Source organism: Bombina bombina, chromosome 1 (assembly GCF_027579735.1).
Source record: "Bombina bombina isolate aBomBom1 chromosome 1, aBomBom1.pri, whole genome shotgun sequence".
Lineage (NCBI taxonomy): Eukaryota > Metazoa > Chordata > Amphibia > Anura > Bombinatoridae > Bombina > Bombina bombina.
In genome coordinates, this window is record NC_069499.1 from 272,543,212 (window position 1) to 272,687,390 (window position 144,179).

At 38.6% G+C, this 144,179-nt stretch overlaps 2 protein-coding genes across 3 annotated transcripts; both read right to left on the bottom strand.

Moving 5' to 3' along the window:
* Positions 1 to 8,542: 8,542 nt before the first annotated feature.
* On the bottom strand, positions 8,543 to 75,617 carry SLC39A9 (solute carrier family 39 member 9). 2 transcript variants are annotated; one of them, XM_053697986.1, is made up of 8 exons: positions 75,497 to 75,617; positions 74,887 to 75,009; positions 46,458 to 46,566; positions 45,179 to 45,361; positions 45,010 to 45,078; positions 43,147 to 43,232; positions 14,281 to 14,415; positions 8,543 to 12,108 (listed from the first exon to the last, which is right to left on the bottom strand). In XM_053697986.1, exons 2-8 carry the CDS (start codon positions 74,980 to 74,982, stop codon positions 11,878 to 11,880), a joined length of 909 nt encoding a protein of 302 aa, XP_053553961.1. In that variant the 5' UTR covers positions 74,983 to 75,009; positions 75,497 to 75,617; the 3' UTR covers positions 8,543 to 11,877. The 2 variants fall into 2 exon arrangements, with proteins under 2 accessions (XP_053553961.1, XP_053553962.1); XM_053697987.1 differs by lacking the exons at positions 74,887 to 75,009; positions 75,497 to 75,617 and adding an exon at positions 74,225 to 74,510.
* Positions 75,618 to 105,027: 29,410 nt separating this feature from the next.
* Positions 105,028 to 121,381, bottom strand: ERH (ERH mRNA splicing and mitosis factor). The gene is made up of 4 exons (XM_053689780.1): positions 121,310 to 121,381; positions 120,611 to 120,698; positions 106,788 to 106,908; positions 105,028 to 105,375 (listed from the first exon to the last, which is right to left on the bottom strand). Exons 1-4 carry the CDS (start codon positions 121,310 to 121,312, stop codon positions 105,273 to 105,275), a joined length of 315 nt encoding a protein of 104 aa, XP_053545755.1. The 5' UTR covers positions 121,313 to 121,381; the 3' UTR covers positions 105,028 to 105,272.
* Positions 121,382 to 144,179: the final 22,798 nt, after the last annotated feature.

A 144,179-nucleotide genomic window follows, 5' to 3' on the forward strand; every position in this document is an offset into this window, starting at 1 on the left:
GTGATCTTGATAGCTCCTGCGTGGCCACGCAGGACTTGGTATGCAGACCTGGTCAATATGTCATCGGCTCCACCATGGAAGCTACCTTTGAGACAGGACCTTCTTGTTCAGGGTCCATTCGAACATCCGAATCTGGTTTCCCTCCAACTGACGGCTTGGAGATTGAACGCTTGATTTTATCAAAGCGTGGGTTTTCAGATTCTGTAATAGATACTCTGATTCAGGCTAGAAAGCCTGTAACTAGAAAAATTTACCATAAAATATGGAAAAAATATATCTGTTGGTGTGAATCTAAAGGATTCCCATGGAACAAGATAAAAATTCCTAAGATTCTATCCTTTCTACAAGAAGGTTTGGAGAAAGGATTATCTGCAAGTTCTCTGAAGGGACAGATCTCTGCTTTATCTGTTTTACTTCACAAAAGACTGGCAGCTGTGCCAGATGTTCAAGCATTTGTTCAGGCTCTGGTTAGGATCAAGCCTGTTTACAGACCTTTGACTCCTCCCTGGAGTCTAAATCTAGTTCTTTCAGTTCTTCAAGGGGTTCCGTTTGAACCCTTACATTCCGTAGATATTAAGTTATTATCTTGGAAAGTTTTGTTTTTGGTTGCAATTTCTTCTGCTAGAAGAGTTTCAGAGTTATCTGCTCTGCAGTGTTCTCCGCCCTATCTGGTGTTCCATGCAGATAAGGTGGTTTTGCGTACTAAGCCTGGTTTTCTTCCGAAAGTTGTTTCCAACAAAAATATTAACCAGGAGATAGTTGTACCTTCTTTGTGTCCGAATCCAGTTTCAAAGAAGGAACGTTTGTTACACAATTTGGACGTAGTCCGTGCTCTAAAATTCTATTTAGAGGCTACTAAAGATTTCAGACAAACATCTTCCTTGTTTGTTGTTTATTCTGGTAAAAGGAGAGGTCAAAAAGCGACTTCTACCTCTCTTTCCTTTTGGCTTAAAAGCATTATCCGATTGGCTTATGAGACTGCCGGACGGCAGCCTCCTGAAAGAATCACAGCTCACTCCACTAGGGCTGTGGCTTCCACATGGGCCTTCAAGAACGAGGCTTCTGTTCACCAGATATGTAAGGCAGCGACTTGGTCTTCACTGCACACTTTTGCCAAATTTTACAAATTTGATACTTTTGCTTCTTCAGAGGCTATTTTTGGGAGAAAGGTTTTGCAAGCCGTGGTGCCTTCCATTTAGGTGACCTGATTTGCTCCCTCCCTTCATCCGTGTCCTAAAGCTTTGGTATTGGTTCCCACAAGTAAGGATGACGCCGTGGACCGGACACACCAATGTTGGAGAAAACAGAATTTATGCTTACCTGATAAATTACTTTCTCCAACGGTGTGTCCGGTCCACGGCCCGCCCTGGTTTTTTAATCAGGTCTGATGAATTATTTTCTCTAACTACAGTCACCACGGTATCATATGGTTTCTCCTATATATATTTTCTCCTGTCCGTCGGTCGAATGACTGGGGTGGGCGGAGCCTAGGAGGGATCATGTGACCAGCTTTGCTGGGACTCTTTGCCATTTCCTGTTGGGGAAGAGAATATCCCACAAGTAAGGATGACGCCGTGGACCGGACACACCGTTGGAGAAAGTAATTTATCAGGTAAGCATAAATTCTGTTTTCTTTTTTTTTTACTGCAAGCTCTTGTGAGTACTTGGCTTCTGGGCAATGTGAACACGAGGTCACGTTTGCTTTGCGCTGCACTTGTAATACTAGCGCACATTTGTAAGAAGCATGGTTAATTAGAGTCGAATAAAAAAAAATCCAAAAAAAATCAGTCCCTAAATAAGATAGTCATGAATTATTATAATAGCTGTTAAACAGTACATTACTCATAAATTGTAAAGCAGATCAAAATTGTGGTTTTGTATCACCAGAGTTTTTGGGCTATTTAGGTGAGCATAGACCAGTAAACCTGTGGTGAATTAATAATAAGTTAGAGGTTCAATGCTGTTAGTACTGTCACAACATGAATCCTTCTAAGCACAATATTTCCAATGCTGTTTAAGTGGCACAGTATGGAAGAATTAGGAAAAAATGAAAGAAGAAAAATATACTTCTAGTTTAATGAACGGAGAGAAACAATTCTAGTAACTTAAAATTCTTTTTGAAGTTTACGTTCTATAAACTTGTAATGCAGGAGTGAGTGATGGGTTCATCCAGATAAGAGGTAACCTTGAATTGTAGGAAATATACTTTAATAACAAGTCACTGAGAATGCAACTGTTGTCTGTAGCTGCTACTTTGTAGCGGTGATTATTGTAAGCAGCTGTTGCAGAGTAAGAGCGGAACTTGGCAATAAGCCCGGACTTGTGGTTGTAAATGCCAGGTAACCGATTTATTTTGAATGGAAAGATCCGCTACTGTTCACGCTTGCAGAGTAGGAGCTCAGAGTGTCTTGTTGATAATGCAGCGAGTATTTTATGAAGTGAGAAGGGAGGCAGCGTTTCCCCTGTATGTAGTGTGCACAGTATGTTAGAAACTGCAGCGGCTGTCAGCTCCGGTTAAATTAAGAGAGATGCCGTAAGAGTAAAATAACAGTTCAGCAGTAAAGTTCACAAATGAGGCGCAAGGCATAAACTTAAGAGGTAACTTAGCTGTATGAGTCCGAGGATGAAATCAGGATAGTTCATAGGAAGTAATCCTTATCGAAAGCAGTCCAGAGAAATTCAGGCAAACAGTCCGTTATGAAATCAGTTGGTTTGAGAGAATCAATGGAGCTCAAAGACTGCGTGTAAGCTGTTACCCCTGCTAATGAAAATAACTAAGCACCTGTTTGCTGACAGGTGGAGCCTTAAGTAACGTGAAAGTGAGAAAACCATATGATGAGATGTGAGAAAAGTAAAACATGAAATGGAATCCTGACATAAATCACTATATAGACCTACCCCTAGTTGCCTAGCTTTGCTGTGGCTTATATGCATTAACCCGTATAAATGATTTGCTTCTCTCCTGTGTCATTCCAGCTTATTTATATTATGGAATCATATTAAGTGCTAATCGCAGTGTATTTGTTTTAAACCATATGGTAGCCTTTACTTAACTACCCAGTTCTTGTTGCAACTCCACCCCTGACTCCGGATTACTGCCATGTTGTCATGCTGGAGTCTGCACGCTCTCTGTCTGCTTTTCCTGCCTGCCACACAACGGTCCTTCAGTCCAGTGCGATCCATCACCATAAAAAAAAAAAAACAGCTGGCTGCACCTCATGTACACAGTGTCAAACGTTGCGCGCGCCGACGGAAGAGGTCTCCAATTCACCCCTCCCCCCCCCCCCAGCAAATGTTCCGGTAAGAGCAGGGTTTGGAAGATTTATTAATTTTATTTAAAATAAAAAATGGTCTACATTAAATTGCTGCAGTGCCCCCCCATCTGCTGCCCTAGGCACGTTCCTTGTTTGCCTAGGCCATAATACGCCCCTGTGTACACATGATTCACATAGCCTGGGGACATAGTTAAATACACCAGATAATACTACATATAGTTTTGGGCACTTTTACACATTAACATCAAAATTGAGATACTGTCTCTTTAAATTTATTTCTGGTATTTAGTACATCCCAGAACTCTGTTCCTCATTCTCAGCAGGCTTCAGATAATCAGGACTTTTTTTCTTCAAACATGTTTTACTTGATTTTCAAAGAATAAATAAATATAACAACTGTACGTCCAAAAGCGTACTACATTTTCAATGTCACATATACATACATGAATAATAGTTGAAGAGAATAAACAAAGGAATAACACAACAAAGTCAATATGTACTTAAAGATCCCAGCTCTCCCTCAGCCACCTAATATAGCTAGCTGGATCTATCAATATGATCCCGAAGGAGGAGGTGGGGGGGGCAGGCTGGTAGGGGGGATTTGAGTACTTAAGTGAGAGAAAGAGGGCCATAATAACATTTCCCATACGTGTCAGAACAGAAACTCCCAGCAGGAAAGAAGAAACCACCTCATGTCTCGGTACTGGGCAGCCAGTGGGTATCAAAACTACAGTTCCATTCAGCCCAAATTAACTCAAATAAGGATTTTTTTAATTATTTTTTGAACAGTTGGAGCTTATTTTCAGAAGTTTCTGAGCTACTTCCTGTGCAGACCTCTGGTGCTCTGTTCCTCCTTTTCCTCACAGACAGTGGCCATCTTTGATGACACACTGCAATTTCGCCTCAGAAACTTATAGGGGCAAGTACCCTTAATAACTAAAGTTTTGCATACATTTATATTTATTTAATCCTTTATTGAATCAAACTCATTTTAAAAAATATTTTAACCCCTTAACGACTGAGGACGTGCCAGGCACGTCCTACAAAAACCAATCGTTAATGACCAAGGACGTGCCTGGCATGTCCTCTGGGGTTTCAAGCGATTGTGATCCCTTCCAGCGGCTTTCAGGGTATTGCAGCGATGCCTAGATATTGAGGCCCCATCGCTGGCCCTCTCTGCATGGGCCAGCAATGGGGCTGATAGTTGGTGGCGTGGGAGGGATAGGAGGGAGTCGGGTGGGCGGCCCATTGCTTGAGGGGGCAGGAGGAGGTGGGACCGCTACAGCCACAATTTTGGGAAGTGGGAAGGAGGGAGAGGAGATATATTTTTTGGAAAAGGGATCTGGGGGGGGGGAGGGGAATGAGGAGCAGTTACACTTTTTTACACGGTTTTTATTTATTTTTAAAAAGGAGCAAAAAACATAGGAAACATGGCAGCTAATAGGTAAAGGGGGGGAGGGGTATTGAAGCCACACAGTGGAAGTGACAGCAAAAGAGTATTTAAATATCAATAGACAAACAGAACAGCAACGTTTCGGGATGCTATCCCTTATTCATGTCATGGCATGAATAAGGGATAGCACCCCGAAACGTTACCGTTCTGTTTGTCTACTGATATTTAAATAAATACTCTTTTGCTGTCACTTCCACTGTGTGGCTTCGATATATTTTACTGGGGCCTTTGGTAGTGGACCTGAAGTGACGTGCATTTTCTCTTTTGAGTGCTGGGATTTTCTGGACTTTTATCTCCACTAGGTCTGCAAACCAGATCATACGAGGCCACGCAGGGGCTATTAGAATCACTGACGCCCTCTCCGGTTTGATACGAGCAATGACTCATGGAAGGAGAGCAAACGGAGGAAACTGGTATGCCACCCTGAAAACCCAAGGAACTGCCAGAACATCTATCAGAACGGCCTGCGGATCTCTTGACCTTCAACCGTACCTTGGAAGCTTGGCGTTCTGATGGGACGCCATCAGATCTAACTCCGGCACCCCCCATTTGAGAGCTAAGCTGGAAAAGTCTGTCTGCTCAGAAAATCCACTTCCCAGTTGTCTACTCCTGAAATGTGGCTGGCAGAAAGAAATGGGGATGGCATCACCACGGGAGAGAGTCCCTTGACGACTGATCTAAATCTATTCGCTGAGATAGATCTGCATGATCGCCATTCCATTATCTGAGCATGCACAACTGGAGAGCTCTCAAATGGAATCGAGCAAAATGAATGATGTCCATGGAAGCCACCATCAGACCGATTACCTCCATACATTGAGCCACTGAAGGATGAGCAGTAGCCTGAAGAGAGAGGCAAGAGGAAATGATTTTATTTTTCCTGACCGCTGTCAGAAAAATCTTCATCAATAGAGAATCTATTATGGTCCCTAAGAACAATACTCTTGTAGCAGGGGAAAGGGAGCTTTTTTCCAGAGTCACATTCCATTTTTTTCTGCACTGGAACTATCACTCCCAGGGAGGAAAGATGTTGTATACATTTCAAGAACGCCTCTCTCTTTATCTGGTCTGCAGATAATCTTGAGAGATGGAATCTGCCTCTGGAAGGAAAAGTCTTGAATTCCAATTTGTAACCCTGGGATACTATGTCCACAGATATGGGAAATCTCTTATCCAGGCTTGAGAGAACTGAGAAAGTCTGCCCCCCACCTGATCCGATCCCGGATCGGGGACAAACCCTGCATGCTGATTTGGAATCAGCTGTGGGTTTCTTTGATTGTTTCCCCTTGTTCCAAGACTGATTGGGTTTCCAAGAAGACTTGGATTGGTCCATGAAGAAGGGGAAGGCTTTCCACTAAAGTTACGAAAGGAACAAAAATTACTCTGAGGTCCTTTAGGCCTATTCTTCTTATCTTGAGGTAGAAAATACCCTTTTCCACCCGTAATAGAGATAATTTCTGCCAAACCGAGTCCAAACAAGGTTTTGCCCTCGAAAGGAATAGCCAGAAGCTTGACTTTAGAGGAAACGTCCGCAGACCAAGATTTCAACCATAACGCCCTGAGGGCTAGGACAGTGAAACTAGAAGTTTTAGCTCCTAGTCTAACCACCTGTAAAATGGCATCAGCAATAAAGGAATTGGCGAACTTAAGAGCTTTAATCCTATCTTGAATTTTATCCAAGGAAATCTCTACTTGAAGAGAATCAGACAAGGCGTCGAACCAATAAGATGCTTTTACATAAACTCCACTAGGAGTTATGGAGGAACCACAGGGCACTGCATGTGACACCATTGAGGCTTGGGACGTAGCAGGAGAAAGCCGAGGTATTATTTTAACAGCATCATCCTGAGAGACATTAGGCTCAAAAATTTTACCTTTATTTTGCAAGGTTTTCTTGACACATGAAGAACAAAATTGCATAGGAGCTGCAATTTGTGCATCTAAACATAATACGCATGAATTCATGAGAGCAGGCTCTTGCTCCATATCAGACATGTCGTGAAACAGTAAATAAACTTGGCTTATTAATTAAAATAAGCCAAGGAAAAAATACACTTTAAATTTTAGCCCAAATTAGGATTGATCCCCAGTTAAAATTATGTGAGAAAAGTTAAGAAAAAAACATTTAATTAACATCAAATAAACTTCTAAAATACCCCTCAGGCAACCCCACACCTCAATTACTGAGGTGCCTTAGCGTTACCAATTAAGACCGGATCACCCAGAAATGGAGAAAAACAACCTTTTCCTCAGAAACATTATGAAGTAAAGCCGGTCATGTGACTGCAACTGCCAAGCTCAAAATTACTGCTGCGACACAGAGAGGCACCACTTCCTGATACACGGAGTACCAGAAATATCCCGTTTTTCAAACCTGACAGTTTAAAATGTTGCATCGTTTAATTTTTAAACAAAAGGGGAAACAAATAAACTGCTGAAATAGACAATTCAGCCTTACTTTCAGTTTTAACTTGTATTGTTTTATCAAGTAAACGTGTCAGAAAATAAAGCCTAATAAAAACAATTTACCCTTTCTTTTCAAGAGAGTTTAAATGTTAGTCTCACACAGGCTACAGTGCCTGCTTCATGCCCCAGTGTAACCCATACAACAGGATTATCTATGACCCAAAAAAAGCAGTGTCTTCATTTGTTAAGTGCATTGTCTCCCCAACTGGAAGAAAAAACACTTACCTGCTCCTCTGTTCGGCATATAGACAGTTAAAAGGTATGAGAAGACAGTTCTTCACAGAGACCTTTGAAAAAAGAAAGAACAGAGTAGCCAACTCTGGCTTTCTAAAATAGGGCAGCAATTGTTAAGAAAACGCAGTAAGTACCTCTTTACATGTTCCTAACTGCTTTAAAGCCACCACTACCTGACTGCAAGGAATGACATGGAATACCCCAAAACTTGTTTGTAGATTAAATCAAAATTTTTCTTCAGACACCAAAACTTCACCTGCTCTATCCTTTAAAGGCAAAGAGAATGACTGGGGGTTTTGAGTAAGGGAGTGATACTTAGCAGTTTAATTGTGGTGCTCTTTGCCTCCTCCTGCTGGCCAGGAGAGATGTTCCCAACAGTACTTACTCAAGCCGTGGACTCACCATATCTTAGGAAAGAAAAATAGTTATGTCCCTTTAATATACTTTTTACTTTTGTGATTACCTTGCAAAAAGCACTGAGTTAAGGAAGTAGTATGCGGAGGCTTGGATGCAAACTTGCAGTTTAGCCAATTAGTGCTGACTCATGCATAACTCCACTGGAATTGGCTCAATGCTATCTATATGGCACACATAAACTAGCACTGTTTAGCTGTGAAAAGCTAATAAAATGCACTAAGATAAGAGGCGGCCTTCAAGGGTTTAGAAATCAGCCTATGAGCCTACCTAGGTTTAACCTTCAACAAAGAATACCAAGAGAACAAAGCAAATTGTAGGATTAAAGTAAATTGGATAGTAGTTTAAAATTGCATGCCCTATCTCAATCATGAAAGTTTAATTTTGACATTACTGTCCCTTTAATTAAGGAATTTTGGGCAAAACTAGTTAGAATTTGTTATGTGTTTCTCAAATGAACAAAAATGCATGCCTATTCTTTAGTGTGGATCTTGGAGGTTTTTTTTACTCAGAATAAGCACACAATTGGTATGTAGCAGGAAGCAATCTCAAAGATCCAAATCAACAGATTGATTCTGACATAGGCATCCCCAAGCAAAATGAAACATTTTTTTTGTTTGGATTTTCATTCTTTAGATAGTTCATATTGGGATTGAAAAGTTCCACATTAATTTCCCCTCCGCAAAAAATAACCTTGAGGTCACAAAAGAGGCTCGTTTATTTAGACTATTTACCATTTTATCACCCATAGGACATGACACTCACACAACTGTATTCATATTAGAAAACAGACCAAATTTTTTGTACAATTCACAAATAAAAGTTAAAAACAAACAAAAAAACAAACATATAATAAGGCAGTTAAGACGGAATGATTTTGTATATGATTTGGTAGACAGTTATGAAAAACAAAATGAACAATAATTAGCCTACAATTACCACAAATCTTTAAAGACACCAATCATAGGGATTTACATGACCTTCAAAAGGAGTTTGCCCTCTGCAAATATGGTTAAAGGGCCATAATACCCAAATGTTTAAACACTTGAAAGTGATGCAGCATAGCTGTAAAAAGCCGACTAGAAAATATCCCCTGAACTTCTCTATGTAAAAAAGAAAGATATTTTACCTCAAAAGTTCCTCAGTAGCCACCTCCCATTGTAAAGGATTTCTAAGCAGCATTTTAGTGTGTTTGTCCTGGGACATCTGAAGGGACTAGCATCGTGCACTCTCATATTATTTCACCAATCAGGTAAAGGAAGCTTACTATGAAATCTCATGAGAGTTAAGTCAAATCTCATGAGATCACAGTAATAGTTCATGACCTCAGCACTGCTGATGCTGATTGGCTGCTGTTCATTTCTTTTTCTTTTTTTACCTGCAGCTGGGAGCAGCTCAGTATAACTTTTTACACAGAACTTACTCTGCTGAGCTGAGGAAATTGTGAGGTAAAATATCTTCCTTTTTTACATAGAGATGCTCAGGTAATATTTTCCTGTCAGCTTTTTACAGTTATACTGCATCAGTTTCAAGTGATTTAGCATATGAGTATTATGTCCCTTTAATGCCCAGTGAGATTTTGCAGTATTTTATTTATTTTTTTGCCTTGAGGAAAAATGTATGAAGTCAGTGAGTCAATATTGCACAGTACCAGAACATAAAAGCCCAGAGCTGTGAACCCCTGGGCATCATCAAGCTTAGAGGATCTCTTCTCAAGTGAAAAAATGTATTTAAAACACTGTACATAACCAGAACCAAATAATTGTTGCACCTCTAACTGAAGCCTGTTTGTTAAAAAGCTGAAATCAATTACAATAACTATTGAAGCTTGGTAACGACTATATAAGCAGAGGATCAAGGTACAACATCATTAAACCAATACACATAATTTACATTAAAGAAGCAATTACAATTAACTGCTCTACCATTTCATACAGACAATATGGTCAGCATCATAGGTCCTAATAATAAAAAATAAAAAAAAAAGGGATAGGGGCCCCACAGTAATATAATTGTACATGTAGTATAAGCAATAAAGGCTTGACAGAGAAGTTGTAAATTAGATGAAAAATGTTTAAATGCATCAAAAGAGAAACACTGGAAACCAGTATATGCAACCAGAGGTGATCTGCCAAGTCTATGCTTTCTGTGAGCTAGATGTTTTATTGAAAACACAAATCTTGAATAGTTAAAGGGACACTGAACCCAATTTTTTTCTTTTATGATTCAGATAGAGCATGACATTTTAAGCAACTTTCTAATTTACTCCTATTATCAAATTTTCTTCATTCTCTTTGTATCTTTATTTGAAATGCAAGAATGTAAGTTTAGATGCCAGCCCATTTTTGGTACACAACCTGGGTTGTCCTTACTGATTGGTGGATAAATTCATCCACCTATAAAAAAAAAAAAAAGCTGTCCAGAGTTCTGAACCAAAAAAAGCTTAGATGCCTTCTTTTTCAAATAAAGATAGCAAGAGAACGAAGAAAAATTGATAATAGGAGTAAATTAGAAAGTTGCTTAAAATTGCATGTTCTGTCTGAACCAAGAAAGAAAAAAATTGGGTTCAGTGTTCCTTTAAAGGGACAAGAAACCCCAACATTTCCTTTCATGATTCGGATAGTACATACCATTTTAAACAACTTTCCAATTTATTTCTATTATCAAATGTACTTCATTCTCGTTATCCTTAGCTGAAGGAACAGCATTGCACTACTAGCAGCTAGCTCAACACATATAGTTAGCCAATCACAAGAGACAAATGTGTGCAGGCACCAATCAGCAGCTAGCTCCCACAAGTGTAGGATATGTGCGTATTCCATTTCAACAACACATTTGAAAATAGAGCATTTAATTTGAGGAAACTTTTAAATTTACTTCTATCTGAATCATGCAAGTTTAATTTTGACAAGTGCCAAATATGGCCTTTAGCAAAGGCGTTCAGCCATTTTCAGCACCAGATCTATTTGTTTGCAAATCCAGATCTGTGTGCTGCACATTTATTCACATCTGGTGCAGAATATAGCCTAATGCCACTGTTCATGGTCATATTCAGTATTCGTTTCACAAATGAATAAGCAGATGAAGATGTCGAGATTAAACAATATGAAAAAAGTTTAAAGTGCTCAGCCCTAATGAAGATCACACATTCCACCAGTAAAATACGGTATCAGAAAATCCTTCTCTATGCAAACATACTTTAGTCACAAGACAGCATTTTAAACACTTCAAAAGAAACACTGGAGTACAGGTTTTGTGGCAGCATTTGTTTCTCGAGTGCTCAATGCATCAGATAGGAGAAATCACGACAGAGGACATAAAATATTGTTCTGCTCTCCAATAAATAAGCATGGCTAGTGAGGTCTCATTTCTACTGATGATTATCACACTGTTATGGTTCAGTAATTTCCTGCTCTTGGGATGTTAGGTAAAGAACACTGTCACTAAGACCCCAAACAATTAAATATTGACTTAACATTAAATATAAGCTGCATTATTAGTGTCTCATGCAGTCATTCATGGACTAGAAACATTTGTAACCCTCATGACTAATCCAAGGGCCAGTTTATTGTAGGTGAGCTTATTGTGAGGACACTCACACTGCTGCTGTTTAAGAAAGGCTTGGCATTCGTAAAAGCAGACTGAGGTAATTACATTTCCCTACTGTATGTAATCTCAGTCTACAGTCAGACAACACACAAATAGAGCTTCAGATAACACTAGAATATAATCCTTGGTCAGAGAAAATCACCTTCATTTTGGCTTCTTGAGGGCAAAGCAACCTAAACATCGCTAAAATAGCAACAACAAAAAAACAGGAGAAACAATTAAAAATGTAGATTTATATACAAATCAAAAGTTTGGTTCCAAATTAATAGACCATTAAAACCAACCCAGCAGGATTTCCCGATTCTGTTAAAAGTCTTTTCTGACTACAGAATAGATAATGTGAATGTACGCAAAGATCTAGCCCAGGAATCTGCCATGAAATGAAGAGCTCTGGACCATGCTGGCACTTCGTTTTGTTTCCACCGTTCAGTGTTGATGTCCTATAGATATGACAAGAGGGATGAGACATCCTAAAACCAGGGCAAACACTTCCATGCGACTTAGTCCCTTCCCAGCAGCTGCATCTGCCTTGTGACTGTGTCCCATTCCTCCGACCTCTGGGAGCACGTGCACAGTAGCCACATAAAGGAATGTCCCAGCAGAGAAAAGCATAGCAACTCCAGTGGCGTTGACCTCAGAGAGGGCTTCTTTACTGCTCTGTGGGAGGAAGAGGTGATGAATGAGCAAACAAAATTGAAAATGAAATGATTTATAGTTATTTTCTTGCATGTAACTGTTCGATTAAAGAAGCCTTTTAAATGGAGCTTACATTCTGCTACCAATTGTATTCTAATCTATAAACCCCAATGGAATAGGCACCATAAACGGATTTATTACAATGGAGGCCAAAACTAATTTGTTAACAAGACAGTTGGGCTTACTCTACATTTATCAAACAAAGAGTTTAATTTTTTAGCGAATTATCTGGTTTAGGGAAAATATGATTTGTACAATGTATAGTAGGTTTGTAATGCAATAGTGAAATCTCAGTTTGTTTTGAGGTGTTCCAACAAATTTCAGGATAGCCTACAAATTTAGCCATAGGTAAACATGGTGTGCAGGGGTAGGTGGGTATGTTTTAATGTTAGCTTGCTTTGAGTTTCATAAAGGCCCAGTACATTTATTACTACATTCCTGCACAGCATGTCCAAAGCAACAACTATACAATTTAGACGAGTGTTTCTCAACTCCAGTCCTCAGAACCCTTAACAGGTATTCATTATATCTTAACTAGAGCACAGGTGAAATAATCAGCTGATCAGTAACCATGGTTACCAACATGCTCTCACCCTTCAGATGATTATTTCACCTGTGCTCTAGTTAAGATATAATGAAACTCTGGCCTGTTAAGGGTCCTGAGGACTGGAGTTGAGAAACACTGATTTAAAATTACAATTTTTAGACCATATACCAGTTTAGTAGCCCCTCCTTTGAACAGGTTCTAGTTTATTTTTATAATAGTGGAGCTATGCTCTCCAAAAACATACATGATATTCAAGATGAGGCCCAAATATTGATCAGCAACATGGCAAAATGACCATAATATTTCTGCTGCTATTACCCCTTCCTATAAAACTAATTCATCCTATGTCTCTACCTACTGAGATATACAGTTTAGCAACCTTTATATTGTAGCTATCGGTAAAGAACCAAGTTTAGAAAACATAATTTTTAACTTTGCAGCGTTACATTTTTTTATCCCTCTCACTTGCCTAATCCCCCAGTTTTTTATATTGCTATTAATTAGATTTAACCCTCTTCAAATGTAAACACATTTTTCCAAAAAAATGATATCTATAAAAAGACAAGCTTCCATTGTAGCCTGCTACTTGTATTAGAGCTGAATACTTTAAACCTAAAAGACCTATGCACTGTACTCCAAGGTACACTATAGGTAACTGATTAAAATCAACCTATTCTTAAAGTGACAGTATATTATAAAATAGTTGTTCCCTTAATGTGTTTCCAATTACTTTTTTTACCAGCTGCTGGGTATAATATGTATGAGATTTGCTTTTTTTAAGGCTTATTTGTGTATATGAAGTAGCTGATTTTGTGTTTTGAAGCCATAACCTAATAAAATGGGTTGAGCTTGTAGGTATAATCAGATCGCATTACTTTATCACATTGTGTACATATACATGCTTCTTTATCTTATATCTGTCCATAAACCAATCACCAATACTTGGAGAGAACAGCGGAAAATTAACATTGTATTACCTTATCTCTTCTATAACCCACTGGGAGTGTAATATCTTCTGCTGGCTGTGTTAACACAGCTTGGCCTCAAGACCAAAAACTTTCAGAATGGGTGGGGATACCACAGGCTTAATAAACTATTTCATATGCCAATATAAGGGTAATGGAAATACTTGTAAACAATTTAATACACTCCAGCAGGTAAAGTGGATCATTGGGAACAAATTAAAGGGGAGAAATTGTTTGAGTAAACTGTCCCTTTAAATCAACATTCTATTCGTTTAACTATTCCTGAATATAGTGCAAGGCAATGTAGTCTAGTTTGTTGTGTGGGAAAATGCCAAATGATTTACTAAATTCTAGGCAAGATACTGCTCAACCCTACATTATCACTTTAGTAAAGTAGTTAAAACCCAACTAGATTATACTAACATGATGTTATACTAAGTATGCTAGAAGCTGTGCTAGTGCTATATCTATAGATCAAACATACATTGCAATGTGTGTGGAAGACAGACTAATGTCTTGAGATATGTTTCTTCTACAAATAAAATATGATGAACATAAGCAGATTATTATGTGGTGTTACAATGTTATATTTATACCTTTACAAATGTTTAGATTGCTTACCTTGCTCAGTCCCACATATGTCAACATTGAAAGAACAGGAGCTGCCAAGGAAAAGATTAGCAGGTGCTTTCGAATACGATTTCTCTCTAGTCCCGCATGCATCAGAAAAGACACTAAGCCGAATGCTGCCGGAGCCTGCAAAACGGCGAGAGCAAAGTAAAATGCACGCATGACAAAGAGGAATATTATGTAATATCATATAGGTTCAATATAGAGCATGTCACTCAAATATTCACGCATATAAATAAGTTATCGTTTGTATCTGTGTGCAGATCAGATATCTGTACATATAAGAAGTTTCAGCCTAACAAACACTTAGATTGTAAGCGTTCTAGAGAGTAGAACCATGTAAGTAATCTTTCCCAAGTTGCCTTCCCTGTTTTGTCTTCATTATTCCCAAGTTCAGTCTAACAATCACTTAGATATAAGTGCTCTAGGGAGTAGAACCCTGTAATCCTTCTCTCCCACGTTGACTTCTCTGCCTTACCTTTAAAGGGTTAAAAATCTTTACTATTGGAACATAGTACAAAATACATAAAAACTTAGACAATGTGTTAGATTATAAAGTACTGTTTCTTACCTTGAAACTAAGCTTTTACGTGTTCAAAAATTACATTTTATTTACCCCTGTAAACAGCCGTAACACCCGCCCACAAATTGAGGCTGGAGTTTCAGATAATCTATGACAGCCCTTCATCCAATTACACTGCAGCGGTGATGTTTTAATTTGAATATTTAAATAAGTGACAGTGCTCAGTTTCGGCATGCGCACTGCAACTTGTGGGCACTCGTATGCTCAATGCACTGTGAAGCTGCAGTCTTCCATTTTTGTATATCAGCAACAATGCATGCACATTTATTAAACATGTCATAATTGAGCTGCAAACTGCTACCACAGCCCCCTTCAGTCTTCAGCAGTCTGTTGCGCCATGCCCAGTCCTACGTCACGCGCCTCTTTGTCGGCATCTGGCGCACTGTTGATGAAGTGTGCAGCTGAAGCAGTAGATCATTAACATATGCGCATGCGTTGCTAGAAGTGTCTGAAAATACGCATGCGTGACACCATATTTGTGACACCTGCTTATTTTCCTTCTCAAGGCTGCTATTTTTGCTAAACTATCAATGTATAAAGTGCGTCTTCCTCACACAGACACAAAGATTTGAATCCAGTCTCTTATTCTTTCCAGCCTTGACTACTGCAACTCTATCTTCCCTGGTCTCCCTAGCCTACATCTAGCTCCTTTACAATCCAGAATGAATGCCTCTGCCAGGCTAATCTTCCTTACACAGCACTCTTCATCTGGTGCACCCCTCTACCAATCCCTTCCTCTCCTCCTCTTTTGCTACCTCCTCACATTCACGTCTACAGGACTTTTCCAGACTGGTCCCTATTTTGTGGAACTCTGTGCCTTGTTCCACAATAAACTCCCCTAGTTTTGAAAGTTTCAAGCGTTCTCTAAAGACTCTACTGTTCAAGGGGAGACACATCATACGCTAACCTTTTCTAACCTCAGTTCCGCTCCTCCTGTGTTATCCCCTTGAAGCCCCTTAGCATCTAAGCCTATGATCCCAGCTTTTTGCAGATCACCTTCATTGGAGCCGACTATAACAGTGCAATGCTTGGCAGGGCCCTTTACCCACTTGTTCCCTATAAATGTTACCTGCATTTCATGCCTATGTTTATAGCGCTGCATAATCTGTTGGTGCTCTACAAATAACTGATAATAATGAGCAGAATATTATGAAACATTACATTCTGAGAAAATATCCTTTATGGGAACTAGCTGTGAAATAGAGATATTCATGAATCAGGCTCTTTACATTTTATTTTTTTCCTAACGTATCAAACATCACAACTAACCCAGTATATCTGTTATTATTATCTACAGTGTTTCCATCAGCACTCTGTATTTAGAAAATGGTTCTGTATCTGTACTAGAACTTTCGAATATGAATACTGTAGCACGCGGGAGCCTGTCTCCTTTGGCATTCTTCAGCGTCGGCATAGTATGGAGGCTTAGCCACATGATAAGTGCAGGAGATCCGCCTCTGTTGGAGTGATGTCACTGTATTAACAAATTCAATCCTCTGCACTCTAGTCTGCATCAGGAGCCAAGGAAGCAAAATGTAAAAAAGGCTTAAATTTGAATAAATATCCAAAAGTTAAAAACATTAGGATCTCCATAAAACAAACATTAGAACAAATCAGGTATGAACAATGGGAAAAGCATAGCCGTACACGTTTCAGGCTGCTCCCAGCCCTTGTTCACCAGCTGTATGCACCCTAATTAGTTAACCCTTATCTGCAAACGTAAAAAACAGAATTTATGTTTACCTGATAAATTACTTTCTCCAACGGTGTGTCCGGTCCACGGCGTCATCCTTACTTGTGGGATATTCTCCTCCCCAACAGGAAATGGCAAAGAGCCCAGCAAAGCTGGTCACATGATCCCTCCTAGGCTCCGCCTACCCCAGTCATTCGACCGACGTTAAGGAGGAATATTTGCATAGGAGAAACCATATGATACCGTGGTGACTGTAGTTAAAGAAAATAAATTATCAGACCTGATTAAAAAAACCAGGGCGGGCCGTGGACCGGACACACCGTTGGAGAAAGTAATTTATCAGGTAAACATAAATTCTGTTTTCTCCAACATAGGTGTGTCCGGTCCACGGCGTCATCCTTACTTGTGGGAACCAATACCAAAGCTTTAGGACACGGATGAAGGGAGGGAGCAAATCAGGTCACCTAAATGGAAGGCACCACGGCTTGCAAAACCTTTCTCCCAAAAATAGCCTCAGAAGAAGCAAAAGTATCAAACTTGTAAAATTCGGTAAAAGTGTGCAGTGAAGACCAAGTCGCTGCCCTACATATCTGATCAACAGAAGCCTCGTTCTTAAAGGCCCATGTGGAAGCCACAGCCCTAGTGGAATGAGCTGTGATTCTTTCGGGAGGCTGCCGTCCGGCAGTCTCGTAAGCCAATCTGATGATGCTTTTAATCCAAAAAGAGAGAGAGGTAGAAGTTGCTTTTTGACCTCTCCTTTTACCAGAATAAACAACAAACAAGGAAGATGTTTGTCTAAAATCCTTTGTAGCATCTAAATAGAATTTTAGAGCGCGAACAACATCCAAATTGTGCAACAAACGTTCCTTCTTTGAAACTGGTTTCGGACACAGAGAAGGTACGATAATCTCCTGGTTAATGTTTTTGTTAGAAACAACTTTTGGAAGAAAACCAGGCTTAGTACGTAAAACCACCTTATCTGCATGGAACACCAGATAAGGAGGAGAACACTGCAGAGCAGATAATTCTGAAACTCTTCTAGCAGAAGAGATTGCAACTAAAAACAAAACTTTCCAAGATAATAACTTAATATCAACGGAATGTAAGGGTTCAAACGGAACCCCCTGAAGAACTGAAAGAACTAAATTGAGACTCCAAGGAGGAGTCAAAGGTTTGTAAACAGGCTTAATTCTAACCAGAGCCTGAACAAAGGCTTGAACATCTGGCACAGCTGCCAGCTTCTTGTGAAGTAACACAGACAAGGCAGAAATCTGTCCCTTCAGGGAACTTGCAGATAATCCTTTTTCCAATCCTTCTTGAAGGAAGGATAGAATCTTAGGAATCTTAACCTTGTCCCAAGGGAATCCTTTAGATTCACACCAACAGATATATTTTTTCCAAATTTTGTGGTAAATTTTTCTAGTTACAGGCTTTCTGGCCTGAACAAGAGTATCGATAACAGAATCTGAGAACCCTCGCTTCGATAAGATCAAGCGTTCAATCTCCAAGCAGTCAGCTGGAGTGAAACCAGGTTCGGATGTTCGAACGGACCCTGAACAAGAAGGTCTCGTCTCAAAGGTAGCTTCCAAGGTGGAGCCGATGACATATTCACCAGATCTGCATACCAAGTCCTGCGTGGCCACGCAGGAGCTATCAAGATCACCGACGCCCTCTCCTGATTGATCCTGGCTACCAGCCTGGGGATGAGAGGAAACGGCGGGAACACATAAGCTAGTTTGAAGGTCCAAGGTGCTACTAGTGCATCCACTAGAGCCGCCTTGGGATCCCTGGATCTGGACCCGTAGCAAGGAACTTTGAAGTTCTGACGAGAGGCCATCAGATCCATGTCTGGAATGCCCCACAGCTGAGTGACTTGGGCAAAGATTTCCGGATGGAGTTCCCACTCCCCCGGATGCAATGTCTGACGACTCAGAAAATCCGCTTCCCAATTTTCCACTCCTGGGATGTGGATAGCGGACAGGTGGCAGGAGTGAGACTCCGCCCATAGAACGATTTTGGTCACTTCTTCCATCGCTAGAGAACTCCTTGTTCCCCCCTGATGGTTGATGTACGCAACAGTTGTCATGTTGTCTGATTGAAACCGTATGAACTTGGCCCTCGCTAGCTGAGGCCAAGCCTTGAGAGTATTGAATATCGCTCTCAGTTCCAGAATATTTATCGGTAGAAGAGATTCTTCCCGAGACCAAAGACCCTGAGCTTTCAGGGCTCCCCAGACCGCGCCCCAGCCCATCAGACTGGCGTCGGTCGTGACAATGACCCACTCTGGTCTGCGGAATGTCATCCCTTGTGACAGGTTGTCCAGGGACAGCCACCAACGGAGTGAGTCTCTGGTCCTCTGATTTACTTGTATCTTCGGAGACAAGTCTGTATAATCCCCATTCCACTGACTGAGCATGCACAGTTGTAATGGTCTTAGATGAATGCGCGCAAAAGGAACTATGTCCATTGCCGCTACCATCAACCCGATCACTTCCATGCACTGAGCTATGGAAGGAAGAGGAACGGAATGAAGTATCCGACAAGAGTCTAGAAGCTTTGTTTTTCTGGCCTCTGTCAGAAAAATCCTCATTTCTAAGGAGTCTATTATTGTTCCCAAGAAGGGAACCCTTGTTGACGGGGATAGAGAACTCTTTTCCACGTTCACTTTCCATCCGTGAGATCTGAGAAAGGCCAGGACAATGTCCGTGTGAGCCTTTGCTTGAGGAAGGGACGACGCTTGAATCAGAATGTCGTCCAAGTAAGGTACTACAGCAATGCCCCTTGGTCTTAGCACAGCTAGAAGGGACCCTAGTACCTTTGTGAAAATCCTTGGAGCAGTGGCTAATCCGAAAGGAAGCGCCACGAACTGGTAATGTTTGTCCAGGAATGCGAACCTTAGGAACCGATGATGTTCCTTGTGGATAGGAATATGTAGATACGCATCCTTTAAATCCACCGTGGTCATGAATTGACCTTCCTGGATGGAAGGAAGAATAGTTCGAATGGTTTCCATCTTGAACGATGGAACCTTGAGAAACTTGTTTAAGATCTTGAGATCTAAGATTGGTCTGAACGTTCCCTCTTTTTTGGGAACTATGAACAGATTGGAGTAGAACCCCATCCCTTGTTCTCTTAATGGAACAGGATGAATCACTCCCATTTTTAACAGGTCTTCTACACAATGTAAGAATGCCTGTCTTTTTATGTGGTCTGAAGACAACTGAGACCTGTGGAACCTCCCCCTTGGGGGAAGTCCCTTGAATTCCAGAAGATAACCTTGGGAGACTATTTCTAGCGCCCAAGGATCCAGAACATCTCTTGCCCAAGCCTGAGCGAAGAGAGAGAGTCTGCCCCCCACCAGATCCGGTCCCGGATCGGGGGCCAACTTTTCATGCAGTCTTGGTAGCAGTGGCAGGTTTCTTGGCCTGCTTTCCCTTGTTCCAGCCTTGCATTGGTCTCCAAGCTGGCTTGGCTTGAGGAGTATTACCCTCTTGCTTAGAGGACGTAGCACCTCGGGCTGGTCCGTTTCTACGAAAGGGACGAAAAGTAGGTTTATTTTTTGCCTTGAAAGGCCGATCCTGAGGAAGGGCGTGGCCCTTACCCCCAGTGATATCAGAGATAATCTCTTTCAAGTCAGGGCCAAACAGCGTTTTCCCCTTGAAAGGAATGTTAAGTAGCTTGTTCTTGGAAGACGCATCAGCCGACCAAGATTTCAACCAAAGCGCTCTGCGCGCCACAATAGCAAACCCAGAATTCTTAGCCGCTAACCTAGCCAATTGTAAAGTGGCGTCTAGGGTGAAAGAATTAGCCAATTTGAGAGCATTGATTCTGTCCATAATCTCCTCATAAGGAAGAGAATCACTATCGACCGCCTTTATCAGCTCATCGAACCAGAAACATGCGGCTGTAGCGACAGGGACAATGCATGCAATTGGTTGTAGAAGGTAACCCTGCTGAACAAACATCTTTTTAAGCAAACCATCTAATTTTTTATCCATAGGATCTTTGAAAGCACAACTATCCTCTATGGGTATAGTGGTGCGTTTGTTTAAAGTGGAAACCGCCCCCTCGACCTTGGGGACTGTCTGCCATAAGTCCTTTCTAGGGTCGACCAAAGGAAACAATTTTTTAAATATGGGGGGAGGGACGAAAGGAATACCGGGCCTTTCCCATTCTTTATTAACAATGTCCGCCACCCGCTTGGGTATAGGAAAAGCTTCTGGGAGCCCCGGCACCTCTAGGAACTTGTCCATTTTACATAGTTTCTCTGGGATGACCAACTTGTCACAATCATCCAGAGTGGATAATACCTCCTTAAGCAGAATGCGGAGATGTTCCAACTTAAATTTAAATGCAATCACATCAGGTTCAGCCTGTTGAGAAATGTTCCCTGAATCAGTAATTTCTCCCTCAGACAAAACTTCCCTGGCCCCATCAGACTGGGTTAGGGGCCCTTCAGAGATATTAGTATCAGCGTTGCCATGCTCTTCAGTATCTAAAACAGAGCAGCCGCGCTTACGCTGACAAGTGTTCATTTGGGCTAAAATGTTTTTGACAGAATTATCCATTACAGCCGTTAATTGTTGCATAGTAAGGCGTATTGGCGCGCTAGATGTACTAGGGGCCTCCTGAGTGGGCAAGACTCGTGTAGACGAAGGAGGGAATGATGCAGTACCATGCTTACTCCCCTCACTTGAGGAATCATCTTGGGCATCATTGTCATTATCACATAAATCACATTTATTTAAATGAATAGGAATTCTGGCTTCCCCACATTCAGAACACAGTCTATCTGGTAGTTCAGACATGTTAAACAGGCATAAACTTGATAACAAAGTACAAAAAACGTTTTAAAATAAAACCGTTACTGTCACTTTAAATTTTAAACTGAACACACTTTATTACTGCAATTGTGAAAAAACATAAAGGAATTGTGCAAAATTCACCAAATTTTCACCACAGTGTCTTAAAGCCTTAAAAGTATTGCACACCAAATTTGGAAGCTTTAACCCTTAAAATAACGGAACCGGAGCCGTTTTAAACTTTAACCCCTTTACAGTCCCTGGTATCTGCTTTGCTGAGACCCAACCAAGCCCAAAGGGGAATACGATACCAAATGACGCCTTCAGAAAGTCTTTTCTAAGTGTCAGAGCTCCTCTCACATGCGACTGCATGCCATGCCTCTCAAAAACAAGTGCGCCACACCGGCGCGAAAATGAGGCTCTGCTTATGCTTTGGGAAAGCCCCTAAGGTATAAGGTGTCTAATACAGTGCCTGCCGATATTATTATATCAAAATACCCAGATAAAATGATTCCTCAAGGCTAAATATGTGTTAATAATGAATCGATTTAGCCCAAAAAAAGTCTACAGTCTTAATAAGCCCTTGTGAAGCCCTTATTTACGATCGTAATAAACATGGCTTACCGGATCCCATAGGGAAAATGACAGCTTCCAGCATTACATCGTCTTGTTAGAATGTGTCATACCTCAAGCAGCAAGAGACTGCATACTGTTCCCCCAACTGAAGTTAATTGCTCTCAACAGTCCTGTGTGGAACAGCCATGGATTTTAGTTACGGTTGCTAAAATCATTTTCCTCATACAAACAGAAATCTTCATCTCTTTTCTGTTTCTGAGTAAATAGTACATACCAGCACTATTTCAAAATAACAAACTCTTGATTGAATAATAAAAACTACAGTTAAACACTAAAAAACTCTAAGCCATCTCCGTGGAGATGTTGCCTGTACAACGGCAAAGAGAATGACTGGGGTAGGCGGAGCCTAGGAGGGATCATGTGACCAGCTTTGCTGGGCTCTTTGCCATTTCCTGTTGGGGAGGAGAATATCCCACAAGTAAGGATGACGCCGTGGACCGGACACACCTATGTTGGAGAAAGGTATATACATAATTTGTATTGACAATTTCTCCCAACACTTTTTTTACCCAACAGGACAGTCTACTTGATTTTTTTTATTGTTTAAAAACATAGCCAACTCCTTTAATACCCATATTCCCCAGCTTTGCACAACCAACAAGGTTATATTAAAATACTTTATAATCTCTAAAATTCAAATATCTCTGCTTGTTTCTAACTGCAACGCACTGCAGGCCACCTATATTGCAGTGCATTGTATTAGCTTTTCACAATCAAGACAGTGCTTGCTCGCTCTTGTGGAGTAATGCAGAAACCAGCACTAATTGGCTAAAAACAGAATTTATGTTTACCTGATAAATTACTTTCTCCAACGGTGTGTCCGGTCCACGGCGTCATCCTTACTTGTGGGATATTCTCTTCCCCAACAGGAAATGGCAAAGAGCCCAGCAAAGCTGGTCACATGATCCCTCCTAGGCTCCGCCTACCCCAGTCATTCGACCGACGTTAAGGAGGAATATTTGCATAGGAGAAACCATATGATACCGTGGTGACTGTAGTTAAAGAAAATAAATTATCAGACCTGATTAAAAAACCAGGGCGGGCCGTGGACTGGACACACCGTTGGAGAAAGTAATTTATCAGGTAAACATAAATTCTGTTTTCTCCAACATAGGTGTGTCCGGTCCACGGCGTCATCCTTACTTGTGGGAACCAATACCAAAGCTTTAGGACACGGATGATGGGAGGGAGCAAATCAGGTCACCTAGATGGAAGGCACCACGGCTTGCAAAACCTTTCTCCCAAAAATAGCCTCAGAAGAAGCAAAAGTATCAAACTTGTAAAATTTGGTAAAAGTGTGCAGTGAAGACCAAGTCGCTGCCCTACATATCTGATCAACAGAAGCCTCGTTCTTGAAGGCCCATGTGGAAGCCACAGCCCTAGTGGAATGAGCTGTGATTCTTTCGGGAGGCTGCCGTCCGGCAGTCTCGTAAGCCAATCTGATGATGCTTTTAATCCAAAAAGAGAGAGAGGTAGAAGTTGCTTTTTGACCTCTCCTTTTACCGGAATAAACAACAAACAAGGAAGATGTTTGTCTAAAATCCTTTGTAGCATCTAAATAGAATTTTAGAGCGCGAACAACATCCAAATTGTGCAACAAACGTTCCTTCTTCGAAACTGGTTTCGGACACAGAGAAGGTACGATAATCTCCTGGTTAATGTTTTTGTTAGAAACAACTTTTGGAAGAAAACCAGGTTTAGTACGTAAAACCACCTTATCTGCATGGAACACCAGATAAGGAGGAGAACACTGCAGAGCAGATAATTCTGAAACTCTTCTAGCAGAAGAAATTGCAACCAAAAACAAAACTTTCCAAGATAATAACTTAATATCAACGGAATGTAAGGGTTCAAACGGAACCCCCTGAAGAACTGAAAGAACTAAGTTGAGACTCCAAGGAGGAGTCAAAGGTTTGTAAACAGGCTTGATTCTAACCAGAGCCTGAACAAAGGCTTGAACATCTGGCACAGCTGCCAGCTTTTTGTGAAGTAACACAGACAAGGCAGAAATCTGTCCCTTCAGGGAACTTGCAGATAATCCTTTTTCCAATCCTTCTTGAAGGAAGGATAGAATCTTAGGAATCTTAACCTTGTCCCAAGGGAATCCTTTAGATTCACACCAACAGATATATTTTTTCCAAATTTTGTGGTAAATCTTTCTAGTTACAGGCTTTCTGGCCTGAACAAGAGTATCGATAACAGAATCTGAGAACCCTCGCTTCGATAAGATCAAGCGTTCAATCTCCAAGCAGTCAGCTGGAGTGAGACCAGATTCGGATGTTCGAACGGACCTTGAACAAGAAGGTCTCGTCTCAAAGGTAGCTTCCATGGTGGAGCCGATGACATATTCACCAGATCTGCATACCAAGTCCTGCGTGGCCACGCAGGAGCTATCAAGATCACCGACGCCCTTTCCTGATTGATCCTGGCTACCAGCCTGGGGATGAGAGGAAACGGCGGGAATACATAAGCTAGTTTGAAGGTCCAAGGTGCTACTAGTGCATCCACTAGAGCCGCCTTGGGATCCCTGGATCTGGACCCGTAGCAAGGAACTTTGAAGTTCTGACGAGAGGCCATCAGATCCATGTCTGGAATGCCCCACAGTTGAGTGACTTGGGCAAAGATTTCCGGATGGAGTTCCCACTCCCCCGGATGCAATGTCTGACGACTCAGAAAATCCGCTTCCCAATTTTCCACTCCTGGGATGTGGATAGCAGACAGGTGGCAGGAGTGAGACTCCGCCCATAGAATGATTTTGGTCACTTCTTCCATCGCCAGGGAACTCCTTGTTCCCCCCTGATGGTTGATGTACGCAACAGTTGTCATGTTGTCTGATTGAAACCGTATGAACTTGGCCCTCGCTAGCTGAGGCCAAGCCTTGAGAGCATTGAATATCGCTCTCAGTTCCAGAATATTTATCGGTAGAAGAGATTCTTCCCGAGACCAAAGACCCTGAGCTTTCAGGGATCCCCAGACCGCGCCCCAGCCCATCAGACTGGCGTCGGTCGTGACAATGACCCACTCTGGTCTGCGGAAGGTCATCCCTTGTGACAGGTTGTCCAGGGACAGCCACCAACGGAGTGAGTCTCTGGTCCTCTGATTTACTTGTATCCTCGGAGACAAGTTTGTATAGTCCCCATTCCACTGACTGAGCATGCACAGTTGTAATGGTCTTAGATGAATGCGCGCAAAAGGAACTATGTCCATTGCCGCTACCATCAAACCTATCACTTCCATGCACTGCGCTATGGAAGGAAGAGGAACGGAATGAAGTATCCGACAAGAGTCTAGAAGTTTTGTTTTTCTGGCCTCTGTCAGAAAAATCCTCATTTCTAAGGAGTCTATTATTGTCCCTAAGAAGGGAACCCTTGTTGACGGAGATAGAGAACTCTTTTCCACGTTCACTTTCCATCCGTGAGATCTGAGAAAGGCCAGGACAATGTCCGTGTGAGCCTTTGCTTGAGAAAGGGACGACGCTTGAATCAGAATGTCGTCCAAGTAAGGTACTACAGCAATGCCCCTTGGTCTTAGCACAGCTAGAAGGGACCCTAATACCTTTGTGAAAATCCTTGGAGCAGTGGCTAATCCGAAAGGAAGCGCCACGAACTGGTAATGCTTGTCCAGGAATGCGAACCTTAGGAACCGATGATGTTCCTTGTGGATAGGAATATGTAGATACGCATCCTTTAAATCCACCGTGGTCATGAATTGACCTTCCTGGATGGAAGGAAGAATTGTTCGAATGGTTTCCATTTTGAACGATGGAACCTTGAGAAACTTGTTTAAGATCTTGAGATCTAAGATTGGTCTGAACGTTCCCTCTTTTTTGGGAACTACGAACAGATTGGAGTAGAACCCCATCCCTTGTTCTCCTAATGGAACAGGATGAATCACTCCCATTTTTAACAGGTCTTCTACACAACGTAAGAATGCCTGTCTTTTTATGTGGTCTGAAGACAACTGAGACCTGTGGAACCTCCCCCTTGGGGGAAGCCCCTTGAATTCCAGAAGATAACCTTGGGAGACTATTTCTAGCGCCCAAGGATCCAGAACATCTCTTGCCCAAGCCCGAGCGAAGAGAGAGAGTCTGCCCCCCACCAGATCCGGTCCCGGATCGGGGGCCAACATTTCATGCTGTCTTGGTAGCAGTGGCAGGTTTCTTGGCCTGCTTTCCCTTGTTCCAGCCTTGCATTGGTCTCCAAGCTGGCTTGAGAAGTATTACCCTCTTGCTTAGAGGACGTAGCACTTTGGGCTGGTCCGTTTCTACGAAAGGGACGAAAATCAGGTTTATTTTTGGCCTTGAAAGGCCGATCCTGAGGAAGGGCGTGGCCCTTACCCCCAGTGATATCAGAGATAATCTCTTTCAAGTCAGGGCCAAACAGCGTTTTCCCCTTGAAAGGAATGTTAAGTAGCTTGTTCTTGGAAGACGCATCAGCTGACCAAGATTTCAACCAAAGCGCTCTGCGCGCCACAATAGCAAACCCAGAATTCTTAGCCGCTAACCTAGCCAATTGCAAAGTGGCGTCTAGGGTGAAAGAATTAGCCAATTTGAGAGCATTGATTCTGTCCATAATCTCCTCATAAGGAGGAGAATCACTATCGACCGCCTTTACCAGCTCATCGAACCAGAAACACGCGGCTGTAGCGACAGGGACAATGCATGAAATTGGTTGTAGAAGGTAACCCTGCTGAACAAACATCTTTTTAAGTAAACCTTCTAATTTTTTATCCATAGGATCTTTGAAAGCACAACTATCTTCTATGGGTATAGTGGTGCGTTTTGTTTAAAGTGGAAACCGCTCCCTCGACCTTGGGGACTGTCTGCCATAAGTCCTTTCTGGGGTCGACCATAGGAAACAATTTTTTAAATATGGGGGGAGGGACGAAAGGAATACCGGGCCTTTCCCATTCTTTATTTACAATGTCCGCCACCCGCTTGGGTATAGGAAAAGCTTCTGGGAGCCCCGGGACCTCTAGGAACTTGTCCATTTTACATAGTTTCTCTGGGATGACCAACTTGTCACAATCATCCAGAGTGGATAATACCTCCTTAAGCAGAATGCGGAGATGTTCCAACTTAAATTTAAACGTAATCACATCAGGTTCAGCTTGTTGAGAAATGTTCCCTGAATCAGTAATTTCTCCCTCAGACAAAACCTCCCTGGTCCCATCAGACTGGTTTAGGGGCCCTTCAGAACCATTATTATCAGCGTCGTCATGCTCTTCAGTATCTAAAACAGAGCAGTCGCGCTTACGCTGATAAGTGTGCATTTTGGCTAAAATGTTTTTGACAGAATTATCCATTACAGCCGTTAATTGTTGCATAGTAAGGAGTATTGGCGCGCTAGATGTACTAGGGGCCTCCTGAGTGGGCAAGACTCGTGTAGACGAAGGAGGTAATGATGCAGTACCATGCTTACTCCCCTCACTTGAGGAATCATCTTGGGCATCATTGTCATTGTCACATAAATCACATTTATTTAAAAGAGAAGGAACTCTGGCTTCCCCACATTCAGAACACAGTCTATCTGGTAGTTCAGACATGTTAAACAGGCATAAACTTGATAACAAAGTACAAAAAACGTTTTAAAATAAAACCGTTACTGTCACTTTAAATTTTAAACTGAACACACTTTATTACTGCAATTGCGAAAAAATATGAAGGAATTGTTCAAAATTCACCAAAATTTCACCACAGTGTCTTAAAGCCTTAAAAGTATTGCACACCAAATTTGGAAGCTTTAACCCTTAAAATAACGGAACCGGAGCCGTTTTTAACTTTAACCCCTTTACAGTCCCTGGTGTCTGCTTTGCTGAGACCCAACCAAGCCCAAAGGGGAATACGATACCAAATGACGCCTTCAGAAAGTCTTTTCTATGTATCAGAGCTCCTCACACATGCGACTGCATGTCATGCCTCTCAAAAACAAGTGCGCAACACCGGCGCGAAAATGAGGCTCTGCCTATGATTTGGGAAAGCCCCTAAAGAGAAAGGTGTCTAAAAAAGTGCCTGCCGATATAATCTTATCAAAATACCCAGATTAAATGATTCCTCAAGGCTAAATATGTGTTAATAATGAATCGATTTAGCCCAGAAAAAGTCTACAGTCTTAATAAGCCCTTGTGAAGCCCTTATTTACAATCTTAATAAACATGGCTTACCGGATCCCATAGGGAAAATGACAGCTTCCAGCATTACATCGTCTTGTTAGAATGTGTCATACCTCAAGCAGCAAGAGACTGCTCACTGTTCCCCCAACTGAAGTTAATTCCTCTCAACAGTCCTGTGTGGAACAGCCATGGATTTTAGTAACGGTTGCTAAAATCATTTTCCTCATACAAACAGAAATCTTCATCTCTTTTCTGTTTCTGAGTAAATAGTACATACCAGCACTATTTTAAAATAACAAACTCTTGATTGAATAATAAAAACTACAGTTAAACACTAAAAAACTCTAAGCCATCTCCGTGGAGATGTTGCCTGTACAACGGCAAAGAGAATGACTGGGGTAGGCGGAGCCTAGGAGGGATCATGTGACCAGCTTTGCTGGGCTCTTTGCCATTTCCTGTTGGGGAAGAGAATATCCCACAAGTAAGGATGACGCCGTGGACCGGACACACCTATGTTGGAGAAATGTAAGTTTGTAAAAAAGAAAGAATTTAAAGTTTATAGATAAGGTTATGTTTGCCTGATACCTTGCCAGGGTGTCAGGAGCAGCAATATCCAATTTCAAGTAATAGATCCGCACTCGCTGGACTTTCAAAAAACAATAGTTTATTGTGTACAGTGACGTTTCTGTTGAAGGGGACAGTTTGCTCCCTGAAACGTCACTGTACAGAATAAACTAAACTATTGTTTTTTTTTTTTGTTTGTTTTTTTAAAAGTCCAGCGAGTGCGAATCTATTACTTGGAAATATATAAAATCAAATAAATGCAATAATATTAACTCTTAATAAAAAAAGGTTTGCATCCACATGTGGATTAACCCCTTAAGGATCACAGCACTTTTCCATTTTCTGGCCGTTTGGGGACCAGGGCTATTTTTACAATTCTGCGGTATTTGTGTTTAGCTGTAATTTTCCTCTTACTCATTTACTGTACCCAGGGCCGCCACTAGAAATTTTGGGGCCCCTGACTCAACCATTGATCAGGGATCCCCCCCCCTCCTTTGACATGTGCAATTTTTGACCAAGTGACTAAAACGTATATGCACTTTATTCTTAATTGTCTATTTAAACATGGAAATGTTGTAAAGGTAGTAACATACACACACACACAGACACACTGAAACACACTCACACATAAGGATTCACATATAGACACTCTAGCAGACACGCTAAGAAACACACTCAGACACAGAAACCCAAACAGACACTTATCACTTGTTTACATTGAACTGACAAGTAATGAGGTAAACTACAGTTTTGTAAAAAAAGGAGATTTAGAAAACAAAATATGGAGTTCTGATTATCTTTTTGTAAATGAAGATGACAACTAAATTATGACAACAGCATGCAGTGGCTGAAAGGAAGGGCCCTGAACTGCCTAAACAATAATTTAAAGGTTAAATGGTGGAGTGGTTACTTCCGGAAAGGTCTTGTGAGTCTCAAAGTCTGTAGAAAGATGTGAATAATTAGTAGTAAGGTCAAAATGTCCTAAAAAGGAAAAGACAATGGACACACACACACACAAACTCACACTTGCACATACACCCAAGGAAACACCGACAGACAGCCTCAGAAAACACAGACATACATACACCCACACACACCCACAGAAAACACACAAAGACATACACACACACACACAGAGAGACAACCACATGAAAAACACAGAAAGACATACATACACACACCATCACTGAGACATCCACAGAAAACACACAAAGACATACACACACCCTCACAGAGACACCCACAGAAAACACAGACATACATACACCCTCACAGAAACACCCATAGAAAAAGCTCAAAGACATATGCACACAACAGACATCCACAGAAAATGCACAAAGACATACACACCCACCCTCACAGAGAGCCCACAGATTAAAAAAATACATACACATAGAGGCACAAACCAAAGCTCAAAGACATAAACACATACACCCACAGGAGGAAACATTTATGCACCTTGCATCCCCTAAATCAACAGTGTGTGACATGCATGATAAAAAAAATGCAGAAATTAAGAGATCACTTTTTAAAGAATCATATTTGTAAATGTGCAAACAAAAATAATTCTGTGAATTCAAAATTGTACATTAATGAGCTGGGTAGATGGCTAGATGAAGAAAAGTATCTTTAAAAAGTTGACATATGTTTTTTTTTTTTTCCCATTTTCCCCAACCAAGAGCACCACTTCAAATATAGTGTACAAATTTTCCCATCTGTCAGCTGTACTTATGGATTTTGAAAATGCTGTACTCTATATGGTCTTGGTGGGACCATAAGCTGTGGTACTCATACCATTAGATCTGGTTAAATGCAGGATTTAGGATTGTTGGTATGTATTTCAAAACTAAGTCAGCTGTAGTGTAAACTGAACAGTTTTAAGTTAACCTGTCTCATATCAAACACTGAGCAATCTTAGTCTGAGAGTATAAAATTTCATGCAGATGTAAAAATCTTAGATAAAATGCCTCCTTGCATCTGGAAAGTCCTTGCATAAAGGGGCAGTAAACTGGAATGATATATAAAATATATATATATATATATATATATATATATATATATATATATATATATATATATATATATATATATATATATATATATATATATATATATATATATATATATATATATATATATATATATATATATATATAATGCATATCTGCCAAAAGGGTATCTACCATTTGTGTATTGAGGAGGAAACATTTCTGCATGGTTTTAAATATAGAATTTCTACAGCATTGTCAAATAATCATAAATACACTGCTGCTAAAAAACAGAATTTATGTTTACCTGATAAATTACTTTCTCCAACGGTGTGTCCGGTCCACGGCGTCATCCTTACTTGTGGGATATTCTCCTCCCCAACAGGAAATGGCAAAGAGCCCAGCAAAGCTGGTCACATGATCCCTCCTAGGCTCCGCCTACCCCAGTCATTCGACCGACGTTAAGGAGGAATATTTGCATAGGAGAAACCATATGGTACCGTGGTGACTGTAGTTAAAGAAAATAAATTATCAGACCTGATTAAAAAAACCCGGGCGGGCCGTGGACCGGACACACCGTTGGAGAAAGTAATTTATCAGGTAAACATAAATTCTGTTTTCTCCAACATAGGTGTGTCCGGTCCACGGCGTCATCCTTACTTGTGGGAACCAATACCAAAGCTTTAGGACACGGATGAAGGGAGGGAGCAAATCAGGTCACCTAAATGGAAGGCACCACGGCTTGCAAAACCTTTCTCCCAAAAATAGCCTCAGAAGAAGCAAAAGTATCAAACTTGTAAAATTTGGTAAAAGTGTGCAGTGAAGACCAAGTCGCTGCCCTACATATCTGATCAACAGAAGCCTCGTTCTTGAAGGCCCATGTGGAAGCCACAGCCCTAGTGGAATGAGCTGTGATTCTTTCGGGAGGCTGCCGTCCGGCAGTCTCGTAAGCCAATCTGATGATGCTTTTAATCCAAAAAGAGAGAGAGGTAGAAGTTGCTTTTTGACCTCTCCTTTTACCAGAATAAACAACAAACAAGGAAGATGTTTGTCTAAAATCCTTTGTAGCATCTAAATAGAATTTTAGAGCGCGAACAACATCCAAATTGTGCAACAAACGTTCCTTCTTTGAAACTGGTTTCGGACACAGAGAAGGTACGATAATCTCCTGGTTAATGTTTTTGTTAGAAACAACTTTTGGAAGAAAACCAGGTTTAGTACGTAAAACCACCTTATCTGCATGGAACACCAGATAAGGAGGAGAACACTGCAGAGCAGATAATTCTGAAACTCTTCTAGCAGAAGAAATTGCAACTAAAAACAAAACTTTCCAAGATAATAACTTAATATCAACGGAATGTAAGGGTTCAAACGGAACCCCCTGAAGAACTGAAAGAACTAAATTGAGACTCCAAGGAGGAGTCAAAGGTTTGTAAACAGGCTTAATTCTAACCAGAGCCTGAACAAAGGCTTGAACATCTGGCACAGCTGCCAGCTTTTTGTGAAGTAACACAGACAAGGCAGAAATCTGTCCCTTCAGGGAACTTGCAGATAATCCTTTTTCCAATCCTTCTTGAAGGAAGGATAGAATCTTAGGAATCTTAACCTTGTCCCAAGGGAATCCTTTAGATTCACACCAACAGATATATTTTTTCCAAATTTTGTGGTAAATCTTTCTAGTTACAGGCTTTCTGGCCTGAACAAGAGTATCGATAACAGAATCTGAGAACCCTCGCTTCGATAAGATCAAGCGTTCAATCTCCAAGCAGTCAGCTGGAGTGAAACCAGGTTCGGATGTTCGAACGGACCCTGAACAAGAAGGTCTCGTCTCAAAGGTAGCTTCCAAGGTGGAGCCGATGACATATTCACCAGATCTGCATACCAAGTCCTGCGTGGCCACGCAGGAGCTATCAAGATCACCGACGCCCTCTCCTGATTGATCCTGGCTACCAGCCTGGGGATGAGAGGGAACGGCGGGAACACATAAGCTAGTTTGAAGGTCCAAGGTGCTACTAGTGCATCCACTAGAGCCGCCTTGGGATCCCTGGATCTGGACCCGTAGCAAGGAACTTTGAAGTTCTGACGAGAGGCCATCAGATCCATGTCTGGAATGCCCCACAGCTGAGTGACTTGGGCAAAGATTTCCGGATGGAGTTCCCACTCCCCCGGATGCAATGTCTGACGACTCAGAAAATCCGCTTCCCAATTTTCCACTCCTGGGATGTGGATAGTGGACAGGTGGCAGGAGTGAGACTCCGCCCATAGAATGATTTTGGTCACTTCTTCCATCGCTAGGGAACTCCTTGTTCCCCCCTGATGGTTGATGTACGCAACAGTTGTCATGTTGTCTGATTGAAACCGTATGAACTTGGCCCTCGCTAGCTGAGGCCAAGCCTTGAGAGCATTGAATATCGCTCTCAGTTCCAGAATATTTATCGGTAGAAGAGATTCTTCCCGAGACCAAAGACCCTGAGCTTTCAGGGATCCCCAGACCGCGCCCCAGCCCATCAGACTGGCGTCGGTCGTGACAATGACCCACTCTGGTCTGCGGAATGTCATCCCTTGTGACAGGTTGTCCAGGGACAGCCAACAACGGAGTGAGTCTCTGGTCCTCTGATTTACTTGTATCTTCGGAGACAAGTCTGTATAATCCCCATTCCACTGACTGAGCATGCACAGTTGTAATGGTCTTAGATGAATGCGCGCAAAAGGAACTATGTCCATAGCCGCTACCATCAACCCGATCACTTCCATGCACTGAGCTATGGAAGGAAGAGGAACGGAATGAAGTATCCGACAAGAGTCTAGAAGCTTTGTTTTTCTGGCCTCTGTCAGAAATATCCTCATTTCTAAGGAGTCTATTATTGTTCCCAAGAAGGGAACCCTTGTTGACGGAGATAGAGAACTCTTTTCCACGTTCACTTTCCATCCGTGAGATCTGAGAAAGGCCAGGACGATGTCCGTGTGAGCCTTTGCTTGAGGAAGGGACGACGCTTGAATCAGAATGTCGTCCAAGTAAGGTACTACAGCAATGCCCCTTGGTCTTAGCACAGCTAGAAGGGACCCTAGTACCTTTGTGAAAATCCTTGGAGCAGTGGCTAATCCGAAAGGAAGCGCCACGAACTGGTAATGCTTGTCCAGGAATGCGAACCTTAGGAACCGATGATGTTCCTTGTGGATAGGAATATGTAGATACGCATCCTTTAAATCCACCGTGGTCATGAATTGACCTTCCTGGATGGAAGGAAGAATAGTTCGAATGGTTTCCATCTTGAACGATGGAACCTTGAGAAACTTGTTTAAGATCTTGAGATCTAAGATTGGTCTGAACGTTCCCTCTTTTTTGGGAACTATGAACAGATTGGAGTAGAACCCCATCCCTTGTTCTCTTAATGGAACAGGATGAATCACTCCCATTTTTAACAGGTCTTCTACACAATGTAAGAATGCCTGTCTTTTTATGTGGTCTGAAGACAACTGAGACCTGTGGAACCTCCCCCTTGGGGGAAGTCCCTTGAATTCCAGAAGATAACCTTGGGAGACTATTTCTAGCGCCCAAGGATCCAGAACATCTCTTGCCCAAGCCTGAGCGAAGAGAGAGAGTCTGCCCCCCACCAGATCCGGTCCCGGATCGGGGGCCAATATTTCATGCTGTCTTGGTAGCAGTGGCAGGTTTCTTGGCCTGCTTTCCCTTGTTCCAGCCTTGCATTGGTCTCCAAGCTGGCTTGGCTTGAGAAGTATTACCCTCTTGCTTAGAGGACGTAGCACCTCGGGCTGGTCCGTTTCTACGAAAGGGACGAAAATTAGGTTTATTTTTTGCCTTGAAAGGCCGATCCTGAGGAAGGGCGTGGCCCTTACCCCCAGTGATATCAGAGATAATCTCTTTCAAGTCAGGGCCAAACAGCGTTTTCCCCTTGAAAGGAATGTTAAGTAGCTTGTTCTTGGAAGACGCATCAGCCGACCAAGATTTCAACCAAAGCGCTCTGCGCGCCACAATAGCAAACCCAGAATTCTTAGCCGCTAACCTAGCCAATTGCAAAGTGGCGTCTAGGGTGAAAGAATTAGCCAATTTGAGAGCATTGATTCTGTCCATAATCTCCTCATAAGGAGGAGAATCACTATCGACCGCCTTTATCAGCTCATCGAACCAGAAACATGCGGCTGTAGCGACAGGGACAATGCATGCAATTGGTTGTAGAAGGTAACCCTGCTGAACAAACATCTTTTTAAGCAAACCTTCTAATTTTTTATCCATAGGATCTTTGAAAGCACAACTATCCTCTATGGGTATAGTGGTGCGTTTGTTTAAAGTGGAAACCGCTCCCTCGACCTTGGGGACTGTCTGCCATAAGTCCTTTCTGGGGTCGACCAAAGGAAACAATTTTTTAAATATGGGGGGAGGGACGAAAGGAATACCGGGCCTTTCCCATTCTTTATTAACAATGTCCGCCACCCGCTTGGGTATAGGAAAAGCTTCTGGGAGCCCCGGCACCTCTAGGAACTTGTCCATTTTACATAGTTTCTCTGGGATGACCAACTTGTCACAATCATCCAGAGTGGATAATACCTCCTTAAGCAGAATGCGGAGATGTTCCAACTTAAATTTAAATGCAATCACATCAGGTTCAGCCTGTTGAGAAATGTTCCCTGAATCAGTAATTTCTCCCTCAGACAAAACCTCCCTGGCCCCATCAGACTGGGTTAGGGGCCCTTCAGAGATATTAGTATCAGCGTTGCCATGCTCTTCAGTATCTAAAACAGAGCAGCCGCGCTTACGCTGACAAGTGTTCATTTGGGCTAAAATGTTTTTGACAGAATTATCCATTACAGCCGTTAATTGTTGCATAGTAAGGAGTATTGGCGCGCTAGATGTACTAGGGGCCTCCTGAGTGGGCAAGACTCGTGTAGACGAAGGAGGGAATGATGCAGTACCATGCTTACTCCCCTCACTTGAGGAATCATCTTGGGCATCATTGTCATTATCACATAAATCACATTTATTTAAATGAATAGGAATTCTGGCTTCCCCACATTCAGAACACAGTCTATCTGGTAGTTCAGACATGTTAAACAGGCATAAACTTGATAACAAAGTACAAAAACGTTTTAAAATAAAACCGTTACTGTCACTTTAAATTTTAAACTGAACACACTTTATTACTGCAATTGCGAAAAAACATGAAGGAATTATGCAAAATTCACCAAATTTTCACCACAGTGTCTTAAAGCCTTAAAAGTATTGCACACCAAATTTGGAAGCTTTAACCCTTAAAATAACGGAACCGGAGCCGTTTTAAACTTTAACCCCTTTACAGTCCCTGGTATCTGCTTTGCTGAGACCCAACCAAGCCCAAAGGGGAATACGATACCAAATGACGCCTTCAGAAAGTCTTTTCTAAGTATCAGAGCTCCTCACACATGCGACTGCATGCCATGCTTCTCAAAAACAAGTGCGCCACACCGGCGCGAAAATGAGGCTCTGCTTATGCTTTGGGAAAGCCCCTAAGGAAAAAGGTGTCTAATACAGTGCCTGCCGATATTCTTATATCAAATACCCAGATAAAATGATTCCTCAAGGCTAAATATGTGTTAATAATGAATCGATTTAGCCCAGAAAAGTCTACAGTCTTAATAAGCCCTTGTGAAGCCCTTATTTATGATCGTAATAAACATGGCTTACCGGATCCCATAGGGAAAATGACAGCTTCCAGCATTACATCGTCTTGTTAGAATGTGTCATACCTCAAGCAGCAAGAGACTGCATACTGTTCCCCCAACTGAAGTTAATAGCTCTCAACAGTCCTGTGTGGAACAGCCATGGATTTTAGTTACGGTTGCTAAAATCATTTTCCTCATACAAACAGAAATCTTCATCTCTTTTCTGTTTCTGAGTAAATAGTACATACCAGCACTATTTCAAAATAACAAACTCTTGATTGAATAATAAAAACTACAGTTAAACACTAAAAAACTCTAAGCCATCTCCGTGGAGATGTTGCCTGTACAACGGCAAAGAGAATGACTGGGGTAGGCGGAGCCTAGGAGGGATCATGTGACCAGCTTTGCTGGGCTCTTTGCCATTTCCTGTTGGGGAGGAGAATATCCCACAAGTAAGGATGACGCCGTGGACCGGACACACCTATGTTGGAGAAATATGTGTTTTTATGGACCCCTAGCCCCACCATACAACTACTACCACACTGAAGTTACAATCCAAAATTGCACAAAGAAATAAAAAACATTTGCTAAGTAAGTCCTACCTCCTCTTTAAATGAAAGTGATCTGCCGTCTGACTCAGGCACACACTGTACAAAGTGCTAAGTCTGTCTCACACTGAGCATAGTGGTTTAGTGCACACTAAGAAATCCTCTCAAATGCTAATACTTTACTCCTTGTAATAACATTTCCCATGCTCAATTAGCACTCTGCTGTAGTACCCACTGGTGGCTGCCAACATTTAAAAAAACATTTTTTTTTTTTTTTTTTAGTTCTTGCCTCATTGGGCCCCTGACAGGAGTCACCCCCGTCACCCCCTGATGGCGGCCCTGACTGTACCCACACATATTATATACTGTTTTTCTCGCCATTAAATTGACTTTCTAAAAGATACCATTATTTCCATCATCAAAAATAATAAAATGAGGAAAAAAATGAAAAAAACAAACAAAAAAACAACACACTTTTTCTAACTTTGACCCCCAAAATCTGTTACACATCTACAACCACCAAAAAACACCCATGCTAAATAGTTTCTAAATTTTGTCCTGAGTTTAGAAATACCCAATGTTTACATGTTCTTTGCAAGTTATAGGGCAATAAGTATAAGTAGCACTTTGCTATTTCTAAACCATTTAGCATGTTACATTTTAACACTGTTATCTGTCAGTAATCCGTGAATAACCCTTTACATGTATAAATTTTTTTTTAGTAGACAACCCAAAGAATTGATCCAGGTCCATCTTGGTATATTTCATGCATCCATTTCACCGCCAAATGCGATCAAATAAAAAAATCGTTCACTTTTTCACAAACGTTGGGTTTCTCTTACAAACAGCTTGTGCAATTATGGCACAAATGGTTGTAAATGCTTCTCTGGGATCCCCTTTGTTCAGAAATAGCAGACATATTTCTTTTTGTATTGCTTTTTGGTAATTAGAAGGCTGCTAAATTCCGCTGCGCACCACACTTGTATTATATCCAGCAGTGACGGGGTTAATTAGGAAGCTTGTAGGGAGCTGGAAGGGTTAATTTTAGCTTACTGACTACTCTCAAACAGCTCTCTTCCCTCCCCACCTCACTATTGTCACCGCCATCTTTAGTACTGGCAGAAAGTCTGCAAGTATAAAAATAAAAAGTTTTGTGTTTGTTTTTATTTTTTTTAAATTATATATTTTCTGCAGTGTAGGATCCCCCCCTTACCACCCAACCAACTCTCTAACCCTCGCCCCACTCACTATTTGCCATTTTGGGTACCCACTTTTGAATAAATTTGCCCATTTTTATATATGGCACAGAGGGTTATTTAAGATTTAGCACAAACCAATGCTAAATTTAAGACAATAGATAATAAACAGTCACAGTCATGTGATCAGGGGACTGGAAGAAGGTTCTTAGATACAAGGTAATCACAGAGGTAAAAAGTATATTAATATAACTGTGTCGTTTATGCAAAACTGGGGAATGGGTAATAAAGGGATTATCTATCTTTTAAAACAATAACAATTCTATGGTAGACTGTCCCTTTAAAATTGAGGATCCCGAGTCTCAGACCCGTCACAAACACTTTAGAATTTATTGTTACAGGTTCAAGGTATACATTTTATACTTAGACCAAAAAGAGTAAAGTATACGGATATTGGATATTCAATTTAAATTCACATGGATATATATATATATATATATATATATATATATATATATATATATATATATATATATATATATATATAAAATAAAGCAAGCAATATATAAAGCAAGCATTTTTTATGACGTAAAAGGTATCAAACAAACATAACATATCCATAAACTTAAAAATTAATTTTTTTAATAATTTTTTTGGGTCCTTAAATGGTCATGAAACCCAAAAATGTTCTTCCGTGATTCAGATAGAGAATACAATTTTAAACAACTTTCCAATTTACTTATATTATTTAATTTGCTTCCTTCTCTTGTTATCCTTTGCTGAACGGTTTATCTAGGCAAGCTCAGGAGCAGCAGAGAACCTAAGTTCTACCTGTTGATTGGTGGATAGATTGTGATTGGCTCACCCATGTGTTCAGTTAGAAACCATTAGTGCATTGTTGCTCCTTCAATAAATGATACCAAGAGAATGAAACAAATTAGAAAATAGAAGTAAATTAGAAAGTCGTTTAAAATTGCATCCTCTATCCTAACCATGAAAGAAATTTTTTGGATTTCATGTCCCTTTAAAGTGAATGTAAATTTTGATGCTAAAGTGCCCGGTTTTTAAAAATTTGATTAAAAACAGGGGCACTTGAATTCATCAAAATTTACATTTCACTCGTGTTGTGAAAAAACCCAGAATTTATGCTTACCTGATAAATTACTTTCTCTTACGGTGTATCCAGTTCACGGATTCATCCTTACTTGTGGGATATTCTCAATCCCTACAGGAAGTGGCAAAGAGAGCACACAGCAAAGCTGTCCATATAGCTCCCCTCAGGCTCCGCCCCCCCAGTCATTCGACCGACGGTGTGGAGAAAAAGGAGAACCATAGGGTGCAGTGGTGACTGTAGTTATTTTAAAAATTAAATTTGAACCTGACTTAATTGTCAGGGCGGGCCGTGGACTGGATACAAAATTCTGTTTTCTCTTACTTGGTGTATCCAGCTCACAGATTCATCCTTACTTGTGGGATACCAATACCAAAGCTTTAGGACACGGATGAAGGGAGGGAACAAGTCAGGTAACCTAAACGGAAGGCACCACTGCTTGCAAAACCTTTCTCCCAAAAATAGCCTCCGAAGAAGCAAAAGTATCGAATTTGTAAAATTTGGCGAATGTATGCAGTGAAGACCAAGTTGCTGCCTTACAAATCTGTTCAACAGAAGCCTCATTCTTGAAAGCCCATGTGGAAGCCACAGCTCTGGTGGAATGAGCTGTAATTCGTTCAGGAGGCTGCTGTCCAGCAGTCTCATAAGCCAATCGGATGATGCTTTTCAGCCAAAAGGAAAGAGAGGTAGCAGTCGCTTTCTGACCTCTCCTCTTACCAGAATAGACAACAAACAAGGATGATGTTTGTCTGAAATCTTTAGTTGCTTTTAAATAGAATTTTAAAGCACGAACCACGTCAAGATTGTGTAAAAGTCGTTCCTTCCTAGAAACTGGATTAGGACACAGAGAAGGAACAATGATTTCCTGGTTAATATTCTTATTAGAAACCACTTTTGGAAGAAAACCAGGTTTGGTACGCAAAACAACCTTATCTGCATGGAACACCAGATAGGGTGAATTACACTGCAAAGCAGACAATTCAGAAACTCTTCGAGCAGAAGAAATGGCTACTAAAAACAAAACTTTCCAAGATAATAACTTAATATCTATGGAATCCAAAGGTTCAAACAGAACCCCTTGAAAAACTGAAAGAACTAAATTTAGACTCCATGGAGGAGCCACAGGCTTGTTAACAGGCTTGATTCTAACTAGGGCCTGTGCAAACACCTGAACGTCTGGTACAGCTGCCAGGCGCTTATGTAACAGGATAGACAGAGCAGATATCTGTCCCTTTAAGGAACTAGCTGACAGACCTTTCTCCAATCCTTCTTGGAGAAAGGACAATATCCTTGGAATCCTAACCTTACTCCACGAGTAACCCTAGGATTCACACCAACAAAGATATTTCCGCCATATCTTACGGTAAATTTTCCTGGTGACAGGCTTTCTGGCCTGTATCAGAGTGTCTATAACTGATTCAGAGAAACCACGCTTAGCTAGAATTAAGCGTTCAATCTCCAAGCAGTCAGTTGCAGAGAAATTAGATTTGGATGCTTGAAAGGACCTTGAATTAGAAGATCCTGCCTCGATGGCAGTTTCCATGGTGGGACCGATGACATGTCCACTAGGTCTGCATACCAAGTCCTGCGTGGCCACGCAGGCGCTATCAGAATTACCGAAGCCTTCTCCTGTTTGATTCTGGCTACTAGCCGAGGGAGAAGAGGAAACGGTGGAAAGACATAAGCTAGACTGAATGACCAAGGCGCTGTTAAAGCATCTATCAATGCCGCCTTGGGATCCCTGGATCTGGATCCGTAAAGGGGAAGTTTGGTGTTCTGACGGGACGCCATCAGATCCAATTCTGGAATGCCCCATAGCTGGGTCAGCTGAACAGAAACCTCCGGGAGTTCCCACTCCCCCGGATGAAAATTCTGACGACTTAGAAAATCCGCCTCCCAGTTTTCTACCCCTGGGATGTGAATTGCAGATAGATGGCAGGAGTGATCCTCCGCCCATTTGATGATATTGGATACTTCATCGCTAGGGAACTCTTTGTTCCTCCCTGATGATTGATGTACGCTACAGTCGTGATGATGTCCGACTGAAATCTGATGAATTTGGCCTCGGCTAGTTGAGGCCACGCCTGGAGCGTATTGAATATCGCTCTCAGCTCCAAAATGTTTATCAGGAGAAGAGATTCTTCCCGAGATCATAGACCCTGAGCCTTCAGGGAGTTCCAGACCGCACCCCAGCCTAACAGACTGGCATCGGTTGTGATCTTTTTTACCAAATCACCAAAAAAAACATCCGATCTTTATGAAATTTTCACCACATGATCCTAATGCTTTGAAATGATTGCACACAAATTTTCAAATCAATTAACCCCTTATTGCCCAAACCGGAGCAAATTGATGTAAACAACCGGTTTAACACACTACAGCACGGTGCCACAGTCTTTGCTGTGGCCCTACCTTCCTTGTGGGTTATTTGTAGAAGAAAAATAAGCCTCCCTGAAGTCCTCCTGCACTCTCAGGACTCTACACGTGAAGCTGCATGAAGCTGTCTTGTAAATCAACTGCGCAACCGAGGCGCGAAAATGAGGCCCCCTCCCTCTTCATTCCAGAGTTATGGGGCCTTCCTGAGACAGACTAGGTGTCTTATAATATGCCAGGCGTAATAAAAACCCCAAAAGTGTTTTCAACGTTTCAAACACTTGAACAAATATAAGATTACACTAATAAAGTAATCGATTTAGCCCATCACAGTGTCTACCAGTATTTAAGCCCTTAACTGAAGCCATCCTTCTATACTGCGTCTCAGAAAATGGCTTACCTTCCCTCATGGGGATTTCTGTCAGTCTTCTAGCATTATCAGGTCTTGTTAGAAAAAAAATGACTGAGCATACCTTAAGCAGTTAAGCCTGCAAACTGTTCCCTCCAACTGAAGTTCTCCGGTACTCAACAGTCCTGCGTGGGAACAGCAATGGATTTTAGTTGCAACATGCATCACTTTCTGCCTCAGAGTAAATAGTACAAACCGGCACTATTTTAAAATAACAAACTCTTGATTGAAGAAATAAAAACTACAAATCTAACACCACAAACTCTTTACCCTCCCGTGGAGATGCTACTTGTTAGAGCGGCAAAGAGAATGACTGGGGGGGGCGGAGCCTGAGGGGAGCTATATGGACAGCTTTGCTGTGTGCTCTCTTTGCCACTTCCTGTAGGGATTGAGAATATCCCACAAGTAAGGATGAATCCGTGGACTGGATACACCAAGTAAGAGAAATACCTTTTAAACTTGACAGCCGCTCCAGCTTCCCCCGGTCATCGCAAGCCATTTCTGACGTCAGAAATGATGGATCGGTCATCCTCCAATCACGCCTTCCCCTCCGGGGTATCGGTGTCTGATTCAACACCGTGATTGGAGGAAGCCAGATTCCTTATTTTAGACCCAGGAAGAGGCTTTGCGACGGGCGGAGGAACCTGGAGCGGCTGTCAAGATTAAAAGGTAAGTATTTTTTCACAACACGAGTGAAATGTAAATTTTGATGAATTAAAGTGCCCCTGGTTTTAATAGAATTTTTAAAAAGCGGTCACTTTAGCATCAAAATTTACATTCACTTTAAGTATGTGTTATTATATTACACAATTTAAAATGTGTTGGAGGAATTGCCAATGAAAATTAGGTAACTAATCAGGGTGGATACAGTTGGTGAACAAGGGCTGGGAGCAGCCTGAAACGTGTATGGCTATGCTTTACCTGTTGTTCATACCTGATTTGCTCTGTTTGTTTTATGGAGATCCCATGTTTTTAATATTTACTAAAATGTAAGCCTGTTTTTTTTTTTTTTTTTACACTAGGCATCCTTGGATCCTAATTCAGACTAATTCTGAGTTGGGAGGATTGGATTTGTTTCTGCATTCAAACTCCACTACCTCAAAGTAGGATTCAAAGACTATTAGACAAGGCTTACTAATATATTTCTGCCTACCTATAATCGTATAAACTGTTATAGCATCATACCTTGTGCAGCATGATAGCGACAAAAACGATCAGCTGAACACTAGTTTGGGAAGTAGAAGCTGCTGCTCCAAGCGCAACACCATCAGCTGCAATAGACAAAATATAGAATTTTTTTTTATTCAGCATACCATGGTGGGTTAAGTCAACAGATGCATAAAAAGTTGAAACAAATAATTTAAGAGATTCAAATCTGAAGAGGTGCACAAACAGTGGCTGAAGCATTTCCTCATTGGCGCAGGTGGGGTCTGTCTTCTGGCCCCCAAACTGATCCCTCATTTGAAAGGAAGTGCCATTTCAAATAAGGTCACGTGTGACGCTAGGATGCAGGCGAGCGCTGTTAAAAGGTCTATATATATTGTTCACCTGGAAAAACTAAAGTGCAGAGAATTTGGCTGTGGGGGCTTAAAAAAGCTCTCCCCCCCCCCCATCTGACCTAAGGAGAGAAGTGTCTGCTCATTTGTAAGAGAAGAACGACTTTTAAATAAGGGTTATGGGTTATACCCATAGAATGCTAGTGTCACCTACCCTACTGGAAGGCAGGGACTTTTTAAAATAGGGGATGAGGAGGGCTGTTACATACTAGTGATGCACCGAAATGAAAATTCTAGACTGAAATCGAACCCGAAAATCCAGGATGCCGAAAACCGAAAATGTCTTTCTTCCCCCAAATTATTTTAAAATATTTTTTTTGCTAGCATAGTTAGACTATTTAATGAATGAATTTAAATTGAAAAACTGCAAGCCAATAAAATAACCACACTTTTATTGAAAGTAACACACTAAAATTAGACAAAAAAAAATATATATATATCTTAAAATAATAAGATGCTACATAATAATTTAACCAAAAAAAACAGGCAAAAAAATTTTGGTGCATCCCTACTTAAAACAATATCAAATATCAATATACTGTATTATTCTTTATTTAGTTCTAGGTAACAGAATCAGATTTAACAGTTTTGTTTTTCCAATTATCCAAATAAGTATAGTCCTAGAAAACAGTCATATGCAAAAAAGTAAGTCAAGTAAAGAACTCAAAGCTCTAGGCTAGCATTAAATTTGAAATATGCTACACAATAATTTAATAAAAACAGCAACAAAAAACCCTGAAATAAATGAAAATGCCATTTTTGGCCAAAACATTTCTGCGGATGAAATTTCGGTGCATCCCTATTACATACATATCTGCCCTTCAGATTTATTAGATACATTATTTAATACTGGGTTTATAGGGAGGTTATACATTAAAAGGCTTTACATTTTCTATTTTATTCTTTGTCTGAATTCTTATGAGGACGGCAAGTCATGTGCAGAAATGATTTGAGATGGTTATAACAATTTTTAATAAAAAAAAATTTTTTAGTTATAGGTAGGAATATTTTTAGTCACATTTCTAACTAAGCAGAGATATATATATATATATATATATATATATATATATATATATATATATATATATATATATATATATATATATATATATATATATATATATATATATATATATATATATATATATATATATAAAAACTGCTGTCCTAATACATGTTCATTTCCTCACCAAATGTTCTCTATGTTCTCTCATATTTATAGGTTTTGCACACGCTGGAGTTGGGGGAGATTTTATTTTGGTCAGCTGCTTAGGGTTTTTGTTTAAACTTATTTGCCAAATATATTTCTGTTTAATTTCTGTACGATTCAGAAACTGCATTTTACTTACAAGCCTGATCATTCAATAGCTCACGGGAAAGAACATTGACTTTTTGCAGTGCTAAACCTCTATTATGAGTGTTCAGGGGATTTACTGCAGACTGTACATACTAAAACCAAGGATGGTGAGGATTCCCCTGACATAAAACTCACCTGCAGCATGAACCACAAGACCTAGGGTGGTAGTGATCTTAGAACTAGCAACCCTTGCTGCCTCTGGATCTGTAAAAAATAGAACACGCCAAAATAAGACAAGGTGACTCTCACACAGCTTCTATTGACGAGCTCAGCTTCTGAATGGCGACACTTGTTATATCCTTACCTTCTGTAGCATTACTATGGGAACTGCCAATCTGATCCACCAGAAGCATAAACACAAAGCCGAGCACTAATGAGACACCAATGTAGGCATGTAACCGACTGTGATCATGTTCATGGGAAACCACAAGATCTGAACCAGTTTCTGTTTCCTTTCCTTTCTGGCTATCTAGTTCATGGTGTTTTGCTAGAAACAGATGAGATGAGATTAGCTCTACACTAAGATAGCAAGTGATCACAAAATCAAATAGAGCTCCACACTTGTCCACAATGGTAACTTTAATTTTCCATTTCTTTCCAAAGTGGCCAAAACCATACTGGTTGACATTAAAGGGACAGTAAACATTTTTTCCTGTAATATGACTGTGATTGCAGGTAAATGATTATATATCTTAAATTTAAAGGTCAAAGTCTGTAAATAAACATATTTTACTTACAAAGACAGACAGCTCTTCATTCTCCCACCTTAAGCATTTTTTTAATTTTTTTAATTCTAATACATTCCGCGTTTCATTCATGAGATATTTACCGATCACACCATACCACTATATTGAACGTGTTCATTTCTTCCAGCTCTACAGAGAAAATTAAATTTCCACATGCATGATTTCCTAGTCTGCCTCCACTGACACCATTAAAGATAGTGGTTTGTGCTATCGAAATATCTGATATTAGCTCACGAAATCTACAAGGCAGTGTATTAGCCCCTTACAGAAAGGAGCATTGATTAAAAAGATTTTAAAAAAATTAATTATTTTGTTCCTCCAGTCTATCATTTTCCCGTTATTACAGCTTGGCAAGTGCAATCAACTAGTAAATAGTCGATCACTCTAGCTTACTCAGAGCAATCCACTATTTCCATGTTTGACAGTGCAGATGAGCAAAGAGGCGTGGATATGCGCAGTTTGTCTTGGTGGGTGGTGAACAAATGACATCAATTAGTAATCTGGAGCATGCTCGGTAGGAGTGTAACGGGGCAGATAGCAGAATTCACATTTGGCTAAGCTGTGTGCTTACAGCAATATGTTGAAAAGGGGAAAAATATTAGCTGCAGAGACAGCCGATAGAGAAAATTTGATAGAGATATGTAGAAATAAAATATAATGTATATATTCATTATTTACTAATGTGCCTCATATTACAAACAAATATTTAATAACTAAACTATATATTAGAGGGATTTTTTTGTTTTTGTTTACTGACCCTTTAAATAATTCCCCCAATATCAATTCAACAGAATTTTACAGTGCATTTTACAGAGTTTTCAAACAGATCACACAAACCTTCCAAAGCCTCCTCATACAGAGCATGAACTCCTTCTGGTACGATGACAGCCAGCGCAGTACCACAGAGAAGCCCAGCCCCCAAAACGGTCACCAGCTTTAAACGTTCCTACAAAAGGTTAACACATAAAATGGAGAATAAATACCAGAGGAGAAAAAAAAAACCATAAAAGACTGCTCACATAATCCCAAATTGTCAAGTATGAAGTATTCTTAGTCACCGTAGTTAAAAGGGACATGAAAATAAAAATTAAGCTTTCAGGATTAATTCGAATTTACAGTGGAAAGAAACATTTTTTTAGACGTATGCTTCCTGTTTGAATTAAGACACATAGCAAAGCAAGAACTTGTTAAAAAACCGACAGGAGAAAAGGGTATGATCTTGAAATGACAATGAAATGAAGCGTTTGTGTAGGGTTGCAACAACTAAAATCTGTAAGATTTATCATAAAAATAGTTGCCAACGAATCTCATTATCGATTAGGTGGTCTGTGATTAGCTGGTCAGTATTGTTGCACAATATACTATGTGAAGAAGTTCATTGGAGTGAAGCAGCTGGTGCCGTGCAACTGACCAGCTAATCACAGACCACCTAATCGATAATGAGATGAGTTGGCAACTATTTTTATGATCAATCTTACAGATTAGTTGTTGCAATCAGAAAGTCATAAGATTCTTCTCCATAAGACATAGAGAGATGATATCAAGCAACCCAGGGCCCTGTAGACAAAAAACAAAGCTACTATCCCAAGTGAAGATTTGGATGAGGCCAGGTATTTGCTATCCTCCCTAATGAGAGTCAAACAAGGTCATAAAGTTTCAGAGAATGCAGGACAAGAAAACAGACTCAAAAAAAGTCTATGCTGGAAGGGGTCACAGAAATCGGCTGGAGTTGGAAAATCTAATTTATTGGACAACAGTGACCTCTACAAGTAGTTGCATATAAAGTCAAGATTTGACTGGTTTGCACTATCTTTGCAGTGTGGCTATTTAGCTACAAATAAGTTGTCATGAGAAGCGATTTTTAGGAAAAATAGGACAACACCATATGGTACCAGGGACCCCCCAGCATTCTTTACATACACACACATTAGTAACAGAACAAACATTAAATAGTATGCACTTTTCTTTCCATTCATGTAAATGTATTTGTCACTTAATAAATGTATCCCTTGAATAAAACGGGCGTTAGTGGAGTTTGTTAAAGTAAAGGTAAACTGTAGTAGTTAAAGGGACATATTTAGGGGGGCTTTTTCAATAAAAAAAGAATTAAAAATTAGAAGACAAAACTATAGTTTTGTCACTTTGCCCCACCTTGTGATTTTCCCAGAAAATGAATAATTAACTGAAATTCTGTTTTCAGAGGGATGACTTACTAATTTTGACAGTGTATTTATGATCCTACCACTTTCCAAACTTGCTTAGCATAGTAAACTAATATAAAAAAGGACAGATAGGGATTTATGAGCTCTGACACCAACAATAAAACAAAATAAAGCCAGTGGTCGCAACCAATTGACCGCTATAGCTGTCTAGTAATCAATTATCAAATTTGTTTTATTCTCTTTGTATCCTTGTGTTGAAGGAGCAGCAATGCACAACTTGTCATTGGCTCACAGATGTGTTCAGTTAGTTACAAAGGGCATATACTGTATGTGCAGCCACTAATCATTAGCTACCACCCAGTAGTGCATTGCTACTCCAGATAGGCATGCTTTTAAACAAAAGTAAATTTGATAACAGAAGTATATTGAAAAGCTTTTAAATTGCATGTTCTATCTGAATAACAAAATAAAAATTGTTTTTACAGTCCATTTAAAAGGGACACTGAACCCAAATTTTTATCTTTCATGATTCAGATAGAGCATGCAATTTTAAGCAACTTTCTAATTTACTTCTATTATCAATTGTTCTTCGTTCTCTTGCTATCTTTAATGAAAAAGAAGACATCTATGTTAAGGAGCCAGCAAATTGTTGGTTCAGAAGCAAGAGAATGAAGAAAATTTGATAATAGGAGTAAATTAGAAAGTTGCTTAAAATTGCATGCTCTATCTGAAACACGAAAGAAAAGAAAAATTGGGTTCAGTGTCCCTTTAAGGACATGAAAGCCATTATTAAAGTATAGAGTTCGAGAACTAAGGGAGTTGGGACATAAACCTTTTAAGTGAGAATGTGTGAGAATATCACTCAGTTTACAGCTTGCCATATGTTTGCATCACAGGAGCAGCCACTTCAGGGATTATGCCTTTGTGCTTTGTGAGCATATTGTCTCTTTATAAACTCGTATTAGAGTTCTGGAGGAACAAATTGCAACACTGCATGATATTCACACATGTGAAATGGATATGACTGAGAAGGATGTTCATGGTTCTAGCAGTGGGAATGGAGAGGATTCAGATGGGAAAACTCTGGGAAGTAGCTGGGTCACAGTTAGAAGGGGAAGTAAAAGTAAGCGGAAGAGACATACCAGTTCTGAGCTGGCACACCCCAACAGATTTGCCAGATTGAGTGAAGATGTTAAGGATATCAGTTCATGGGTGGCAATGTCAGAGGGGGCTGTTCTACCTAGTTTAGTGAACAGTCCTTCAGTCATGGAAGAAGGGGCATACAAGTCTGGGCCTGGGGCAGATGTTTGTTGTAAGAGTCTCTGTTATTAGGAAGGTTGATCTGGTAATTTGTCATCCAGATCCATTAAAAAGAACGGTTTGCCATCTTCCTGGGGCTAGTGCTAGGCATATTGTGGAGCGTATTGATAGATGGATAGATTGTTAGAGGGATCTGGGTCTGATCCTGCAGTCATGGTGCATATTGGCACTAATGACCGAATCAGTGGGAGATGAAGTGTCCTAAAAAATGACTTCAGGGAGATAGGTAGCAAGTTTAAAGCAAGGACCTCCAAGGTAATATTTTCGGAGATATTACCAGTGCCATTTGCTAACTCAGTAAGGGAGGAGTTATGGTCAGTTAATTCCTGGTAAAAATTAAATAAAAATGATGGTGTAAAAATGAGGCGTTAGACTTTTTAGAGCAGTGGGCTGACTTTTCACTTGGGCAATATGTGTACAGTAAAAATGGATTGCATCTGAATGACATGGATGCAGGTGTGTTGGGGGAGAGAATGGTAGCTTGCTGAGATAATCTTTTAAACTAGGCAAAAAGGGGGAGGGTCAGTCCAAACATAATAGAACAGACAGATCAGTCTGTGAATATGACACACCTACAATATTTTGAAGAAGGAATAACAGAAAAGTTAACTTAGGAAATGTCACATTAGAAAATTTGGATGAAAGTACAACAAGTAACAAGCAGAAAGCACATGCAAATTAAATGTATGATAGCAAATGCGAGAAGCATGACAGGTAAAATGGGGGTACTGGAACTTTTTAGTTTCAGAAGAGGATTATGATATCAGTATAACTGAACCATGGTGGGATGATTCACATGACTGGACAGTTAACTAAGAGGGTTATACTTTATTTAGGAGGGACAGGAGTAATACAAGGGGTCGAGGAATTTGCATGTATATTGAACCTGACCTTAAACCTACAATAAGGGAAGATATTTATGATGATACAGGTGATAATGTAGAGACTCTGAGGGTTGAAATAAGGAGGGAGGGGGGGGGGAATCCTAAAAAATATTAGTAGTAACATGCTACAAGCCCCACCACATTAGTGGCATGGAGGAAGCTCAACTACTAATGCAAATAGGAAAGGCTGCTAATAATACCATTGCTGTAATTATGGGAGATTTTAACATCCCCGACATAAACTGGACCTATGATACAAGTAATACAGCTAAGGGATATAGATTTTTAAATCTCATCAGGGATAACTTCATGTCACAATTAAAGGGGGAGATTTTGTGCTATCAAAATGATACAGATATTATATCAAACATAGGAGTCAAAGAACATTTGGGTAACTGTGATCATAACATGTTAAAATTTGAAATAACTTTCCATAAGCAGTGTTATAAGGGTTCAACGAAAACTTTTAAATTTTAAGAAAGCAAAATTCAAGGATTTAAAGAAATCGTTAAATAACAAATTGGGACAATGTATTCTCTAATAAAACATGGATAATTTTAAGTACATAAATGGTAAAAAAGGAGGAAAATTTAGGTACATTAAAATGTGTGAAGGGTAGCAGGGACAGGGAGAAGGCTGAGGTACTAAACCAGTTCTTTTCTTCAGTATACACAAGTGAGGAACCAATGGGAGATACTTTGAAACAAACTAGAACATACAAGCCAATACCATTAACTGGGTTCTCTCTAGAGGATATCAGGAAATAACTGAATAATATTAAGGTAAATAAAACTTCAGGCCCAGATGGAATACACCCAAGAGTTTTACATGAACTTAGCACTGTTATAGCCAAACCTCTACTCTTAATTTTCAAGACTTATCCTCAGGCATAATACCCCAGGACTAGTGTAAAGCTGATGTGGTGTCACTTTTTAAAAAGGAAAGCAGGGCTAACCCAGGAAGCTATAGACCAGTTAGTCTGACATCAGTACTAGGAAAGATACTTGAAGGGATTATACTGATGAGTATATTCATGTAAACAAGATTATGATTTCAAATCAGCATGGTTTTATGAGAAATAGATCATGTCAAACTAATCTAATTAAATTATATAAAAAAGTAAAAATATAGTTAAAAGGGACACTGAACCCAAATGTGTTCTTTCATGATTCAGATAGATAGTGCATGCAATTTTAAGCAACTTTCTAATTTACTCCTATTATGAATTTTTATTTGTTCTCTTGCTATCTTAATTTCAAAAGCAGGTATATAAATCTTAGCTGCCAGCCCATTTTAGCTTCAGCACTATGGATAGCACTTGGTTATTGGAGGCTTACATTTACCCACCAATAAGCAAGCAAAAATGGGCCGACTCCTATGGCTCACATTCCTACTTTTTAAATAAAGATAGCAAGAGAAAGAAGAAAAATTGATAATAGGAGTAAATTAGAAAGATGCTTAAAATTGAATGCTCTATTAAAAATCATGAAAGAAAAAATTTGGGTTTAGTGTCCCCTTAAAGGTTGGATTTTACAAATAAGTTTGATACAGTGCCACATGAAGGATTAAAGGGACAGTAAACATAATTTTTATGCTTTAACAATAAACACCAACTTTTGTAATATTAAATTAACATTAGTCTTATTTCTTAAAGTTTTTAATTAAACATATAATTAACCCTTGTGATTTATTTTTTCCAATAATGCAGCCCACCCACCGCTTTTCCCTACAATTTTATTATTTTTACCTTATTCGCCTATCAGTAGGTTACAGAACGCGTCATTGATGTCTATATTGAGCGCGTTCCATTATGCTCAGCTGTATTCCCTAATTCTACGCATGCACACTTTATTGCTTTTTCCTCTCAGATGTCACTGAAGTAAATATTGGAATGCCGCATCTGCAATCCGCCATCTACTTTTTGATTGCTTGTCTGCGCATGCATACTTTCTTTGCTCTTTCCCTCAGCTGTAAATCTGTCACTAAAGTAAATATCTGAAGGCTTTCTAATAAGTTTCAAGAGTGCGCTCGGTAGCCTGGTCAGGGGGCGTATCAGGGAGCATGGAAAAAAAATGTCATAGAGGGCGGAGTTACAAATATGCGACCGGAAAAATATTTTAATGCATATCGTCTACATCACGCTAGTCATGGACAGTCTAAACCATATAAAAATTATTTCAAATACTAAAACTATAAATGTATCCTTTTCAACATCTTGTGTTTACTGACCCTTTTCTGTCTAATTGATTGACAATTCTTCAAACAACTAATCCTTTTTACCACCCGGGCCGTGATGTTTATGCAAAGGGGGGGAAACAAGGAATAGTTGTTTGAAGAATTGTCATCTGTCAATCAATTAGACAGTATGGAGGGCGGTAGAGCTGCTCTTATCGGCGGAACAGTAAAAAAGGTAAACATTTAAGAAAATAAATCTAATTTAAAAATGTCATGAATTAAACTGAAGCTAATCTTTAAAAAAAAGTCTATACAATGCCGTGAGGAAGTCGTGTTAACTAGACATTAACTTTAAGGGACTGGAAATAGTTGAAAATGTTAGCTCATGGATAAATAACTGGATAAAGGACAAGGAGCAACGAGTAATAGAAGTAGTAGTAGTAAACGGATCATACTCAAATTAGACAAAGGTAATCAGTGGAGTCCCACAAGGATCAGTACTAGGCCCTGTTCTTTTTAATATTTTTTTTATTAATGACTTGGAGGAAGGATTAAATAGCAACATCTCTATTTTTGCAGATCATACAAAGTTGTGAAAGTTAATGTCAGTGCAGTGAAATAAGTAATAGATAACAAGCTAAAGATGGGTGCACAATGCAGGTCAGTGGCTTCTAAGACTAATAAGATACTAGAATGGAGCAAGTTTCACCCTCAGGTGCTAACGAAGGCTCCATGCCGTCGCTAGGATTTACTAAGCTTGAGGGGGAACTGAGGGCCTCCACCCGTCAGATCTTGCCCTCATATTGAAGAGCAGGCTCAGGGCTTCACACGGAGCATGACAACGTCATTACGCATTGATGCAAGGACGTCATCACACAACCTTATTTACAACTGTCAATTGAAAGTTACGGAGATATGGGGGGCATGCTGCTTAGATGCCGTATCTTGGACATCTAAGCAGCTACAGACCCCCAAGACCCAACAATTGAAAGGTAATCACCTCATCTTTCCAATGGTGTAAGTCTTTAAAGTGTAATAAAATAATTAAAAATACTTTTAAAAATTATTTAAAAAATGATAAGGGGGTCTCTAAAGGCACATAAATAAAGATCAAAATTGCCTAGAGACCACCAAAATAGATTTCCCGAAAATAAATTAGTCCCTGTTTTTAAAAAAAAAAAAATTTTTTTTTTTTATCAATTTAAGTATATTAGCTAAATGATCACCGTGGTAACCAGCGTTACCAGAGTGATCACCTAGCTAAGAAAAATGACATTCCCTTACTATACGGATACCGATATAATATTTGTAAATCAGATGAACACCTGGATCATGTGATAACAAATTAATCAATGTTAGATAGATGCTTTTATTAAATAAATTTTATATATATATATATATTTATTTTTTTAATCAGTCTTTTAGAGCCCTTCGAAGGTGCTCAAAACACCCTCTTTGCGCAGCTCTCACCATCTTTCAAAACCCAAGTATTTTTACTGCAAAGAAGCTTATTGTTTTGCAATAAGAAATATATATCTTTTCTAGCAGCATCATTTCTTTCAAAATATCTATTCCCTTTAAAAAAAAAAAAAAAAGAATTATGGCTGAGCATCTGATGAGTGACAAGGAAGCAGCTGAGTTCCTTATGAACTCCGACTGTTTCCATCTCAGATGACACTAGATCAGATTTTGACATTGACTTTGTCCCTGGTGCACATTTTTGTAAAGTACACCCCATGGCGCATCAAAAAAGGGGCTATATGTGTGTGTGTGTGTATATATATATATCAAAATTTGAGTGCGTAAGAAATAGCTGAACATGTCACTTAGAAAAAAATATTTTCAAACCAAAGCACCATATTCCGTTAAGTTTTATGTACTCCACTTTTATGCTAGAAATACATGTAGCCCCTTATTTGATGACCAAAGGGGTGTACTTTATGTACCATTTGTTACTTCCCATGTGGCTAGAGCTGTTTAATTGCAGACATGACAACCCAAAAAAAGTCTAAAATAGCCCGGAACCCCATGCTAAGCACAGACGCGACTTACACCCATAGCGGCAGCTGAAAACAAGGTAATCTGAGTGTATGGGACATCACCTAGAATAAGAGCTGTCGGCTAGCACACATAATACAGGTCCGAGCGCAATTATTCTGAGACACCTGCAAGTTTAAAACGCTGCGCAGTAATGGGCCACTACTGAGTGAGAGTATAGCTTAGACGCACGTGGATGTGTGAGACATGGATGGTCGAGATTAACATTGGTGAAACCTGTTTATGCAGACCTGCAATATTTGTGACATGCCTATATGTCAGAGAGGCACTATAGGAAGCAACATTTAAGGGAAAATGCTATGCTCAAGACAAGTATGACCGAGTTTAAGGGACTTTACATATCCTCATAATATGCCTCTGAATGAAGGGAACATCTATTTGTGACTACACATATCTGCATGCAAATTGAAGGCGATAATCCTTACAGCACAAGGGGTAAAGTTTTCCACTTTCTTTTATATTCCATTGAAGATAAAGCCTACTTCACAGCCTGACGTTTAAAAAGGAACTTACACATGTCTATCATTTGCAAAGCAGCAATACTCAGGTACTAGGCCCAATCCACAAGAAATACACAGTGGACAGTGATTTATATTGCAGCTCCTAAGCCATAATGAGTAACATAGCTCTGTAAACGTCTGATCAAAATACCTTCATTAGGCACAAACCTTACTGTACAACCCATTAATGTGCTGAGTCCTGACTTGATTTTAACCTGTGCAAAGAGTATCTTTTAAAACACAGACTGGGACATTGAACAAGGCAAGCATGTCTCCTAAAAAAATCAACAAAAAAGGGTCTATACCGAAACAAAGCAGTCAGACTACTCCCTCAGTTAATAACTTTTTCAAATCGGTAGAGGTCAAATCTACAAGCTTAAACCCCAATGAAGATCAAGACTCTGCTGCAGCATATTCATCTTCAGAATCGGACTCTGAAACTATAACAGATACCATCACAGTGCCTAAAGCTTTATTTGCATCACTTCCCTCAAAAAAAGATTTCTCGACCTTAGCCCTGCAAGTTAAACAATGCATTAAAGAGGAAATCAATGACCTAAAGAAAGAAATGTCAGAAATAGGGCATAGAGTGGAAGCGGTGGAAACCACACTGGATACTCATAATACGGCAATATCTGACCTACATACCACTATCCACAAACAAAATGAAGTCATACTGGGCCTGGAAGAAAAAATTGATGATGCCGAAAATAGAAGCAGAAGGCATAATATCAGAATCAGAGGTGTCCCTGAATCTATACCGTCTCCAGGCCTGGAGCAATACCTACAAGATCTCTTTAACTTTTTGAAACAAACAGAGTCCCCAGTAAAGATTGAGATAGACAGAGCCCATAGGGCACTCCGCCCTAAACCATTAGATACACAACCACCCAGAGACATAATTGTACGATTAACAAATTACCAGGTTAAAGAAGAGCTTATGAAGCTGGCTCGTGAAAAACAACCTATCAAGTATGAAAATGCTGATCTTCAATTTTACACCGACCTGTCACAGAGGACTCTTTTCAAGAGAAAAGAACTTAAACCTTTTACTATGCTTCTCAGAAAACAAAATATCCCCTACAGGTGGGGGTTTCCGTTCCAGTTAATTATCCCCTGGCAAGGAAAGAGATTCATATGCACTACACCAGGAGACATCAAACAGATCTGCAAGGCCCTAGATATCATACCACCCGTGATTGAAGAGAGAGAAGAAGCACAAAACCAACACAAACCGGGTCCTAGTACTAACCCGCTACCTCAGAGGCGGGAATGGCAGCAGGTACAACAGAGAAGAACACGCAGACTGAACGCAGGCAATCAAAATAACCTGCAGGAGAATGGAGACCCCTGAACCGGATAAGCTATATCCTTTTAAATATGTTCAATGGAACAATAATATTGTCACACTACCTTGCATGTTTTCTTTTTCTTTTCTAGGAAATTTCTGTGAAAGACTCCCTTGTGATAAAGGACAATTCTTACATAGGTAGTCCTGGTAATGTTAAAAATAGGAGTTTGAACACCCAGAGACTTTTACTTGCTAGCAATATATTATGCTAATAGCTATGTTATACAGGTCCTATGTTAACCCTTTATCTTCTTTTCAGAGGCCGTCAGGCTGGTACAAATCAGTTTAGTATTTCAATTCAGAATTGTTTACTGCATTGTTATTGCTTTCTCCTCTCCCTGTTACAATGGGACAACTGTCTTACTTTTACTCTCAGCCAGTTGGGAGATATACTCTCCTACAGTTAGGATAATGTATTGTACCCTTTCAGTTAAGAAAGGGGTAGAATGTTTTGTCACTTACTTTTTTATAATTTTTTCTCTTTTTTTTTTAAGGTTACTACTATGTTACTTATGTATAATCAGCTGTGCTCGGAGTACTTCAGAGGGAGGTATGTGAGGGCATCATCCAAACACCGGGTCATATAGTACAAAAACAGGCACAATGAATAGAAACACCCCACAGGCTTTTACAATCATATCTCAAAATACAAAAGGGCTAAACTGTCCGAATAAGCGTAGGATGGCACTGTTGGATCTCCATAAGAAAGGGGGCCAGATCCTCATGCTACAGGAGACACACTTTAAAACCAAACACATACCCAAATTCTTTTCATCTAATTATCCACAGCACTTTCACAGTTCGCACCCAGCCAAGAAAATTAATGGTGTCAGTATACTAATCCACAAATCACTTGCCTTTAGCAAAATACATGTAGATCAGGACAAAGAGGGCAGATACCTATGTGTCACTGGCCTCCTTTTTGGCAAACCCATCACGTTGGTGAACCTGTATGCACCCAATAGACGTCAGAGCAAATTTATTAATGCAACCACTAACTCAATATTAGCTCAGACCAAAGGCTCCTTGATCATAGCAGGCGACCTTAATGTCCCTTTAGACTCCCAGATTGATTGCTCCAACCCCAAAACCAGACAAAAAATCCCAAACATGCAAAACATCTGGAAAAATCTTAAATTGCTAGGGGTACACGACACATGGAGATATTCCAATCCTCAAAAAAAAGACTTCACATTTTTCTCGATCCCCAATCGTTGCTATTCTAGATTAGATTACATTTTTGTGGATCACTTGACTCTTTCATACCTGAAAACAGCTGAAATCAGACACACCACCTGGTCAGACCACTCGCTGGCATCATGTGAGATAGCGTGGCCCTCAGCTCCGCTGAGACAATACCAATGGAGACTAGATGAATCACTCCTCAAGGGGAAGCAGCAAGTGAAGAGACTAGCCAAACATATTAAATCATATTTCACAACCAACAATACCCCAGATGTACATTTTACAACAATATGGGAGGCACACAAAAGTACAATCAGAGGCGAACTCATTAAACTTAAAGCATATATAACGAGAAAGAGGAGAGAAGAATATACCACCCTAGCTAAAGAAATGGCAGATTTAGATTATCTACACAAACAATCCCCTGACAACAATCTTGTTTTAGATAACCTTAATTCAAAACGTGCACAACTAGACAACCTTCTCCAGATAGATGCCCAAAGACAACTATTGTCCTTCCAACAGACATTCTATAGGGAGGGTAACAAAGCAGGGAAATGGCTAGCAAGAGCTTTAAAACACAGACAACAAAAAACATACATTCACTCAATTAAAAATGAGTCAGGAAAAAGACTAGAAGACACGCATAAAATAGCTGAAGTATTTAAATCTTTTTATCATAAACTTTACAATCTATTCCCGGATAGAGAAGACACAGCCCACAGTCGCGCATGCCACCAATACCTTTCTAGCATACAAATACCACAACTAAGCAGCGAGCAAAGAGAGTCTTTGAACCAACCCTTCTCCATTAAAGAAGTATTAGACGCTATACGTACCCTAAAATCTAACAAAGCGCCGGGACCAGATGGTTTCTCAGGCCTGTACTATAAAACCTTTTCAAAATATCTTGCCCCACATTTAACCTCCTTATTTAATCACATAGCGGAAGACTATAGATTTCCCGATACCATGTTACAAGCTCATATCTCAGTACTGGAAAAACCGGGCAGGGTGCCTGATGTCCCTGCTAACTTTAGACCAATATCCCTTCTTAACACAGACTTGAAACTATATGCAAAAATTTTGGCCTCCCGAATAAATAAATTTCTCCCAGAACTAATTCATCAGGACCAAGCAGGTTTCGTACCTAATAGGGAAGCGAAAGATAACACCGTGAAAGTACTTAATCTTATAGACCTTGTTTCCAAGACTAATACCCCAGCCCTTTTCCTATCCACTGACGCCGAAAAGGCATTTGACAGACTTGACTGGACTTATTTACAAGCAACTCTTAGTAGATTTAATTTCCCCGACCAGTTTATCCAAAAAATTATGGCCCTATATTCTAACCCAACAGCACAGGTGAGAGTGAACGGGACGCTCTCTGAACCCTTTGAAATCAGAAACGGGTCGAGACAGGGTTGCCCTCTTTCCCCATTGTTATTTATTTTATCACTAGAACCACTAGCAATTAGAATCAGAGAGAACCCGCACATTACAGGAATTACAGCAGGGACTAGACAGCATAAAATGGCAATATACGCGGACGACCTCCTTCTGACAATAACCGACCCACTTAGATCTATCACACATGCAATGACTGAGCTCTCCTCTTTCGGCAGGGTATCTAATTTTCTAGTTAACATGACAAAGTCGGAATTCTTACCGTTAGGGATCCCCCAACAGACGCTAGAGGACATCAGAGCACTCTGCCCGTTAAAAGTACAAACCAACCGTCTTAAATATTTGGGAGTCTTTTTGACTACAAACAGTCAATCAACACGCAAATACAACTATGGGGAACTAATTAATGAGTTTCAGTCCCTGACCTCCTCCTGGCTTCTAAAAAATATTACGTGGTTGGGTAGAATCCAAGCAGCTAAGATGGTACTACTACCTAAAGCATTATATATCTTACAGACCGTACCGGTCCAGCACATTTCCAGGGAAGTAGATATCTTGCAAAAAATTCTGAATGATTATATATGGAGACGCAGGCCACCACGTATTAATAAAAGCACGATTTATAAAGTTCCTGAGCAAGGAGGCCTGGGAGTTCCCCACCTTAACTCATATAAACTTGCGATCTCTCTTCAGCGTGTCCTGGAGTGGTGCAATCATGAGGGAGATAGATCTAAGGGTTGGGTACAAATAGAAACAAACATGGCAGACACATCCCACTTAGGAAACAAATGCTGGAATATCCAGGCACTAGGAATCCCCACTATATCCCAGTCCTCCACGTCTAATGAGACCTGGAGAGACTGGCTATATGTCCTCAAAACATATCCAAAAATCTCTTCAAAATATTCCCCACTTACAAGCTTGATACTTAATCCAGAGTTTCCCCCGGGGCTGATTCAAGAGAGGAACACAGGTGCCACCCAAATCCCCCCAATTCAGATACACACCTTATTAGAAAACAACAAGGTAAAATCCAAGCAACAAATAGACTCACTATCAATTCCCTTTTTTGCCTCCTGGTTCAATTACCATCAGGCGAGACATTTTCTACTCACACACAAAAGTAAAGCGGATTTTATGAGACCTCTGACAAAATTTGAGCAAGCATGCTTGAGTGACTTGAAAGGTCCCAGATCGATTTCTACACTATACAAACTGGTTTTGGAAAATAGATTCCCGAACCTGCCTTCATACACTGCAGGGTGGGATAGAGAGCTTGAAACGAATACACTCACTAAAGACTGGCAGTTAAGATTTGAGAATTTATCACATTCAGCCCATTCGGCAAGAGCGAAAGAAACAAACATTAAAGTCTGTATGCGATGGTACATGACCCCAGCCAAAATAAAGCGCATTTTTAAGGGGAGCTCAGGCCACTGCTGGAGGGGTTGCGACCTACCAGGACATATGACACATATATGGTGGGATTGTGAACCTATTAGAAATTTTTGGTCAGCAATTTTCCAAGAAATTAATGCAGTTCTACACACGCAAATTAACCCGAGCATAGAGTTAGCACTTCTCCATAATGATCCCCCCATAACATGCAAAATACGCAAACAACTGTTCTATATTATGCTAAATACGGCAAAACAAATGATACCCAGATGCTGGAAAACAACCAAAATACCTACCGTTAGTGAATGGGTGAAATTAGTTAACTCAGATATGATATTAGAAAGATTCCATTATCTCCAAATAGGAGGTTTGACCTTTTTTGAAGACATGCTACTCCTATGGGAGTCATATAAATATAAGCCCAAGTAGGACTGACATAAAAGATCAAAGTCACATATGCTATTTAATAGCCTCTCATAGAAGGATCACATTACTTCCCTACAAGCGCTAACCTAGATGTAATGTAGCATTTTCTCTGATACCCGAGCACATGCAACTCCATCTTTAATATTGTAACCTATCATGTTAGTTGTTTTTATTTTTGTTTTCTTGTTTTTTGTTCTCTCTTTTTTTCTGTTCTCTTTCTTTCCATTCGCTACCGATGAAGTTTAGTATTGATGCGTAGTGGTTTTGTTAATTTGAGGTTTCATCATATGCACTAAGATTTTTGTAATACTCTTATGTAACAGTCCTGTATTCAAGATCGTAAGCAAACAAAAAATAAGTGAACTAATGGAGTTATATTTCTTTGGTTTGCCAAAGACATTAGCCCGGATGAATAGACTCAAACTCACATGGACTGGCTACTTGAATATGGATGCCTAGGAGGTTTACCTTCTGCCTCTCTAGCCTAAGTACTGTACAACTGCACCATGCTGATCTTTATTGTTGGAATAATATCTTTGTTATAATTTATGCATATAATTTAATAAAAAATAAATATATAAAAAAAAAAAAAAGTCTAAAATAATTGTCTTAATTTTTAGGGGTGATATCTGCAATTAGACAGCCGTAACCACCTGGGAAGTTAACATACAGTAAATAAAGTGCACATTTTTGGAAAGTACACCACTTGGTGAATCAAATAAGGGGCTACATGTATATATGGCAGAAAATTGGAGTGTGCAATATATAACTAAACAGGGCACTTTGCTCCAGTTTTGAGATATAAATACAAATAAACCCTCATCTGATAGACCTGTGAGTATTGTTTCTAAAAATGTATAGTTTAGTTGCCATATCTTAACTTCCCTGGCAACTAGAACTGTTTGAATGCCAGTAAATTTAAAAACGCTGTTTTTGATTATATACTACATTTACATCCCGGCAATAAAACAGTAGGAAAAAAAAAAACTGTGAAATGTTCTCAATTTTTACTTATTTTATACAGGTTATCTACTACAAATATTTATCCACACAGGTTTTGATGATAGAGTGTACATAAATAAAATTGCATACAGTTAATTATTGAGTCAGGAGTAAAAATACACTTTTTTCTGTTTTGCTTTATTTTTTAAACATTATAACAAATACACATATAATAAGTATATATTTTGAATCTGCTGAAGAAAATAAAATATATAGTTTGTATACAATAACAACTTCTAAAAGTGTGTGAATGTGAACTGCAACAAAAAGCTCAAAACCAGCTTAGCACACCGGTGGGAAATGGCTTAGCAGCTGTAGCCACCTGGGAATTTAAGGTACACAGTTTTGGAAAGTACACCCTAATGTAACTTCCCAGGTGGCTAGAGCTGTTTAACTGCAGTTATGGCAACCTTGAAAATCTTATTTAAAAAATGTCTTTAAACATTTAGGGGTGATGTCTACAATTAGACAGCTGTAAGCCACCTGGTAATTTAAGATACAGTATACAAGGTACACAGTTTTGGAAAGTACACCCCTTGGCGCATCAAATGAGGGGCTGTATGTATTGCTAGTACAAATTTGTAGTGCGTAAGACATAAATGAACATGTCACTTTGCTTAGAAAAAAATATTTTCTAATCAAAGCACCATATTCCAGGAATATTTGCACACTCCACTTTTGTGCTAAAAGTACATATAGCCCCTCATTTGATGTGTCAGGGGGTGTACTTTCTACACATGGGTACTTTATATACCCTAATTTAGCTTCCCAGGTGGCTAGAGCTGTTTAACTGCAGATATGGCAACCAGGCATTTAGGGGTGATGTCTACAATTATACAGCTGCAGCCACCTGTGAATTTAAGATACAGTATACAAAAGGTACACAGTTTTACAGTTTTGGAAACTACACCCCTTGGCGCATCAAATGAGGGGCTGCATGTATTGCCAACACAAATTTGGAGTGCGTAAGATATAAAACGAACATGTCGCTTTGTTTAATTTTTTACAAGTGTGATATTCGCTTATTTGTTGCACATTTCAGATATGTGATACAAATACAAATAAGACCTCATTTGATGCAGCTGGGGTGTAGTTTATAAAAATATATAGTTTTGTTGTCATATCTTAACTTCCCAGGCAGCTCAAGCGGTTTAATTGCTGGTAACAATACATTAAATTTAAAGATGCTTTTTGTTAAGGTCGATCAAATTGGCACATCAGCAACAAAACAGTAGAAAAACACAGTGAAATGTTCTCAATTCCTGTTTATTTTAGACAGGTTACCCTACTGCAAATATTTAGCAACACAGGTTTTGATGATAGAGTTTAGAAAATAAAATTACAAACTAATTTTTATTGTGTGGAGTAAAAAAAATACACTTTTTTCATATTTTATACTTTATTTTTAAAACCTACACATAAATAATGGTATATTTAGAATCTGCTAGGTCTGCTGAAAAAAAAAACCCATTATGTAGTTTGTATAGTGTATTCACACAAACTTTACTTCTAAAAGTGTTTAAACGTGAACTGCAACAAAAAGCTCAAAACCAGCTTAGCACACAGGTGAGAAATGGCTTAGCAGCCAAAGGGTTAAAAGAGGCATTCATGCAAGGAAGGAAAGCATAAATTCTGTCACTATCTAAATCCCTGGCAAGACCTCACCTTGAGTGTGGAATGCAGTTCTGGGGACCAGTCTCAAAAAAATTGCAGATTTAGAAAAAGTTCAGAGAAGGGCCACAAAGCTAATAAGGGAAATTGGAATTTAAAGATATAGTAAACACCAAAAAATGTTATTGTTTAAAAAGATAGATTATCCTTTTATTTACCCTTCCCCAGTTTTGCATAACCAACACTGTTATATTAATGTACTTTTTACCTCTGTGATTACCTTAGATCTAAGCCCCTGCAGACTGCCTCCTTATCTCAGATCAGTGCCGACTCTTAAATAACTCCAGCCACATGCATGAGCACAATGCTATCTACGAACTAACACCCTCAAGCTGTGAAAAACTGTCAAATGCATTCAGATAAGAGGCGCCCTTCAAGAGCTTAGAAATTAGCATTTGAGTCTACCTATGATTAGCTTTCAACTAAGAATACCAAGAGAACAAAGCAAATTTGATGGTAAAAGTAAATTAGAAAGTTGTTTAAAATTACATGTCCTATCTGTATCATGGAAGTGTAATTTGGACTTCACTATCCCTTTAAAGTGAATGTCAATTTTGATGCTGAAGAGCCCAGTTTTCAAAAATTCGATTAAAAACAGGGGCACTTTAATTCATCAAAATTTACATTTCACTCCTGTTGTGGAAAAAAAACAAAACAAAAAAAACATAATTTATGTAAGAACTTACCTGATAAATTCATTTCTTTCATATTAACAAGAGTCCATGAGCTAGTGACGTATGGGATATACATTCCTACCAGGAGGGGCAAAGTTTCCCAAACCTTAAAATGCCTATAAATACACCCCTCACCACACCCACAAATCAGTTTAACGAATAGCCAAGAAGTGGGGTGATAAGAAAAAAAGTGCGAAGCATATAAAATAAGGAATTGGAATAATTGTGCTTTATACAAAAAAATCATAACCACCACAAAAAAGGGTGGGCCTCATGGACTCTTGTTAATATGAAAGAAATGAATTTATCAGGTAAGTTCTTACATAAATTATGTTTTCTTTCATGTAATTAACAAGAGTCCATGAGCTAGTGACGTATGGGATAATGACTACCCAAGATGTGGATCTTTCCACACAAGAGTCACTAGAGAGGGAGGGATAAAATAAAGACAGCCAATTCCTGCTGAAAATAATCCACACCCAAAATAAAGTTTAACAAAAAACATAAGCAGAAGATTCAAACTGAAACCGCTGCCTGAAGAACTTTTCTACCAAAAACTGCTTCAGAAGAAGAAAATACATCAAAATGGTAGAATTTAGTAAAAGTATGCAAAGAGGACCAAGTTGCTGCTTTGCAGATCTGGTCAACCGAAGCTTCATTCCTAAACGCCCAGGAAGTAGATACTGACCTAGTAGAATGAGCTGTAATTCTCTGAGGCGGAATTTTACCCGACTCAACATAGGCAAGATGAATTAAAGATTTCAACCAAGATGCCAAAGAAATGGCAGAAGCTTTCTGGCCTTTCCTAGAACCGGAAAAGATAACAAATAGACTAGAAGTCTTACGGAAAGATTTCGTAGCTTCAACATAATATTTCAAAGCTCTAACAACATCCAAAGAATGCAACGATTTCTCCTTAGAATTCTTAGGATTAGGACATAATGAAGGAACCACAATTTCTCTACTAATGTTGTTGGAATTCACAACTTTAGGTAAAAATTCAAAAGAAGTTCGCAACACCGCCTTATCCTGATGAAAAATCAGAAAAGGAGACTCACAAGAAAGAGCAGATAATTCAGAAACTCTTCTAGCAGAAGAGATGGCCAAAAGGAACAAAACTTTCCAAGAAAGTAATTTAATGTCCAATGAATGCATAGGTTCAAACGGAGGAGCTTGAAGAGCTCCCAGAACCAAATTCAAACTCCAAGGAGGAGAAATTGACTTAATGACAGGTTTTATACGAACCAAAGCTTGTACAAAACAATGAATATCAGGAAGAATAGCAATCTTTCTGTGAAAAAGAACAGAAAGAGCGGAGATTTGTCCTTTCAAAGAACTTGCGGACAAACCCTTATCTAAACCATCCTGAAGAAACTGTAAAATTCTCGGTATTCTAAAAGAATGCCAAGAAAAATGATGAGAAAGACACCAAGAAATATAAGTCTTCCAGACTCTATAATATATCTCTCGAGATACAGATTTACGAGCCTGTAACATAGTATTAATCACGGAGTCAGAGAAACCTCTTTGACCAAGAATCAAGCGTTCAATCTCCATACCTTTAAATTTAAGGATTTCAGATCCGGATGGAAAAAAGGACCTTGTGACAGAAGGTCTGGTCTTAACGGAAGAGTCCATGGTTGGCAAGATGCCATCCGGACAAGATCCGCATACCAAAACCTGTGAGGCCATGCCGGAGCTATTAGCAGAACAAACGAGCATTCCCTCAGAATCTTGGAGATTACTCTTGGAAGAAGAACTAGAGGCGGAAAGATATAGGCAGGATGATACTTCCAAGGAAGTGATAATGCATCCACTGCCTCCGCCTGAGGATCCCGGGATCTGGACAGATACCTGGGAAGTTTCTTGTTTAGATGAGAGGCCATCAGATCTATCTCTGGGAGCCCCCACATTTGAACAATCTGAAGAAATACCTCTGGGTGAAGAGACCATTCGCCCGGATGCAACGTTTGGCGACTGAGATAATCCGCTTCCCAATTGTCTACACCTGGGATATGAACCGCAGAGATTAGACAGGAGCTGGATTCCGCCCAAACCAAAATTCGAGATACTTCTTTCATAGCCAGAGGACTGTGAGTCCCTCCTTGATGATTGATGTATGCCACAGTTGTGACATTGTCTGTCTGAAAACAAATGAACGATTCTCTCTTCAGAAGAGGCCAAAACTGAAGAGCTCTGAAAACTGCACGGAGTTCCAAGATATTGATCGGTAATCTCACCTCCTGAGATTCCCAAACTCCTTGTGCCGTCAGAGATCCCCACACAGCTCCCCAACCTGTGAGACTTGCATCTGTTGAAATTACAGTCCAGGTCGGAAGAACAAAAGAAGCCCCCTGAATTAAACGAAGGTGATCTGTCCACCACGTTAGAGAGTGTCGAACAATCGGTTTTAAAGATATTAATTGATATATCTTCGTGTAATCCCTGCACCATTGGTTCAGCATACAGAGCTGAAGAGGTCGCATGTGAAAATGAGCAAAGGGGATCGCGTCCGATGCAGCAGTCATAAGACCTAGAATTTCCATGCATAAGGCTACCGAAGGGAATGATTGCGACTGAAGGTTTCGACAAGCTGTAATCAATTTTAGACGTCTCTTGTCTGTTAAAGACAGAGTCATGGACACTGAATCTATCTGGAAACCCAGAAAGGTTACCCTTGTTTGAGGAATCAAAGAACTTTTTGGTAAATTGATCCTCCAACCATGATCTTGAAGAAACAACACAAGTCGATTCGTATGAGACTCTGCTAAATGTAAAGACTGAGCAAATACCAAGATATCGTCCAAATAAGGAAATACCACAATACCCTGTTCTCTGATTACAGACAGAAGGGCACCGAGAATCTTTGTGAAAATTCTTGGAGCTGTAGCAAGGCCAAACGGTAGAGCCACAAATTGGTAATGCTTGTCTAGAAAAGAGAATCTCAGGAACTGATAATGATCTGGATGAATCGGAATATGCAGATATGCATCCTGTAAATCTATTGTGGACATATAATTCCCTTGCTGAACAAAAGGCAATATAGTCCTTACAGTTACCATCTTGAACGTTGGTATCCTTACATAACGATTCAATAATTTTAGATCCAGAACTGGTCTGAAGGAATTCTCCTTCTTTGGTACAATGAAGAGATTTGAATAAAACCCCATCCCCTGTTCCGGAACTGGAACTGGCATAATTACTCCAGCCAACTCTAGATCTGAAACACAATTCAGAAATGCTTGAGCTTTCACTGGATTTACTGGGACATGGGAAAGAAAAAATCTCTTTGCAGGAGGTCTCATCTTGAAACCAATTCTGTACCCTTCTGAAACAATGTTCTGAATCCAAAGATTGTGAACAGAATTGATCCAAATTTCTTTGAAAAAACGTAACCTGCCCCCTACCAGCTGAACTGGAATGAGGGCCGTACCTTCATGTGAACTTAGAAGCAGGCTTTGCCTTTCTAGCAGGCTTGGATTTATTCCAGACTGGAGATGGTTTCCAAACTGAAACTGCTCCTGAGGACGAAGGATCAGGCTTTTGTTCTTTGTTGAAACGAAAGGAACGAAAACGATTGTTAGCCCTGTTTTTACCTTTAGACTTTTTATCCTGTGGTAAAAAAGTTCCTTTCCCACCAGTAACAGTTGAAATAATAGAATCCAACTGAGAACCAAATAATTTGTTTCCCTGGAAAGAAATGGAAAGTAGAGTTGATTTAGAAGCCATATCAGCATTCCAGGTCTTAAGCCATAAAGCTCTTCTGGCTAAGATAGCCAGAGACATAAACCTAACATCAACTCTAATAATATCAAAAATGGCATCACAGATGAAATTATTAGCATGCTGGAGAAGAATAATAATATCATGAGAATCACGATTTGTTACTTGTTGCGCTAGAGTTTCCAACCAAAAAGTTGAAGCTGCAGCAACATCAGCCAATGATATAGCAGGTCTAAGAAGATTACCTGAACATAGATAAGCTTTTCTTAGAAAAGATTCAATTTTTCTATCTAAAGGATCCTTAAACGAGGTACCATCTGACGTAGGAATGGTAGTACGTTTAGCAAGGGTAGAAATAGCCCCATCAACTTTAGGGATTTTGTCCCAAAATTCTAACCTGTCAGGCGGAACAGGATATAATTGCTTAAAACGTTTAGAAGGAGTAAATGAATTACCCAATTTATCCCATTCCTTGGAAATTACTGCAGAAATAGCATTAGGAACAGGAAAGACTTCTGGAATAACCGCAGGAGCTTTAAAAACCTTATCCAAACGTATAGAATTAGTATCAAGAGGACTAGAATCCTCTATTTCTAAAGCAATTAGTACTTCTTTAAGTAAAGAGCGAATAAATTCCATCTTAAATAAATATGAAGATTTATCAGCATCAATCTCTGAGATAGAATCCTCTGAACCAGAAGAGTCCAAAGAATCAGAATGATGGTGTTCATTTAAAAATTCATCTGTAGAGAGAGAAGATTTAAAAGACTTTTTACGTTTACTAGAAGGAGAAATAACAGACAAAGCCTTCTTTATGGATTCAGAAACAAAATCTCTTATGTTATCAGGAACATTCTGCACCTTAGATGTTGAGGGAACTGCAACAGGCAATGGTACATCACTAAAGGAAATATTATCTGCTTTAACAAGTTTGTCATGACAATTATTAAAAACAACAGCTGGAGGAATAGCTACCAAAAGTTTACAGCAGATACACTTAGCTTTGGTAGATCCAGCAGGCAGTGGTTTTCCTGTAGTATCTTCTGGCTCAGATGCAACGTGAGACATCTTGCAATATGTAAGAGAAAAAACAACATATAAAGCAAAATAGATCAAATTCCTTATAAGACAGTTTCAGGAATGGGAAAAAATGCCAAACATCAAGCTTCTAGCAACCAGAAGCAAATGAAAAATGAGACTGAAATAATGTGGAGACAAAAGCGACGCCCATATTTTTTAGCGCCAAATAAGACGCCCACATTATTTGGCGCCTAAATGCTTTTGGCGCCAAAAATGACGCCACATCCGGAACGCCGACATTTTTGGCGCAAAATAACGTCAAAAAATGACGCAACTTCCGGCGACACGTATGACGCCGGAAACGGAAAAGAATTTTTGCGCCAAAAAAGTCCGCGCCAAGAATGACGCAATAAAATGAAGCATTTTCAGCCCCCGCGAGCCTAACAGCCCACAGGGAAAAAAGTCAAATTTTTGAGGTAAGAAAAAATATGATAATTCAATGCATAATCCCAAATATGAAACTGACTGTCTGGAAATAAGGAAAGTTGAACATTCTGAGTCAAGGCAAATAAATGTTTGAATACATATATTTAGAACTTTATAAATAAAGTGCCCAACCATAGCTTAGAGTGTCACAGAAAATAAGACTTACTTACCCCAGGACACTCATCTACATGTTTGTAGAAAGCCAAACCAGTACTGAAACGAGAATCAGTAGAGGAAATGGTAAATATAAGAGTATATCGTCGATCTGAAAAGGGAGGTAAGAGATGAATCTCTACGACCGATAACAGAGAACCTTATGAAATAGACCCCGTAGAAGGAGATCACTGCATTCAATAGGCAATACTCTCTTCACATCCCTCTGACATTCACTGCACGCTGAGAGGAAAACCGGGCTCCAACTTGCTGCGGAGCGCATATCAACGTAGAATCTAGCACAAACTTACTTCACCACCTCCCTTGGAGGCAAAGTTTGTAAAACTGATTTGTGGGTGTGGTGAGGGGTGTATTTATAGGCATTTTAAGGTTTGGGAAACTTTGCCCCTCCTGGTAGGAATGTATATCCCATACGTCACTAGCTCATGGACTCTTGTTAATTACATGAAAGAAAACAAAACAAAAAAACAACAACTTACCTTTTAATCTTGACAGCAGCTCCAGCTTCCTCCGGTCGTTGCAAGCCATTTGTGACGTCAGAAATTATGGATAGTTCCATCCTTCAATTACGGCTTCCCCCCGGGGGAATCAGTGTCTGATTCAACGCTGTGATTGGAGGAAGCCGGATTCCTCATTTTAGACTCAGGAAAAGGCTTTGTGACGGGTGGAGGAAGCTGGACCGGCTGTCAAGATTAAAAGGTAAGTTTTTTTTCTCACAACAGGAGTGAAATGTAAATTTTGATGAATTGAAGTGCCCCTGTGTTTAATGGAATTTTTAAAAACCGGGCACTTTAGCATCAAAATTGACATTCACTTTAAGCTATGAGGAGAGGTTAGCCAAATTGGGTGCGTTTTCTCTAGAAAATAGGCACTTGAGAGGTGACATGATTACTTTAAATACAATTTTCAAGGCCTATATACAGAGATAGCAGAAGTTCTGTTTATTCTAAGAAACAGGTTTATAATAAAGGTCACAATTTAAGGCTGGAGGAAAGGAGATTTAATCTCCAGCAATGTAAATGTTTTTTCACGGTATGTGAAATCAAATTGTGTAACTCATTACCCTAAGGAGGTAGTAAATACACCTTAGATACATTTAAAAATGGTTTAGATACATTTGACCTAGAAACACAATTCAGGGATATGATTGCTTGTGTTCAATGGGTTACATTTTTTTAAATGGACTTCTGTCTTTTTTCAATCTCATCTACTATGTTGATATAAATAATCGGACCCCTTTCAAATTATATATCAAATAATTTTTTTTTTAGTTGCCAGATGCCCCAAAATTGGGACCAATGCTATGAGGTATTTGACGTAGTTATTATTAGTCAGCTCTGAGCTGGCAAGCTTTCAATACCTCTTGTTTGAAAAAGTAGCAGTGCTTTAGATACAGTGCCTCAATACCATGTACTGTAGGGGGAGAGAGGCTACAAGACTTCCATAAGCATATGTTTCTATTAGGTGATCACATCATTTGATAGCCATCGGAGTATGAACCCCTCAATTCAAAGAGGGGATCCTCTTCTCTGAAAAAAAGGGGCAATGACATTTTACTACATATATTGGGGATGCTAAGGTCACTTTTAGAGCTTGCGGCATCCTAAGTCATTTTGTAGATCACCAGATACCAAAAGGGCCATTAGACCACTCTACTGAAAGACGTAATCCCCTCTTTCATATGAAAGTATTTTGTTTGGACTGGAGTATGCTATCTTCAGGGTAAAGAAGCTCCTATGGAGCCACTATTTTGCCATAGAAAACATTAAGTAGGTAATTGTCATTTTAACAACAATACCTATAACAGACGCATATGTGAAGTACCTCACTTAAAAAGAGGAAATACCCGTTCTACAAAATAAGGATTCATGCTCCTCTGTATTTTATGGTAGGTCATAGGGGCTGTCAAACTGTAGTTTACCTGAAGCCTTGGGTTTAAGTAAAAATGTTAAGAACAAATTCCTATTGCAGACTGTAGTAAATACAAATATTTTCTAAAAAGCTTTAGCCCTATATCTTAAGATACTTAAAGAGGCAGTCTACAATAGAATGTGTATTGTTTTAAAAGATAGATAATTCCTTTATTACCCACTCCCCAGTTTTGTACAACCAACACAGTTATATTAACATACTTTTTACTTCTGTGATTACCCTGTACCTAAGCATCTTCTGACAGACCCCTGGTCACATTACTTTATTTATTATCTACTGACTTGCATTTTGTGTTGTGCCAACTCTTAAATAACTCCACAGGGTGAACACAATGTTATCTATATAGAACACATGAACTAGCAGTTCCCTGTTGTGAAAAGCAAAAAAAAAAAAAAAAAACGTGATAAGAGGCTGTCTGTAGTGGCTTAGAAAGGCAGAAATTTAGAGGTTTAAATGTTATAAAGTATATTAATATAACAATGTTTGTTGTGCAAAGCTGGGGAATGGGTAGTAAAGGCGTTATCTATCTTTTTTAAACAATAACAATTTTAGTGTAGACTCCGTCTTTAATAAGGAATTACATAAACCTTAAACAATAACAGCCCCTGCCTAGATTATATTTCAAACTCATAAGAATTAACCAATCATATATTGTTAATTTAAGAAGTCACAAGCCCGTAATATACAAGATAATTACAAATATATATTTTTTATATCTAGCTAATAAAGTAAAACAGAGGGATGGTATAGCTAAAACAACATGTGCAAACATCAGATTGCTTGATCGTCACAGGACATATATTAAATAATATTCAGAGAGAGAGGGAACAATAAGTCTGTTAAAAAAACTACTTATCTTCTGCATAAATCATATCCCAAAATTAATGGGGAACAGGACTCCATGGCCCCAGTATAGCAACTAATGAAAAAGGAAATGTGGTACTTCTAAGAGGCAGCCTTAGCCTTGCTCTTATAGTCCCAGGAAGAGAGCTCTCACAATCACTAATGGATTCTGTCTCAGGGAGCTATAATCAAGGCCCAAGGCTTTAAACACAAAGACCCATAAAGGTGAGTAGTAGAAACTATGGTTCATAAATGCTAAAAGAACAAATGACAGTGTTCTCCCAAAGACCTATTTCATGGGTGCACTGGCCAGCTGACTTTACTGACCACCCTGCTAAAATTTAAGTCAATGTTTGTTGCACAAGTTATAATAAAATAGAAGTACATTAAGCTATCCAAAGCACAAATGTATTGCATAATTTAAGTAATCTTTATAAATAACAGAAAATTTAATAATATTGAAAAGTATTACTCTGCACACACCCGATTATCGGCAATTAACTTGGCTATACGTGACTGGACAACTAGCTTTAAAACTGAAACAATCTAAAACGTTAATGCAGCAAGATACATAGACCTCCCAAGCTTAAAAGGGACAGTCAACAACAGAATTTTTGTTGTTTTAAAAGATAGATAATCCCTTAAAGTGAATGTAAATTTTGATGCTAAAGTGCCCGGTTTTTAAAAATTCGATTAAAAACAGGGGCCCTTTAATTCATCAAAATTTACATTTCCATCCTGTTGTTGTAAAAAAAAAAACAAAAACAAAAAAAAAAACTTACCTTTTACTCTTGACAGCTGCTCCAGCTTCCTCCTGTCATCGCAAGCCATTTCTGATGTCAGAAATGATGGATGGGTCATCCTCCAATCACGGCTTCCCCCCCCGGGGGAATCAGTGTCTGATTCAATGCCGTGATTGGAGAAAGCCAGATTCCTCATTTTAGACCCAGGAAGAGGCTTTGCGACGGGTGGAGGAAGCTGGAGCTGCTGTCAATTTTAAAAGGTAAGTTTTTTTCACAACAGAAGTGAAATGTAAATTTTTATGAATTAAAGTGCCAGTTTTTAATCTAATTTTTACAAAACGGGCACTTTAGCATCAAAATTTACATTCACTTTAATTAGCCATTCTCTAGTTTTGCATAACTAACACAGTTATAATAATATGTTTTACCTCTGTAATTACCTTGTATCTAAGAATCTACAGACTGCCCCCTTATTTCAGTCCTTTTGACAGACTTGCATTTTAGCCAATCAGTGCTCAATCCTCTGTAAATGCATGTGCAAGAGCTCAATGTTATCTATATGAAACACATGAACTAATGCCCTCTAGTGGTCAAAATGCATTAAGCTTAGAGGTGGCCTTGAAGGTCTAATAAATTAGCATATTAACCTCCTAGGGTTAGCTTGCAGAACAAAGCAAATGGGTGATAAAAGTAAATTGGAAAGTTGTTTAAAATTACATGGCCTATTTGAATCATGAAAGATTTTTTTGGACTTGACTGAACAGAAAAAAATAATCTATATATTGAGTGCACTCCAATAGGAAATTATATCTATATATATATCTCAATTAACACTATATCTACTAAACTGCTTAAAGAAAAAAAAAATGAAGTGGAGGGCTTTTCTTAATTTTTTTCTTTATTCACACACAGGTTACTTGTCTTCACCATGCACCCCTCACAGACATGAAGGGAGGGGTGAGGGGGGAAAACAGGAAACATGCGTGTGTTGTCTGGCAATCTGTGAGGCTACCTACAATGATCGAATTGGCTATAATGCCGGTGGAAGGGCTGCACATCGCTTTACAGATGCAGTCCCTTGTATCTAAATAAGACAAGCACTGACAAGTGGAGCATTTCTTATTTAGGATGTCCAAGGCTCCATGAACTTATTTCAGGCACTAAGGGGCCTGAAAGTTACCATGGCGGGACTTATGTGGCACGTGGGCCGTAGGTTGCCGACCTGTGTTTTAATTCTTAAAAGGAAAGCTAATCAAAAGAACTGCAGAATATATGGATCCTGGAACAGGTGATTCAACATAGGGATAGAATATACATCATTAATCCATTCTGGAAGAACTATAGGATCTGGAAAGGCCACAATATCTGGAGAAATTGGAAACACTGGCCTTTAACATAATCACTTCTAAACACACACAAACTATTTCACCTTAAGCTGGCCCCAACTACAGCAGCATAGTAACTACTCACCATGTTATTGTTTTTCCTCCTATGCCTGCTGCAGCTCTTTTCAAAGATAGTCTCTTATTTTAACCTATTACAAGTGCTGGTTGGAGAAGCTCTGCATCTTTATACTGGAGGTCCCCATCTTGCACCCTGTGACAGAAGTTGTGTGCATTTATATATCAGTTACATTGCTGACTTTCGGCAGCTGTACCTTGCACTTTGAATAACTTGCAAAACAAAAAGCAGGAGGTTTTTTGTTTTTTTACTATTTTGTTATTGAGTTTAAAAATTACACAAATATAAAAAACTAATGAATAATATAGAGCAATGCAGCAACTTCAAAAAAGGTACAGCTCCTGCTCTATATTTTGCACAATACAGCTTGTCAAAAAGGTAATGTCACTGATCTGTAAATACGCACCGCTTAAGGGCAACCATGGGCCTAATTTTAAAATTCCAGTGGCTCCCTGACGCCTAGGTTTGTCACGCCCTGCTTTAAGAGAGAAAAACTATAAAATTGTCCAAGGCAGCTTCATTGTTTAATATGTCAGATAAACGTCACTCATTCATCCTCACCAGTTAAAACATATATGGCATGATCAGTTGTTGCATAATAAAGAGATAAAAGAGAAATTGCAGGTGAATTTTGATGAAGAAATATCCTTGTATGTCATAGGTGAAAATACCTCTGAAAAATTGACAGCAAGCGGAATAATTCCTGCCACGTAACATCCCACCAGCATTGCCAGCGAAAGCAGGCTGATAGAGCTGAAGTCATCCATGGCAGCCCCTGTGACACAGGCTCCTCTCTGCAACAGAGCAAACAGTCAGTCACCTTTAAACAAAGTGTTAACAACAGAAATTCTTTCAAACACCCACTCTTTACATTTAGGGTTACAAGTCCGTTTTTACCATTGCACACAACCAAAATCTTCATGACACTGAAAATACATTTTAATAATTTAAAAATGCACATTAAAACATATTATTTATCTGGAACAATTTGCAGACACTTTAATATCGAAATTTGCAGGAAAATAACATTTACAGGATTAGCATATAGAACGTTGTATATGGGTTTCACGCATTTTGTATTCAAGCATGGGCCGTATCTATGTGTCTTGCTCACTCTTAGATACACAACTCCTGGACGTTTATATCTGACCCAGTTTTGCATAAATACTTTCTCTCTAACTCAAGCTATTATGTCTAACTCTATACGCATCCACCGTTTAACTCTCGCTACTGGCATAAGTGAGTGGTAGCATATAATATAACACCCAGGTAAACACTAACCGTAAGTGTCTAGGTGTCACACACTGGTCCTATATCCGGGTCTGAAACACAACCGCCGTCATCTTCTTTTACCCCAGTACCATGCCTATCACTTCCGGGTCACTCATTAATGACATCAGAATGACGTGACACGAACTCCATATCAGCGAATAAAAACAAAGTTGGGTTATGGTGGCGTGCAATGCTATTTACATTAGTGTTTTAATTACACTCAGTGCACGATATATGATAGCAGGAGCACTCTTCGTGTGCTTCTAATATAAACAATGTAACAACAATGGTGATTTATGGTTATTTGTTGCACTGACTTCAATGCAAGGTTTACACTGCAGACAGAAACTAGTCACTGAAAAAGTGTGTTTGGTTTATGTTAGAGACAGTATACTTAATATTTTCTCCATTTTAATGTGTTCAAAATGACCCATTTGCCTACCGGGTTGTAAGTAACCCTTTTGCTACCGTGAATTTAAGAGAAGAAATTGCCCAAAATAACGGAACATTTTTAGCATTTTTGCTATCACTCCATTTAAATAGAAATAGTCTTTTTTTTACCAGTCAAAACTAAATATTTTTTTTAAGTTGACATCCAAAGGTATTGATCTATGCCCATTCTGGTATATTTCATGCCACCATTTCACTGCCAAATGCAATAAAAAAAAAAATGTTAACTTTTTCACAAACTTTGGGTTTCCTCACTAAAATCATTTACATACTGCTTGTGCAATCATAGCGCAACTTATTGTAAAAGCTCTGGGATTCCCTTTGTTCAGAAAAAGCAGACATATATGGCTCTGCCATTGTTTTTTGGTAATTAGAATGCCGCTAGTTGCAGGTGTGCAGCGCACCACACTTCTAATATTTCCGGCAGTGAAGGGGTTAATCAAGTCACCACCATCTTAGGTACTAGCAGACAATCTGCAATAGGCAGTTTAGCCCCTTCCCACCGTTAGGAAGTTTCATGCCGTTTTATTTACGCTGGGCTTTAGCACCCTAAGGATAGCATGAAATGTCGTAGCTATCCTGAAGCCTCTGCAGCTTTCCAAAAGGGCTGGAGTGTGTGCCTAGCATCATAAGCACTCCCCTGTTACCCAATCCCATCACTGAAACCATGAGATTGCATTAACTATCGCGTGATTTCAATTTTTACTTATTTGCTTACATCGGAACGTCCGGGCAGGAAGGGTTTAGGTTTTTGGTTTTATATATACAGTATATATATATATATATATATATATATATATATATATATATATATATATATATATATATATATATAGTGATGTCGCAGGAGGGTGTTGGTTCCCCTTGTTTTCCCTTGCTGAAATGGATTTAATTGGGCTGTCGTCCATCTTTATGTTTTTAAGGCATTGTACAGAATAAAGAACTATTTTTTACCCATTTTGGAGTGCCAAAGACTTTCTTGTTTCCTCCTATATACAGTATATATATATATATATATATATATATATATATATATATATATATATTGGGGGGTTGTTTGTTTTTCTCCTGCAGTGTAGTGATCTTCCTCTTGTTGTTATTTTTCTGTAGTGTATTGGTCTCTACACCTCCCTCCTCCAGCAATTGTTAGTTAAGGCCCCCAGTTCATCTTTTTTTTTTTGTAGTGTAGCTCCCCATCCCTCCTTCTCCATTTTATTTTCTGCAGTGTAGGCCCCAACCTCCACCACTGGGCTACCCACCTTTCTCCCGCTTTTACTCCCACACCTTTCACCGGCCCCAGCAGATGATCGTTACAGACGGTGGCACACACAGCATCACCGTCTGTAACAATCTGGCATTTGCCTTCATATGGAACTGGAGCTTCCTGCAGCTCCGTTGTATATATAAGTTATACGGTTTGATAACCTTCATTCTGCATGACGTATATATACACGTCATGTTGGGTTAAATAGTTTACAAATAGCTTCTTTACCTTTATTTTCCCATTTGAAATAGCTGTTTTGCCTGTTTCCCCACCTATACTGAACATTTCTAAACTTAAAGGGGCAATCTAGTCAAAATCAAACTTTCATAATTCAGATAGAGCATTCAATTTTAACCTTTTAAAGCCGTTATGCCGTTCCATTCCGTCATAATTAGACTGGGCTTTAAAGCCGTTATGACGGAATGGAACGTCATAACTAACGGCTGTCCTGAAGCCTTCTGTGCTTCAGGGATTTAATCGCGGTCTGGAGGGCGTTCCTAGGATTGTAGGGACGCCCCCCAGATGCGATCCAATAATTGAAATCTCGCGATCGTATGCACGATCGCGTAGTTTCAATTTGTCTACATCGGAACAGTTGTTCCGATGTAGGCACTTTAACCCTGTCACGAAAGGGTTAAACAACTTTCTAATCTACTTTTATCATCAAATTTGCTTTGTTCTCTTGGTATTCTTTGTTTAAAGGCGCTAAACCTAGGTAGGCTCATTATACTAAGGCAGCCTCTTATCTCAGTGCATTTTGACAGCTTTCACAGCTAGACAACACTAGTTCATGTGTGTCATATAGATAACATTGTGCTCACTACCGTGTCAATAGAACTGAGATAAGGGTGCAGTCTGCAGAGGCTTAGATACAAGGTAATCACAGAGGTAAAAAGTATATTAATATAACTGTGTTGGTTATTCAAACTGGAAATGGGTAATAAAGGGATTATCTATCTTTTTAAAGAATACAAATTCTGGAGTGGACTGTCCATTTAAGTTCTGGTTACAAAAAAATATAAACAATAAGGTTTAGATTCTAAATTATTTTCTCAGCCATACAGCATTATTTATTTCACAAATTGGTATGGGGGTTTAGATAAGGGCTACTAACAATACTGCACTGTATGTGTCTCCAGGAACTAAAAAGGGAGACATATTTTGGGTGTAAAATCCCTGTTTTCCCCATAAACTTTCCCAAGCCAGCCAGCTCTGCTCACCTACATGGATACATTATTATTATTATTACGGTTTATTTGTAAAGCACCAACATAGTATGCAGTGTTGTAGTAACATTAACCCCTTAGCTGTCCTGGGCCTCTTTCTGTGGCGATCTAACAACGGCGAGATTGCGCTTTTGTTGTATTGTGTAGCGGTGGTGGCGATCGTTGTTGATGTGGGAGTATAAAGGGAAGACGACCCATTTCTAGAGGGACTGCTACACTGCAGAAAATTATTTCTACAGAGAGCGGAAGGAAGGTAGAAATACATTATTAGAGGGGTGAGGGGGGCCCTAGAAGAATATCGCTTGGAGGTTGGGAAGGTTAGGGGGGCTGCTACATTACAGATTTTTATTTTTTTTAAATAATAATAATAAAAAAACAAAAAAAACAACATATACATTTATATAAACTAGGTACTGGCAAACAGCTGCCAGAACCTAAGATGGCTTACAAAAGTTAGAGGAGGGAGGGTTAAAGAGCTGTTTGGGAGGGATCAGGGTGGTGGGAGGAATCATACACTGTATAAAATAAAATAAAAGAAACACAAAATCTTCACATTATCAGACTGTCTACCAGCACCTAAGATGGTGGTGACAAGTGGGGGATGAGGGAGGGAAGAGAGCTGTTTAGGAGAGATAAGGAAGTGATCAGGAGGTGGGAGGGTAATCTCTACACTACAGGTAAACTTAAAGGGACAGTATACTGAAAAATAGTTTTTCGCTTAATGTGTTTACAATTGCTTTTTTACCAACTGCAGAGAATTTTTTTTTATGAAAAATAGCTTTTTATGTTTTTTGTGTATATTAAAGCTCTGATTTTGTGTTTTGAAGTCACAACCTAATAAAATAGGTTGAGCTTGTAGGTATAATCAGATCTCATTACTGTATCACATTGTGTATATATACCTGCTTCTTTATCTTATAGCTGTCCATAAAACAATCACCAGTACTTGGAGAGAACAATGGAAAATCAACATTGTATTACCTTATCTCTTCTATAACCCACTGGGAGTGTAATTTCTTCTGCTGGCTGTGTTTACAAAGCTTATCTATAGCTGGGACCTGCGGCCACAAACTTTCAGAATAGGTGGGGATACCTCATGCTAAATCAACTATTTCAAATGCCAATATAAGGGGAAAGGAGCTACTTGTAAACAATGTAATACACTCCAGCAGGTAAAGTGAATCATTGGGAACAAATTAAAGGGGAGAAATATTTTGAGTAAACTGTCCCTTTAACCTTACAAGCTACCTGATTAATCCCTTCACTGCCAGGAATTTCAGAAGTGTGGTGTGCAGCTCCAATTAGCGGCCTTCTAATTACCAAAAAGTCTGTTATTTATGAACAAAGGGGATCACAGAGAAGCTTTTTACATCCATTTGTGTTATGACTGCATACATGGTATGCAAATAATTTCATTGGGAACCCCGAAGTTTGTGAAAAGTTATTTTTTTTAATTTTTTTTATGTGATTGCTTTTGGCAGTGAAATGGTGGCATGAAAACATAATCTATGTAAGAACTTACCTGATAAATTCATTTCTTTCATATTGGCAAGAGTCCATGAGCTAGTGACGTATGGAATATACAATCCTACCAGGAGGGGCAAAGTTTCCCAAACCTCAAAATGCCTATACAGGGAGTGCAGAATTATTAGGCAAGTTGTATTTTTGAGGATTAATTTTATTATTGAACAACAACCATGTTCTCAATGAACCCAAAAAACTCATTAATATCAAAGCTGAATAGTTTTGGAAGTAGTTTTTAGTTTGTTTTTAGTTATAGCTATTTTAGGGGGATATCTGTGTGTGCAGGTGACTATTACTGTGCATAATTATTAGGCAACTTAACAAAAAACAAATATATACCCATTTCAATTATTTATTTTTACCAGTGAAACCAATATAACATCTCAACATTCACAAATATACATTTTTGACATTCAAAAACAAAACAAAAACAAATCAGTGACCAATATAGCCACCTTTCTTTGCAAGGACACTCAAAAGCCTGCCATCCATGGATTCTGTCAGTGTTTTGATCTGTTCACCATCAACATTGCGTGCAGCAGCAACCACAGCCTCCCAGACACTGTTCAGAGAGGTGTACTGTTTTCCCTCCTTGTAAATCTCACATTTGATGATGGACCACAGGTTCTCAATGGGGTTCAGATCAGGTGAACAAGGAGGCCATGTCATTAGATTTTCTTCTTTTATACCCTTTCTTGCCAGCCACGCTGTGGAGTACTTGGACGCGTGTGATGGAGCATTGTCCTGCATGAAAATCATGTTTTTCTTGAAGGATACAGACTTCTTCCTGTACCACTGCTTGAAGAAGGTGTCTTCCAGAAACTGGCAGTAGGACTGGGAGTTGAGCTTGACTCCATCCTCAACCCGAAAAGGCCCCACAAGCTCATCTTTGATGATACCAGCCCAAACCAGTACTCCACCTCGCTGGCGTCTGAGTCGGACTGGAGCTCTCTGCCCTTTACCAATCCAGCCACGGGCCCATCCATCTGGCCCATCAAGACTCACTCTCATTTCATCAGTCCATAAAACCTTAGAAAAATCAGTCTTGAGATATTTCTTGGCCCAGTCTTGACGTTTCAGCTTGTGTGTCTTGTTCAGTGGTGGTCGTCTTTCAGCCTTTCTTACCTTGGTCATGTCTCTGAGTATTGCACACCTTGTGCTTTTGGGCACTCCAGTGATGTTGCAGCTCTGAAATATGGCCAAACTGGTGGCAAGTGGCATCTTGGCAGCTGCACGCTTGACTTTTCTCAGTTCATGGGCAGTTATTTTGCGCCTTGGTTTTTCCACACGATTCTTGCGACCCTGTTGACTATTTTGAATGAAACGCTTGATTGTTCGATGATCACGCTTCAGAGTGCTGCATCCCTCTGCAAGATATCTCACTATTTTTTACTTTTCTGAGCCTGTCAAGTCCTTCTTTTGACCCATTTTGCCAAAGGAAAGGAAGTCGCCTAATAATTATGCACACCTGATATAGGGTGTTGATGTCATTAGACCACACCCCTTCTCATTACAGAGATGCACATCACCTAATATGCTTAATTGGTAGTAGGCTTTCGAGCCTATACAGCTTGGAGTAAGACAACATGCATAAAGAGGATGATGTGGTCAAAATACTCATTTGCCTAATAATTCTGCACTCCCTGTAAATACACCCCTCACCACACCCACAATTCAGTTTAATGAATAGCCAAGTAGTGGGGTGACAAAGAAAGGAGTAAAAAGCATCAACAAAGGAATTTGGAAATAATTGTGCTTTATACAAAAAAACATAACCACCATAAAAAGGGTGGGCCTCATGGACTCTTACCAATATGAAAGAAATTAATTTATCAGGTAAGTTCTTACATAAATTATGTTTTCTTTCATGTAATTGGCAAGAGTCCATGAGCTAGTGACGTATGGGATAGCAATACCCAAGATGTGGAACTCCACTCAAGAGTCACTAGAGAGGGAGGGATAAAAATAAAAACAGCCATTTTTCGCTGAAAAATTAATCCACAACCCAAAATATAAGTTTATTCTCATAATGAAAAGAAAAACTTAAAACATCAGCAGAAGAATCAAACTGAAACAGCTGCCTGAAGAACTTTTCTACCAAAAACTGCTTCTGAAGAAGCAAATACATCAAAACGGTAGAATTTAGTAAATGTATGCAAAGAAGACCAAGTTGCTGCTTTGCAAATCTTATCAACTGAAGCTTCATTCTTAAAAGCCCATGAAGTGGAGACTGATCTAGTAGAATGAGCTGTAATTCTCTGAGGTGGGGCTTGACCCAACTCCAAATAAGCTTGAAGAATCAAAAGCTTTAACCACGAAGCCAAGGAAACAGCAGAAGCCTTCTGACCTTTCCTAGAACCAGAAAATATAACAAATAGACTAGAAGTCTTCCTGAAATCTTTAGTAGCTTCAATATAATATTTCAAAGCTCTCACCACATCCAAAGAATGTAAGGATCTTTCCAAAGAATTCTTAGGATTAGGACACAAGGAAGGGACAACAATTTCTCTATTAATGTTGTTAGAATTCACAACCTTAGGTAGGAATTTAAATGAAGTCTGCAAAACTGCCTTATCCTGATGAAAAATCAGAAAAGGAGATTCACAAGAAAGAGCAGATAATTCAGAAACTCTTCTAGCAGAAGAGATGGCCAAAAGGAACAACACTTTCCAAGAAAGTAATTTAATGTCCAAAGAATTCATAGGCTCAAAAGGAGGAGCCTGTAAAGCCTTCAAAACCAAATTAAGACTCCAAGGAGGAGAGATTGATTTAATGACAGGCTTGATACAAACCAAAGCCTGTACAAAACAGTGAATATCAGGAAGTTTAGCAATCTTTCTGTGAAATAAAACAGAAAGAGCAGAGATTTGTCCCTTCAAGGAACTTGCAGACAAACCCTTATCTAAACCATCCTGAAGGAACTGTAAAATTCTAGGAATTCTGAAAGAATGCCAAGAGAATTTATGAGAAGAACACCATGAAATATACATTTTCCAAACTCGATAATAAATCTTTCTAGAAACAGATTTACGAGCTTGTAACATAGTATTAATCACTGAATCATTGAAACCTCTACGACTAAGCACTAGGTGTTCAATTTCCATACATTCAAATTTAATGATTTGAGATCCTGATGGAAAAACGGACCTTGAGACAGCAGGTCCGGCCTTAATGGAAATGGCCAAGGTTGGCAACTGGACATCCAAACAAGATCCGCATACCAAAACCTGTGAGGCCATGCTGGAGCCACCAGCAACACAAACGATTGTTCCATGATGATTTTGGAGATCACTCTTGGAAGAAGAACTAGAGGCGGGAAAATATAAGCAGGTTGATAACACCAAGGAAGTATCAACGCATCCACTGCTTCCGCCTGAGGATCCCGGGACCTGGACAGGTACCTGGGAAGTTTCTTGTTTAGATGAGAGGCTATCAGATCTATTTCTGGAAGACCCCACATCTGAACAATTTGAGAAAACACATCTGGATGGAGGGACCACTCCCCCGGATGTAAAGTCTGACGGCTGAGATAATCCGCCTCCCAATTGTCTATACCTGGGATATGAACCGCAGAAATTAGACAGGAGCTGGATTCCGCCCAAGCAAGTATCCGAGATACTTCTTTCATAGCTTGGGGACTGCGAGTCCCACCCTGATGATTGACATATGCCACAGTTGTGATATTGTCTGTCTGAAAACAAATGAACGGTTCTCTCTTCAACAGAGGCCAAATCTGAAGAGCCCTGAAAATTGCACGGAGTTCCAAAATATTGATTGGTAATCTCGCCTCTTGAGATTTTCAAACTCCTTGTGCTGTCAGAGATCCCCAAACAGCTCCCCAACCTGAATGACTTGCATCTGTTGTGATCACAGTCCAGGTTGGCCGAACAAAAGAAGCCCCTTGAACTAAACAATGGTGATCTAACCACCAAGTCAGAGAGAGTCGAACATTGGGATTTAAGGATATTAATTGTGATAACTTTGTATAATCCCTGCACCATTGGTTCAGCATACAAAGCTGGAGAGGTCTTATGTGAAAACGAGCAAAGGGGATTGCGTCCGATGCTGCAGTCATGAGACCAAAAACTGCCATGCACATAGCTACTGAAGGGAATGACTGAGACTGAAGGTTCCGACAGGCTGCAACCAATTTTAAATGTCTCTTGTCTGTTACAGATAGAGTCATGGACACTGAATCTATCTGGAAGCCTAAAAAGGTGACGTTTGTCTGAGGAATCAAGAAACTCTTTAGTAAATTGATCCTCCAACCATGTTTTCGAAGAAACAACACTAGTTGATTTGTGTGAGATTCTGCAGAACGTAAAGACTGAGCTAGTACCAAGATATCGTCCAAATAAGGAAACACTGCAATACCCCGCTATCTGGTTACAGAGAGTAGGGCACCGAGAACCTTTGAAAAGATTCTTGGAGTTGTCGCTAGGCCAAAAGGAAGAGCAACAAATTGGTAATGCTTGTCTAGAAAAGAGAATCTCAGAAACTGATAATGATCTGGATGAATCGGAATATGGAGGTATGCATCCTGCAAGTCTATTGTGGACATATAATGTCCTTGCTGAACAAAAGGCAGAATAGTCCTTATAGTCACCATTTTGAAAGTTGGTACTCTTACATAACGATTCAAAATTTTCAGATCCAGAACTGGTCTGGATGAATTTTCCTTCTTTGGGACAATGAATAGATTTGAATAAATCCCCAGACCCTGTTCCTGAAACGGAACTGGCATAATTAACCCTGAAAACTCCAGGTCTGAAACAAACTTCAGGAAAGCCTGAGCTTTTACTGTATTTGCTGGTATGCGTGAGAAAAAAAAATCTTCTCACAGGAGGTCTTACTCTGAATCCTATTCGGTACTCCTGAGAGACAATACTCTGAATCCATTGATTTTGGACAGAATTTATCCAAACATCTTTGAAAAATCTTAATCTGCCCCCTACTAGCTGAGCTGGAATGAGGGCCGCACCTTCATGCGGACTTAGGGGCTGGCTTTGGTTTCTTAAATGGCTTGGATTTATTCCAATTTGAGGAAGGTTTCCAATTGGAAACAGATTCCTTGGGGGAAGGATTAGGTTTTTGTTCCTTATTTTGTCGAAAGGAACGAAAACGGTTAGAAGCTTTGGATTTACCCTTAGGTCTTTTATCCTGAGGCAAAAAAACTCCCTTCCCCCAGTGACAGTTGAAATAATCGAATCCAATGGAGAACCAAATAACTTATTACCTTGGAAAGAAAGAGATAGCAATCTGGACTTAGAAGTCATGTTAGCATTCCAAGATTTAAGACACTAAAATAGCTAAAGACATAGATCTAACATCAATTTTGATGATATCAAAAATGGCATCACAAATGAAATGATTAGCATGTTGTAGTAAGCAAACAATGCTAGACAAATCAGAATCCAATTCTTGTTGCACTAAATTCTCCAACCAAAAAGTTGATGCAGCTGCAACATCAGCCAAAGAAATTGCAGGCCTGAGAAGATGACCTGAATATAAATAGGCTTTCCTTAGATAAGATTCAAGTTTCCTATCTAAAGGATCTTTAAAAGAAGTACTATCTTCCATAGGAATAGTGGTATGTTTAGCAAGAGTTGAGATAGCCCCATCAACTTTCGGGATCTTTTCCCAAAACTCTATTGTAATTGCTGGTAATGGATACAATTTTTTAAACCTTGAAGAAGGAATAAAAGAAGTACCAGGCCAATTCCATTCCTTAGAAATCATATCAGAAATAGCATCAGGAACTGGAAAAACCTCTGGAGTAATCCCACAGGAGGTTTAAAAACAGAATTTAAACGTTTACTAGTTTTAATATCAAGAGGACTAGTCTCCTCAATATCCAATGTAATCAACACTTCTTTTAACAAAGAACAAATATACTCCATTTTAAATAAATAAGTAGATTTGTCAGTGTCAATATCTGAGGAAGGATATTCTGAATCAGATAGATCCTCATCAGAGGAGGATAATTCAGTATGTTGTCGGTCATTTGAAATTTCATCAACCTTATGAGAAGTTTTAAAAGACCTTTTACGTTTATTAGAAGGCGGGATGGCAGACAAAGCCTTCTGAATAGAATCGGCAAAAAAATATTTTAAATTCACAGGTATATCTTGTACATTAGATGTTGAAGGAACAGCAACACGCAATGTATTATTACTGATGGACACATTATCTGCATGTAAAAGTTTATCATGACACAGGGGCGTATTATGGCCTAGGCCAACTAGCCCGGTGCCTAGGCCAACTAGGCCGGTGCCTAGGGCAGCAGATTTGGGAGGGGCAGCACATCTGCCCTATCTTCTCTTTAAAAGCCAGCACACAGTACAGTGAGTGATAAAGTCCAGGCTTTTACAGAGAAGACAGGGCATGTGCGCTGATTAAGGTCGCTCTTTACAGGCAGTGCTCCTTTAAACCGTTGCTTCATTTAGAGCCGCCGGTACTTTTGCAGTGGAAGCATTCTTGGTGAGAAACTTGCCCGGTGATATGCTTACAAAATGAGGCTGGAGGAGAAGACCTTGTGCCGATATGCTGTCTCCCCTTGTCAGCTGTGGTGGGTCTGCGAGCTCAGTACTTATTGCAGGTCTTAGTAACTAACAGACTGAATGCATCTGTGCACTGCTTAGATCAGCTTGTGATGTCTAATCATAAACTCTCAGTGCTAATGTATGTTAGCTACTAATAGCTAGCTTTCTCTGCATTCATGTGATGTCTAATCATAAACTCTCAGTGCTAATGTATGTTTGCTACTAATAGCTTGCTGTCTCTGCATTCATGTGATGTCTAATCATAAACTCTCAGCGCTAATGTATGTTAGCTATTAATAGCTAGCTGTCTCGGCATTCATGTGATGTCTAATCATAAACTCTCAGCGCTAATGTATGTTAGCTACTAATAGCTAGCTTTCTCTGCATTCATGTGATGTCTAATCATAAACTCTCAGTGCTAATGTATGTTAGCTACTAATAGCTTGCTTTCTCTGCATTCATGTGATGTCTAATCATAAACTCTCAGTGCTAATGTATGTTAGCTACTAATAGATAGCTTTCTCTGCATTCATGTGATGTCTAATCATAAACTCTCAGTGCTAATGTATGTTAGCTACTAATAGCTAGCTGTCTCTGCATTCATGTGATGTATAATCATAAACTCCCTGCGCTAATGTATGTTAGCTACTAATAGCTAGCTGTCTCTGCATTCATGTGATGTCTAATCATAAACTCTCAGCGCTAATGTATGTTAGCTACTAATAGCTAGCTCTCTCTGCATTCATGTGATGTCTAATCATAAACTCTCAGCGCTAATGTATGTTAGCTACTAATAGCTAGCTGTCTCTGCATTCATGTGATGTCTAATCATAAACTCTCAGTGCTAATGTATGTTAGCTACTAATAGCTGTCTCTGCATTCATGTGATGTCTAATCATACACTCTCAGCGCTAATGTATGTTAGCTACTAATAGCTAGCTGTCTCTGCATTCATGTGATGTCTAATCATAAACTCTCAGCACTAATATATGTTAGCTACTAATAGCTGTCTCTGCATTCATGTGATGTCTAATCATAAAATCTCAGTGCTAATGTATGTTAACTACTAATAGCTAGCTGTCTCTGCATTCATGTGATGTTTAATCATAAACTCTCAGTGCTAATGTATGTTAGCTACTAATAGCTGTCTCTGCATTCATGTGATGTCTAATCATAAACTCTCAGCGCTAATGTATGTTAGCTACAAATAGCTAGCTGTCTCTGCATTCATGTGATGTCTAATCATAAACTCTCAGCGCTAATGTATGTTAGCTACTAATAGCTGTCTCTGCATTCATGTCATGTCTAATCATAAACTCTCAGTGCTAATGTATGTTAACTACTAATAGCTAGCTGTCTCTGCATTCATGTGATGTCTAATCATAAACTCTCAGCGCTAATGTATGTTAGCTACTAATAGCTAGCTGTCTCTGCATTCATGTGATGTCTAATCATAAACTCTCAGTGCTAATGTATGTTAACTACTAATAGCTAGCTGTCTCTGCATTCATGTGATGTCTAATCATAAACTCTCAGCGCTAATGTATGTTAGCTACTAATAGCTGTCTTTGCATTCATGTGATGTCTAATCATAAACTCTCAGTGCTAATGTATGTTAACTACTAATAGCTAGCTGTCTCTGCATTCATGTGATGTCTAATCATAAACTCTCAGCGCTAATGTATGTTAGCTACTAATAGCTGTCTCTGCATTCATGTGATGTATAACCATCAACTCTCAGCGCTAATGTATGTTAGCTACTAATAGATAGCTGTCTCTGGTAATTACTGTATGTTGTTGCATGTAAAGGGCAGTGATTGTTTCAAAGGGTATTCTTCTTTCTCTCCCTTCCTCTCTCCCTTCTTTACCTTTCTCCCTCCCTTCCTCCCTCAACTCCCTCTGTTATTTCTTTCCCTCCCTCCCTACTTTCTCTCAACTCCCTCCCTTTCTCCCTTCTTTCACTCCTTTTGTTCCCTCCCTTCTTTCCCTCCCCTCTTTTCTCTTCTCTCTCTATCTCTACTTTTCTCTTCTCTCTATTTCATTCCCTTCCTTCTTTCCTTTCCTTTTCTCTTCTCCCCTTCTTTTCTCTCAGGGAGAAAATGTTATGAGATGCATGCAATTCAACCCACCTGTATGCAAGTGTTTTGCTGGCCCATTTTCTATTAAATTGTTTAAATACGCCACTGTCATGACAACTATTACAAACCACACCCGGAGATATAATCTCCACAACTTTACAACAAATGCACTTAGCTTTGGTAGAACCGATGTCAGGCAACAATGTTCCAGCAGAAACTTCTGAGGCAGGATCAGATTGGGACATCTTGCACAATGTAAGAGAAAAAACAACATATAAAGCAAAATTATCAATTTCCTTATATGGCAGTTTCAGGAATGGGAAAAATGCAAACAGCATAGCGCTTTGACATAGAAAAAGGCAAGAGGCATAAAGGAATGGGGATTTAAATAATTAAATTCTTTGGCGCCAAGTATGATGCACAACGTAACTGAAATTTTTTTGGCGCTAACAACATCTGGAAATGACACATTCACGTCACTAACGATGCAACCTTGTGCAAGAAACTCGGCATCAACTAAGACGCCGGAAATTACGAATTTGCGTCATCGGACGTACCTTCGCGCCAGAAATGACGCAATAAACTCTGGCATTTCACGCACCCGCGGGCCTAATTTTGCCCGCAAATTTTGAAAGAAAAAAAAAACAAACAGTCAATTTGAAGAAAAGACTAAACCCCAGGTAAGAAAAATATTTCCTAAATAAGTTTTTCCCCAAATATGAAACTGACAGTCTGCAAAAGGAAATACATGAACCTGACTCATGGCAAATATAAGTACAATACATATATTTAGAACTTTATATTAATGCATAAAGTCCCAAAACCATAGCTGAGGTGTTTAAGTAATAAAAACATACTTACCAAAAGACACCCATCCACATATAGCAGATAGCCAAACCAGTACTGAAACAGTTATCAGTAGAGGTAATGGTATATGAGAGTATATCGTCTATCTGAAAAGGGAGGTAGGAGATGAATCTCTATGACCGATAACAGAGAACCTATGAAATAGATCTCCCGTGAGGAAAACCATTGCATTCAATAGGTGATACTCCCTTCACATCCCTCTGACATTCACTGTACTCTGAGAGGAATCGGGCTTCAACAATGCTGAGAAGCGCATATCAACGTAGAAATCTTAGCACAAACTTACTTCAGCACTTCCATAGGAGACAAAGTTTGTAAAACTGAATCCTGGGTGTGGTGAGGGGTGTATTTATAGGCATGTTGAGGTTTGGGAAACTTTGCCCCTCCTGGTAGGATTGTATATCCCATACGTCACTAGCTCATGGACTCTTGCCAATTACATGAAAGAAATATACCAAAATGGGCCTAGATCAATACCTTGGGTTGTCTACTAAGAAAATATATATAGTTTTGATAGGTAAATAAAAAAACAAAACCAAAGCTCTATTTCTGTTTAAATGGAGCAATGTCAAAAATGCTAAAAATTCTCTGGTCTTTTGGGTAAGTTTTTGCTTATGAAATGCCCGGTCCTTAAGGGGTTAAGCATAGTTATCAGAATACATTTACATAAATCATAATAGTAGAGTTAATTTAAGCTGCCTGTGAACCATAAAGTGATCAACAGGACAAGTGGACTGATAAGCTTTCATTGTATAAATCCCTCAGCCTATATATTTGCATACATTTATGCAGGATTTTATATTTTATGTATAACTGTTTACTGTACACATGTGTAACTGTTTACTGTACACAGAGACTTAAAGCAGCCCTGCCAGTACAAACTGTAGACTAGGCACACACTGCTGAGAGTCTAATGTTCACACAGCACAGCCTTATCTCAACAACACTATGAACGCTCACAAAGTCTTAAAGGGAGAGGCACATACAACCCACATGGCCTTTAAAGGGACAACTCGCATAACAAGCAGTCTTAATGGGACATAAAACCCAATTTTTTTCTTTTATGATTTAGATTGAACATACAATTTTAAACAACTTTCTAATTTACTTCTATTATCATATTTTCTTCCTTTTCTTGTTATCCTTATTTGTAAGCACAATAGTGTGCATCTGTCTGCAGCACTATATAGCAGCAGTTTTGCAACGTTATACATTAGCAGGAGCACTAGATGGCAGCACTATCTCCTGTCATGTAGGGCTTTAGGCATGTGCATGCTACCTGCCTAGGTATCTCTTCAACAAAAAATAACATGAGAATGAAATAAATTTTATAATAGAAGTAAATTGGAAACTTTTTAATAATTGTATTTTCAATCTGAATCATGAAATATTTTTTTGGGGTTTAATGTCCCTTTAAAGGGACAGATCACAGTATGTGCACACATACAATCTTGCATGTTCTCAAAGCCTTAAATGAACATACACACACACAGCGCGCACATCCTTAAAGGGATGCTCAGTCTTAAAAAAAACAGGCACGCACACACAACGCACACAGCCTTTAAAGGAACAACTCACACCACATGCAGTTTTAACGGGATAGATCACAGTATGCACACACACACAACCTTGTACAATATAAAAGTCTTAAAGGAATAGGCACTCACAATGCACATTTTAAATTGATGCTCATACTTAATGGGGCAGGCGCACATACACACACACAATGTAAAACTCACTGTATGCACAGTCTTAAAGGGATAGGCAATCCAAATGAAAGATGTAAGTTTGCTCTGTAATAATGAATCCGGTAGATTGATCAGGCTCTTGATAGAAATCAATGTGGAGAATCTCCTTTAAGAAGGATTTCTGTAAAAGGCTTAAGTAAATAAGTAGACTGTCAGCACCTCACAGCAGTGAAACAAACAAGTCTCAGGAAACAAAATACTAAGCACCTGTCTGATGTTGATTGATAGGTTTTATAGAGGAAGTGGGAGGAGACATGAAAAGGTGAAACACTGACATCATATTTCGCCATTTTCTATATACACAGTGATCGTTCATAGAGCCTGTATGTTTGAATTTTGACCACAATGAATCCTGAAACTGGTACATTTGAATGAGGTCAGCTGTGATCCAATTCAGGTGTGCTCCTTTTACTCTCACCTTACGCAGCGGGCATGTAAATTCCAAACTTGTAGGATTTCAGACTGAAAGAATTCAACTGCAAAGTCTAGATCAGGGATTAAGTTTAATCTGTGCCAGGATAGGTTCTGGATGTCAATTAGAAAAGATTGAAGATTCAATTTTTTTAAGGATCTGGTGATTTTAATCTTGGGAGAGGATTTAGTTGCCTTTATTTTGCGCACGCAGTACACTAAGCAGTGATCACTGAAATTGTTAGGGACAACACCTGCCTCCTGGATTCGGTCGGGAGAAGTGGAGAGAATCCAGTCGAGCAGGGTGTGATTATGGCTTTTGATGCTTATGCGAGTTGGGCAGGAGATTAATTGCGTTAGCTGCAAAGATTTAAACAGCGAGCGACAACTATTATTTTTTGGATTCAGCCAATCAATATTAAAATCTCCAAAAACCAAAATTTCACTTTTTGGGTTTTGAGCTATGGTTTCACTAAGGATATGTGCTATGTCAGAAATGGAATGCACAGGGGAGCTAGGTGGGCGGTAGATTCCTGCAACAATGATTGATTTACTGCACGGGATCTTAATTTTGCCAGAAAGGAAATCAAAGGTGGCAGAAGAGCTATATTTTTGTAAGGGGGTGTACTTTATGGAAATGTCAGCATAAATTACAAAGCTGCCTCCCCTCTTTATCTCCTCCTCGGCCATGTAACAAGCCTTTATCAATACCCGTGAATTTTATAAACAGCTAGGATTGCTATTGTGCCTTTCTTGGTAGTGCCTTGCTATAGTGCTTGTCTGAATTTCTCCCTTAATGTCATCTCAATGTTCTTTAATACGATCCTTCAAAATTCTCTTAGTTTTGCCCACGTAAAATCTGGGACAAGAACATTCGAGTAGGTACACTACCCCTTCTGTATTACAATTAAAAAAAATGGTTGATACAGAAATTTGTGCGACAATTTCCAGAAAAGACTTTTGTTCACTTCATAAATTCACAGGCCACACACTTACCACACGGGAAGTTACCATTAGGTATGTGTTTATGTAGCCATTTCCCTTTTGAAGGTGTCGAGACAAATTGGCTCTTCACCAAACTGTCCCTAATAGTTAAGGCTCTTCTTGCAGTCAAATTCGGAACTTTCCCACTTCAGCCAAAATTTTATCATCACTGGTTAACACCGACCAGTGTTTTTGCAGAATCATTCTAATGGTATGCCAATGACAATTGTAACTGGTAATTAACCGTATAACTGTGTCCTTGGTTTTAGTTTTGCTAAATAGCAAATCTTCTCTATTAAGTCTTCTTGCTGAAACCTTCGCATGGCTAATGTTTTTCTTAGAGTAGCCATGTTCCATAAACCTATTTTGCATACTTTGTGCATGTATATCAAATTTTTCCTTAGAGGAACAGTTACGCCTTAAGCGCACAAATTGGCCTTTAGGAATACCTTTTATCAGGTGTAAAGGGTGATGACTCGTGGCTTGCATCAAGCTATTGGTAGCTGTTGTCTTCCTAAAATTTTCAGTGACTAACATGTTATTAATATTTCTTATTTTGATATCTAAGAAATCAATCTCTGACTCACTGCATTGCAAGGTAAGGTGAATATTGAAATTGTTACTATTAAGCTCATTTACAAATGATATTAAGGAACGTTGGTCACCCTCCCAAATTAGCACAAGTTGCCCCCATTGCTGTCCCTCTTAACTGCTTAAAGATTTTGTTATCAAACATAAAAACATTGTTATACAATATGAATCTAAGCAGTGTAACCACTAACTCTGTATGTTTTTGGAACTTAGACCCTCTACTAGAGAGAAACTCCTCACAAGCTTTTGTACCTATATCATGGGGAATAGAAGAGTACAAACTCTCAACATCTAATGTGACTAAAATAGAGCCTTTTTCAACTGTCAAATCATTAAATTTTCTTAAAACATCAGTAGTATCCAAGACAAAAGATGGCAAGGCGGATAAAAATGGTCTAAGTGCATGATCCACATAATTACCAATATGCTCAGAAAGGCTTCCGATGCCAGAGATGATGGGGCGTCCCGGTGGATTCTTATGAATTTTTGGAATGCAATAAAAAATAGGCATAACGTGATGTTCAACATATAAATATTTAAATTCTGTGATTGTTAACACCCCATCATCTCTGGCATCATTAAGAATTCTGAATAAACTTGATTTCAAATTAGAAAGTGGATTAAACGTCAGTCTCTGATACTGCTCTTTATCATTAAGTTGTCTATGCACTTCTTTGATGTACATAGATTCTTCCCATAACACAACATTGCTGCCTTTGTCCGCTGACTTAATCACCACATTAGGAGCCTCTCTCAACTCTCTCAAAGCCTTCTTTTCTTTTTTAGATAAATTGTCATTGACAATACCAGTGAATGATAAGTTTTTTATGTCCCATTCTACCAATTTAACAAACAAGTTAACTGGAGGGGAGAAAGAAAGTTGGGGCATATATGTTGATCTTTTTTTTAAATGGGAGGTTAATTTAAAAGGGGTTAATTCCTCAGTCACTAGAGAGGTATCTGCCTGTATGGCTGATTCAGATCTTGCAAGGGTAATCGAACTTCAGTAGTGAGGCTTAGATCGTCAATCACGTTTTGTGTCTTATTCTTGAACATTTGTGATAAAACCACTCTTCTAGCAAATCTATGAAGATCCTTTAGTAGAGTGAACTTGTCTAAACCACTATATATTCATTCTATAATTTAAAAAGTTAAACTAGTATTTGTATATGAATTAGCCCGTTATCATAAATAACCCTTGCCGCTTGGTATATTCAGGTTTAATCTATATATGTGGATAACACACTGTATGTAATAATTTATGTTTACGAACTGTGAGGAGGCATAGCCACTAATGGGTGGTGCTATCTGAAAATATAAGCTCCAATGATAGGGCTGGATCCAGTAACCCTGAGGAAGCCCCGTCTCGGAATAGACGTTAGGGGTGAAACGATCGTCGGCATTGGATTCCTGCATCACTTGACTTACTGTCATGTGGAAAGTTTCTTGGCTCACACTGAGCACGGGCTGGCGTTGGTTTGGGCCTGTAACGGCTAACACGGCTGCACAATTTCTAAAGGATTTACCTTGCAACAGGATTACCTTGTTACTGGATCGCAATATTGGATTACAGTTCCTTTCCCTTGGCGTACAGATAAGTGATACACTAACTTTGGTATAAACTATACTTCATTGGCATATCCGCATAGTGGAGGGTCGAGTTCATTAGACCTGTTTGCCAGAGAACACTAACTGCCTTTTTGATTGGAACTTTTTCCTTATGAGCATGTAACAACTCTGTGATCTGCATATAATTTATGTATTGTACATATGTTACCTTTTGGTTGATATGCCGCATTTAAAATATGACTGTGCATAAATGGTAACATCTTTCTAAAGACCCCAGTATTCCGGAAGCACAATGCACTTTTGTCTTAGATAGTATACATTACATTTTAAATCACAATTATTTTAAAAATGGAAACAAATTTTATAATCAACAATGTGGAACAGCCATGGGGACCAGGTTCGCGCCCAGTTATGCTAATCTCTATATGGGTAAATGGGAGCAAATTTTCTGGGACTCCTGCCCAGCTGGCGCGGACCTGGTCCTCTATGTGAGATATATTGATGACATTTTTCTAATTTGGAAAGGTACTATGGAAGATCTACATTACACCATAGAAGTTATGAACAAGAACAGAAAGGATCTGAAATTTACCTACGAATGCAGCAAACAAGCCATACATTTTCTTGATCTCAAAATAGAAGTGATAAATGGAAAGATAGAGGCTTCGACCTTCTTTAAGGAGGTCGATTGCAATAATTACATTCATAATGAAAGCTGCCACCATATATCTTGGAAGGAAAACATTCCCAAAGGGCAACTATTAAGGATCAAGAAAAACTGCACAAACCTGAAAAAATTGGAAGAACAAACACAAGTGTTAAAACAGAGATTCATCGATAGAGGTTACAATGAGGCACTACTAGATGAAAAAATTGAGGAGGTCAAAACCATTGACAGAAAAAACCTTCTAAAATACAAAATGAAAGAGAAGAAAACAGCATCTGATGACATTATAAATGTTCCTTTTATCACGGAATACTGTGAAAACAGACAGATCATAGAGAAGATCTATAAGAAACATTGGTCATTGTTAAATGAAAATGATGTCATAGGAGAAACACTAATCCCACACCCCAAGTTTATTTATAGAAAAACTAATAATTTAAAAAATAGATTGGCTCCCAGCATCCCCAAACAGAAAAGAGGAGCTGTGGTGGATCAAAGCAATAAGAGGATAAAAGGTTTCTTCCCTTGCCCGAATTGTAAGGCGTGTAAGAATGGTTGGAAAACGAACTCCTTCTCACAATTAACAGTCTAATAAGATGTTGTGATCAGAGTATTATATACCTCATTGAATGTCCATGCAAGTTACAATATGTAGGACAAACTTCTAGGCAATTAAAAGACAGAATGAGAGAGCATATACTGTGCATAGAAAGAAAAAGCACAGAAACTGCACTATATAAACACTTCACCACAAAACATGGAGGAAATCTTAAAGATATGAAATTTTGTGGAATGGAAATAGTCAGTAAAAATCTGAGAGGAGGAAATCATGAACAGAAATTACTCCTACATGAATCCAAATGGATATTCTCCTTGAATTGCCTATATCCTAAGGGCCTAAACAATAAAGAAGACCTCTCTCATATTTTTAATTTTACCAAGTAGTGCAACATTTTTAACTTTATTAAATAGTGCAATATAAGGGAAAAGCATTATTAAGCATCTCAACTGTAGTAATCTCTTTTTTTTAATTACACCCGTTTTTTATATACTTTATTATCAATATCATGGCTTACAACAACAAAGCATCACAGTAGGCTAATCAATCAGGCTAGTCATGGTTTGAATTGATTTTAAATTATATGTATTTTTTAGACCAGGAGATTTTTTAAGACCCCTTTTTTAAAATTCGTTTTACAACTAATTTTAGAATTAACTTTTAGAAAATATAAACTAGGAAGACCCTTGTTTTATACTCTGTATACACACCACTATTATATACTCTGAATCCAATGAATCTCTGTTTATTAAACCTCTGTGTATTTTCTACACTTATCATCACTATATACTGGATGAAATCCACTTGTTTGGCTTGTCCACTTAATATAACTGTTTTAGCATCATATTTTCAGTGTATTTAGGTATTGTGGAAGTCTTGTAATAGGAAGACCTCTATTTGGAGATTTGTAATATAAAGCGCTGTTATGTTTTATTATTATTTTTATTTTAGATAGCCACTTCATATTTTACACAATAAGTTTTATATTGTTTGTGAATTTGAATTTCATTTTTTCACATGCTCACAGCAACATCATATAGACTATGTTGCTATTAGCTTAGGTAGATTTAACATCAGAAACATGTCATATTTCGCTGCCATCAATATCTCATTTTCCTATGGGTTAATCACCAGTAAACCGTAAGATCGATTTCTTTTCCATCGTATCTTTTTCATTGCAATTAGTATACCCATTTCAATAGATGAATTACAGTACAGGGAAACCGGAAGTAATATACCGGCAATTTCTCATTGATACTTACCTCTATAGAGATACCTTTATTTAAGAATAGAAGCACATTTAAAAGGTTTTGGTTCATACACTCTCATATAACCCTATGCGATGTGAGACAGGTATCTACAGATTTATTAGATACCCAGGAAACATGAAAAATATATATAAAAAATATAATGAAACAAAAGTGCAAACTCAATTCATGAGTAGATTTGAGATCACTTAGGTGCATAATTTACACACCAGTGTTTTCAGGAAATAATCAGTAAATGAAAGACCGGAAGTGAATCTCCCTTGTTTACAACACAGAGGGTAATAGCGGAAACGCTCGAAAATACAGATAGCGTTAATAGACAACACTTAGAGATAAAAACAGTAATAAACTTTAAGTTAGAATCAAGCTTAAACACCCTTGAGCATTTAGGTCATGTTTCAAGTGAATCGCCTTTTAATATATAATGTATGACAGGAGGTCAGAGTCTGAACCGGTAATACTTGGTGATATCGAAACCGGAAGTCAAAATTCCGTGTTATGCATAGATGCTCTCACGGATGAAACCGGAAATACTTAGCGAATCCGGAAGTGGAATTCCGGCGATGTAATAGATAAAATGTCAGTAACTAGAGTCCGTTATTGGGAGAAATATAAATCTTTTATATGAACATATAATCTCTCATATGAGCATACAATTTTGTTTATTAAGAAAAAGTATCAATCATTCAACATTTGACCAGATTACACATTGGCCAATGTATTTGCCCATACCCATAATGCTACTAACTGGAAGTGGGCGTGGCCTATTGTTTTGGCGCCCAAACACTAAATTCTTGACCCTATATATTCTGATATGCTTACCCAAATAACTAGTCTTGATAAAGGCCAGGAGATTAAGGCCGAAATGCGTCGACAGATTTGAGTAAGCATATTACCTGTATATGAACCTAACAGTTGATATATTCTACATCATTGTTTATTTCTTTTTTCACAGGTTTTTTATCTTTATTTTTATATATATATTTTTTAAGTATCATCAACATTTCCTATTTGGATCACACCATCACCACCAAAGAGTTTTTGGATATACTCATTCACTATTTCTAATTTTTCCTTTTTGGATTGAATTTTTTTCTTCTACTAACACATATTTTGGAATTTTTCAAATTTTTTCACGTTTTATTGTTACACAATTTTTGTATCCAAATTTTTGTACCACCTTTTTCTTCTCAACTACCACAACTCACACTGATTTGGATATTATTATTTGATCACCATTTGATTATTAACTTGGATGGACACGAATTGACTTATATTGACTTTGTTATTTCATAAAGACACTTTTACAGGCCAAATATATCTGTACCAATCAGATACTACAGATATTTCTTCTTCGACATTGCACCTTTATAACCTCATACTCTTATTGTACACAGCATTGTTTTTAACATGGATCCATGGTATTAATTGTATTTGATAGTTTATATTTTATGTGTTATTAATGTTATTTTGTATTAAACTAGTATACATTTTTAAATTCATATGAAAGTCTTTATATTTTAAAGACCCATTTTTTAGACCTCTCTCATTTACCTCAGCCTCTATTGGCGCTCCCCTCTATTACCCGCTTTTTTTCTGATATTGCAGTAGGGGTTCACTAGGGAACCTCCAGAGGAGAGCTAGAGGTATATTCCCTTATTGTTTTGCGCAGGGTACACCCCACATTTCTTCATTAGACCTGTTTGCCAGAGAACACTAACAGCCTTTTTGATTGGAACTTTTTCCTTATGAGCAAGTAACAACTCTGTGATCTGCATATAATTTATGTATTGTACATGTTACCTTTTGGTTGATATGCCGCATTTAAAATATGACTGTGCATAAATGGTAACATTTAACACTATATCGCCACACTTAGATCCCCATTACTATCCTTCCCAGAATTAGCCCCTGTACATTCAGGGGTTCTGTCAATAGCCGGGGTGTAGCGTGAGCGGTGTATGGTGCTTATTTGTTTCAAATTTCTCAAGCTTGTAATATGCACTGAGCATTACCTAACTAGCCATGTTCACTGTGAATTTGTGTTATGATATTAACACATGAACCTATATCGTCTCACTCAGATCCTTGTTTTGTTCTCTACACTGTCGTACTCCCCTGTATGCATAGTGCTGTAGCTGAGGTTCAGTACAGCGAAGTATGGTGTTTTAGTATCCATTCATTTATGATGTTTTCGATACTAATGATGTGTCTTCATGCAGTGTTTCATTTCTACAGTCACGTGAGTTTATTTTAATACAGTGTGAATAGTACTATTTTTTTACTTAAATGTTGCTGTAATTACTGTTGCGATTTTACAGCCATTAGTACTCTAATACATTGGATGTGATATATTTGCTCTAATATAGAGAGTAATAAATACTGTTATTATTGATTATATAAGAGTGCTTGATTCCTTATCTTTCTGAAAGGTGCATGTATTTAGATGTACTTTCTCTTTTCTTATAGTATTTGCTAAGATATTTTTTTATAGGGTCTGCACCATAACTAATATTAAATAATAAGCTAATATTAATTAGCTGGTCTCAGTATTTTCTCAATTATATTAGCCATTTGTCCTTTACTATATATATATATATATATATATATATATACATACACACACACACATGTGATCGGGGATTCCTGACAGATATCAGTATTACAATGTAACTATTGCTAATTTTGGAGAAAATAAATGGTTTGGAAATAGCAAAGTGCTACTTGTACTTATTGCCCTATAACTTGCAAAAAACATGTAAACATTGGGTATTTCTAAACTCTAAAAAATTTAGAAACAATTTAGTATGGGTGTTTTTTGGTGGTTGTAGATGTGTAACAGATTTTGGTGGTCAAAGTTAGAAAAAGTGTGTTTTTAAAAAATAAAAAAAAAATTCATCATATTTTATATTTTTTTATAGTAAATTATAGGATATGATAAAAATAATGGTATCTTTAGAAAGTCCATTTAATGGCGAGAAAAACGGTATATAATATGTGTGGGTACAGTAAATGAGTAAGAGAAAAATGACAGCTAAACACAAACACTGCAGAAATGTAAAAATAGCCCTGGTCCTTAACGGATTTTTTTTTTTTTGAAATATGGTCCGGTCACTAAGGGGTTAAACGACTTTCCAAATCACTTCCATTATCTAAATGTGCACAGTCCTTTTATAGGCACAGTTTCTAAGGCACCAGCTACTACTGAGCATGTGCAAGATTCACAGGATATATGGTCCTTAACGGATTTTTTTTTTTTTTTAAATGGTCCGGTCACTAAGGGGTTAAAAAACTTTCCAAATCACTTCCATTATCTAATGTGCACATTCTTTTTATAGGCAGTTTGAGGCATCAGCTACTACTGAGCATGTGCAAGACTCACATGATATATGTATATGCATTTTGTGATTGGCTGATGGCTGTCACATGATGCATTAGGAAGGAAAAACTTGGACATTGCTAGCTGCACTCTACAACCCTGGTCTTACTATATTTCTCTGTGTACTTTTCATTAACGGACAGCCACTCTGGTGGATACAGAATGCCAGCAGATGACGCTATAGAGTTTTAGTCCATTAATGGCAAAGTACCCCTGGGCCTGGGCAAAGAACTTCACCTTAATAGAAAAGTTCCTTTCTCTGCAAATAATTTTCTTCTTAATGATTTTTCAGTATTCTTTAATTATGAAGACTCAAAACAGATATAACAATTGTATTATCTTTTAGCAAAGAAATGTATGGTTGCCAGATCTCTTCTACAAAACTGCCAGATAACCAGAGGGTATCTGAAGAAGTACAGAAGGTAGGATCATGCAATAGCCCCTACCCATATATCTACCTGTGCTTCATCTTTGGTCCCACTATCTATATATTTTTACAAGAGAACAGTGATTTAATACAAATTACGTAACCCCCCTTAATTCCCAATAACACAGAGCTGTAATTTGACCTTACACAACTACCTGTAACAGAGGCAAGTTTTCCCTTCTTTTTGCAAACACATATATGAGTAATTTAAACCCACGTGCCAGTACCACAGTCTGTTCATTTGTATCCCCTTAGTGCCATTTAAAAGTGTTTTTCTGTCTTAAAGGGACATTAAATATTTTCTTTTTATGATTCAGATGGAGCATGCACATTTAAAAAAATGTTCCAATTTATTTCCATTTAACTTCATTCTTTTGGTAGCCTTGGTAGGCTCGGGAGCAGCAATGCACTACTGGGGGGCAAATGCTGATTGGTGGCTGCACATATATGCCTCTTGTCAATATGTGCAACTAGCTCACAGTAGTGCATTGCTGTTCCTTCAACAAAGGAAATCTTGTTTTAAACAAAGTTCTAATTTACTTCTATTTAAGTTTCTTCGTTTTTCGGTATCCATTTTTTTTTAATAAAACTAACATACATAACTAGGAAGGCTCAAGAACTGGAAAGTTGTTTAAAAATGTATTTCATGTCCCTTTAAGAGTGATTTTCTCCTAAAATAACACATTGCCACTGCCTTCTAGTTTGTAAAGGATGGAAACAGGCAGACTTTAAAAATATTTCAACTGGGACAAGCACAATGTTTACACAAATGCAAATTATTTCACAGCAAATGTGAGCAGGATGATTGCACACTGCAGTTTTTTATTACTCAATTTATTATTTTAGATTATAATACCTCTGAATATTGTTCAGCTAAGTTGCTTTATTTACAAAAAAAATTAAAAAAAAGTGCAATTTCAGTCCTGCCAGTGGTATTTTCAGCAGACGCGTAACTAGAAACCACAGGGCCCAGGTGCATGCTCTAAGCAGGAAACACATTAGAGGCAGCTCCCGTGTGCTGAGGTTGTATGTCAACGTCTGTGGGCTTTGGAAACTTTTTCTTGCTTTTTAACTATGATATAAATAAACACATTGGATTTTAAATTACTCTCTAATAGTACTGCCTGCAATTTCTTCGTCTATTTGAACTTTGCTCTAGTTCAAACATTCTCAAAATATGGCTTACTTGCTAGGGAGGCCTGATGATAGGTTTGAAAACCAGGGTGCTAGAGTATATTAAATTGTCTACACCTTTACCTTATCTACTGCAGTCTCCTTCCTACTGTCTATTCTTGCATGAAAATGCCTGAGATCAGGAAATTTCAGGTTGTGAGTCTGACTAGGGGGGAGGATTTGAAAGCTCATATTTCAGCTACAAGGGCAGTTTGCCCTTTCCAATGAGGGGTTGTATGCCCCTGTGAGATCCAACCTGAGTTGGAGAAGAGCTTTAATAGAGTCCCTATTTCCCCCTGTATGAGCTAGAGGGACAAGTGACCCTTTTGTGAAATGGCAGATTCCATTATTTTAAATAATTTGTTACCTACGATGCTGGTGATCATCTGCCTCACCAGAAAGTGAATTCTAGTAGTAGGGAAGGGGGGCTACTACAGAGAAATATCCCTATTTTAAATGAGGGGGTCAAACTCCATCTAATTGTGATGATCATCATGGTAAAGGAAACCACTTGCCCCAAATATACACCGGCACTGTGTTTGTAAAAGACCCCTTACCATTAAGCACAGAGGGGTATGAGACACCAGCTTAAAAGAGAGTAAACCCTCTTTCCAATGTGGATTCTCTCATACCCCTGTCCTAAGGGAACTGGCATTACAACAGCAATATTCCACTAATGTATTGTACTGTATAGGGGCAGTAGATACAAAGGAGCCTATATCCTCTAAAGACACCTCATATGAAGAGAGGATATTAGCCATTTTTTTTTTAAATGAGGGATCACATGCACCTTTAAAGGGATAGTAAACTCACGTTCCCTTCATGATTCAGATAGAGCATGCATTTTAAGCAGCTTTCTAATTTACTCCTATTATCAATTTCTTCGTTCGCTTACTATCTTTATTTGAAAAAGCAGGAATCTAAGCTAAGGAGCCAGCCCATTTTTGGTTATGATCCCTGGATAGCACTTGCTGATTGGTGGCTACATTTAGCCACCAGCCAGCAAGAAGAACCCCGGTGCAGAAACAAAAATGGGCTGACTCCTAAGCTTATATTCTTATTTTTCAAATAAAGAAAGCAAAAAAATTAGGAAGTTGCTTAAAATGGACAGCTCTATTTGAATCATGAAAGAAATTGAGCTTACTATCCCTTTAAGTAGCAGATGATTGCCGTATTAAAGGGACACTGAACCCAATATTTTTCTTTTGTGATTCAGATAGAGCATGCAATTTTAAGCAACTTTCCAATTTTACTCCTATTATCAATTTCTTTGTTCTCTTGCTTTCTTTATTTGAAAAAGGCATCTAAGCTATTTTTTGGTTCAGACCATGGAAAGCACTTGTTTATTGGTGGATGAATTTATCCACCAATCAGCAAGAACAACTTAGTGTGTTCACCAAAAATGGGCAGGCGAGAATGAAGAACATTTGGTAATAGGAGTAAATTAGAAAGATGCTTAAAATTGCATTCGCTATCTGAATCACAATATTTTTTTGGGTTCAGTGTTCCTTTAATAGCGATCATCTGTCAACGTGGTGCCTCTTACAGCTCTCTGGGGTTTAAAAATGGAACTTAGCACAACAGAAGCACTAAAGAGAGTCAAATGACCCCGACAGAAGAGGCCACTCTTTCAAAGGAGGGACACATGCCCAAGTGGCTAACCACTAATCCCTGTGGCACAGGGGCGTGAAGAAACTGTATGTTGGTCCTCACAATAGACAAACATTTGAAAGCAGCAACCATCTTCCAAGTAAGTGGCCCTGTGTTACATACAGCTACTGGCTGACAATGTCAAAAATACATACTAACTTTTTTTTTTTTAAATGTATTCATAATATATATATATATATATATATATATATATATATAAAATATGTTTAATATCGGTCCCTACCACTCCTTCCTCCACCCCCCTCCAGTTCCGGGTTCAGTCAGAGTCGTAGAGAGTGGTCCCCCACCTGCTCTCTACATAGGCATCCAGGCGCATAAGGGGCCAAATAATAAACGCATGAGAAGAGCATCAACGGGGCATTTGCGCTTTTGAGTTGGACGCCTATCGGCTGGAAAAAAAATCAATTGGCTGTTTGAAGAAACGTCAGAAAAAAAAAAAAAGACAATTGGGGCCAGAGCGGTAATAACAAATAAAGATTAAGTGATTGCTGTATTAATCAACAGATTGAAAGGTTTAATGATAGTTAAAAGCATATTAAGTTTATCATCACTTTAATCTTAATTGAACAATATAGGTACATCATAAATGTTGCTGTTTTAGAAATGTTAACTGATGCTAAGCGCAGGACAATAAAATGTAGGTTGGAAACAGGTATGTGCATTTGTGCACTTTGGTTGCTTATGAATGACGACTGCATGCGGCTCTTCTCTGAACCGGATTGAACCTCGCGAAAGTGCAACACACGGAGATCTGGATATGCACAGAAAAGAGCGGAATGCGGCTTGCAGCTGCTTCTTCTGCATTCACAAGCCAAAATGGCTGTCATATTTGTGTGTCTGACGAAAGGGGTAAAACGCTGAAACGTTACATAATAAAAGGTGACGATTGTGGAAGTTCCTGAAGAGTGCATCCTTTGGCCTGGCTGAGACAGATGTGTGTGTGTGTTGTGTAAATGCAATGAGGGACAAACCACTAAAACCAATTGTAGGACAGGGGACAGATGGTGAAATGTGTCAGTAACAAAAAAGGTAAAAAGTAAATATAAACGGTCAGATCTCTTCATAAATATGTGAAACCAAAAGGGAATAAAAAAAACACTACTATGCCCAAACATCGCCTTGGAGAAACAGACAGCAGGAGAAACAGTTTCAACAACATGTTTATTATTTCTCTTTCCACTTAAATGCTAAAGCTTGTACATTTGACCCTGCCTTCAATAGACCATAAGGGGTCTGAAAGAAGTGGATGCTACCATTATATAGGAAAATATGGAAAACAAAATGTCTATTGGGCAAAATCACATTATTCCCTATAGCATTAATAAAAACAAAAACAAACACTATATTACAAACAAAATTCTGGCGTCCTGTACACAGGCTGCAGCAATTATTTTCCAGCTTGCTGGGCTTGCCGGCGCAGCAGCACATAGATCTTCTCTTTAATCCAGTCTTTGTTATAAGGCTGATACGTCTGTGTGTCTGCTCGGTATCTGGAAGTAAAGAGCACAAATATTCTGCATTCAAACTATACCATAATACAACATTCTAATAGAAAGATTGTGTGTAGCAAGTAAATCTGCAACCTCTTCAGAACAGGGTTCATCTCCCATGTATTCTTTAAGGGACAATAAAGTCATAATGAGACATTCATGATTGACAGATTATACAATTTTAATCAACTTTACAATTTACTGCTATTTAATTTGCTTCCTTCTCTTGTTATCCTTTGCTGAAAGGGTAATCTAGGAAAGTTTAGGAGTAGCAAGGAACCTAGGTTCTAGCTGTTGATTGGTGGCTGCATATACAGTTTATACCGATTGTCATTGGCTCACCCATGTGTGCTCCTTCAACAAATGATACCAAGAGAATGAAGCAAGTGTGAAAATGGAAAGTTGTTTAAAATTGTATGTTCTACCTAAACCATGAAAGAAACTTTTGGGTTTAATGTCCCTTTAAAGGTTTTCTGCTTTAGCCAGTAAACACCTTGTAATTATAAAAAAAATAAATCTGTTGTGTTCCAATAGACTAACAAATTGACAGTAAACTAGTTTAGAACAGGTTTACACTAAGTTTTCTGCAAATGATTTTCAAAGGCCGAACTCCATGCCCTACTTTACATATGTGAAGGAGCAAATCTGGATATGAGTGTTGAGATGACAGAGCTAAGCAGAAAATATATGGTTAGGCTTGTTTAGACGACCATGCGCACTCAAGTTTTCAGGACTGGAAAAAGAAAATCACATATTTCAAACAAATTACAGGAAAAGGGGTGCAAAATAATAAAAGTATATAGCAAAGGGTTTTTTTTTTTACTGTGCATAATATTATTCTTCCCCTTTGTTCAGATCCACAGTATGGACAGTGATTGTGTTTATATTATCAGCCTATATGTAACTATACCAATTTTCAGTATTTTTTAAAAACCTGTGCCACATTTTTTGTTAGTCATTAAAACCAAAATTTCTTTCACAATTTCAGAACATATGATTTTAAACAACTTTCCTTTTTACTACCAATATATAATTTGCTTTGATCACTTGGTATCCTTTGTTGAAAGGCATACCTATGGTAGGCTAAGGAGCACCAATGCACTACTGGGAGCTAGCTGCTGATTGGTGGCTGCATATATATGCCTCTTCTCATTGTGATGTGTTCGGTTAGCTACCAGTACTACACTGCTGCTCATTCAACAAATGATAGCAAGATAAGCAAAATTAGATAAAAGAAGCAAACTAGAAAGTTTAGAATTGTTTGCTCCAGCTAAATCATGAAAGAAAAAGTTGGTGTTTATGTCCCTTTTAAACATGCAATCTAGCCTTGACTTCCAAACACTTATCCATCAGTTTTCAAGAAGAGAGACTTGCAGTAAGCATCTTAGCATGTCACATAAAGGAGCACTTACACAAGGCAGCTGAGATCTGCTAGATCATCAATGAAGTCAAACAGTTGGCTAATATCATATGTGATGGATGGGCTGTTAGGGTTCATCCTCTTCAGATGCTCCTCATACATCTTACAGACTCCTACGTAAAGCAAGGCATACAGAAAAGGACAATGAGCATACAACACAATTCTTATCCGAATCCTGGAAAAGCTCAACGTCCCTGAGCTAGAATTACCAACAGTATATACTTAGTAATTCAAGCTTCTGAGTATTCATTGCCAGACCACCCTCACATGACCACTTAATAAAATGTAATGTTCTGTTTAAAGAGTCACACTCTTCCTGAAGACAAAATGTCATTTTAAATTGTTTCATAACAGCTTGTGAGATAAGTATGGACTAAGATATTGTTAAGAAAACGGTCTGGGACTGAAATTGTAGTTATCACAGCTGACTACCAGTTAGTGCTAGTTATAGATATAAGTTTAATAAAACTCTAGCAGTTAGTCCAAAAAGATATAGCATATTCTAACTCATATTTATATCACATCTGCATATAAAATGTGTGTATTTAGATCATTTATATAACTATTCCTATCAAACACATACATATGCAATAGGAAGAAATCAAAAGGTTGTTTCTAGATGCAACGGTCTACCTACATGTTTTGAACCTTGAGCACTGCCTACAGAAAATGACTCAATTAACCCAAGAAAAGACTTTGAAATTGCAATGTTACAATTACATAGAATGGCTTAATGATGTATTAATGCACAAATTATGTACAGGCAGAGAGAGTGGTTATTCTAGTGTATGATTGGAATAAATGCTTTATAAATAGCTGATTTCTGCATCTTACAAGTCAGGGATTACAAAAATAAAATACTAGCCAAGAAAGAAAATACACTAGTCCACTCAGTAAGATTATTTTTTTTTATGTATCTGATGCAACTTCCATTCCTGTATGTATGAAACATGTATACATATATTTGTGTTAGAAGATATGTTTTGTAAAAAGGAAAAAGCTGTGGCTCTGAGTGAACCCGATAACCTGCTGATAATTTAAGGAAACTTGCAGCATACTAGCACATATTCACTATATTCTGGTGTCCTACATTGCAAAGACTAAAATAATATTAAGATTGCTGAACTTATGATCTCATAGCCTGGACCCGGATCGTGAAATCATTGGAAAGCAGCCTAGCAATTTTTTTAACACCCCCCCACCACAGTAACTCGGGTTTCACGGTTACATTGGGACTGCTGTCCTTGCTGGAGCTTCACACTGACTAATCCTGTTAGGATGGCAGCTTTTACTAAACTATATCAACCAATGACACTTCAGTAACAGCCTTCTGCACAAGTTCTACTATCAAGAACCACAGCAGCGACAGGGCCCTGGAGCCCCAGAAGATGTATTCCTCATGATTGAAAAAATGTTCGACTTGAAGCTGCAAGGGTCAACATGGAAGGAAGGATCAGATAGAAAGTCCTGAGACATTTAACCCTTTCGTGACAGGGTTAAAGTGCCTACATCGGAACAACTGTTCCGATGTAGACAAATTGAAACTACGTGATCGTGCATACGATCACGAGATTTCAATTATTGGATCGCATCTGGGGGGCGTCCCTACAATCCTAGGAACGCCCTCCAGACCGCGGTTAAATCCTTGAAGCACAGAAGGCTTTAGGACAGCCGTTAGTTATGACGTTCTATTCCGTCATAACGGCTTTAAAGCCCAGTCTAATTATGACGGAATAGAACGGCATAACGGCTTTAGAAGGTTAATAAGGAAATGGCTGTGGCTGGCAATGCTTATCTTGCGGACAATGCGGCAAGTACGTCTGATGTAACAGAAAACTGTTGCAACAGGAGCTCAGAGAACAAAGCTATTATTGCTCAATACACAATTGACAGTGACCTGCACAATTCTGTTGACCTGCAGGACAGTTATTTCCAGCTGATGGGGAAGCTCCAACATGAACAGTGCAAACAATACATAACTTTACTAGCTTCTTCATGCGGACTACCTCGGGTCTAATGATTGTTAAAGTGATGGTAAACCCAAATGTATTTAAAAAAAAAACAAAAAAAAAAAACACGTTAGGATTTACCATCACTAAAAATAAACATTAGTTTGTCATCACATACTAAAAAAATGCTGCTAAAAACTCATCCTGTTCAGTAAGTATATCGCTAACCCAGCGCCTTCGACCGACCAAGGCACATAGCTCTTCTTCAATGAGATGACGTTTCCCCTTTTACACCAATTGCCATGCGTGTTAACTAACATATTAGCACAGTGGTGGCGAAGAGTGATCTGCTGTGGGCAGTTGGAGGCGCCGATTTACTGATATAATTGCGGCACATACAGGGCAACTTTAACAGCGTTTGTTTTTTTAGTAAAATCACTGAAACTAATGTTTATTTTTAGTGATGGTAAATCCTGGTGTTTGTTATACGCTTGGAGTTACCATCACTTTAAAAATCAACTTGAGGGAAAAAAATAAAAATAAAATCACTCTCTGGGATTACCTGGGGTTCCTTAGCCTGCTAAGTATTACTGCTCACAAAAATAAGTTTGGACTTGCAAATCATATTAGCTCTATAAAACCGGAATAGGTAAAATCCTTTTATATCCTGGAAGTCCCGATTTATACAAGGGGGTTGCCTAAAATGTTAGTAGCGATGTCCTGGCTAAAATTTAGATTTTGCTCTGCTATATCATTAACATAACAATGTATGATGGCTAATTTGCCCAAGTCTCTGTCTAATTATGGTTCTGATGTTAGAGATCAGTCAGATGTTTATGCATATAATAAATGTCACTTAGATTCGTGTAATTTCTGCTTTTTTTTTTATTGTTCTATAAGGTCATAGCTTATTTTTATATCTGCAACCTCTTTGGCAATTTACTATGTATGTGGTAAAAATTTTATTTTGTCCTCCTGCAAATACTTGAATATTTCATGGATTTTCTAACCACAGATAGCAGTTAACCCATTCTAATTGTTTATACCTTTACATCAGGGAGCACTGAAATTTCATCTTACTTTGGGATTTTGCAATATTATACGTACGCTTTACTGTACTACCTGTAGGCATCATCACTTAGCTCTTGAGTACATATACTCAGTTTGGAGCTCAGTAAGAACAACAATTTATCTAAATGCAGGTTAAATTCTAATGCACTGGTTTTCAAACCTGCCCTCATACACCCCCTAACCAGACACATTTTTAGTATATCTGGAATGGAGCACAGGTGAAATCAGCCGATTAGTAAAAATGGTTATTTTACCTGCTCTCATCCAAGGTAATCCTGAGAACCTTGCCTGTTGGAGAGGCCCGAGGACAGGTTTAAAAACCATTATTCTAGTGCAATTGATGGTCCAGAAGTGGCCCAAAGACCTGCTTTAATCTCTCCACTATCTTTAGTTTATCGGTTTGCTATGGGTCCAAGAGTGACAATTTACATTCTAATTTTTAATATATATGCTTTTCTTATGCATTCCTCCACTGACTAGTTCTACAGCTCACCACTGGTGAAAGAACAGCCATTGTTTTCTAGGAGGGCAAAAAAAATGTATTATTTTGCAATTAGCTTTGCAGCATTAAAGTTTTTAGAGACCTCTAGGTCTGATAAGATATTAGGATGGTTGCCCTATATACAAAGTTGTAAATCCACCTGTGGAATACTGGCTCATGTGAGACTATATCACAGTAAAAGTTCCGTTTGGAGTTAGGTAGGTATAAAAAGTTCTGCCTAGAGTTGAAGTAAATGTTAAGGCTCCGTAATAGGAATAAATGGGTGTAAAAACACCGTATGGAGATATTTGTAATTCCGTTAGATGTAGCAAATCAAACAGGGGTAATTAGCAGTTTCTATGATGATCACAAAACGATTTCTCCTTTGCGGAATATAAGAATACCCTCTGACTACCACGCTGTTGGGCCACTACACCTCTATCGTGCCTACCTGCTCCTTCTCGAGCTGAATCCTCCGTTAAGGTCCGGCACAGGTGTCCAGCGCGGCTCACAACAGCTGGTGACGTCAGGAACGCTGGATGCGTGTCGAATATAGGTCCGGTCAGGAAAAGAAACTCTGCGCAGAGTAATAATTAGAACTGGGTCAAGTAGTCCCAACGAATCCTTTGCAATCCTTGCAGATAGTAATGTATTATCACTTTGTGATTAATCATCTAGGTCCATCAACGCGTTTCACCACATAACATGGCTTTATCAAGATGGTTTAAGCTGGTTCTGAGATCCTTTATAAACGTATAGTTCATCTGTGATTGGTCATGGTTTAATTAATGATTCCTTAAGGACATACCTTACTTAAGGTGGATTTACTTAAGGTGGATTACCTAAGTTCTTATTATCTGGAAAAACTTAATAGAACTGTACTTCGTACATTAAAACATAAAAAAAAAAAAACCCTCCCAGATATAGTATATTCTACTATCTATTTTATGATTTTTTATGATCCCTTACAGATTTTAGTTTTACTGTTACTGTTCTTTTAACACATATTGCAAATAGAAGAACACAGAGGCGCCACCATGGCCCAGTACCACCAAAACAAAGAAATAAATATATAGAAGGCACTATATATACTCACAAACGTCAAGCACCCAGGTAGTGCTAGTGGGGCAGGCTGAAACTTCACAGTAGTTCAGCTCACTGATATACCTCCAAATAGATCCAGTCGGTGTTCCTTGAGAGCCTAAGATCCTATGCCTAGAAAAGAGAGAGGCAAACCAACATGGCCTAGTATTGTTTGAGCCCAGGGAGAATATAGCCCTAATGGGTATACTCACAGGAAACAAAGCACCTCCAGGTGCAATATCAGCAAGCTGGAACCATAAGTCGCCCAGTAGACAAACCACAGCAAGTGATCCTCCGCTTCCAGTAGTATAACGGTGGATAGGAGAGGGGTGTATGAAACCCCACAACAGGTTATTAGGTCAAAATACCACACCAGCAAGTGTATATAAAAGTAAAAATCTTTAATAACACAGCGACGCGTTTCTCAGCCGCCTATGGGCTGTTTCATCAGGCTATAATAAAACATTAAAAAATACACTTGCTATATACTAAATTAAAAAACTAAAACATTATCTGATTGGACAATCAATTAAAAATCCAGCCAATGTGTGATCTTTCTCAATCAATTACTATGGTAACCATTTAGTTAGTATTCGGGTGGATAGGTGTGGCCAGGTGTGCACCTAATTAGCAAACTGACACGCCACCTAGCTTGCAACCCCTGTTGCTAATTGTTGCCATAGTGACCACCTAACAGTACAAACACAATATAAGTTTATCTAATAACAGTACATACACATTAAAAGTTTATCTCGTACACATAACACATTTACATTTGATTAGCACAAAGGAATAATGACAAGTACTCAGTAGTTCATTTGGTGCCCATCTCCAGAGTTGTACTTATGAGAGGTCAAAGCGCAACCGGAAGGTAGTCCGGAGCTCATATGTGATCTATAAGTGCCTTACCGGCCTGATATTAATAGTATCACCAGCCCCATATGAGAACCTTTGTTGGATTCAATATGTGAAAGCATATTGAATCTATGTATAGGAGTGGTCAATGTATAGTGGGCTGTGTGCAAACATAGAGCTGTCATTATGAAATTCTGCGTGTCTTAGCGTAAAAGCCTTCTTAACATGAATACCTTATTGTCAATGTAATTCTTTCATATCGATCTTTTGTGCCAAAAGGCATCTGTTTACCCAATTGCTAGATCCTACTCGATGTTTGTGGATGACCCCAGACGCCTTCGGATGCGTCTCACTCTCTAACTATGTGATGTTACTTTGTTTAAAAATATCGGAGCTATTCTCCAATCGTTCTGGTGGCTCTAAGGGGAGTGTACATCCGCTCCAATGAGAATGCTTGTTGTGGGCGGGATAAGCACCTGATCGAATCCTATTCCTTTTGAATTTAACATACATGTTAGCCCCAGAAATGGGAGCGCGAATGAGAGCACTCTTCATCACGCCCTTACGGCACACCTCCCATTTACTCTGCTACTATTGGTCTGAGGGCTTGTGAGGCATGTTTACCTACCCTATAGAGCCTTTGCAGTAAGCCAGGACAGTATTGGTCCTGACCTCGGTATAGGGTGCCTATATCGTGTTGAACGCACAGGGATATGTGTCTTGTAACTGAAATAAAAAATAAAGATAATAAAAAGTGAAAAATAATAAAATTTATTGCTAGCGGAACCCTGACATTTAGGACAATCTGTCATTGTATATTGTATCGTGCAAACGATCGGAGGGAGGGGGGGTGGGGGATATGACAAACAAGGGAACTATTTATTAATTGCCCAGAGATACATGATGCTGTTATATCTCGTTACAATGTACCATACTGGGCTGAACCCACTGTACTAATATAATAGTGATGGTGATAATATAGAAGGAAGTGATAATAAACCTATTTTATTTTGTGTACTTCTTATTGAGAACAAATAGTGAGTGGGATTCTAATGTGTAATAGATGTGCTAGTGACCCAGTGGTGTTTAACCAGTGTAAACTGATATTTTTATCTATATAATGTATATATATATATATACCTTGACTTAAATAAATTATAATAAGTGGACTGTGATAATCTAATATTGTAGGTAGTGCAGTGTCGGTCAGTCTAATGTAATACAGTAGTGGTGCTGTGCCAGTAAGTGACTTTTTAGTTAATATAGATTAGATGATGCCTCCAATGTTACCCATAGATAAATCACTATAAGCTATTAGTGGAAACATTATTATACAATACTTGTAATACGTGAGTATAAGTGGTGTGTCATTGTAACTAACAGTGTGTCTAGAAAATAGAATAATGGGTAAAAGATGGGATAGATTGTTTAACTGATGATGAAAACTCATATGGTGCTTGAGGTGGTCTAATCATATAAATGAATGAAAGAGTGTGTAAGTGTATAATATAATAAAATATGTTAGGGGTGTGAGAGTTCACTGACATCTATGTACAGGGAATTGACAATTTGTGAGTCAATATTTAGCTAGCCTTGGGTAATGGCAGCTATTACATTATCAAGCCTACAACCTATTGGTAACTAAAGAAACCGATCTCACAGTTCATCATTAGGGGAGAACACTAGTGGACAGGATGGAGGGGGAGAGGGAGAGTGGGGTATGATAACCCCATCCCCTAGCACCATAAATTGTTCGGTCATCAGAATGCCGCCATGTCAAGGTTCTCATTAAGACCATCTGGCTGTAGAGTTTGTAATTTTTTAATCCAGAAGGTCTCTCTTTTTCTGAGAGTAAGGAAGGAGTTAGGGAATGATCTAGAAATCGCCTCAATAGGTATGATGCTCATAGGGTTCTTTTGTTTTTTATGATACATTAGACAGTGTCTAGATACACTGTGGGACTTGGAATGCTTTTTGATATTATAGGCATGTTCCCCCCATCTTTTTTTGATTTTACGACAGGTACGTCCAACATATTGGACCCCACATTTACAATTCAGGAGGTATATGACGAAAGATGTTTCACATGTCAAAAGTCCTTTAATGTTAAATGACTCCCCCGTAGTGTGTGATGTAAAAGTAGTAGCCTTATGGGATATGAAGCTGCACATCCCACAGCGTTTCCTACAACATTTGGATATTCTGTTTTTAGGAGTGACAGAACTTCCGGGGATTACTCCCCCCCATGGGTTAGTGAGCCCACCGTTAGTGGAGGTGTGCTTGTCCCTGACAACCTTGCTAGGGGCTAGCACATTTTTTAGAGTAGGTGCTCTCCTAAACACCACTTTTGGCTTGGTTCCTATAATTTCCTTGAGCGTGGGGTCATTTCTAAGAAATGACCCCACGCTCAAGGAAATTATAGGAACCAAGCCAAAAGTGGTGTTTAGGAGAGCACCTACTCTAAAAAATGTGCTAGCCCCTAGCAAGGTTGTCAGGGACAAGCACACCTCCACTAACGGTGGGCTCACTAACCCATGGGGGGGAGTAATCCCCGGAAGTTCTGTCACTCCTAAAAACAGAATATCCAAATGTTGTAGGAAACGCTGTGGGATGTGCAGCTTCATATCCCATAAGGCTACTACTTTTACATCACACACTACGGGGGAGTCATTTAACATTAAAGGACTTTTGACATGTGAAACATCTTTCGTCATATACCTCCTGAATTGTAAATGTGGGGTCCAATATGTTGGACGTACCTGTCGTAAAATCAAAAAAAGATGGGGGGAACATGCCTATAATATCAAAAAGCATTCCAAGTCCCACAGTGTATCTAGACACTGTCTAATGTATCATAAAAAACAAAAGAACCCTATGAGCATCATACCTATTGAGGCGATTTCTAGATCATTCCCTAACTCCTTCCTTACTCTCAGAAAAAGAGAGACCTTCTGGATTAAAAAATTACAAACTCTACAGCCAGATGGTCTTAATGAGAACCTTGACATGGCGGCATTCTGATGACCGAACAATTTATGGTGCTAGGGGATGGGGTTATCATACCCCACTCTCCCTCTCCCCCTCCATCCTGTCCACTAGTGTTCTCCCCTAATGATGAACTGTGAGATCGGTTTCTTTAGTTACCAATAGGTTGTAGGCTTGATAATGTAATAGCTGCCATTACCCAAGGCTAGCTAAATATTGACTCACAAATTGTCAATTCCCTGTACATAGATGTCAGTGAACTCTCACACCCCTAACATATTTTATTATATTATACACTTACACACTCTTTCATTCATTTATATGATTAGACCACCTCAAGCACCATATGAGTTTTCATCATCAGTTAAACAATCTATCCCATCTTTTACCCATTATTCTATTTTCTAGACACACTGTTAGTTACAATGACACACCACTTATACTCACGTATTACAAGTATTGTATAATAATGTTTCCACTAATAGCTTATAGTGATTTATCTATGGGTAACATTGGAGGCATCATCTAATCTATATTAACTAAAAAGTCACTTACTGGCACAGCACCACTACTGTATTACATTAGACTGACCGACACTGCACTACCTACAATATTAGATTATCACAGTCCACTTATTATAATTTATTTAAGTCAAGGTATATATATATATACATTATATAGATAAAAATATCAGTTTACACTGGTTAAACACCACTGGGTCACTAGCACATCTATTACACATTAGAATCCCACTCACTATTTGTTCTCAATAAGAAGTACACAAAATAAAATAGGTTTATTATCACTTCCTTCTATATTATCACCATCACTATTATATTAGTACAGTGGGTTCAGCCCAGTATGGTACATTGTAACGAGATATAACAGCATCATGTATCTCTGGGCAATTAATAAATAGTTCCCTTGTTTGTCATATCCCCCACCCCCCCCTCCCTCCGATCGTTTGCACGATACAATATACAATGACAGATTGTCCTAAATGTCAGGGTTCCGCTAGCAATAAATTTTATTATTTTTCACTTTTTATTATCTTTATTTTTTATTTCAGTTACAAGACACATATCCCTGTGCGTTCAACACGATATAGGCACCCTATACCGAGGTCAGGACCAATACTGTCCTGGCTTACTGCAAAGGCTCTATAGGGTAGGTAAACATGCCTCACAAGCCCTCAGACCAATAGTAGCAGAGTAAATGGGAGGTGTGCCGTAAGGGCGTGATGAAGAGTGCTCTCATTCGCGCTCCCATTTCTGGGGCTAACATGTATGTTAAATTCAAAAGGAATAGGATTCGATCAGGTGCTTATCCCGCCCACAACAAGCATTCTCATTGGAGCGGATGTACACTCCCCTTAGAGCCACCAGAACGATTGGAGAATAGCTCCGATATTTTTAAACAAAGTAACATCACATAGTTAGAGAGTGAGACGCATCCGAAGGCGTCTGGGGTCATCCACAAACATCGAGTAGGATCTAGCAATTGGGTAAACAGATGCCTTTTGGCACAAAAGATCGATATGAAAGAATTACATTGACAATAAGGTATTCATGTTAAGAAGGCTTTTACGCTAAGACACGCAGAATTTCATAATGACAGCTCTATGTTTGCACACAGCCCACTATACATTGATCACCACTCCTATACATAGATTCAATATGCTTTCACATATTGAATCCAACAAAGGTTCTCATATGGGGCTGGTGATACTATTAATATCAGGCCGGTAAGGCACTTATAGATCACATATGAGCTCCGGACTACCTTCCGGTTGCGCTTTGACCTCTCATAAGTACAACTCTGGAGATGGGCACCAAATGAACTACTGAGTACTTGTCATTATTCCTTTGTGCTAATCAAATGTAAATGTGTTATGTGTACGAGATAAACTTTTAATGTGTATGTACTGTTATTAGATAAACTTATATTGTGTTTGTACTGTTAGGTGGTCACTATGGCAACAATTAGCAACAGGGGTTGCAAGCTAGGTGGCGTGTCAGTTTGCTAATTAGGTGCACACCTGGCCACACCTATCCACCCGAATACTAACTAAATGGTTACCATAGTAATTGATTGAGAAAGATCACACATTGGCTGGATTTTTAATTGATTGTCCAATCAGATAATGTTTTAGTTTTTTAATTTAGTATATAGCAAGTGTATTTTTTAATGTTTTATTATAGCCTGATGAAACAGCCCATAGGCGGCTGAGAAACGCGTCGCTGTGTTATTAAAGATTTTTACTTTTATATACACTTGCTGGTGTGGTATTTTGACCTAATAACCTGTTGTGGGGTTTCATACACCCCTCTCCTATCCACCGTTATACTACTGGAAGCGGAGGATCACTTGCCGTGGTTTGTCTACTGGGCGACTTATGGTTCCAGCTTGCTGATATTGCACCGGGAGGTGCTTTGTTTCCTGTGAGTATACCCATTAGGGCTATATTCTCCCTGGGCTCAAACAATACTAGGCCATGTTGGTTTGCCTCTCTCTTTTCTAGGCATAGGATCTTAGGCTCTCAAGGAACACCGACTGGATCTATTTGGAGGTATATCAGTGAGCTGAACTACTGTGAAGTTTCAGCCTGCCCCACTAGCACTACCTGGGTGCTTGACGTTTGTGAGTATATATAGTGCCTTCTATATATTTATTTCTTTGTTTTGGTGGTACTGGGCCATGGTGGCGCCTCTGTGTTCTTCTATTTGCAGTATCTAACCATCAGGACGACCATCCTTTGACAGAGTGCTGCCGCCAGATAGTGGGACTTGATTGATGAATGGACATTAACATACCTATACCTACTGTATAGTTCACTGTTCTGTTGTTTTATCCTGTTTTACTGTGTGTATTGTTTTATGTCTAGGTTCTAGACTATTTACCTATCTGATTTTTTGGCAACTGGGAGGCGCACCCTAAAGGGTGTGGTGTGCATTTGTGTATACCACTCCCCACATTATAACTTTTAACACATATGACATCTTAGTAAATTCAATTGAGATTCACGAGTATCACATAATATTAAGGAACCTTTGAACCAAATAGGTCATACATAAAGATATTCATGGGACCTTTTATTTCATAGGACCTACTATTAAGTATTGAAATCTAGGGTTAATAACGGTTTAACAACAATAAGGTTGTATAATTTTTAACTCTCACAAGCTTTAAGTTAATACTGATAGGAAAAATACAAGTTCTAATAAATATGGATGTAAGCTCGAATTACATTAGTCCCAAGTTTATATGTTTTATATAATATATGCATAAACGACTAGCCAATATTATGCATGCATTGGTAATATAAAAAAAAATTTATGAAATTTTTATGAAATTTTATAAAATTTTATATATATATATTTTTAAGATATTTTTAAGACTGTTTTAGGATTTCTTTAGGATTTTATTATAAATTGTACACATACAAAATTACTATTAGGTTTACATCACATTTACCCCATTCAAACATTTAGCTTTATTAATTATATATACATATAGATTGTACATATATTAATTGAGTAAAAAGAATGAATTCTTCGAAATACTTTTATACTAGAAGGAGTTGTTTATATATAATAGTTTTTCCAGATAAAATGTATCAAATGATAGAAGGAGATAGCTCTATATAATACAAAATAAGAACTTAGGTAATCCACCTTAAGTAAATCCACCTTTAAGTAAATCCACCTTAAGTAAGGTATGTCCTTAAGGAATCATTAATTAAACCATGACCAATCACAGATGAACTATACGTTTATAAAGGATCTCAGAACCAGCTTAAACCATCTTGATAAAGCCATGTTATGTGGTGAAACGCGTTGATGGACCTAGATGATTAATCACAAAGTGATAATACATTACTATCTGCAAGGATTGCAAAGGATTCGTTGGGACTACTTGACCCAGTTCTAATTATTACTCTGCGCAGAGTTTCTTTTCCTGACCGGACCTATATTCGACACGCATCCAGCGTTCCTGACGTCACCAGCTGTTGTGAGCCGCGCTGGACACCTGTGCCGGACCTTAACGGAAGGATTCAGCTCGAGAAGGAGCAGGTAGGCACGATAGAGGTGTAGTGGCCCAACAGCGTGGTAGTCAGGGTATTCTTATATTCCGCAAAGGAGACATCGTTTTGTGATCATCATAGAAACTGCTAATTACCCCTGTTTGATTTGCTACATCTAACGGAATTACAAATATCTCCATACGGTGTTTTTACACCCATTTATTCCTATTACGGAGCCTTAACATTTACTTCAACTCTAGGCAGAACTTTTTATACCTACCTAACTCCAAACGGAACTTTTACTGTGATATAGTCTCACATGAGCCAGTATTCCACAGGTGGATTTACAACTTTGTATATAGGGCAACCATCCTAATATCTTATCAGACCTAGAGGTCTCTACCAATATTCAACATCTTTTAGCTACTTTTAGTATAATTTACATAATTTTATTGTATATGACCGGTCATATTATTTTCGTGTTATTTTATATGTGATAAATAAATTTTATCTTGATATACTTATTGCTTTGATATTTTATTCATTTCAGTTGCTCTGATATTTATTTATTTATCCCAGTTGCTAAGATAATACACCTATATTATATTTGTATGTCAACACAAAGTGTTTTTATAATATATTATTTGTAGAATATTTCTTATCCCCGTAGCTGTTTAGCGCATACACACACTTCTCTCTTTTTTCTTTGCACTAGTTCCCTTACAATCTGCTTTATGGGAGCAGATTAGTGTGTATTGCAAGGGGCAGATTTGCGCACCATATACCCACCCCTTTTCATATTAAAGTTTTTAGAGCTCTGTTTAACAACAGAGCTTAATATGGCTCTCTTACTATCTTCTACCATGAAACGCTATGTATACTATAATTTTAGGTTGATACTCCCCTTAAGCTGCTATTATGCAGTTAAAAAGGCCCAAGGGTGTTCTTGTGTTTTTTAGGGAACTTTCTGTACTTCAATTATAAATTAAGAGATCACATAGTGCACAGATAAGCTGATTGTCAAATCTTGTCACTGTTTCTTATTACACAGTGTCCTCGTCAACTTTATGCTTAATCCTTACAGAGGTTAAACACATAGCAAAAGCATCACCGGTACCCAAACACATTTCAGCAACTAAGCAGGACATGATTAAACCATTTGCAAAGTGGATATTTAAACCAACCTAAACACTAAGTCCTACAGAGGAACTGCAATCTATTCTGGCTCCCTAATGGGACTTTTATTTTGTAGGGGTTAAACGCATAGCATGGAACATGAATGCAAAGAAAAATTTGAAATAGAGCATTTAGGTTTTATTTTTTAAAACTAAAATGCTCCTAATATCCAACTATTACATAATACTTACCTTCCATGCATTCATTCACAGATTCATAGTCTGCATAAGTTCTCCCTTCTGGCCTCTTGGTGGGCTGGACAAGCAAGATTGTGTGAGACTAAAAACAGATAATATGTATCAAATTAGTATAAATGGTGTGTAAAGCAATAGAGCTTAAACAATAAGTCTAATACATCATAAGCACGGGACAGTAAAACAGTGACGCAAAAAATAAATGGAGGACTCTGGAAGCCGAAAAGGGGATGGCGCAGCGACATAATTTATGGGACAGAGGCAATTAACAGATAAGCTGGAGCAGGCTTGATTTTCAGTCACTATAAAAATAACGTTTCTGGTAATGTCAGTGGCCTTCACCGGTCCGGCTCACTTGACCAAATACCGCTCAATGAATGATGCCTTTACAGGTTCAACCGGTTATGCGGAGCAATCGGTACCACTCCCTGTACCTAAATCTTACTACTAATACATACTACGCATGCTGTTCTCTAAAATTACTAGTTCCTTCGTCTACTATCTAACGTCAACCTGTTGATGTTCAGTGATATCCGCCGACCATAGCTAAGCTCATGCGCATTCTGTAAATTTACTCGTAGGACTTCCGCGCAAAATCCACAGGACGGTATCTTAGCACGGTTAAATCACTCACCGTGGTCATCGGTAACATTATAGCAACAGACTTTGCTCCAACATCGCATACCCCTCACTTACCATATTTAGATACTCCGCACACTACCGCCGAGAGACAACTGAAACTACACCGGAAGTACTCAGAAAAGCTTCCGGCGGAAATCACTTCTGTACTGTTTCCGGGAAAGCAGCGAGGCAGAAAAGTTAGGCCTCAATCTTAGGTTTTGGCATAAATCGGATCTGGTTTTAAATTAACTAATAACACAATACATACACGGACCATATTCAACGACATTTGAGACCCTGACAGGATACCATCTGTGCCAATGCAAACATATATGCATTACTGCCATAATCAAAGATGGCGACTATAGATTCTATTTCCGCCTTTAAAAAACTGCAGGCGAATTGTACGTATATAAACATTACACGTTCGCCATTTATATTGTAATTTGGTATCTAGGAGACAAAGCATAAACAAATTATGTGACTTTAGGAACTCGTATATAAAATGTATCAATAATATTTTCGTTCTCAACACAAGACAAACTCCAATCCAGTATATTTACAATAGATAGCAACCTAACCTTACCAACCTGCCATAATATTTTATAGTGTGCCATATTTCCCTACTTTTCCCAGGTGCTTTCCGGGACAGGGAGGTAATGTTGTGGCAAAGGGACAGTAAACACCTTGTAATTACAAGACATTTCTGTTGTGTTGCTATAGAATAACATATCAGCTAAGTCTTAAAGGGTCAGTAAACCTTAAAAACAATGTTATATAATTCTGCACATAGTGCAGAATTATATAACATTATATTAGCCAAACTGTAAATCATATTTCCTTTTTATTTTTTTTAAAATACCGCTGTTTTACAGATCCACTCTCTGTACTCTGCTGAGCGGGTCTGTTGTCAGACAAAGCGTGAGCGAGCTGCACTGTGTCTAATGGCGCGGTCGGGCCGGGCTATGACTATACAGCTGGCCCGATGTGCTCAGTAAAAACAACAGACCCGCTGAGCAGAGTACAGAGAGCGGGTCTGTAAAACAGCGGTATTTTTAAAAAATAAAAAGGAAATAATATGATTTACAAAGTTTGGCTAATATAATGTTATATAATTCTGCACTATGTGCAGAATTATATAACATTATTTTTAAGGTTTACTGTCCCTTTAATGTTTTTTTTTTAATGCAATTATTTTTCAATAGCCAAACTCCACTCACCATTTACCTTATTTGGAGAAGCCAATCTGGGCTTTAGTCTGCGGAAAACAAGGCTAGACTCTGTCGTAAAGTTTTCATAAAGTGAATTGTTTTGTAGTTGTTATCATTTAAATCCAATTAAAGGGACAGTATACTATAATATTGTTTTTCCCTTAATGTGTTTCCAATTACTTTTTTTACCAGCTGCAGAGTATAAAATGTATGAGATTTGCTTTTTTAAGGCTTATTTGTGTATATGAATTAGCTGATTTTGTGTTTTGAAGCCACAACCTAATAAAATGGGTTGAGCTTGTAGGTATAATCAGATCTCATTACGTTATCACATTGTGCACATATACTTGCTTCTTTATCTTACATCTGTCCATAAACAAATCACCATTACTTGGAGAGAACAATGGAAAATTAACATTTTATTACCTTATCTCTTCTATAACCCACTGGGAGTGTAATTTCTTCTACTAGCTGTGTTAACACAGCTTGGCCTTGAGGCCAAAAACTTTTAGGATGGGTGGGGATACCACAGGCTAAATAAACTATTTCAAATGCTAATATAAGGCTAATGGAAATACTTGTAAACAATTTAATACACTCCAGCAGGTAAAGTGGATCATTGGGAACAAATTAAAGGGGAGAAAATGTTTAAGTAAACTGTCCTTTTAGGGATATATATGTAACAGGGCTATATCCTTGAGAAAGTATGGTATATTTCAAGGTCTGAGAGTTAGAAAATGCAGTTTTAACCCTTTTGTGCAGTTATCAAGTGTTTAGCTCTTACAAAAAGAGAAGAATGATGGCACTACTAATAAATGTTTATATGAGGGATGGGCCTAGAATAATCTCAAGTTGGCCTTATATACAATTTCCAGATAGCCCAAAGGTGCTGTGTATTGGCACACAAGTTACAAAGGGAGCTAAGAAGTATCTGCAAAAAAGAATACACTTTTAGCACTCAAATCCCACAACAAAACATCCATATGTTTATAGGATGGTTTATGTTGACAAAAGATATTAGATATATTTAAAAAATGGGTGCATTAAAAACAACTAGAGACGATTGGGCTGAATCGTAGAGTTGTTTCCTGGATACAATCACACCAGGAAATGGATAAAGCTAAGTTACTTAGGTCAGTAAGAGAATGGGGTGACCTATAGTAGCCTTATATATATTGGCCCTCACTAGATTAATGTAATCAACTTAAAGTTTAAATAATACTTGGAGGCAAAAATCTAAAGTGTACTAGTGCTTGGTGCAAACTGAAAGTGCTGTAATGGTGCAGCACTCAAATTCTTAGCCAATAGATGATACCACAGACGTTGCTGAGTCGCTTATGTAGTCAGGAAGGCCGGTAACAGTTATCACTGTCTGATGATATTTACCACAACAGTGGGGTTTTAGGTTCTTCTTATCACATGTGATTATTAAATAAAGTCCACTTTTGGCATATCCATATATGGTTATAACCTAAATGGTGTTGTAATTGCTATTTGGGCTAAATATAGTGGAAAATATTTAGTACTTATGATAAAGGTATATTATATTTCAACCTCCTGTTATGTTAATCATAGTATGGTCAATTGTCTTCCACGATTGTATATAAAAACAGCCCTTGTCCTTATGCACAAGGGAGCTGTTAGATATGCCGTGCATTTAAAGGGAAACTGAACCCAAATTTTTTCTTTCGTGATTTAGATAGAGCATGCAATTTTAAGCAACTTTCTAATTTACTCCTATTATCAATTTTTTTTCATTGTCTTGCTATCTTTATTTAAAAAAGAAGGCATCTAAGCTTTTTTTTTGGATTAGAACTCTGGACAGCACTTTTTTATTGGTGTATGAATTTATCCACCAATCAGCAAGAACAACCCAGATTGTTCACCAAAAATGGGCCGGCATCTAAACTTACATTCTTGCATTTCAAATAACAATACCAAGACAATGAAGAAAATTTGATAATAGGAGTAAATGTGAAAGTTGCTTAAAATTTCATGCTCTATCCGAATCACAAAATAAATAATTTGGGTTCAGTGTCCCTTTACGTTCTCAGGTAGCCATTTTCAGTATAAAGGGGATTGCAATAAGTGTTACAATTGTTACTTTGAAGCAATCGTGTTATATGGTTACCAATGATATAGAATCAAAGTGGAAATCAGGAGCACCGGCAGCAGGTAGTTTAAAAAGTAAACATTTATTCTTTACACCTTAGTGTTGGTAAAAATATTCCAAATGCTTGGCACAAACAATGGAAATAAAGTTTAGGAAAGTCTGTTGACAACAACCTTACATGTTTCAGCTCCAAGAGCCGTCCTCATAAGCTGCTGCCTGACATAGAAAAATTAACATATTTAAAAGCAGCAGACAAATCCTATTGGTTACAACTTGATTAATAAACAAGTAACACTTGTAAACCTACTATATGAGTTGCTAGTGTTTAACCATTGAGTTCCCTTTTTCAGAGTGCAACAATTTAGTAAAGACTTTATACCACAGTACCCATTAATACACAAAATAAAGAATAAGGATATAACGATAATTCAACATCCCCATTCTATAAGTTAACAAATCATTTAAACTGTTTCTACCAATTCTTCCTAACATTGGGAATTAACCTATTATTGTGTATAGTTAATAGTAGCTTTTTTACATTTTCCTGTACTGTTCTCAGCACATATTCAATTATAGAAACTTCTATTTGATGCTACCACTATAAACTGGGGTACTGGGAACTGTGTTTTGAATCCTGTGGTAAAAATGTAAATACTCATTATTTATCTTATCAACCTTATCCTTGATAGGTATCCACAACCTCTACAAATGTGTGTACTGTGTGGGGACTGTGTTTTGAATCCTGTGTTAAAAATGTAAATACTCATTATTTATCTTATCAACCTTATCCTTGATAGGTATCCACAACCTCTACAAATGAGTGTATACATTCTCTGTGACTAATTTAATTTATTTTATTTTATGGAATAACCTAAGGTATGTATACATAGGTTTAGTGAAAGCCTGCCGTGCACTTGTATCTTGATTATTATTGTACAAGGTAATTCTAGATGAGGGTCTGTGACTGATCTTAACTGTCATTGCCAAAAATTCATGAGGTCATAGTCAGAGTTAAAACCATTAGGGACCCTGGTTTTTAACTTAAAAATCCAAAATACTTCCTGTCTACCCAGGATTGTCTCTCTATCCCCACCATTTTTGGGGGGCATTATCCTCTCTATAGCAGTCCAGAAAAAAACTGCTAGTATCTTTGTTATGGACCGTGACAAAATGTTGTACCAATGGTGTACTGGCTGTCCCTATTTTTATGGAGGAAAGATGCTCCCTTATTCTGGATCTGACCTCCCTAATTGTGAGACCTACATACTGTTTCTGACAGTCTCTACACATAATCAAATAAATGATAAACGTGGACCTACAATTCATACACATACGTTTTTGGTACTCTTGTCCAGTATAGGTCGAAATGAAACTTGCCCCTGTGTCTACTTTTGCACAGGCTACACAGTTCATATAATGATATTTATACATGCCTCTTGATGCCAACCATGATGAATCTTGTGTCAGTTCTTTACTAGGTAATTTAGTGGGGGATACCATATTTCCTATGCTCATATTCTTTTTGTATGCAAATCTGCAATCCTTAACATTGATGTCTGCTAGGCCATCATCTGCTCTTAAAAGGGGGAGATGTTTTCTTATTATATTACAGATATTAGAATATTGACTACTATATGTCGTTACAAACAGTAAATCTTTAGATTCATCTCTCTTTCTTGCATCTCTTCTCCCTTTACCAAGAAGATCCTTGCGATTCAGTTTCATTACTGACTGCTTGGCTGATTCTATCAGTTTTTTCTGGTACCCCCTCTGTTCTAACCTTTCTGTTAGTAAAGTAGATTGTTCACGATAGCTGTTATCATCTGAACAATTTTGTTTCAATCGTGTATACTGACCTTTTGCTAACCCTCTGAATGTACTTGTTGGGTGGCAACTGGCTGCATGTAGCAGTGTATTTCCTGATATGGGCTTTCTGTAAACTGTAGATCTAACAAATTCCCCATTGCTTCCACTAAGTGTGACATCAAGATAATTGATCTGCTTCCTATCAAATTCCATAGTGAATTTCAAACCCACATCATTAGTATTTAAACCTCCTACAAATTTTTTCATTGTTTCATGATCGCCTTGCCAGATGAAGAGCAGATCATCTATGAAGCGTTTGTAAACAACTATGTTTTCTCTGAAAGGGTTCCCATCTCCAAATATGCTGCACCGCTCCCACCAACCTAAAAATAGGTTGGCATATGAGGGCGCAAATTTCGCCCCCATTGCGGTGCCGCATACCTGAAGATAGAAAACCCCCTCAAATGAAAAATAGTTGTGTTTCAGAAGAAAATCTGTGACTCTCACTACAAACTCACAATACTCTGGATTATTACCATAATAATTTCTCATGAAAAAAGCTATAGCTTGTAATCCTCTTGCATGTGGTATTAAGGAGTAGAGTGATTGGACATCTACTGTTAACCAAGTGAACTTGTCGCTCCACTCTATATCTGAAACTATTTGCAATATATGCTTTATGTCCTTTACATGGCTCCAGAGATCTAGTACCATTGGCTGTAAGATCTTATCTAGCCATTCTGACAGATGTTCTGAAAAAGACCCTATTCCACTTACTATAGGCCTTCCTGTCACATTCTCTGTACTCTTGTGTACTTTAGGAAGATGGTTAAAGGTCGGTATTTTGGGGTTGGTAACCACTAAGTAATCACTAGTATCTGTTTCAATGAAACCTAGTTCCACACCATCATCTACTAAGTCTCGTAACTTTTTGTTAAAGATATTAGTGGGGTCATTGGTTAGTGTTCTATAATTCAATGGGTTATTTAACTGCCTAAGAGCTTCATTAACAAAATCATCTCTATTCTGTACCACAACTGAGCCCCCCTTATCCGCGGCACGTATTACCAGATCTTTATTCTGTGCCAATTTCTTCAATGTTTCCTTTTCATTGTATGTAAGATTATATTTGGTATTAGTCTGAGTATAGTATAGATTAGTAAGATCTTCTTCTCTATTTTGGATTTTTTCTATTATATTCCCTCTACTCTGTAACGGCTAGAAGGTAGATGTTTTCTTAAATTTGGGGGTACATATAGCAGATTCAGAAATGGACCCTTCCCCGACACTTTCTTCTGCTAAAGTTTCCAATGAATTTAAGTCACACAGATGCTGGAAATCTATTTCACTTGTATCCCTGCCAGTCTCAAAGCTAGGCTGAACAACCATGCTCTCTTGTGGCTGGAATTCATTGGAAATATGTTTATTCACAGAAAAATGCTTCTTTAAAGTTAATTTTCTAATCAATTTGTTTACGTCCAATAATGTATTAAACAAATTGAATGCACTAGTGGGAACAAACCCCAAGCCTAATCCCAACAATTTTAATTCCACATCATTCAGGGTATAAGCAGACAGATTTATTACATTATTGATTGGAAATGTATTGTTGACATTTGCTATTGGTAGTGTGTTTGTCTCTGTTGTGTTCTGAGTGAATACCTCCCTCTTGTTGATCCTATGTTGTCTCGCCCCCCCTCCCGTCTGATTTTGGCTGGGGGATGCAAAAAACCTGATTTATTTCTGATCTCTCAATGGTGTCTGGATTGCTAATTAGATTACCTCCACTAGGTATTTTGTCTGGTGCTGGGGTACTATACTTAGATTTTGAGCCCTTTTTGGTGTTTTTTAATATGGACACCGGCTGTTGTATATGTACTTTAGGAGTAACTACCTGTAGCTGTGTATTTTCTTTGGGTGTAGCTAAATGTTGACTGTAGTTTACTTGTCCCATCTGTTGTTGATTATAACGGTGGTTACTCATAACTTGGCTGTTCTGTACAATGTGCCCTGTGTCTTCTTCTCCCCCAGAAAAAGAACTGTCCCCTGTCCCTTCTGTTTCACTATCAGAGAATTGAATTCGCCTTCCACTTCTACCTCTCCCCCTGTTCCTACGACCTCTACCTCTGCCTCTATTGCCAAAGTTGTTCCTTAGATTAAAGTCTTGTCTAGTCTGAAACCTCTCTTTTCTATTCCAAATATATACCATGTTATTTGTATAATCTGACTGGTCTCTAACAAATTTGGAATGCTTCCTGTCTAGCAATACTTTTTTGGCTTCTGCCACAACATCTTGCAGGGTTTGGTCGAATACAGGGTAGCTTGTATGTTCACTTCTAATATTCATAATGAGTATTTACATTTTTAACACAGGATTCAAAACACAGTCCCCACACAGTACACACATTTGTAGAGGTTGTGGATACCTATCAAGGATAAGGTTGATAAGATAAATAATGAGTATTTACATTTTTACCACAGGATTCAAAACACAGTTCCCAGTACCCCAGTATATAGTGGTAGCATGAAATAGAAGTTTCTATAATTGAATATGTGCTGAGAACAGTACAGGAAGATGTAAAAAAGCTACTATTAACTATACACAATAATAGGTTAATTCCCAATGTTACGAAGAATTGGTAGAAACAGTTTAAATGATTTGTTAACTTATAGAATGGGGATGTTGAATTATCGTTATATCCTTATTCTTTATTTTGTGTATTAATGGGTACTGTGGTATAAAGTCTTTACTAAATTGTTGCACTCTGGAAAAGGGAACTCAAGGGTTAAACACTAGCAACTCATATAGTAGGTTTACAAGTGTTACTTGTTTATTAATCAAGTTGTAACCAATAGGATTTGTCTGCTGCTTTTAAATATGTTAATTTTTCTATGTCAGGCAGCAGCTTATGAGGACGGCTCTTGGAGCTGAAACATGTAAGGTTGTTGTCAACAGACTTTCCTAAACTTTATTTCCATTGTTTGTGCCAAGCATTTGGAATATTTTTACCAACACTAAGGCCTAGATTTGGAGTTCGGCGGTAGCCGTCAAAACCAGCGTTAGAGGCTCCTAACGCTGGTTTTGGGCGCCCGCTGGTATTTGGAGTCAGTGATTAAAGGGTCTAACGCTCACTTTTCAGCCGCGACTTTTCCATACCGCAGATCCCCCTACGCCATTTGCGTAGCCTATCTTTTCAATGGGATCTTTCTAACGCTGGTATTTAGAGTCGTTTCTGAAGTGAGCGTTAGAGCTCTAACGACAAGATTCCAGCCGCCTGAAAATAGCAGGAGTTAAGAGCTTTCTGGCTAACGCCGGTTTATAAAGCTCTTAACTACTGTACCCTAAAGTACACTAACACCCATAAACTACCTATGTACCCCTAAACCGAGCTCCCCCCACATCGCCGCCACTCGATTAAAATTTTTAACCCCTAATCTGCCGACCGCCACCTACGTTATACTTATGTACCCCTAATCTGCTACCCCTAACACCGCCGACCCCTGTATTATATTTATTAACCCCTAACCTGCCCCCCACAACATCGCCGCCAGCTACTTAAAATAATTAACCCCTAATCTTCCGACCGCAAAGCGCCGCCACCTACGTTATCCCTATGTACCCCTAATCTGCTACCCCTAACACCGCCGACCCCTGTATTATATTTATTAACCCCTAATCTGCCCCCCTCAACGTCGCCGACACCTGCCTACACTTATTAACTCCTAATCTGCCGAGCGGACCTGAGCGCTACTATAATAAAGTTATTAACCCCTAATCCGCCTCACTAACCCTATCATAAATAGTATTAACCCCTAATCTGCCCTCCCTAACATCGCCGACACCTACCTTCAATTATTAACCCCTAATCTTCCGATCGGAGCTCACCGCTATTCTAATAAATGGATTAACCCCTAAAGCTAAGTCTAACCCTAACACTAACACCCCCCTAAGTTAAATATAATTTTTATCTAACGAAATAAATTAACTCTTATTAAATAAATGATTCCTATTTAAAGCTAAATACTTACCTGTAAAATAAATCCTAATATAGCTACAATATAAATTATAATTATATTATAGCTATTTTAGGATTAATATTTATTTTACAGGCAACTTTGTAATTATTTTAACCAGGTACAATAGCTATTAAATAGTTAAGAACTATTTAATATTTACCTAGTTAAAATAATAACAAATTTACCTGTAAAATAAATCCTAACCTAAGATATAATTAAACCTAACACTACCCTATCAATAAAATAATTAAATAAACTACCTACAATTACCTACAATTAACCTAACACTACACTATCAATAAATTAATTAAACACAATTCCTACAAATAAATACAATTAAATAAACTAGCTAAAGTACAAAAAATAAAAAAGAACTAAGTTACAGAAAATAAAAAAATATTTACAAACATAAGAAAAATATTACAACAATTTTAAACTAATTACACCTACTCTAAGCCCCCTAATAAAATAACAAAGCCCCCCAAAATAAAAAATTCCCTACCCTATTCTAAATTAAAAAAGTTACAAGCTCTTTTACCTTACCAGCCCTGAACAGGGCCCTTTGCGGGGCATGCCCCAAGAATTTCAGCTCTTTTGCCTGTAAAAAAAAACATACAATACCCCCCCCCCAACATTACAACCCACCACCCACATACCCCTAATCTAACCCAAACCCCCCTTAAATAAACCTAACACTAATCCCCTGAAGATCTTCCTACCTTGTCTTCACCATCCAGGTATCACCGATCCGTCCTGGCTCCAAGATCTTCATCCAACCCAAGCGGGGGTTGGCGATCCATAATCCGGTGCTGAAGAGGTCCAGAAGAGGCTGCAAAGTCTTCCTCCTATCCGGCAAGAAGAGGACATCCGGACCGGCAAACATCTTCTCCAAGCGGCATCTTCGATCTTCTTCCATCCGGAGCGAAGTGGCAGGATCCTGAAGACCTCCAGCGCGGAACATCCATCCGGACCGACGACTGAACGACGAATGACTGTTCCTTTAAGGGACGTCATCCAAGATGGCGTCCCTCGAATTCCGATTGGCTGATAGGATTCTATCAGCCAATCGGAATTAAGGTAGGAATTTTCTGATTGGCTGATGGAATCAGCCAATCAGAATCTAGTTCAATCCGATTGGCCGATCCAATCAGCCAATCAGATTGAGCTCGCATTCTATTGGCTGATCGGAACAGCCAATAGAATGCTAGCTCAATCTGATTGGATCAGCCAATCGGATTGAACTTGATTCTGATTGGCTGATTCCATCAACCAATCAGAAAATTCCTACCTTAATTCCGATTGGCTGATAGAATCCTATCAGCCAATCGGAATTCGAGGGACGCCATATTGGATGACGTCCCTTAAAGGAACAGTCATTCGTCGTTCAGTCGTCGGTCCGGATGGATGTTCCGCACTGGAGGTCTTCAGGATCCTGCCACTTCGCTCCGGATGGAAGAAGATCGAAGATGCCGCTTGGAGAAGATGTTTGCCGGTCCGGATGTCCTCTTCTTGCCGGATAGGAGGAAGACTTTGGAGCCTCTTCTGGACCTCTTCAGCACCGGATTATGGATCGCCAACCCCCGCTTGGGTTGGATGAAGATCTTGGAGCCAGGACGGATCGGTGATACCTGGATGGTGAAGACAAGGTAGGAAGATCTTCAGGGGATTAGTGTTAGGTTTATTTAAGGGGGGTTTGGGTTAGATTAGGGGTATGTGGGTGGTGGGTTGTAATGTTGGGGGGGGGGTATTGTATGTTTTTTTTTACAGGCAAAAGAGCTGAAATTCTTGGGGCATGCCCCGCAAAGGGCCCTGTTCAGGGCTGGTAAGGTAAAAGAGCTTGTAACTTTTTTAATTTAGAATAGGGTAGGGAATTTTTTATTTTGGGGGGCTTTGTTATTTTATTAGGGGGCTTAGAGTAGGTGTAATTAGTTTAAAATTGTTGTAATATTTTTCTTATGTTTGTAAATATTTTTTTATTTTCTGTAACTTAGTTCTTTTTTATTTTTTGTACTTTAGCTAGTTTATTTAATTGTATTTATTTGTAGGAATTGTGTTTAATTAATTTATTGATAGTGTAGTGTTAGGTTAATTGTAGGTAATTGTAGGTAGTTTATTTAATTATTTTATTGATATGGTAGTGTTAGGTTTAATTATATCTTAGGGTAGGATTTATTTTACAGGTAAATTTGTTATTATTTTAACTAGGTAACTATTAAATAGTTCTTAACTATTTAATAGCTATTGTACCTGGTTAAAATAATTACAAAGTTGCCTGTAAAATAAATATTAATCCTAAAATAGCTACAATGTAATTATAATTTATATTGTAGCTATATTAGGGTTTATTTTACAGGTAAGTATTTAGCTTTAAATAGGAATAATTTATTTAATAAGAGTTAATTTATTTCGTTAGATAAAAATTATATTTAACTTAGGGGGGTGTTAGTGTTAGGGTTAGACTTAGCTTTAGGGGTTAATCCATTTATTAGAATAGCGGTGAGCTCCGATCGGAAGATTAGGGGTTAATAATTGAAGGTAGGTGTCGGCGATGTTAGGGAGGGCAGATTAGGGGTTAATACTATTTATGATAGGGTTAGTGAGGCGGATTAGGGGTTAATAACTTTATTATAGTAGCGCTCAGGTCCGCTCGGCAGATTAGGGGTTAATAAGTGTAGGCAGGTGTCGGCGACGTTGAGGGGGGCAGATTAGGGGTTAATAAATATAATATAGGGGTCGGCGATGTTAGGGCAGCAGATTAGGGGTACATAGGGATAACGTAGGTTGCGGCGGTTTACGGAGCGGCAGATTAGGGGTTAAAAAAAATATGCAGGGGTCAGCGATAGCGGGGGCGGCAGATTAGGGGTTAATAAGTGTAAGGGTAGGGGTGTTTAGACTAGGGGTACATGTTAGAGTGTTAGGTGCAGACGTAGGAAGTGTTTCCCCATAGGAAACAATGGGGCTGCGTTAGGAGCTGAACGCTGCTTTTTTGCAGGTGTTAGGTTTTTTTTCAGCTCAAACAGCCCCATTGTTTCCTATGGGGGAATCGTGCACGAGCACGTTTTTGAGGCCGGCCGCGTCCGCAAGCAACTCTGGTATCGAGAGTTGCATTTGCGGTAAAAATGCTCTACGCTCCTTTTTTGGAGCCTAACGCAGCATTTGTTTGAACTCTCGATACCAGAGTTAAATTAATGGTGCGGCCAGAAAAAAGCCCGCGGAGCGTTAACAGCCCTTTTACCGCCGAACTCCAAATCTAGGCCTAAGTATCTGTTTCAATGAAACCTAGTTCCACACCATCATCTACTAAGTCTCGTAACTTTTTGTTAAAGATATTAGTGGGGTCATTGGTTAGTGTTCTATAATTCAATGGGTTATTTAACTGCCTAAGAGCTTCATTAACAAAATCATCTCTATTCTGTACCACAACTGAGCCCCCCTTATCCGCGGCACGTATTACCAGATCTTTATTCTGTGCCTATTTCTTCAATGTTTCCTTTTCATTGTATGTAAGATTATATTTGGTATTAGTCTGAGTATAGTATAGATTAGTAAGATCTTCTTCTACTCTATTTTGGATTTTTTCTATTATATTCCCTCTACTCTGTAACGGGTAGAAGGTAGATGTTTTCTTAAATTTGGGGGTACATATAGCAGATTCAGAAATGGACCCTTCCCCGACACTTTCTTCTGCTAAAGTTTCCAATGAATTTAAGTCACACAGATGCTGGAAATCTATTTCACTTGTATCCCTGCCAGTCTCAAAGCTAGGCTGAACAACCATGCTCTCTTGTGGCTGGAATTCATTGGAAATATGTTTATTCACAGAAAAATGCTTCTTTAAAGTTAATTTTCTAATCAATTTGTTTACGTCCAATAATGTATTAAACAAATTGAATGCACTAGTGGGAACAAACCCCAAGCCTAATCCCAACAATTTTAATTCCACATCATTCAGGGTATAAGCAGACAGATTTATTACATTATTGATTGGAAATGTATTGTTGACATTTGCTATTGGTAGTGTGTTTGTCTCTGTTGTGTTCTGAGTGAATACCTCCCTCTTGTTGATCCTATGTTGTCTCGCCCCCCCCCCCCCCGTCTGATTTTGGCTGGGGGATGCAAAAAACCTGATTTATTTCTGATCTCTCAATGGTGTCTGGATTGCTAATTAGATTACCTCCACTAGGTATTTTGTCTGGTGCTGGGGTACTATACTTAGATTTTGAGCCCTTTTGGGTGTTTTTTAATATGGACACCGGCTGTTGTATATGTACTTTAGGAGTAACTACCTGTAGCTGTGTATTTTCTTTGGGTGTAGCTAAATGTTGACTGTAGTTTACTTGTCCCATCTGTTGTTGATTATAACGGTGGTTACTCATAACTTGGCTGTTCTGTACAATGTGCCCTGTGTCTTCTTCTCCCCCAGAAAAAGAACTGTTCCCTGTCCCTTCTGTTTCACTATCAGAGAATTGAATTCGCCTTCCACTTCTACCTCTCCCCCTGTTCCTACGACCTCTACCTCTGCCTCTATTGCCAAAGTTGTTCCTTAGATTAAAGTCTCGTCTAGTCTGAAACCTCTCTTTTCTATTCCAAATATATACCATGTTATTTGTATAATCTGACTGGTCTCTAACAAATTTGGAATGCTTCCTGTCTAGCAATACTTTTTTGGCTTCTGCCACAACATCTTGCAGGGTTTGGTCGAATACAGGGTAGCTTGTATGTTCACTTCTAATATTCATAATGAGTATTTACATTTTTAACACAGGATTCAAAACACAGTCCCCACACAGTACACACATTTGTAGAGGTTGTGGATACCTATCAAGGATAAGGTTGATAAGATAAATAATGAGTATTTACATTTTTACCACAGGATTCAAAACACAGTTCCCAGTACCCCAGTATATAGTGGTAACATGAAATAGAAGTTTCTATAATTGAATATGTGCTGAGAACAGTACAGGAAGATGTAAAAAAGCTACTATTAACTATACACAATAATAGGTTAATTCCCAATGTTACGAAGAATTGAAAGAAACAGTTTAAATGATTTGTTAACTTATAGAATGGGGATGTTGAATTATCGTTATATCCTTATTCTTTATTTTGTGTATTAATGGGTACTGTGGTATAACGTCTTTACTAAATTGTTGCACTCTGGAAAAGGGAACTCAAGGGTTAAACACTAGCAACTCATATAGTAGGTTTACAAGTGTTACTTGTTTATTAATCAAGTTGTAACCAATAGGATTTGTCTGCTGCTTTTAAATATGTTAATTTTACTATGTCAGACAGCAGCTTATGAGGACGGATCTTGGAGCTGAAACATGTAAGGTTGTTGTCAACAGACTTTCCTAAACTTTATTTCCATTGTTTGTGCCAAGCATTTGGAATATTTTTACCAATACTAAGGTGTAAAGAATAAAAGGTTACTTTTTAAACTACCTGCTGCCGGTGCTCCTGATTTCCACTTTGATTCTACATTGACTATTTACCCATTGTGAAGCACGGCTAGCACTGGAAATTTTATGCTGTGTTCAGGACTGTTTTAAATCCGGTATTTAGTTCCGGAACGAGCAGAGGCAGTGGTGAGCTGACGTCATTGGACGCATCAGAGGCGCAACCGCGCCCCCCTATCGCTATAGGCTGAGGAGGGTATGGCAGGCTGATTGGAGGATACAGAGGACGCTTAGAGACACAGGAAAGGTGTCGGAAGAGATCCAGGAGAGGATTGTAACAGCGCGAGACACTCAGCCTCTACCCTGGGACCGGCCGGCATATACGGGGGGCACGGTAAGAATACCTTTACTTGTCAATTTATGGGACTTGGTGCTATTGTAACGGGTACACGCTTCTAATGCTCACTACAGCGTGGGCTTCATGCCAGCTTTTATATGCTTTTCAAACATGCAGTATTGCCATGATCTTTATTTGCTGTGAAATTCTGTTGATCATTTGTATACCAATGATATAATCCGCAACAAATAAACAGCCTGTACTGGGTACTGTGAGTTAATAGCAAAATGTCCTTGGTGTTTATACATTACCACTCATGTGAGAAACATAAAGCACTGTTCAATGCTGGATTATAAACATATCGGTCAGATTGTAACTAGTATTGCGTTTAGCAATAATTAAAGATTATGTTTGGTCAGAAAAATTTGCACCACTTGTACAAGTTTTGCATTGCCAACGAAAATAAAAAAAACTCTCAGGTCGATGCTTGCTATTGTAACTAGTGTTGCATTTAGCAATCATTAACTGTTCAATGCTGGGTTATAAACATGGCGGTCAGATTGTAACTAGTGTTGCGTTTAGCAATCATTAAAGATTGTGTTTGATCAGAAAAATTTGCACCGCTTGTACATGTTTCGCCGGTTTTCGAAAAAGCCGGAGAAACTGGCGAAACATGTCAGGAGAAAGGGCATATGGGACCCTTCATTTTTAATAATCTTGAGTATAATTAGGACTGTAATATCATATCTAAGCTGTCATATATTGAATTCTCAGATTTCTTAGGCAACTCATATTGGGTATGACTCCGCACTAGCAGGCATCGACCAGAGGATTTTTCATTTTTGTTGGCAATGCAATACTTATACAAGCGGTGCAATTTTTTCTGATCAAATACAATCTTTAATGATTGCTAAACGCAACACTAGTTACAATCTGACTGCCATGTTTATAACCCAGCATCGAACAGTTAATGATTGCTAAACGCAACACTAGTTACAATAGCAGGCATTGACCAGAGTTTTTTTTATTTTGGTTGGCAATGCAATACTTATACAAGTGGTGCAAAATTTTTTGACCAAACATACGGCTAGATTACGAGTTTTTCGTTATGAGCTGTGCAGTGCTAAAGAGCAGTTTTGTCTCACCGCTCACTTACCTACAGCGCTGGTATTACGGGTTTTTACAAACCCGGCGTTAAAAGGCAAGAAGTGAGCATTGAGAAAAATTTAGCTCCTTACCGCACTTCAATACCAGCGCTGCTTAAGTCAGCGGTGAGCTGGTCGTACGTGCTCATGCACCTTTCCCCATAGGAATCAACGGGGAGAGTCGGCTGAGAAAAAGTCTAACACCTGCAAAAAAGCAGCGTAAAACTCAGTAACGCAGCCCCATTGATTCCTATGGGGAAATAACATTTATGTTTACACCTAACACCCTAACATGAACCGTAAAGTGAAGTGTACCCTGCGCAAGTGAGGATACCTCTAGCTCTCCTCAGTGGGTTCCCTCAAACATCAGTCTCAAACCAAATAAATAATAAGAAAGGAGCTAATGGAATATACAACTTAAACTCAAGAGAACTAATTACAAAAGAAGAATCCGTACTAGCGTATTTCCTAAAATCACAGATCGAACGTAATTATATACCTCCTGTATTCTCTGAGAACAGTGAATTCCAACATACAGACCTAAGACCAAAGTCTACCTTTTATCCGGTCGGAAGTAAAGGCTGCGCAATAAATTTGACCATAAAACCAGCCGACAAAGGAGGTGGCATCGTAGTGATGGATAGAGAAAATTATGAAGGAGAGTGCAATAGAATTTTAAGCGACACTCAGACATATCGAAGATTACTTAATGATCCGGTTGCAAAATTCACAAAAGAGTTGGAAAATTTGACTTCAAAAGCAAAAACACGAGGGATAATCAATCAAAAAGAATACAACTACATAATGGTGAAGCATCCAATTACCCCAGTATTTTACCAACTCCCGAAAATACACAAGTCTGTGATCAACCCACCAGGAAGACTCATTATATCGGGCATAGGATCAATATCAAGCAACCTTTCCGAATACGTGGATAGAAATCTCCAAAAACACGTCAACAGTCTACCATCTTATCTAAGAGATTCCACGCAGGTTCTATCAATCCTGGAGCAAATAAAATGGGAAGAAACATATATTATGGCAACTTGTGGCGTAGTGTCGCTTTACACAAGTATTCCCCACGAAGGAGGTATTGAAGCGGTGGACTTTTTTCTCAAAAAGATCCATCTGTTCCCGAAGCACAACGCACTTTTATACTGGACAGTATAGATTACATTCTGAATCATAATTATTTTAATAATGACAAGAAATTTTATCAACAGCTATGTGGGACGGCAATGGGGACCAGGTTCGCGCCAAGCTACGCAAATCTTTATATGGGCAAGTGGGAACAAATATTCTGGGATTCTTGCCCAGCTAGCGCGGACCTGGTCCTCTATGTGAGATACATTGACAACATTTTTCTTATCTGGAAAGGTACACTTGAAGATCTATAATACACAATAGAGGTTATGAACAAGAATAAGATGAATCTAAAATTCACTTATGAATACAGCAAGAAAGTCATCCATTTCTTAGACCTAAAGATAGAGATTGTAAATGGAAGTATAGAAACATCGACCTTCTTTAAGGAGGTAGACTGTAATAATTATATCCACAGTCTAAGTTGTCACCACACAATTTGGAAAGATAATATTCCAAAGGGGCAACTACTAAGGGTAAGGAAAAACTGCTCCAACCCCAAGAAGTGGGAAGAACAAGCAAGTGTTTTAAAACAAAGATTCCTAGACAGAGGATATGGAGAGGCACTATTGGATGAAAAAATCAAAGAAGTAAAAAACATTGATAGAAAAGATCTTATCAAATACAAAAATAAAGAGATGAGAACATTCACAAATGATATCAAAAGTGTTCCACTAATTACATAATACTGTGCTAATAAACAGATCATCGAAAAGATCTTTAAAAAACATTGGCCATTATTAAAAGATGACAACATTATTGGCGAAAGACTGATCCCCCAACCAAAGTTTATATATAGAAAAACTAATAATTTAAAGAACATGCTAGCTCCAAGTATCCCGAAACAAAAAAGCGGAATAATGGTGAACCAATGCAGCAAATCAATTAAAGGTTTTTTTCCCTGCCCAAACTGCAAGGCATGTAAGAATGGCTGGAAGACCAATACCTTTTCATCACACCACAATAAAGAAAAATTTATGATCAATAATTTGATTAGATGTTGTGATAAAGGTGTCATATACTTAATTGAATGCCCATGCAAGTTACAATACGTAGGACAGACTTCCAGACTACTCAGGGACAGAATGAGAGAGCATATACTGTGTATTGAAAGAAAAAACACAGATACCCCATTATATAGACATTTCACCACTAAACATGGGGGAAACCTTAAAGATTTTAAATATTGTAGGATACAAACAGTGAGTAAGAACTGGATAGGGGGAAATTATGAACAGAAACTACTCCTAAATGAGTCCAAATTGATCTTTGCTTTAGACTGTCTATATCCAAAATGATTAAACAATAAGGAAGATCTCTCTCATCTATTCCATCTAAACAAAAATTAAGAACCTATTGACCAAATGACCAGAATCATTAGCACTAGATTCAATAATGTGACCGATGAACCTTAATAACTCTCAATGATTTAAGTGACCTTAGATAGTACACTCCTATTTTTGAAAGACACTATATAATAACAAGTTTTTACGGAACACTTAGCAGTAGAATTGAGAGTCAGCCTATTTTATTATGATTTGAATACAATTATCAATATTTCTAAGGAGATTAATATTTTTTTTTTATTTTTTTTATTAATGAAATTTCAAAACAATACAGGTAAATGCACAAAATAACTTAAAACATGTTCGCGACTCTTTGAGCCACACAGAATATCTAAGCTTTAGGTCAAGCTATACATTGTGAAAAGTAATTTCCAGTACATAAACAAACGTTATTGAAAACCGAGGTGCATATGCTATAAAACACATATATAATTTTTTTTTTATTTTTTTTTTTATAAATATTTTTATTGAGGCAAACAGATCGATACAAAATTGTAAAATGAAGGATAACATCACAAGAGGAATAATACAGGTCTATAGACTCATACAATAATATATCATTAAGCAAGACGTTAGCCAGGGCATAATATTACCCTTCATCAGAGCCTCTTATTTTAATGATTTAACTCTCTAGCGTCTTCAATGTACCAGAGATCCGTTCATGGGATCTGTTAACTGCGGCCTATCTGAAGAAACATTTCAAGACTTTACAAAGAATCAGTGAGAGACTGACAAAAGGGTACAAATGTAGCACTCTAAGAACGTATCAATATAACAAAAAAGAAATGTGAGATTTAAAATATAACGTTTTCTAGATCATATTAAAAACAGGGGATTTACAAACATTTTAAAATCAAATTTGGGTCCACTACCGTGGAGCCAGATAGTGTCACTGCTGGCTTAGAGAGACAAACACCCTAGTTAGATTAATGTGGAGTCTCTTGGTGAAAAAATGACAAGGTTGTCCCTTTAAATGTTACTCATGTGGTAGTGATGATAGTACCTAATTAGGGTAGGTCTGAATAAGAGATATATATGAGGATATGAAGGAAGGTATTAGGTATAAAGTGTATCACTTGTAATGGGGGATATTTTTGGGTAAGCACTTGGGATATGCTGTTCATGTAAGTATAATAAATCTTCCACCCAAAGATATGTATTGTCCTCCACAGTAGTTTAGTTGGCTTGTTTTCAAGACTCTAGCCTTATAATACCTAGGTTGGTAAGTTATGATTTATATTATGATACCATGTTATGTCATTTACAATAAATTGGTACCTTTATATCTCCCATTTATAAGATAGATTGCCTCTAAAAATAAGTTAGTTCCTTAGGGTGTCCTTTATTGGTTTAGAATCCGTTTGGCCTATTGATTTTACAATAAATACACCCAAATGCCAAATGGCACCGTTTTTGTAGGTATATTTGAATATCTTAAACGACCATGGTAGTCAGAGAGTAAAGACACTGTTGAAAATGTGCTTAGTAACCATGTACTGCCGTGGAGTATGAAGAATAAATTCCTCTGTTATACTTTGGTGTTACCGTTATTGATATCTGGATTGGGAATAGCCCAATGCCGTTATAAATGAATTGTACTGCAATACCCACATTACTATAAGGAGTGAAAAGCCAAATAGACTCCTCACTTTTACCTATTAATACCGTGATTAATAATTACACTTAGGTTCCATGTAATATTGTTATAGGGAGTCAGTTAGTAGACTCCTATGTTTGGTTACCTTTTAATACCGTTTGTAAATATCACTGATAAATATCTAGGTTAGGATAAACCTGACCCTTGTGCAAATGTTACCTTGTAGGTACCTCTAGTAATAATATAGATTAGGGTAAGCCTAACCCTTATACCAATGTTACCTGGTAAATACCATTAGTAATTGAATAGATTAGGATAAGCCTAACCCAGTACCTATATTACCTATATGAGTAATCTAAAGTATAGTGGTCCAGCTAGCATGGCTAGATCAGCATATACTAAAGACCGCTGATGCGGCAACTTATTTTTGAGATCAAATTACGTTGTTATTTTAAATAAAGGTAGTGGATCAACAAATTAATTAAAATCAACAAACAGGGAAGAACGGGGGGACGCCACTGACACGTTTCGCCGTGGTGGCTGTATCAAAGGGCAGTCTCACTCTGTCTTCGTGAGATTTAAATACCCTTGAGTGTTGGCGGATTGGCTGTTGGAGGAGGCCTTGGTTATATCTGCCAATTTGATTGGTTGAAAGAATAGGTGTGTAGCGAAAATGCATTCTAATTGGTCCATTTGCCATAATCATTTATTTGTGTTTATATTAAAAATATGGTTATCTGCTTATGTTTTGCAATGTTGATTTACTGGCTGAATGGCCCTATTGTCCTAATATAAAGTAATACATGCTGTATCATTCATTTATTTGTATATTGTTGATCGGTTACGTCATTCGTCGTCATAGCCTCTCTATTATTGGGTGCCGGATCTGTCAGTCATGGTGACTCAATTGCGAGGAGAGAGGTGAGTAGTGATCGGCCTAAGGGAGCTGTCAATCTTACGCACATGTCGGGTTGTTCAGACCTACGTCATCTTCATTATGTAGCTCCGCTATCTAACTCTCATACTCAGCTATTGGGTTACGGACCTGTCCATCATTATGTCATTCGGGACCCGCTGTATATTCATATTTCTACATCTTATTTGGTAGCTATGATGAATGGATAACCGTAATTAATTTTGGATTTTGTACATTACATATAGATAGATTCTATACATCACATATAGATTTGAACATTCTACCTGAAACTAAATCACGATGTGAATAGTTTCTAATATCCGTCATCTGATCTTATTTTTATCATACTATAAATTTATTCATCATCTAAATATATTGAATCCCACCCTGTTTGATATTTGGGAACTATACCTGCTAACAATTGTTGTATTCTAATAACTAAAATGAAATTGGTAATGACGTAAAAATGAATAAAAATAAAATTAAAACCATTTGTGTATGTGATTTGATGTGTTCTTTGTGTTGATATCAGTGATTGGTTATGGTTATATGTGAGTGATAGTGAGTGAAGTGGTTGTGAATGAATGTTTAATAATGCAAGTAAGGGCTGCACTGAGTACAAAGTGTTTGGTTGTGGAAAAAGGTGAATGCTTTAATTAAGTGTGGTTGGGTGAAGTTAAAAAGAAAAAAACATTTGGAGTGACAGTGATGTGAGGTGTGAGATGTTGAAAATATTGAGAGAGTGTGTAACATCCATGTGTCGACTAAATAGTGGTCAATGGATGAAACATTTTTTAAATGAGATTACATGAGGTGCTAAATATATTGTGACCATGTATGTCACATAAGGTGCTAAATATATTGTGACCATGTGTGTGAATTAAATTATAGTCAGTGGGTAAAGCAATATTGAGTAACATTGCATAGAGTGCTGAAAACTTAATAATACTTAATATTTATTTGGATTGTAGAGATAAAATACACACATAGAATGTATGTGTATTGTAAGGGTGTATATGTGGTTCCATAATCTATCTTATAAATGGGAGATATAAAGGTACCAATTTATTGTAAATGACATAACATGGTATCATAATATAACTCATAGCTTACCAACCTAGGTATTATAAGGCTAGAGTCTTGAAAGCAAGCCAACTAAACTACTGTGGAGGACAATACATATCTTTGGATGGAAGATTTATTATACTTACATGAACAGCATATCCAAAGTGCTTACCCAAAAATATCCCCCATTACAAGTGATACACTTTATACCTAATACCTTCCTTCATATCCTCATATATATCTCTTATCCAGACCTACCCTAATTAGGTACTATCATCACTACCACATGAGTAACATTTAAAGGGACAACCTTGTCATTTTTTCACCAAGAGACTCCACATTAACCTAACTAGGGTGTTTGTCTCTCTAAGCCAGCAGTGACACTATCTGGCTCCACGGTAGTGGACCCAAATTTGATTTTAAAATGTTTGTAAATCCCCTGTTTTTAATATGATCTAGTAAAAGTTATATTTTAAATCTCACATTTCTTTTTTGTTATATTGATACGTTCTTAGAGTGCTACATTTGTACCCTTTTGTCAGTCTCTCACTGATTCTTTGTAAAGTTTGCCAGTAGGTACAAGCACCAATCCCTATCAGACTAATAATACTGGAGTATACTGATACCAAGTGTGCTCATTACTTCATGAATTCGTAGGGGAACGTCCAATACATACTAAAAAATTGAGTAGTGCCATTGTCTCCTTTCTCTTTATACGTATTCAATATTTAGTTTATACTAGATTTCTTCAATAGAGCACACTCTTCTTTCCTTGATTCTATCTCAAAGAAAGTAACAATTTTCTAATACTTACCATGACCTCATTAGATCAGGATTTGGCTGCTAGACA

Bases quoted from the DNA above. Each gene is read 5' to 3' on its own strand.
- SLC39A9 (XM_053697986.1), bottom strand. From the start codon at position 74,982: ATGGATGACTTCAGCTCTATCAGCCTGCTTTCGCTGGCAATGCTGGTG. The intron at 46,567-74,886 runs GTATTTTCACCT...AACCTTTTGTAG, and splicing joins TTGCTGTCAATTTTTCAGAG to GAACGTTTAAAGCTGGTGAC. The intron at 43,233-45,009 runs GTGAGTTTTATG...TGTCTATTGCAG, and splicing joins TCTTGTGGTTCATGCTGCAG to CTGATGGTGTTGCGCTTGGA.
- ERH (XM_053689780.1), bottom strand. The intron at 106,909-120,610 runs GTAAGTATTATG...TGCTTTACGTAG, and splicing joins TGTGAATGAATGCATGGAAG to GAGTCTGTAAGATGTATGAG. The intron at 105,376-106,787 runs GTAAGTGCTCCT...CTTTACTTCCAG, and splicing joins GCAGATCTCAGCTGCCTTGT to ATACCGAGCAGACACACAGA.